General features: G+C 49.5%; 5 protein-coding genes across 6 annotated transcripts; all 5 read left to right on the forward strand.

Moving 5' to 3' along the window:
• The first annotated feature begins 8,294 nt into the window (after positions 1-8,294).
• Positions 8,295-10,727, forward strand: LOC144146456 (uncharacterized). The gene is made up of 4 exons (XM_077678409.1): positions 8,295-8,413; positions 9,161-9,214; positions 9,835-9,968; positions 10,569-10,727. The coding sequence occupies exons 1-4, from the start codon at positions 8,383-8,385 to the stop codon at positions 10,725-10,727; spliced, it is 378 nt and encodes a 125-aa protein (XP_077534535.1). The 5' UTR covers positions 8,295-8,382.
• Positions 10,728-38,951: 28,224 nt separating this feature from the next.
• Positions 38,952-40,991, forward strand: LOC144144743 (alpha-(1,3)-fucosyltransferase 7-like). Its single transcript, XM_077676260.1, has one exon. The coding sequence runs from the start codon at positions 39,327-39,329 to the stop codon at positions 40,716-40,718; it is 1,392 nt and encodes a 463-aa protein (XP_077532386.1). The 5' UTR covers positions 38,952-39,326; the 3' UTR covers positions 40,719-40,991.
• A 15,444-nt stretch (positions 40,992-56,435) lies between these two features.
• Positions 56,436-58,666, forward strand: LOC144146764 (alpha-(1,3)-fucosyltransferase 7-like). 2 transcript variants are annotated; one of them, XM_077678693.1, is made up of 2 exons: positions 56,436-56,791; positions 57,004-58,666. In XM_077678693.1, exon 2 carries the CDS (start codon positions 57,007-57,009, stop codon positions 58,384-58,386), a length of 1,380 nt encoding a protein of 459 aa, XP_077534819.1. In that variant the 5' UTR covers positions 56,436-56,791; positions 57,004-57,006; the 3' UTR covers positions 58,387-58,666. The 2 variants fall into 2 exon arrangements, with proteins under 2 accessions (XP_077534819.1, XP_077534818.1); XM_077678692.1 differs by having other exon boundaries at positions 56,436-56,705.
• A 10,438-nt stretch (positions 58,667-69,104) lies between these two features.
• On the forward strand, positions 69,105-92,558 carry LOC144146457 (neprilysin-1-like). The gene is made up of 6 exons (XM_077678410.1): positions 69,105-69,165; positions 72,997-74,332; positions 75,978-76,194; positions 81,583-81,777; positions 83,154-83,564; positions 91,866-92,558. The coding sequence occupies exons 1-6, from the start codon at positions 69,105-69,107 to the stop codon at positions 92,064-92,066; spliced, it is 2,421 nt and encodes an 806-aa protein (XP_077534536.1). The 3' UTR covers positions 92,067-92,558.
• A 40,927-nt stretch (positions 92,559-133,485) lies between these two features.
• LOC144146765 (alpha-(1,3)-fucosyltransferase C-like) lies at positions 133,486-135,644 on the forward strand. The gene is made up of 2 exons (XM_077678694.1): positions 133,486-133,641; positions 133,965-135,644. Exons 1-2 carry the CDS (start codon positions 133,616-133,618, stop codon positions 135,430-135,432), a joined length of 1,494 nt encoding a protein of 497 aa, XP_077534820.1. The 5' UTR covers positions 133,486-133,615; the 3' UTR covers positions 135,433-135,644.
• The last annotated feature ends 5,856 nt before the right edge of the window (positions 135,645-141,500 follow it).

A 141,500-nucleotide genomic window follows, 5' to 3' on the forward strand; every position in this document is an offset into this window, starting at 1 on the left:
CTTCTAGAAACCCATACATTTTACAAATGAAAAACCACGTGGTGGGGTGAGCTCAATTGAACAGCGCAGTCTTCGAAGTTCAAAGCAACCTGGCAGCTGCTCGTCTGTCGAAAGGACGTAGCTGCGACTCGGTGGTGTATTATTGCGCTTCTAGCGGAGCTCGTCGACACAGAAGGGTCGCGGATGCCTGCGTCAGCTATAGGCGTCAGCCTCTTGATTACGGCAGTACGTGTGGAGCCTCGGATGGATTCACGGTCGTAGTTCCGACACCCGTTTATTACCCTTTAGCGTGGGAGAACCGCACCGCCGTATTTGTAGTCGGGATGGGAGAAGCTTCCACAACGAGAACAAGTGCATTGTTGTAGCCGCGGGCTACATGACACGTACGCTGCGCTGAGACGGCCGCTTTCCCCAAGCGGGCTGGACAAGAAGTCGCGAATTTCATCCACCAAGTTTTGCTGCCAAATGGAGCCTCTGAACTCGTAGTCGCGGACTGCGGAACGGCCATAGCTGCAAAGCTCATGCAAGGAGTCGTACGCTACAGCACCACGGATCACCGAAGAACCTCGGCGTACCAACCCCAAACGAACGGACAAACTGAACGCCTGAATAAGACGACCGCGGATATGCTGTGTAAGTCGACGTTGAACATAAGATGTGGGACTACATTCTTCCTTATACCACGTTTGAGTATGATAAAGCTATATAGCAACGTACGAAGGTGACTCCATTCAAGCTTTTGTACTGAAAACGGCCGAATACGATTCTCAACGTTATGCTGAATTAGCATCTTGCGGAGAAGGCCCGCCAGCTGGATCGAGTTCGTACAACGGTCCAGCAGCTCAGGGATACCCGATGCTACAACCACGACGCCAAGTCGCTGAGTATCACACAGGTGATCTTGTGTGAGTTGAGACCCCATTCTGATGACAATGCCCCCATCAGCGAGAAGCTTCTGGGATGGTATTTGGGTTAATATAAAATTACGCCACGTGGCAAACTTGGCAGTGAGGTTGTTTCCGAAGGTGAATACGGTATATCACAATGACACATAAGGCCGGCCGTCTTCCACGTGGTATGCCTTAAAGCGGCTATGAAGACAAAACGCAAATTTGCTTTATTCGAAAGATTGCCTCACTAGAATAACACCGACACCATTTTTAGCACCGACGTCACTCAGATACGCTGTATAACGAGGAAGAGAAATAATAGCCATACGACTTACTAGTGACTTTTCCGCACTGAACTGGTAATGTATTATGGGTAGTTTGTTGCGATTGGCTGTGGCCGACAGAATAAAATAAAAATTGAACAGGGATCTTGAGCTTATAAAACAAGCTATTGGTATTTAAATCTAGTGCAGATTCTTTCTCCAGCAGTCAGAAGGGTGGGACAAACAATGGAATTAATCAAGAAAACCATAAAGATAGCACCAGTTCGTATAGCGCGCACTATGCCGGCCGACGCTGCACAGCCGTCGCGGTGATTGGGCTGGTCTGACACGACGCTGACCAATTGGCACAAGCGCAACTGCCAGTTTCGTGGCCATTCCTGTCGAGTCATGCCCAATCTTTCACGACACGATTACTATCAACCACAACAATGGTCAGGTAAAGTCAGGTCCGGTGAGAAAAAAATCCGTTTGGACAGTGGTGATTGAGCGGTATTGTAACGCCATCCACGAAGAAAGGCGAGCAAAAATTGCGTTTTTGCCGTTGGCAGCAGCGTTTGTCCACAAACTCAGTTACTCTGAAGGTACGTGCTCTGGATGCGCCATTATCGTCGTCACGAAGCAGACGATGCAGCTGGAGAATTGAAATTTTTGCTGGTGATGGTGGTTGTTGTGGGATCAGGCGGCGTTAGCCTGGCTGGATATGCCGGCAATTGCTCCGCCCAAGCTCCTCCTAATTAGCCAAAGGTAGTGTCCTTTTGCCACAAGTTTGCCAGCTCCGTCTCCTCAAGGAAGCTCAGGAGAAGGCGTGACACGTCTCTTCGCAGCATCCAATGTCCCCTTGGAAAGACGACGTGGTCCAGAGTGCTGTGTGGGGCTGCCAGCTTTCGAATCGCTGAGAGCATTGCAGTCCGCTCGACATCATGCTCTGGGCAACACATTACGTAGTGGTGTACATCTCCTATCACTGCACATGACGAACACAGAGGCGATTGCGCGAGGCCCACCTTGAATAGCCATGCTGTGGTCTTTGCTGAGCCCTTTCGGATGCGGTACAGCAATGTTGCCTCCGATCTTGTAAGCCCCTTGTGATGCAAGGCTGGTGATAGGTATTTTCCAAGACTTGAAATGTTCGGCCACTGTTCGCCTGAAGTCGTTCCAGTGATTGGGGGAAACTTTAACTGTCGGTGCAAATTGCAGCGCACTCCGTGCAATCTGATCAGCGGTCTCATTGCCCTTGACGCCAAGATGGGATGGAATCCATTGAAACCGCACATTGAAACCCTTGCTGCTAAGTTCTTGCACAAGCCGTAAGAAACGCTGGCAGTCCTTTTTCGTGGGGATCCCACGCTGCAAAAGTTGTAGTGCTGCTTTTGAGTCAGTCAGAATTACAACTTCCTGCGGCTTATACGACTTACGTTTTCTCAAAGCAGCCGCGATGGCAATGCACTCGGATTCGTTAGAGGACACCACATGATCCAGGTGTGCTGCCCAGGAAACCTGGGCATCAGGAATGATATACGCCGCTGCACTAACCCCTCTGTACGGACCGAATGAGCCATCCGTAAAAATTTGAAGGTGATTGGGATAAGTGTTCTCCGAATGTTCAAGAACCAAAAATCTGGCTGCTTCCACTGGCGTGTTTCGCTTGACTCTCATGTCAGGGACATGTAGCTGACACTGCAGCCTCTCGTAAGACCATGGCGGCAGTGAGATGGGAAATTTCCCCGGCCACTGATGGCACAATATTCTCAGAGTGTTAAGAGCAGTGTGCGCATCAGAGGCCGCCCTTGATCGAAGCCGCCGTATTATTGCATTTCCAGCACTGGTTTCCCCAAGACGCATTACCTGCGTCAGTAACCTCTGTGACGCCATCAAGTGGAGTGTAGCAGACTGGCTCTCCCGTATTACCTTCTCCTTTGCCGCTCCCGGAGGAACTCCAATTGCTATCCTCAGCCCTTTTCTATGCAACGCTTCGAGGCGCTCATACTGGGATTCTGAAGGGGAGACCAGAGGTAAGTGATAAAGAATGCGACTCACAATCAGAGCTGAGTGTAGCTTAATCATCGACGCCGGGTGATTCCCCCGCTTAGCTCCAGTAATCTTCCTCAAAATGTTCACACGGGGAAGCAGAGCTGAAACAGACATGTCGACTGCCCGTCGCCAATACAGTCTGCTGTCGAGGGTGACGCCAAGGAACCGCACGTGAGTGGCTTGACGCATAGACAGGCTGCCCAATGTTAAATTAACACGGGTGGACCATCGCCTGTTCCCAGGGAAAAGAACAAAACAGGACTTCTCGGCCGAGAGCGTCAGTCCGACGGAGGACAAATATTTCTGCATGGTGTGAACACTCCGTTGAGCCATCACTGCCAGTCGCTTATGTTGATATCCGGACAACCAGATGCAGACATCGTCCGCGTACACGGATACTTGAGCTCGTTGTCGAACTCCTTTAGTGCTGCAAGTAGCCCAGCCATAGCCACATTAAAAAGAATAGGGGACAAAACACTACCCGGGGAAACCCCGTCGAGACGTTTCTTTTTTCGCTTAGCACACTCCCCAACCGCACTGGCATGTACGGGTCTGTGAGAAAGCCGTGAACGAAGCGAAGAAGGTTTCCTGACGCCCCCATTGCATGTAGTCTGTCCGCTATTGCTTGTCTCAGGACACAGTCATAGGCCTTCGAAACGTCAAAAAACAGAGCTATAGTTGAAAATTCATGCACTCGGTTATGTTCGACATGGCTGATAAAATCCAGAACACTATCCTGGGCGCTTAAGCGTCGTCGGAACCCAGTCATGCAGTACGGTAGTTTTTTATAACGATCTATCCACCAGGTTAGTCTCGCACAAACCAGTTTCTCCATCAACTTCGCCACACAAGATGTGAGGGAAACAGGCCGGTATGAAGACACCACCGTTCGGCCCTTTTCAGGTTTACGAACCGGCACCACCCAGGCGAGTTTCCACGAAAAAGGAATGGCACCAGTCTCCCAAATGTGGTTGAAGTACCGGAGGAGATCGTTTTTGCGTTCCATAGGCAAATTAAGCAGCATTTGATTGGTGATTTCGTCAGGCCCTGAAATTATTGATTCCCTCAGAAAATGAAGCATAGTACGTTTGCTGCCGGACGTGCGCTTAGGGCACGATAAAACACCAAATCTGTCGAATAAAACAAACTTGTATTTCGTCTTCATGGCCCTTTAGGCCTTTCCAACCTTACAACGTCAGATATTGAGGGCTCTGCTTGCACAAGCGTTTTATTTGAGTATCGGTTCGATGTACCCTTAGACAACAAGGCAGGGGGGAGGGCGTGAACCACACTTCTGGTTTGCTTACTTGTATTCACCGGAAGTGCATGCCCGTGCGACGTTATTTGCGCTGCATGCGAACTACGCTTTTCAATCTTCTTTCACACGGCGCACCGCAAGCTTGTTTGATAGAGAAAGGGTGTAACTTTGTGGTCTATATCTGGAGTTTTCTTGTCTTATGGACAGGGTTCACGATCTAATTCGATGCTTCTACAAATGACAGCACTCCAGGAAAACGAGTTGAGAGCAATTGTCGCGGCATTTGCTTCTCTGACAACGTCTGTGCTCGTCACTTTGTTGGCTGCTTCGTCTTGTTTGAGTTTGAGTTCTAGCATACGTTGACTCCAAAAAGCTTTGTATACCAGAGAAACACAGCACCCTTCTTCTACGTGGCAATACAAAGGAAACGTAGGTGTCCCAGCAAAACACAAATATTCACAATAAAGAAATCAAAAAGTCTCAATGAACTCCCCGAACGAATTCCAAATGAAACTATCATTTGTTAGCATTTCACTAGACGAATGTTTTATTCCTTTTCTTTTATAAAGTAAAAATGTCTAGTTATTTCATTTATATCTACAAGAAAACTGTATATTGCGTACTTCCTTTGATTTAGTTATGTTGCATTTAATCATTTATGTTTGAAAATATTGTCTTTGTGTCCAGTTGCTTGGAGCAAATGATTATTGTAAAAGGAGTAAGTGTGTCAGCCAAAAGCGCTTGTGATCTCAGTATATTTGTCCAGTTGTATTTATTAGTTTGATTGATTTCTGCTATGTTGATTGGCTTGGTTTAGCTATGTCTTGTAAAGGTGGCTTGGCCTCGTCAGGCATTTCTCTGCCTTTAGCCTTGTCACCCGAGGCAGTACGTGCGTAAGAATTCTTGAATAAATGAAAACAACAACAACCTACAACGGTTGTGTAACAAGTCGTCCCAAAATTTTTAGAAACGAAATTCTCACATGCCTGGGTTTCAACCGCACACGCTGTGATGTACAGCAAATTTTCAGGTACAACAAATGTCAGCGCGAGCTGAGGATTATGCCCCAGGAAAGGGAAACAGCAGCGCTGGAGGAGGGTTGCAGGAGGGCTCTGAGAAAGGACAACGTGGCGCATCGTAGGAAGTGGGTAAGCCATGGCCGCCCTTGCATTACAAGCTGCCATGAAGGGTGAAGGTGCCGAGGGGCGAACATGAGGCGAGGGCGAGTGGGCGGTACAATCTGTGGTCGGTGCTATCCAGGGGGTTGGTCACGTGATGGCGGGCGCGGCTGCAAAGTTCAAGAGAACGTTCAGGAGCAGATAAAGAGAAATTTGGACACGGCTTGTGCCTTCGCATTCGAATGAATTTCTGAGCATTCTCCGCATGTATTTGTTTAGCCCGTCTGAATATGGGGGCACTGCGAAAATTTAACTTAGCGAGTGAATGTACGAAGAGAAAGCACTGTTGTCTCGTGGGAAGGTTGTGAATTCCGTTGGTTTGCAGAGTATGCTGCGTCATGTATAACTCGCCTCGAATTCAAAACAAGTTGGAGTGCTGCGGTTACACGAAAAGGCTGTCGGGTGTGCACCGCGATAGGCTCCGGAAGGCGAAGTTTGCCGGGCGACGGAGCGCTAGCCGCGGCTGACCCGCGCAACTCTGGGTCGGTCCCGCCGCGGAGACTGCCTTCAGCGCCCGTGAACGGAACTTTGCGAAAACGTGTGTCGTAACGTTACTTACGTGTATATCTACTACATACTTCAACAAAATCATGCCGAAATGTATAATAGTAGTCGGAAGCCTCTAAATAAAACGGAGCGCAGATAAAGTGCTGTCGTCTTGCTGCCGAGCCGTAGGTTGACCCAACTGGGGAGCGTGTTTGAAAGCTTTGCATCCTCCCACGGATTCTACTTCTCTTTTTTTTTCCCAGATACCATGCGTGGTTACTGAATCTTGAAAAGCTCACACTAAGCGAGGGGATTACATGCTGCCGTGGTGTACGAGCAGCTTGTTAGTAGGGTGGCTAGCAAACCGTAAATACACATAAGTGCGCTATAAATTTGGTAACAAAAAGGGCCCCCAAACACAGGTATAGCAGCGTAGTTTATCACCCAGCGGTTCTACTCTGCTTCATCTAATATTTCACCTGCGTATATCGTGGTATTAGATACATATAAACACCTTTGGGGCGGATACTTATAGGCGTTAACGTTCCCAAGTGTCTGGCGAGCGATTAGATATAACATCACCGCCTCTTCTTGCAAAAGAAACAGTGGATTTGTTGTCTAATCCGGTGAAAACAAAAAAACAAAAATACAGATAAGACGTGCCGCAATCAAATTTCGAAATATACAAACGCAGGACGAAATTTTTGCGCTCGGGGATGAGGCAGAGGAGGACAAACTTTATTTATCCCATCCGTTGTGATTCCGGTCACTCCAAACCAGTGAGGGGTGTCCTCAGGGAACTAAATTTTTCTCCTGTGACTTTTGATGCAGAGGTGTTGATGGTAATAAAAGCGCTACTATTTCTTTCTAAGAAAGGTCTCACGCCGGACCCGTTGGCGCGGAGAGAAAAAAATACCCGAATATGAATAATTCCGTAATTTATTCCCATATGCATATTAGATATTTTGCATCCCGCTCCCCTCCCCCCCTCCTCGCCCAATGGAATTTCTTGTGATAGCCTTCTCGTGAAGAGTTTCTTTTTTGGGGCATGTTTTTATACAGCTGGCGTTCTGGGCTACACCTGGAAGCCCAAAAGGTTCTTTGCGGAGCAGGCATTTATTAGCGGGACCACTTTCGCTATACACAAAAAAATGTGAATTTCATACTGTTACATGTATGGAGCATCACATTCGGATCAAATACTTATATGTAACACCCATGTACGTGGTCCAGTCAGTACTTCGGCAGTCGCAAGTACACTCACATGGATGGAATACCTCGCGCGGAAATATCGCGTAACGTCTGATATATTTTCATACAAAGCCTCTTCTTTTGTGGATTGAACAATATAAATTACGTATTCTTTTGAAGTAAAACATGCTGGCCTTGAGAAAGTTATGCCCGCAGGCAGGCTGTACAAGCGTTTCTCTTCTGGGCATCACGCCTATACGGCCTTTATATGCCTTCCCATACGCGAATTCAACCGAATAAATTCTTCTTCATTCGCCTGCACTATATGGCAAGATTACTGTACAATCTCTCACTTCGTTTCTCACACATTCTCATACAATCTCACACATTCCGACGGCGGCACTACACCTATCAAATGCCAGCACAAACTGCGCAAAGCACGTCTTTTGTTTAGCTTAATCAGCGAAAAAAAAAAAAACGCCCACCTCAGCTCTGTGGCTGCACTGCGTGACCAAGCCTAGCTCACTGCTTAGGCTGCATACGTTTTGAGGCGTATTGTGAACACGTTTTGTCCCGAAAATCCACGTTCTTTTTGCAATTACGCAGGAAAGCAAGACTGCCAAGAAAATGTTTCCTGCCATAGCGGCGTTTTCTGAGTACTTGGTCCTGGCAGTGGCGTCGCCCGTGTAAACCGTTCCACACGCACTTGCTTACTACCAAAATGCCACAAAGGTATACGCTTAGCCCTGGTGATTAAATTTACTTCTAAGCAATAACAAAAGACAAATAAAGGTATAGCAAAGAAAGCAAAACAACGAAAAAGTGATTTATTGTATTTACGCAATTACGCATTACAGCGCAACCTAAATGCAGTAAAGAAGAACAGGTGAAAAGAGATCGCGCAGCGCTATGAGCGCACTGGCTTAAGCCGTACTGCGGTCCGGTTAAAATATTTTTCTTGGAGTCACTTATACAGGTGTTCACACCCGCGACTATGCGAATCGTTCCTGGCGCCGCTCTTTTTTTTCTTTAACTTGAAGTCATTGAACAAAAATCGTTCTTGCATGAAACTGGTCCTCTTCATAACACGCAATGGTAAGCTGCTGGTTGAACCCATTTCATTCTTCGCCCTTCTGCTGTGCAGCTGTTTGCACAATATGTTTTTTGTGTGATAGGGTTTCTCGTCACCACCAATTTCGTATTTTGTCGTTCGCATGCTGTTTTCGCCGCACTGTAAAAGAGGTACCTATTTTTTTAGGCATAAGCGCTACCAGGACCGAGTCCTCGCCAGCTGTTGTTCCACAGTGAACCAGGAAGTGGCGAAGAACAGACGGGAGTTCATTGCACTGGGGCCAATTATGGTTCCCCGAACACCTGCCGATAACTAATTTTGCATGTTGCTTCCGCCATCCTCGCTTTGCTTCCTTTTTCCTTCACCGATGCTTTTGCATTGCGCAGCCGAAGTACTGCAGTTGCAAAGCAGGTCCGAGCCGTGGTAGCAGCTTGTTGACAACCGCTTGCCTTACCTGTGGGGCATTTCGCAACGAGCGCGGGTCTGTATTTTGAAATGCATACTAGTGCGACTTGGTCAGCGTATAATTTTTTAGGCAACCTCTTTCAATTTCAAATTAGGATTGCATCGGCCGTGTCGATTCACAGCTGAGGGGTAGGTAATGGAGGCATCTAAATTAGACGATGAATGGAAGGGCGCTGAGCGTACTCTCGCTTTTCGGCTTGCGTGCGGTCACGCCCAGTGGTTGTTCTAGCTTGCAGTCGTGCCATTCGCGCGCCATGTTATGGAGAAAATAGCGGGAAGTTCATAGTAGTTCTGGTTTTGTGCAGGTGATATTATAAACACTGCAGTTGACACCAGCGAGGAAAACAAGGTCGTAGAAGGTGAGTTCAGAAATTCTTTTCAGGTTGTCGCTGTAGTTACGAACCCGCACTTCATAGTTACGTCAGGCCGTTTTTACAGAAATGTTGGATCACCATGGACAGCGCCTGAGGACATGGACTTTGAGGGGTGTACACGCCCTCTTCTTTCGTGTCTTGAAGCGCTATTCACGGCGAATCAAACCAACCCACTCTCTACGTGAACCTCTGGTTGGATAGAGTCAAGGTTAGGCCGTCAGTCTCTCAGTCTAAAGTCTAAAAGAGACTCTCGTAAGCATCAAAGAGAGTCATGGAAGCAGCGACCCCCTGTCGACTCCCTTTTTGTAATTGTTCTATAGGGAATGCGTGCTCGACTCACATTCCGCATGCCCCGTGTTCAAATTCGAGATGCAGACAAGCTAATTTTCTTTTGCTCGTATTCTCTTTGCCGCGTCGGCCATTCTCGGAACGATTGCTCGGCAACGCAGAAATTTGCGTAGTGGGGCGTTGAGTGCTCTCACATTCAGTCGTCTACCTATACTTAGTTGAGACACTGCGCGGCCGATTCTCGGAACTTACGATATGTACGCCAGATATTCCGAACCACATTTTGCGCTAAAATCGGCGTAACATTCTTCTCGCAGCTACACAGGAATCCAAGAACGGGACGAGAATGTTTTCTGCCGTAGCTATGTTGTCTGCTCTGCTGGCACTGGCCGTGGCCTTGCCCAGATACACTCTTCCGCCTACACTGGACGCCTACCAGGATGCTGCAAAGGTACGCTAGTAATCCAGTTCGCTTCGAAGTGAATTGGAGGTGAAGCCTAGAGTAGAAAACAATACTTTAAAGGCAGTAAGCGGGGCATTTTATACGTCAATTGGAGCGTATTTAATTGAGCTGTACGTCGCCGTTATTCAAGTAAGATCCCACCGATCCCTAATTAAGAACGCAGATTTGGAAACTATACCGGATTGAGGAAACATACGAGGAAGTAAAGACTTGCGTAGAATATTTGTCAAAAATTGCGTCACTGATAGCGGTTTGCCGTGAACGTTTTGTTTTTTGGGGGGTGCGGGAAGAGGGTGATGGGAAAGCCCAAATTAAATCCGTTGCACGCAATTCGTCCTTGCATGAAGGCGGCGAGGATAATTAAATGTAACGCTTTTCCGAATCACGGCGCCCTTAACGCGTAGCGTTAAAAGCTAAATAATGTATCACAAGACGCCCATATACATCTGTCTAGGTTTCTTCCCTTGTAATGTCTTTTTTTTCATCTATAATTGTGTATTTAATTGATGACCGGAGCCATTCTTCTGGCGTGTGGACATCAAGATATTTCAGTTCATTGCACCCGCAATTGGCGCTTACTTTCTGCAGTGCGTCGAGGTGAACAAAACGTGGTACTTAACCTACACATCGGCTCGACTGCCAGAGCTGCCGAACCACGTGACATGCATTCGCTTTGCCAACGTGGGCCCTATGAAAAATGATGAGACCCTATCGAAGCTTCAGTATAACCCTAACGGCACCATGTGAGTTACACTTTCCTTTCCTGGTTTGTAGAAGCTGGGAGCTATGACGAAAGCCAGATTCCTGGTAGGAGCCATGGTTTCCCCGTTTTCGTACTTTCGGATGCGTGAGGGCAGCGGAGCTTCTGCCTGTGCACCGTCTGTATAAGCTAACGAATCCATCCACTGCGGTGGTTCAGTGGCTAAGGCGTTGTGCTTCTGAGGCTTAAGGACATGCATTTGAACCAAGCCGGGGTTATTCCGTTTCAGGTAAAGGCAAAAAGCAAAAACGCCCTTTAGTCGCGATTGCAGGAAATCTTAGAGAAGATATTTAGGTGGTCGAAATTTATCTGGAGTCTTTCGCTACGGCGCGCCTTGCAGTTAGGTTTGCAGTTTAGGCGCGCTAAACAACCAAATTTTTTGTTTTTGTGATCAAGCTGTAGGCCAAAAGAGTTAAAAGCCACTTGTTTGAGTTAGTAACGGGGAAGCTGTTGCCGGTGGAGCCTTTTTGTCCGTCTGCTGAAGGTCGTGCGTCACGCAGGGGTACGAAAACGTTCCCGTAAGGCCCCTTGGTTCTAAGACCCACAAACAGAGGTCGCACTCATCTCTCAGGGGTGGGTTCCTCTCCCTCCTGGTAGGGGAGGTAGTGTCCCGTTCCTGACTTTTAGCGGCCGATTACTTTGCGTGAACCGTAGAATTTGCGCATCGACGGCACTGCCGTTATCGGGGGAGAGCCCGCTGACGATCCAGCCGACGAAAGAGAACCAGAGCTCCGCTGCTTCAGCAGATTTCAAACTGGGTAGAACTGGGTTTAATGTTTATTGTAAAACAACACCAGTTTCACGACGGGTGGAATTTAGAAAGCCTCGTATGAACGTAAACACACCGCACGGGGGAAATCTTGTATTGATTGTGTAAAAAGAAGAAAGCAGCAAGCTGAGCCAACAAAATGCACGCAGATGAGTATTATATTTTTAAATACAGCCTATAGCAACAACCATAAAAGTCTGAAGTTTCTACTGGAAGCGCTACGCAATATCTTGTAATACCGCAGCATATAATAACACGCAACTTTCTTTCAGTGAATAAAGAACGCGCGCTGGGGATATGGACCTTCTTGCACGCATCCATAACGAAAGCCAATTTGTAAGAAGGGAATGTATGACATACAGGCTGAAGGAAATATCCCCACGATCTTAGTGAGCCTCCCAATCGCCCCCAAACCTACTAATAAGACGTTTGTGACGGTGCAGAAAAATTAATGCGTTAGGCACGCACACACAAAAACATTAATTTGATACATGTCGACAACAGCGCTCTTTGCCCCAGCTGGCCTTGCGCCAAAAAACTCCAACCATCACCATCATCATGTCGACAACAACGAAAGAAAGAGAAGACAGCCGCTTTATTTCCTACTGTGCGATGCCCGTGTAGGGGCTCACTGCTTGGTACGTAGCATTAGACTGCTGAGTCTTCATAAGAGCATCTAAAAATACTGTAGGGAAGCCTACGCATTTTGTATACTTATCAAGGAGCTCCGAGCGTTGCACCTAGCGCATAATCTAGAAAGGACGAGTTAAACACGATCTTCTGAGCGATGCTTTTAAGCAAGTTGTTCTCTCTCTCCTCGTGTGTTGCAAACATGTGGGGGATACAGCTCGAAATTACTCAGATGTGTCAGAAACTAGCACAAATAACTGAATTACTAGAAATACGCTTTTTAATTCACGAAAGCCTCAAAGCAGGCGAAATTTAGCACAGGCACTGCTGCCCCTCACAAGCGGAGCGTAGCAGATCTAGACGACAGCGCAGTGAGTCCCTAAGCCGACGTCAGAGGCAGGGGCGCCACTCGAACAACTCACCGCCAATGCGTAGTGCTCCAGACTACTCGGCCATAAGCCAGTGATGCCAGGGGTGGAAATGTAAGATATGTAGTGTATAGCCAGTTAGGGATGGAGCACGTTCAGTCTTGGCCAGGAAAGTAACCGGAAAGTAATTGAAGAATCGTTAGTAACTCCTTAAAAATGGATTACCTGTTTTTTTCTCTTCTCGCGAACGTCCGACTAGGCCCGATGCACACGCCTTGCTTGGGCGGGAAAAGTCCGCAACGCAACGTTTCTCTCACGTCCCATCGCACACCGCGCCAACCGTGCTTTGCGCTTTAGCCGTCTCAGTGCCCACGTTTTCTGGCTTTTGTAGCGGCATTGGCTGCCTCTGACTCCTTTTGCTGTCCATCAGTGTCAGCGTTTCGTCAGCGCCATTCTTGTTCCCTTACATTTTGCTGCCCGGCTCTGGCTGCGCACTCATGTTAAAACGCTTGCAAGGGACTGATTGATTGATTGTAGGGTTTAACTCACCGACGCAACGCAGGCGATGAGGCGCGCAGTAGTGGAGGGTTCCGGATTAATTTTTACCACCTGGCGATCTTTAGCGTCCGCCGAAATATCGTACACACGGGCGTTCTTGCCTTTCACCGCCATCAGAAAAGCGGTGGCCTCCGCGGTTGAGAATAGAACCCCCTATCCCTCACTCCTCCCCCTCAAAAAAAAAAAAAAAAAAAAAAACGCTTGCAAGGGCTGGTCCCGTCGAGACGGCGTGAGGTGGTCGCGCTGGCAGAGGCATGCGGGAAGCCGCGCGTCGACTTGACGTCTCTAAAGCAGCGCCCCCAATGGGGCCAAGACAGTACGAGAGCAGCATCGCGATCTTGCGTTCTCTGTTCCGTAGCTGGGAAACGGATAGAGGGCAAACTTTTTCTCGACATGTCACATATACTGCGCACACAGCAAAACTTTCGTGGAACTTACCAGGGTTTCACAAGTCCACAACAGATCGAATATATATAAACTTTTTCCAGGCTACTAAAACACTTATTACCTCCATCATCAGTTGTAGTGCTTTTGCATAATCTTTTCTGCGCATCCACGACGAGGGGTCCGGCATGGCGCGTCAATTTTTTTTTGTGTTCACCAACGTTCGTGTTCGTATTTTCTGGCGAACGTGAGCGGTACAGAAAAAGGAATTGATAACCATAACCTTTTTGCAGTCGTCGCGTGCGCTATCGCTGCGGCCAGGCCATACTTAAAATAACCATCTACCCATAAATGCAGAACATGCGCTGTTGAAAGGCTGAATTATTCAGCTCATCGGCCTATTCCTTGCTTGTGACGCTTATGCGCACTCTTCTCTGTTTTAGCGTCGTATTTTTTGTGAAGTAGGCTCTGTGGTATGTAAACTCCACCGCTGACCGATGAAATGCATTCAGAGACTATACGAGCTCGCAGAATCGCTGCTCGCTGTCAGAAAGCAGCCGAATATTCAAGCGTGAACAGTATTATAGACGCACAAGTTCAGTGTGATGCATTCTGTTTAAAGCGTTTTTGTAGCTGAATTTTAATGTACTAACACATTGCTTTACCGCAGATATATCCGGACCAAGTATTATTCTGGCCGTGGCCATGCAGGGAAGAACATTCTGTACCCGAAGCATTTACCTGATGGTAAGGATGTCGTACGTATGTCGCCACGTCCCCTCAACGACCTGAAATGGTGGTATAGGGCAGCAATTGAACACGAGAAGAACGTTTCCGTGCGTAACAAACAAGTGGTGTGTCACCTTTTTAGGGTGAGCCCTTTACAAGTCGAGTCTGTACCGATAACTCGTGACGGTACAGTTTGTCTTTGGTGACAAGCCTTTGCCGGTGGAAGTAAACAGAGGGTAAGTAGGAGCGTCACATTTGTGACAAAGCGATCTTTACGCCACAGCTATGCAGAACCTAAGTACGATACCAAAATATTGCTGATGTAGAAAGAAAGGAAGTCTAACAAGCGAGTTGGCTAAGTTAACAAAAAGAGTACGAGCCAAAAGGGAATGTACAAATCTGAGCAGGACCATTTTCGCCGTTATCAATACAGTAAAAGCTCGTTAATTCGTAATGGGTTATTTCGAACGTTTTGCTAATTGGAACTGACGCCCTGGTCCCGGCACAGACCTGTATATTTACATGGGGGAGAACTCCCGATAATTCGAACGCGTCGGCATCCAGAACGGTTAATTCGAAGGGGGATCCCCTGGTTTACATCGCTCCTCGCACAAGAAGTCGGCCGAAGGGGATTATAATGTCTCGCAAGTTCAAACAAAACATAATTTACTAGGGATAAAAGGCAACGAAACAGAAAAAAAATTGCGCCCACCTCTTCGCGAGGGGAAACCTGTGTAGATGCGACGCATCGTGGGGTTCACTTGGTGTTTCCGTTGGATTGATTCTGAAATCGCGTGAAACGGTGTCGGGAACGCGTATGATTATTATGTTTTATGATTATTATTATGTTTTATTGGCCAATCTTGGTCAATCTCTCTAAGTGGTATGCTTGGGCCTTCGCTGTCGCAACGACCTTTACTCCAATATTGTTGCTGCAAGTGGGAGCTGCTTTTCTTTTATTGCAAGTGTTAATCATTGCCCCATCATACGTTGTATCAGTAGCTTCTTGACGTAGTTTGAATGAGTCAAGGATATAAGGTGCGTTCGTAGCATTTGAATCTGTGGCGGTTTTGTGGCGCAGTGGGAAGAGCACCATGTACCTCGCGTTCCGCCCACAGGGTCGTGGGATCGAAACCGGTTGCCGCTAGCAATTGTTTTTTTTTTTATAGTGTAGGGGGAGGGGCGTGGACAACGCCGTATGGAGGGACAAGGCGAGTGAATGAGATGCAGTCGCATCTAAAATTACACCATCTTCCCGCAGGGGAACCCTAAATAGTACGCGAAGCAGCCATAGGGTTGACTGAAGTTTAGTTTTCAGTTCGTCGTTTCCGTTGACGTTCAGCTTCGCGTGCCTTCGTTGTATCAGTAGCTTCTTGACGTAGTTTGAATGAGTGAAGGACGTAAGGCGCGTTCGTTGCACATGCTCCCGTCTCGGTTTGTAGCGCAGTGAGAAGAGTGCCACGTACCCCCCGTTGCGGCCAGAGAGTCGTGGGATCGAAACTGGGCGCCGCCTAAAGCCCGTTCTACATGGGGCAAATTTCGCTTGCGAATTCGCAGCTGCGGCGCCCCCTGTGCACCAAAACGATCTATTCTCGGTGCTGTGGCGAATTTACAGATGTTTGGAAGAGTCTAACTTCTCTTGTGAACGCTGCTTAGCATTTGGCAATATGTCGCAGCAGTGAAAATAGGAAAATAAATTGTTTTGCCGCACGGGCGGCGCCGCAACTGCGAATTCGCAGGCGAAATTCGCCCCATGTAGAATGGGCTTAACTGTTTCTTTTTATAGTTGACTGCGCTGATGTCAGCCCAAACGCTGACGGGGCTGAAGAGATGCGCATGCGCAGTAGACTGCGGACGGCGGACGACAAGGGAGGGAGGGACACAGCCCCGAGCATGAGATGCTCCGCATCTAAAACAGTGTAGCGCGCGCTACGCTGCTGCTACGGCTTATTTCGCCTCCCCAGCGGGCACCGCGCCGCCGGCGCCAGTGCTTCGGTGCCTGCCGCCGCAGGTTTTGTTTGTGCCGTGGTCGCTGGTCTGGGACTGTGGGCCTGTGATCGAGTCCACGCCCAGAGGTGGCTTCTTTTTGTCCCGCCCGTGCAGTGTGGCGAGATGTCCATTCATTCTAGCGCCCGCCCGCTAATTCCAGCTCAACTTAATTCGCACAATTTGATGGCCCCTTTGGAGTTTTACTTTAAGAACAGAAAGTAACTTCACGAATGCCCAAATCAGCATACCGCATGAAACTTTGCAGCTAACGAAAAGAGGACGCAGATGCCAAAGACCTTGCCAGTTAACCGGCACAGAAGATGCAGGCAGTGTCGAAACGCGGCGACCTTTCACTTCGCCGCGTTCATCTCCATGAATGGCCGGGGGTGCCGCATCGCTGTTTTGATGCAAGCCGGATTGCGTGCTCCTCAGCTGCGAGACTTCGCAGTCACCACTGAGAAAGGCCTCAATAGTGATTGCAAGGCGCCCACCGTGCCCGTATACCTCCGATGCACAGGACACACAATCTGCTTGTCCTGCTGCTTGCCGCTTGCGGCTGGAAACGTGTTTTTCGCCACGAACTCTCAACTGGACAAGCTGGTACATGTTCATGTTTGAAAAAACAGCGCAAAAAAGACGAATTTAGAAAGAAGGGATACAGGACACGCGCTGACTAGCAACTGAATCCTTCAATCCACAGGAAAAACATGTACACACGCATGAAAAATCACAATTCACATATGGCGCATTAATTTGCGCATACTGACAGTCCAGCAAAAGATAATATAAAAACACAAGCATAACGTGTTAGATACCGGCCGTGGTGGCTCAGTGGCTAAGGCGTTGCGCCGCTGAGCACGAGGTCGCGGGTTCGATACCCGGCCGCGGCGGCCGCTTTTCTGATGGAGGCGAAAAGCAAAAATGCCCGTGTGTACGAGATTTCGGCGCACGTTAGAGATCCCCAGGTGGTCAAAATTAATCCGGAGCCCTTCACTACGGCGTGCCTCATCGCCTGCGTTGCGTGGGCGCCTTAAACCGTACAATCAATCATCGTAACGCGTTAGGACCTAATCAAACCCCTGGATAAACAGTCAACCTCCCCATCAGCGAGCCTGATAGGGGGTTTGCTACTGAATCTGCTGCTTTTTGGGATGTGAAATGCCCCCGCAGCCTCGCGGGTGAGCCGGTCCTTGTGTTGAAACAGCACCTCAGTGTCTGAAGTACGGGTTGCATTTGCACTTTACACAGTGCGGGGGTAGATGTGCACTTTTATTCTTCTTTAGGTTGTTCCAGTACTTGCGCAGGCGGGTGTTGAGGTATCGGCCAATGTGGCCCACATACACCGAGCCACATAAATAGCGTAGGAATCGACGACCTGTAGCCGTCACTGAACAAAGGACACGTCGTGCTAAAAAACCTGGAACCCGCTTGTCCATCCGTTCCCCGCGTTCGCTTTTTCTCAATGGACCCTTTTTCAGTAGCGCTCAGCGCACGCGCTACATTCACTCCCAGCAACCGATCCGCCATTATTGGGAGGCAAAATGTTAACAAAACGACGCCATGTTGGATTAGCCAGTAACGAATGCCGAGCCAGCTAAGTGATGCTCGGTTTTTATGAGCCCTGGAAAGCGGCCGGCAGGTGGGCGCTGCGGCGGCCATCGAAAAATTTCTCTCCCACCGAAAACTGCGCATGCCAAGCTGGAGAAAGAGGGCGTGTTCTTGTATACAGTCGATCCCGGATATATCGAACTCCAAGGGGATCGCAAATAAGTTCGATATATCGATAATTCAATATATAAAATATGTGCTTTCGCATAGGATTTCCAAGGGGATTTCGGACTGATCAATAAATGCAATAATTCGATACATCTTTTTTTTTACGTCTATTGAGATGTAGAAAAAACACCCGGGGGTCTCTTGCTGGGTTCAATATATCCAGGATCGACTGTATTCCCCCAAGGGTGGTTCGGGCGGTCGCCGCAAGAGGGCTACGCTATTGGGAAAGGGTCTATGCGAAGCAAACAGGAGAAAGTTTATTTGCGGCTGAGAAGACCATAGTAAAGTTAGGTTCGTCAGTGTCGAAGTAGAGTGGTGTCGGCGTGGAGAGGTGTGTGAAGTAGCCGATGATGACGACGATAACTGTAGAGGATGACAAAAAAATATGTCTCAAATCCACAAATGGCTCACAAAATGGCTCTACCCGTTAGCTAGAATTCGCTGGGCGGAATCGCGAACGCAGCAGCGTCGGCCACGGCCGGGCTCAAACGGCGGACGCCGCCGCTGTAGCCCTGCCGTGCGTCAGCAGAAAGACAACGGAGAGGAGCGTCTTTCGAAGGTTGAGACAGCGGAACCTGGCCATCCTGATGTGCTATTTTGGGGCTACACCACCGCGTGACACAAGCGCAGACACGTGCAAAACAATTAGCCATGTGAGCTAAGGGATTCCCATTTATACCAATTTAAACTACTTTAGTATGTTTGAGAACGGCGAGAAAGCTGACGGAACTTTCATAATCGGTATTTATCAGAACCAATTACTCCTTTCGCCCTTTGCACTGCTTCGTAAAACACGCCCAATGTGTTATATACATTATAATGTCAACCTTCTCCCCTATCCTCCTATTCCTATGTATTATTTCTTCCCTATCTCCGCCCCCCTACACCAGCAGGCGTTCCGGTGTCCGCCCCCTAGGCGAGACAATGCACGCCGGTTGGTGGATCTTCGCTTTCCAATGAACAATAAATACATACATACATACATGCATTCACCAATTTAGAAAGCGGAGGCCCATCCATGGCAAGCAGTGCGCAAAAGGTAGCGTTTCTCTAGCGGCCAGATGTCTGTACGTTGTCTCCACATTTTGTTTTCGCGCCCTTCTCACCAATTCATAACCTATCTGTGCCGCGCGACCACTTAATTCCGTCGGGTCCGGTTAATCAGGAGGTGCTGCCGAAGAAGTTAATCAAGCCGTGCAAAGAAAGCGTTCAATGGGTGCGAAGCTGCGCCAAAACAGTCCCAAAACAACTGCCGGCAAAGCAGACAAGAAAGCCGTCCCGCCGACGCGCCCGCCGGTGTGAGCAGCGCGCGGGGAACACTGGGTAACCATTCGCCGCGGCATCTACACTCTGCTACGTGAGTGAAAACCGCCCTCCCGCTGCCCAGCCGCGTTGGGAGTTTCTTGGCCCGCACGCCACGAAGGAACCGTTGGCTGGTAGAGGTAGAAAGCTTTGCTTTGAAAGTCTGTTCACGCGTATTTACAAGGATTTACAGAAGACATTGAAGACGATACAAAACAAAATCAATACTGAATTAAAATTACAATGCACCACAGCGCACACCGCACGATCCCTAATCCTGGAGGCCAAAAAGCTGCCGAACCGCCACACGGTTCGGAAAAAATGCGTGGGGTTCTGCCGCCCAGAAACCGCCCCCGGAGCAAGTCATGCTTGCGACCGCTCGCAGCCGCAGCTCCCGACAAACATTGTAAAGTTAGCGCATTCGGTCGCCGGGCTATCTCCTTCCACCGGCCCTCCCTTCAAAGCAGTACGCCAACTATCTGAGGGCCTTGAACCCCCCCCCCCTCCCTCTTCCTTCTGACGGTAAAGTGGGATTCACATGACGGAGGAGGAGGCGCGGGGAGACGGACGGATATGTGACGCCAACAGCACGTGACCGGATTATCCGGCCTGGCGGCGCATCCACACGCGCAGAGCTACGCGGAGTTACTAGCAGACGACAGCGCTGAGGAACAGGTTCCATTCACCGCCGTGGGCCACCGCCGTCGAGCAAAAACATGCGGAGGCATTTTCTTTCCCGGAGCCTCCGCGGGCTATCCCCACCGAGGGGCGGAGCCTAAAACCAGTCACGTGAGCGGGCCCCGCGGGCCAAAAAGAGAAGATTTCTCCGTCGTGTGAATCCCGAAGCGGGATTCACACGACGGAGGAGGAGGCGCGCGGAGGTGCACGGATATGTGAGGTCAACAACACGTGACCTGATTATCCGGCTTGGCGGCGCATCCACACGTGCGGAGCTACGTGGAGTGACTAGCACACGACAGCGCCGAGGATCAAGTTCCATTCCCCGCCGAGGGCAACCGCCCTCGAGCGAAAACATGCGGAGGCATCTTCTTTCCCGGAGCATCCGCGGGCGCTCTCCACCGAGGGGCGGAGCCTAAAAGCGGTCACGTGATCGGGTTCCGCTGACCAGAAAGAGAGGGTTTCTCCGTCGTGGGAATCCCGCTTAAAGGGGCACTGACACAAAAATTTAGCATCTTGTTTTTTTCGTTGCGATAAGTAGCTAGTGACCTACTTATAACCTGTAGAAACCTCATTTGCTTCAGCGTGCGATGGTTGTTTAATTAGAGGGATTTTAAATGCGGCCAGTCGCAGTTTCGGTTTCAGCGAGTGCCGCGAAACGATGGATTTTGTGGATTTTGCGTGAACAAAGCTGACCACGTGACCGTCGGAGGGATATCACAGAGCAGAGCCGCCGTAGCACTGTCGAATCCGCATCGACGGCAGTTTCTGCGAATGCCCCCACGTACTGATCTCGTGAGGCGCTTAATTAAAAAGCGACTGTGGATGTGACGCAGGCGCTGCGAGTGCAAATGCTACCGCGGCTAAAGAACGACGCGCGACGCTCGAGGCGGTGGGTGGCAGAACGCGCGCTGGGAGCAGCCGGCCGGTCTGCCTACAGGTCCGCCTACAGATGTGTTCGGCTCAGCACTGCGGCGGATATTCGAGTGCCGCTCTCGTAAGCGGTGCAGATGACAATTTTTAATGCAACCCGCCATCGCATCATTAACTCCTTTCTCATTTAAGCCACTATGGTCGGGACTTGGGGACAATTTCGTGCAGCGGTAACAAGCTATCACTCGAGCTACCTGCGCCGGCCTGGGCCACTTCGCGGCCGTGGCCGCCGCCTGCACAGCGACCGTGCGGCTAGCTCAGTGGGCTTTTCGTGCTTCCGGCGCGTTTTCGCATCCAATGGTAATAAACAGTAATAGAAACAGAGTGCCTGGAATCGCTGTAGAACTTTGGTCGCGGCCAGCTGCCCGATTAGCTGACGAAATCACGGCGCCTCCGCCGCCAACGATCGGGTCGTTCATTCTCGAGAGCAGAAGCTCCGCCCTCCGGCCCTCCGATTGGAGCGGCGAGCCGGGCGAGCCGCGTAAAACGCCGGTAGTGCGGAAGCGGCAAACACAAACTCGTGACGTGTTTGGATGTTGTTTATTTACAATTGCGCGTGGTCCTCTGCTGGCTGCTCGGGTGCGTTTCGCAGACTTCAAAATTGATTTTAAATATGTTCTAGGCTGTATTCGCCGCTGATATTTTGCAGATGATGTATATGTGTTCCCACCAATCTATCTCCGACGTTATCTCGCCTTCAAAATTTTGTGTCAGTGCCCCTTTAAGGAGCCAAAAACGGCATTCCCCCGGCTTTACTCAGGGAACAAAACGCTGGCACCGGCAGGGGCACTTCCTTTCGCTCCCGCCGAATCTCCTCCCGCAGAATCTCCGGTCGCTGAGCCCCTTCGGGGCCCTTCGGTAGGCCATTCTTCTTTTCTTCTTCTTTGTTCTTCTAACTTCATCGTAACCCCTGCGAACTGGTTCTCCATTACTTGTTCGCTCGAAATGTTCACTCCAATAAATGTTTTCCCTCTTTTTTTCAATCATAGCCACCCTCTGCGGAGCCCTCGACATAAACCGTGCTCGACAGCGCAGGCAGCAATCATAATGACATGTGAAAGATAACCCAAGTATTACTCCCATTTGTGTGCGGGCACCACGATGAGCCGTGTGTCGCAAATTTTATTGCTTTGATGACATTATACCAATGGTGCCCGAATTTATTATAGCGCTGTGGTTATTCCAGGTGCTGTTGAGAGATTTGACGTCTTGTACAACGAATGTGAGAGCTGCAAGGTTTACGGTTTAACAAAGAAGGATGGTGGTAAGTAGCTTTGTTTCAATCTTCTAGGTGACGTCATTAAGACGTGAATTGCTACTGAACGAATGTGTCAATTATTCCGACCTTTTTCTCGGCCTAGTTGCCTGCTAACGGTAAGCGTTTGTGATGATTTAAACTGCACCGAGTTGGGCCCGGCCTTTCCAAAACGGGAAATGGCGGCCAATTTAGTTTTGTAGACGCACTGCGTAATGAGAAATGAAACTCGCGTTGTGAAGGAAACATTTGCTCGAATATGGCATTTATGTTATTTGAAGAGGCTTTGAAATACTATTTGAAGAATTCACAGGTCTCTCTGGTGTCTCTTGTCGGCCACGGCGCCACACATCTTTACCGGTATTAGTGCGTTACGTCTAAATTTCGGGGTCACTGCCGAACTAGTGCCCCCCTGTTCCGCGTCACCAGGCTGTGTTCCCTCGAGCAATCCTACCTAAACATTCCCTAGTTTGTGCTTACGTTTTAGTTATGTCACCTTTAGGGTCTTGCTCTGTCCTCACCTAGCATGACTGTGTTCCAACCAACCGCTCAGCATCAATCCGTAGTTTTTCGCCTTACTGGCAGGAAGCTCATATTAAATGTCTCTAGTAATACTGGCAAAAATAAATCGCCTACTGTTAATAGGCGAGCAAAACGATTGAGTGGTGGTTGGTCAGGATATATATGTCGAGGACCCAGACGAAGACCGGCATTTCCTGTGAAAACAGCACAACTTCAGCGTCAGCCGCGCCTTCATGCCCTAAACACGATTCGGGTTCCTCGAAGCGTCGGAGGGGCAGCTAGCGCCTTTAGTATCTTTCTTATATACCAGGGTTTTGAACCAATTTATTGAGAGAACGCCAAGTTTGGGATGCTTTGAGGGTTTTCTGGTTTGCACCCTGAGACCTTCCCGGACGCGTATTTCCGTTGTTCTATGGAACGAATCGGTATGTCCTAATGTCATGCTACTGTGTCTTGGAGCCGCATGTTGTACCCAGTGATTTTCTGATAAAATTTTATTTGAAAGCCGGGGCCTAAATATCATTGTTCCTTATTTACTTCTTTCAAGCACCCTCCACTAGCCGTGTGTTGAAAGTGGGACTGGTTTTCTTTAATATACAGCTATAGGAAAGCCGAAGGAGATGTGGATAAAAATTTCACACGAAAAAAAATGGTACGAATAAAGTTTTGTGATTCGGATAACTCATGACGTTACCTGTTGGCTTGAGCAATTGTAAACTTAACGCCCAGTGACGAGTAGTGTTGAACGTGACCGGTGCAGGCGAAGACAACGGTTGCATAGTTATTCCGCTGCAAATGTTGTGTCTGAGAATAGCATGGCACTGCTTATCCTAAAACGTTGTAATTTTAGCCAGAATTTACCATAGACGATTTGGTGCGAATCTGTCTTGCGCTAGATCCTGACCAAAACTGCGATCGGGTTGCGGCGACAGAGAATCGTACGCGTGCTCTCCAGAGTCACGGTAAAATGCTCGCCAGCTCTCAGTCTAACACAGGTATCTTGAAAGAATTTCCACTGAAATTGACCGCTAAAAGGACTTATCGTTACGGCGACTTTCATTTATTTATAATTTTTACTTCACAGTGAAGTTGGAAGTACATAAAACTTCTCGTCTGCTAGCTAAATTCAAGGCCGTCTACGGAGGGTTACGGATCCAGAAAACGTTTGTAAATGTTGTTCTATCGAACCTCTCCCGAAACAATTTACGCGAGACACAATTTAAAATTATATCTAAGGAAGTTTTGCATACGTGTTTTAGAGAGAGAGAACAGTCTTTAATGAAAACTGGCGATGTCAGCCCAGCTAAGATGCCTGGCTTGCTACGCCAGATGAATGCGATGACGATGATAATTATAATGATGAAGAGGAATACATATGATTTTAACTAATTACAAAGTCTGATCAAGACTTGTGTCTTTTAGGTATGCCAATAAGGCTTTCGTTGCACGAGCGACACGTTTGGAAGAGTTCCAAGGACCTAATACGTCCCTCAGTTCTAGTTTTGCGGACAGCGGCCGGCCCAGGGACACTGCGAGAGGCACTCTTTGTGTAGTAAAGCGCACACAGTCACATATTAGGTGTTGGAGGTCTTCACGCACACCACACTGTGGGCACAGAGGCGACGAGGACTGATTGATTTTGTAGCAGCAGTATCGCGTGTAGGCGACGTTCAACCGCATGCGGTGCAGTACTGCTTCATCATGCTTGGATAGTCCCGGTGGCATCTTAAAATTACAATGCGGGTCGAAAGAGTAGAGGGGCGCGTAATGGCGGGATGCGTCTGCCCAAAGCGATCGCTGCATGCTCCATGCCACACTAGATGCAAGGGCTGAAGCATCTTTGCGAGAAAATGGCACCGGTATTTTTGATCCGCGTTGGTCATGCGCTTTGGATGCTGCAACGCCCGCCTTCACATTTCCAGTTATCCCGCAATGGGCAGGGAGCCACTGAAGTGCTGTTTGATGGTGCGCTTGCAGAGCTTGAAGATGTAAAGCTTGTACATCAAGCACAAGCTGATCTTTGGGGAAAGACGCCAGACATTGCAGTGCAGCCCGAGAGTCCGTGAAGATGGCACACGCGCGTGGCGGCTGCTCGATGATGTAAGCCAAGGCCATCCGCAGAGCTGCAAGTTCGGCGGCCGTAGATGATGTTTTGTGGCTGAGCATGGCACTGAGGGTGGTGCGGGACGAAGGTATCCACACTGCGACAGTGGATGATGTGGATGACACCGATCCATCAGTGTACAGATGTGTATGACCTCCGTATGTGTTGTACATATATTCAAGAGCAAAAAATCGTAGAGCGGCAGGTGGAATATGCTCCTTGCGTGTAATTCCGGGCACCGTGGTCACTATTTTCATGGGCGGGAACATCCAGGGCGGGTGGAGATGAAGTGATGGCGGCTGGTAATGTTGCGGCAGGAAGTCGCACACTTCAGGGACTGAACTTGGCGCTAAAGGGTGGTCACATGGCCTGGCCACAATACGCAGTCGCACGCGGAGAAGCTCCTGCGTGCCGAGAGCCAAGGGTGACAGACGTCGGCATTCCGTCAATGTTCCAACAGTATAGAGGTAGTTTTCGGAACACCAATGCAAGTCCTCAAGATCTGTGCTTGCATGGACTCTAGAGCCTTGATAGTTCCTTTAGAAAGAGGGCCCAAAATGGCGATGCTGTAGCGTATGAGGCAGCGAGCAATCAACTCTATTGTATCGTTCTTGGCAGCCCGAGGAATGGAAATTTCGGCAAGCAAATGTGCTGCGTTGGCGTTTACGAAGCGGGACCTCACGCACTACCGGCTCACTGTTGGCGGCACTGACATCCCATACCTTCCCAGCTATAGGTTTCTGGGGGTGACATTCGACAGGTCACTCACCTGGTCACCTCATGTCCGCCATCTCAAGGAGAAGCTTACCTCAGTCGCCCGTATATTCAGCAAGCTCTCCAGAAACTCCGGCGGTTGCTCCGTTAACTCTCTCCTTCGGCTCTACAAAGCGCTGTGCATACGTGTTTTTATTCTATCAGTACAGCAAGCACCATACATAACTCAATGTATATAATTATCCGTCAATACAGCTGCGGTCGTCTTCTATCTTCAAAATAGTGGAAGGTAGGGGTCTAATTTAAGGATAAAATCTGGAACCGTTGTTATTCTTAATATATGTGAATTATATTCCAAACTTGCCTTGTACACCCCAGATAGCCATGTATGCAGATTACACGAGCATATTTTTCTCCGGTAGTAGTATGAGAACTCCAGTATGAAGTAAATAGATATTCAGAAATGTTGTCAAGGTGGTTGCATGAAATTAACTTACAGCTAAACGCATCGAAGGCTACCTATATTATTTTTATACCAATTAATTAGAAGATAGGTCAAGGCACTCATCTTGAATATCGGGGCAATAGGATCAGCCAAGTTACAGAACAGAAGTTCTTAGGAATATGGTTTCATGAAGAATTATCTTGGCATCCTCGTATGGAACACTTAGGCCATGAAATTTCACAGAAAAAAATAGTGGCGTTCTCTACAGATGAAGAGGTTTAATCCCGCTTTGGTTGAAAACACAGCTTTATAGCACTCATGTCTATTCTAGGCTTTGATACGGAATCTTAGCGTGGGGAACAACAACACAAAACAAATTAGAAACGGCTGATTGTCTTACAAAGAAGAGTTCTCCGTCTATTTGCCAATGTTCAAGGACACTATGCTGGCTTGAGAACGGGTCCACTATTTATTCTGTACAGTATGCTCAAGGCTGACCAAATTTATTATGTGAATCTTTTACAAGTTATACACAAAGAAAATCTCCATGGCAAACGTAACGACACTAGCGGTATATACTCTTTCAGGTGTGCCAAAATACATACACGGAAACTGCGAACAAACTACGACAGGCAGTCCTTTCTGTTTCAACGCGCCGACTTACTCAAAAAAGTTGGAGGCCACATTGATTTCAAATGCAGTAGAAACATATTTAAAACACAGGCGAAAGAATACCTCTTAAATCAGAATATCTGTTTCAATGGCTAGAACTGTGGATGTTGTTTACACTTGTTTAATGCGCAGGTTTTGTAGTTGTGTCTATCTTTAAAACTCAGTCAATATCTTGATTATCCACTGATACCTTGTTTTACTTTACTCTTTTATACTCCAATGTTCCTTACTGTACCTTTCCCATGTTGTTCGTTAATGGCTTGTGTTCTACACGTTGCTTGTATTTCTATAACTCAAACATTAGAATTTCCAGCTTCTTTGATTTTGCTTCTTGATTGTACTGTACCAAAGGCGGCTGGGGCCTTTGTCAGGCTTTGTAGCCTTTAGTCCCAGCCTGCCTCCGTGTACTTCTGAAGAAAAGAAATCATTGATCTCTGATGTAATTTTGATATGTCGTTGTTGAAATAACACTGCGTACTAAAAAACCCGCTTCAGGTAGATATATTTTACGCGGATGTTTGTATGCCTTGAAAGTCAGTGATGATGCAACGCCGCTCGTCTCATGGGCTACGCTTGGCGTTCAAATCACTCCCGTTGGTACGCAGTAACTCTTCTCTTTATCTTTACCACAATATTTTTTCATGTTCGTGGCGCGGTGGTTTAGCGTGCACTCTGTCAATGGACGGAGATCCGTCACATACACCTTTTTAACAATAAAATGCATCTGAACTATCCTAAACATTTTTGTTTCACTTAGGAAAGTTTACGTTCCAGTCGGTCACACTGGCTAGCTGTCTAAAAATGCTAAAAGAGCGAGCGCATTTACTTTCTCCGAAGTAATTTAACTTGGAGTCAAGAACAAACGACGTTTATGACGATATGTCGCTTCTGTGCCGTCTATATTCGCCGTTAATTTAACCAACAGTACTCCAAAAACTAAGTTTTGAGGGTACGTTAACCTTAGGTGCGTCTCTGTTCTGAGATTGTTTGGTTCGCTTTAGCTCAAGCGGCAGGATTGCAAGAAGGGTGATTCTACCAAAGCAACAATCACACACTTAGTCACAAATGAGCAACATATGTTTTCCTCTCTTGTTTCCAGGCATGGCCTGCGTATTGTACCTCTCTGAAAAAGCACTCAGAGATAAAAATGTTCACTGCCACTTCATCTTCGACCTTCTTTGTGGACCTTCCAAAACGTACGTCAGGTCGGACTCCAGCTGCCTTGCTGCCAGAGACGTTTAATCTTCAAAAGCGTTGCGAATAGGTTTCGTAAGAATACCGTGTTAACAGGGACGCCAATTTGAATAAAATGCACTGCTTTCACATTCTGGCTGTTCTCGTTTTCATCGATCGAGTGAATTGAAGCAAGCTGCACGCGTAGCCTGTAAAGTACGAGCAGTGGTATTAAACAAAGTTTCTTTAGAAACAGTTTTACCTCCTTAGGGTATAGTTAAAAGTTTGGGAAATGCAGACAAATGCGTTCAGTGCTAGGGCTTCTTTCTGGCGGAAGAAGGGGCGAGGGGGGGAAGCGTTGCGGCGAATAGAAACATGAATGGGTTAAGAAAAACACACTTTTCTCTTCCACATTTTTTTACCTCTGCTGCTTCGTGTGCACACTTTTTGGTGTGCGCACAATCTGGGTCTTTTAGACTTCGAGGTTATTGTTGGAAACTAACCAGGGATAAAACGGAAATCACATGTGACAAAATGATTTACTTTTTGTGCCCTTAATTTTTCGGAATGAGGTATGCGATGCACATGTAAGGTATGAGGTCAGTGGCCAGGTGCGCTGGCTGCGCGTGAGAACCCGCCACTCTGTCTGGTGGCTCAACACTGTGGACTCTACGCGGCAGCCGTCGCCAATTCGTCACGGCACGTATGAGCGCCGGATAGTCCGGGCAACGGGATTCCGCTGGGATGATCCCCCATTCAGGACGCAGTCGGTGTCGACGGAGTTGTAAGACCCACTGATGATGTCAGTGGCCAAGCGCCCGGGCGGCGCGCGAGAACTCGCCACCCTGTCTGGCGGCGAAGCACTGCCTGTAATACAGAGTGGCCGCCGCCAATCCGTCACGGCGCGGACGGGCGCCGGATTATCCGGCCGGGGGAGCGTCGTGGGGATAGCCCCCGTTGAGTACGCAGACGGTGCCGCCGGGTTCCGAGAATCATCGGCGAGGTGCGGAGGGGAGGTGTAACTACCGACGTCGGAACGCGCGCCGCATAGTCGCCGCCTTTCGCCCTCACCCTTCGGGGTCGCGCGCGCTTGCTCGTCCGCGAGCGGGCCGTTGACCCAAAGATGGTGGCGCCTCATTGAATATTCCGTAGCGCGCTGAGTGACAACTGTCTACGTGAATTTGGGCACTCCCTTACGCGTGTACGAATGCTACAGGGGCGTTCCCGAGAGAGCGTGAGCTCTAGGTGTTATAAGGCCGAACTTGGCTGTTAGAAATCGTTCTTGTCTGAGCGTCGAGCTGGGCAGTTCCCGGCGGGACAAGGAGTCTCGACCGTTGATGCTAGGTTGGGATTTGTGAGCCTCCATTTGTGGGATTTGTGTTAGGATCGCGTCGGAAGTTTAGGGTACAGCGCCGTACCGTGCAACTAGACGGATCCTGCGGCGAGACAGCATCTCGGCCGTCGTTTCTCGAGCGGTTTGTGTACGCTCCGAGAATAGGAGAGTTAGACGAAGTTGAGGAGCTCGAGTGATTTGTGCGCACTCAGAGCTAGCGTCTAGCTGAAGTTTGAATTTTTTTCTTTTACTACTCATGTACCCAGTTATCCTATTGTAAATAGCTGTATATAAACTTTCGTTTCACTTAATCAACCTCAACGCCTCGAGTTCGTCAATTCGACCGCCATCTCCAAAAACTCCAACACCATCGCCCTGCCAGCCTCCTGTCAAATCAACCGGAGCCCGGCCGATTGGGTTCCTGATCGACACCGGACTTCGGGGAAACGAACCACAACCATCTTTACTAATGGGTTAAGAAAAACACACTTTTCTCTTACACAGTTTTTTTACCTCCGCTGCTTCGTGTGCACACTTTTTGCTGTACGCACAATCTGGGTCTTTTAGACTTCGAAGTTATTGTTGGAAACCAACCACGGATAAAACGGAGATCACATGTGACAAAATGGTTTACTTTTTGTGCCCTTAAGTTTTCAGAATGAGGTATACGATGCACATTCGCGGCAACTGAACCTTGAGGATCTTCGATGCCATAGTTTGGGCTGGGCTTAAAGGAAGCACCCGCGGTGGACTTACCGCGGCTGCTAAAACCACAACATGACAGAATAACTCGTGACACGTTGTTTAAAGTTTGGGCGTTGAGAAAACGTTTAAGAAATGCCGTTCGGTGCTCTCTTTTAGTGTCTTCGACTCCTGTGGTATCTGAAATATACTGGCATCGTGGTACATATCTTAGACTATGACCAGCTTTTAGCAGGCAGACAGCTGCTCACAGGAAGATTCGCAGAAAGGGACAGGGGTGTATACTGCCCATGTTGTGAAGATTTCCTTGAATTTTTTGCGTTCTGCATTTTTGTAGGCCTCCCTAGATCAACCGCTCGACCGGATGGACTCCGATGAAGTGGCACACAAGAAGATATTAAAACCGCAAAAAGGTATATGCTCTCAAGCAAAACAAAACTCATTTAACTACAATATCTATATGCAGATTCGGGTTACGCCACACATAGGGCACACATTCTTATCTATTAGGCCGGACACAATCACCAGTCTAGGACCTGTGCAAAGGGCGACGGTCATTTCTTCACGTCGTAGTTGAGTGAACAGCATCTTCAGACGCCACACGCCAACAATTCTCCAGATCTACGCATAACATTCCTCTATACCCGTCAATATTTTCAGATGAACGTATGTGTTCCCCTAATCACCCTTTATTTTACCTTCGCGATGTCGGTTTGTAACGCTCGTTTCTCAGCATTCATAGCGACCGACCCCTCAGGAAGGGTATTTCCAAATGCTTTGCACCACAGCGCACGCACGTGAAGTGTGTGATGTCACTTCGCATGAAGCAGAACGTGAAATAAACATCGTCATAGGCGCCGCCCCGAAGATGAAGTGCCTTAAACGATATCAAATCACTATTATTAAGGAAAACGACGCGCAAAATTGATCTTAGGAATATAAAATCTCGCTCACTGACCAAGGCAAAAAGGAAAAAATTTACGTTTCGGAGCCCATACGCGTTCCTTGTTCACGTATGACCCTGAATAGACGAAGTATCGTTGAGCACTTGACTAAAAATTGATCTTAAAAAACTTTGTTGGCAGAATAACATTAAAAATGCATACTGACGATTACTATAGTCCCTTTTGCGAAATTTGTGCGCAGAGGGAACGGCAGTTTTTCGGTCACGGCGCATATCTGCTGCGTCGCAGGAAGGGATCGCGTGATCAGCAAACGTGTGTCGGCGCGCGATACTGTACTGTTATCTGGCAGCGGCTTGCCGCCCCACCGGCGATCATGTTGTTGCGAATCGTGCTTGAACCTCCCGCGCAAATGTTACTTGGTTCAGATGAGCCACGCATGGAGGGTCTGGAAGTCAGAGGGGAAGCAGTGAGAGAGATGGTTCAATAGCAGCGCGTCCCGCCCTCCACCTCACACTTTCGCCAGAAGCTACGACGAGCTCCTCGCGCGGGCTCAGCATGCTCCCCTCCCCTTCGCAGTTTCGTCACATTTTCCTCCGGCGTTTTCTATCTTCGCTCGCTCGGCCAAAACGCCGTCGCCGAGACCGTCGCCGTCGCCATCGCCGCCGCCAAACTACAGTAGCGGCTGCCAAAGTGCTTGCGCACAACAAAGTGGCGCAGCGTGCACTATTGGTGCAAGGCTGAAGAAACAGCAGAGCTGGCAGCCCTACATACGAGGACGTTCTTCGAGCTCCTTGTTGGTCATGCGGACTTTTCTCAGACATGTCCTGACAGAGGAGAAACTACGCGGCTTCCTGGGCCAATATCTCGACCGCCTTGGGCATGTTCGAAGCGAGCGACTTGAGCACTTAGGGGTAACCCAGGTTCCCGCGTTCCTCCATCATCTCGGCCACGGTCTTGTGCGGTTTAACATTCCGTGGTCATCCTTGCTCACGTAGCCGACGACGCACATGGCACAGACAGTGAACGATAATGACCTGGATGCCCATGCTGGAGTTGAGCACTTAGGAAATCCGTGGATCGGGGCGCAGATTGTAAAAGACACAGGGCGACCGAATCCGGCTCTGAGAAACTCCAAGTTGTAGCCCTCGTTCCGCACGCCAAAGCGGCGCCAGAACTAACTGTATGATTTCATCAAACGTCGTGTGTTTCAGTCAGTCGTGCAGCTCTACGGAGAGGTCCCCGAGCTTTTGAATGTGTTTGTGCTCGGTGATGATGATGATTATAATGATGATGATGATCCTTGGTGAATGCACATACCCAAACAGGGAATTGGCCAAACATCAGGGGTTTGAAAAAAATATATTATTTATTTAGATGCTCCTATTTTGCGTTTGTCTTTGTCTTCGTCGTCTGAATCTCGCTGCTGGCCATGGCGAGCGTGGTCGGTGTAAGAGAGTTGGTCTTACGCGCCTGTCCCAGATATACCTGCGGAAACGACAACTCCTCGCCATTGTTACAGCAAGGCACAGAAATAGGGGTCTTACCTTCTCCCGGAGCCATGACCAAGTGGTTGCGAAACATGTTACGTGACTGCAGGAATGAAGACACGAACCATGGCAGATATACGGGTCATTTTAATGATCTGACAACCGGCAAGAGCACTCGGGGTATGCGTCATTCTGTTCGTCGTCTTCTTCGACGTCGCGTTAACATGGCGCAACAAGTGTGTGCCGGCTTCTTCCATATCGAAGCATTTTGCGCTCGGCATTTTCTTGGTATTTTTTTCGGTCGCTCCTTACGAGACCAACGCTCACGCGCGCTGGGCATTTTCTTGGTATTTTAAAGCGTATGGACACCGCAACTAAGAACTTTAACATCTCTGGTGTTAGAACACCCGCTGGGGCTTGAACCCAGGGCCCCCGGGGCAGAAACCAGAATTCTACCTCAAGGCCAAAGAGGCTTTTTGTCACTTTATTGCTGGTTTTCGACTAAGACACCATGTACAATAAAAAATAAAAATTAATGGTAATGCCACCCTCCCATCAACGGCCGGGGTAGTCTTTTAAAAACCCCTAAGCGCAGTTAGCGGTTCAATCTTTGACAGTAACTCACGCCCAAAGTTCTCCTCTCTGTTGACTTCCACAAATTGTGGGACACTTCCCCGAAACACCGTTTCGTTGCGGGTTTACATCAAAATGAATCCAGGCCCACCAACTTGACATTGTCAAATGACACCCCGTGTTCTATATCCACGCCAAAAAACGTATGCCGTGTGGGCTGAGTGGAAAGTCTTTCTTAAGTGTCCTTTTGAGGACCTCCAAAAAAACACTGCTGCCTAGCAATGAAGAAAGACATGCTCCACAAGTTCGGGTTGCTTGCAAATGGAACAGTCAGTTTCCCATCGCACAAAAAGCTGCCTACCCTAAATTCAAGTTGGGAGTGAAAGTGTAGCAGTGTGCAATTTAAAGAAGAAGGACTTTGCTCAAGGTGACATTTCAATTCGCTTTACTCGTTCGAACACATCTTGTCCTGGATCAACACTGTTTACAGCTCTATACAGTGACACGAGGAAAGCTGCGTCACATACATCCTTACATAATTTTTTTTCGTCTTACATTAACCAAATATTTCATCGAAACGTTTACCAAAAATCGGAATTGCAAACCAATTTATCTAAACTATCCATAAACACCACCTGGCATACAACATCAAGACACCACAAGTTCTGCAATGCACGCATTAACTCTACTTGCATTACAGTGCACAGAAAAGGGCCCTGTACATCCGGGAAAAACAAAAAAAAAAGGTTTACGAGCGGCCGTACAAAACAGGTTGGTCAGCACTAAACCGCCATCACGGATTCGCCGAAACAAATTAGTCCTACTCCTCCTCTCCGAAGTGGACCTCCACACAAAAACAGGAAGTACACGGTGTAGCTTTTGGAAATTCTAACCTAAACAATGCAACACGTGTGTCAAAAAGGAAAGTTTTGCCACAAAGAGAAGATTACAAATCCTTGCTCTCGCTAACACTGACAGACCAGTTGCTTTCTATTGTTCTGCCCTCTACCTCAGTGCTTACACCTATCCCCGCCAGTAAGGCTCACTGTCGCGATAATATTCCAGTGCAGTTCCGAAGTACTTTACTTGAATGGTGAGCCTAGTTACATTAGCTGGAGTCGCTGGCGTTGACAGCGATTCACCGTGTCAAAAAACCAGCCACTTTTCCCAAAGTGCTTCACTTTTTCTACAGTCAACCTCAGGCTTTCTTTGTGCGACCAAAGGACGCAAATGTCATCAGCATAGGCCAGCAGCTTGAACTCTGTCTCCTGCAGTTTAAATTCTCTAATTTTACTATTATGAATGATGCTCAGGCACAGAGCTTCAATGTATGCACAAAACAATAAAGGGCTGAGGGTGCAGCCCTGCCGTATATCCAACGCTACACGTCAACGGGCGGCTGGGTTTAGCAGTTGCTGAATAGAATATCGCACGAAGTGACATCACGCATGTCACGTTGAAACACACCCTCCGTAAAGCGGTACTGAGCGTCTTCTGGTACCTGCTGGTACCCTTACGGTCCTCCTTTAAGCAAGCGGCTTGATTTGAGCACGACCAAGTAAAGTTGGTCATGGATTTGAGCGTCCTGGTGCCTTTTATGGCTTAATATTGCTACTCCGCGGCACCACAACCGCAGCGAACCATGGTAGATGAGGCGGTTATTTAATGTGGGGCCGCGGTTGTTGTTGTTCCTCTTCTTATGACGCATACACACCCGGTGGATTGGCCAGGAATCCAGCTTAAAGTCGGCTAATGTGCCCGTCTAAAACAACTGAAAATAGAAAACTTACCATTTCTGTCCAGAAAGAGCGCATGATTACCAGAGAGATCTAATTAAAAACTGAAAGCAGAGGTTCGAAGAAAAAGTTGCAAGTGACATCTACGTTTAGCTTTTAAGATGTATGGCGCGACAGCATTACTTCGGCGTCGAGACAACGTTTCAGAATTAAGCTGGTGTATTTACCGTTACTAGATTCCAAGCACTGAAATTCACTGACGAGTGCTTGGCTACCCGTTGTGGTTTTAAGCACCACATCATAGAAAAGGCTGATGCCACGCGCGCTTCTGAGGCTTAATATGTGGGCGTGAAACGGTGCGACTGTGCGGTGTTGGTCTGTTTGAGCAACAAGGCGGCAGTGTCAGCGTTTAAAACGTAATTTTCTAGCGTCCTGGCCTCGGTGAACGCTACGGTTTTTTATACGACAGAGGCAGAGAGGAGACCTTTGCCGAGTAAGTTTAGGCATTGGAGTTGCATCGATAAAAAAACACTAAGGCTGGAACCCGAAGTCCAGGGCTCAGATTCAGCACGTGCTGAACTTTCGTTAACAAGCTGGTCAGGACACCCACAAATGAATCGATATGGGTGGAATATGTAATGTTCGAGATGATCCAGTCTCAGCATGTTATGCGATATGACCAGGTGGGTGGACAATTCAACGTGGGTGGACAATTCAACACAGGCTTAAGTTAATGTCCTACATGTCCTACCAAAAATCTTCGCCCTTCTAGAGTTTCCAATACTTATGTTTGTGTCCTGCGCAGAGTTCGCGATTCTTCGCTGCTGAGATCCCGTGTGGTAAGGGAAGTGATGGTGTTCCTACGCGTAGTATGAGAAGATGTCCTCAATGTATTTCGGTAGGGGGCGTGCGGTTCTCGTGATCACCATAGAGAATGGTACTATATGCCAGAGAGAACTTTCATTAAATCAATTTATTCCTAGCTTGTCGCCTGCCCTCGTGTAGGATTGGATCTATGTTTTTTGGCACGGGAAGAGTTATTCGCTGGAGCACACACATATCTATAGTGGCTACTCGCCATTTTTCTCTCTGAAGGAGTGGCTACATTCTATACAATGGCTGGTCCAAATTTTGCTTTTCCAAGACGGCCGTTTTTTTCGCCAGTAGAGTGGCCTCCCTGATTGCTTCAAAGGTATCATCATACACAGTTTAAGGAGCTTGGGGCGGGGATAATGAAAATCGGGAGCTTGACGGCTGCTCTACATACTGTCCTGACGATGCGGTTGATGTGGCCTCCTTCAGTGCGGATGAATGTATGGTACGGCAGGCTGTACGATGTCCGGCTCCTGATCAGTGCCTGCACAAGTTTCGTAGTTCCTTATTTTATTCCTGCTCCTCTCCTGTTCGGGCGTTTTACAATGCGGGTCAAGCGTGAAATATTTCTTGTATTTTGGCGATTATAAAATCGGCTCTGCTACTTCTCTGTAGAGCCACCCCGTCAATTCATACATGGCTGTGCTAAATATCACCTGCTCACCTATTTGCGGGTTTTGGCCGCGTGACGGCATTTATTGTTTGCTGGACAAGCCTGTGTTGGTTGAAGAACCGCCGAAACTTCGAGAAAATAGTTAACATTCGTGTAATTAGACGCCGTATACGCGGTTTACTTTCTTTTGCGCGCATCTCAGTTGGTTTCTGGTAATAATCTCGGAATTACGTAGTGTTTAACACGAAAGTGTTTTCTGCCGCCGTAGACACCCACTAGGGGTGTATTTGTATCGCTTTTTGTGTTTGTTTTCCCCGCCGCGGTTGTTTCTGTTGTTTCTGTTGACCATGAAGGATGTAGGGCTCCGTCAAGTTGCTGAGTGCAACTTTTTACCCTATTTTCCGCCATAACGGTGAACGTTTATGGAAATAAACTTCAACTTCAACTACAGCAAGCCCTCACCGACGTCATATCCGTCACGGCAATGACATCGTCAGAAAAAGTTCTACTGAAGCGGCGGCGCTAGATTTCTAGGCCACGACTTCTCTGGCCTCAACTTTTTTTCTTTAAGGCATGACAATTTTAGAAAAACTTCAGAAAACCTCAGACAAGAAAATTAACACACAATATAAACACTAACAGATAGCAAATTGTAACGAGATAAGTCCAACAAAGATCGGCACCATCTCAAAACTCAGGCAAGCAAACGCACGCATCCAAAAGAGGCAGCCACTCAGGTCACCCAGCTGCACAGAGTGATCCAACTGGGTTACGACTCACCCCTGTTTAGCTCTACGAACGCGCCTTATATCCTTCCATATACGATTTTCCATTCAGATGGTGCTGTCGTCTAGGAGAGGTTAAGCGAAGTAGTGCGTTGTGACGCTAATGAGCGCCCATAGTTGACGCTACTGCTGCGGGTGTGATGGCTCCGGGTTAGAAAGCTTGCATTAAGGCAGAACGTCAACGACGCTGACTGGCGAATGTCGCTGTCCCGACTGATTTTGTGCGCTGTGAGAGGGGGGTCGTGGTTTGCGGGAAAGGAAAAGGAGATGAAGTGCACTCGGGATATTTTTGAGCCCGGCAGGGAGCTCACCTGCATACAACACAGTGCGGGGAAGGAGGGTAGAGGGGAGTGAAAGTATAAAGTAGAGAGAGAAAGAGAGAGAAAGGTGCACTATAAGAAAGGATAAAGAATAAGAGATAGGGCTGCAGGTCAGACCGGGCACATCAGTCAGTCACTGCGGTCCGGGCTTCAGCCGCTGAGTGAGGCCGGTCGTCTCCAGGTAATGGAGGAGATGGGCGAAGACTTCCTGTTGGGTTGCTGCAGGCCTCTTCGGGAACAGAAGGCCCTCCATTTCGGCGCTGGGAAGGCCTCGACGCTGTAGTGCGTGGTGGAGCTCTGCTCTTGGCGCCGCCTGGTGGGGGCAGAAGAAGAGTAGGTGCTCCAGAGTCTCCAGTCCGGAACAGTCCGCACATGTAGGGGAGTCCTTGCGCACGTATCGGTGCAGGCTCTCCGCCAACAAATACCAAGTAAATGCGGAGCGTTCGTGAGCGCATTCCTCGCGGTGACCGCCGAGCGTCCCCGGCACGCACAGTGGCTTGAGCAAAAAAAAAGGTCAACGCTGTCATCCAGCGCTACGCCGAAAGTAATGCTCGGCATGAGGAACACGACGATATTGATGCATATTAGGATGACTATTACTAGCACAGTGCAATGCAACGACGGAACCTGTAAATAAACAATTTCAAACTCATACAAATGGATGGTGATGTGTTTTTCAGTGCTCACGAATAAAGAGACCCTGCAGCTTCGGCATGGTTCAAGCCTTGCGCGACTTAGTGCACGCTTTGCCAGTTGAGCTGGTGGAAATCTACAATGCTGAGGATGACGTTGAATCCACCATTCTCCGCGAAGAAGACGATCACCTCTTAGATGCATATGACGACGATTACTAGGACCGCAACTATGCAAGTAAACAATGATACTGAAACCAAACTATGCGTCCGGCAATTCTCACCTACAACAGTTTTACCATTCAAGCCTTGCGCGCGAGTAGAAGCTTCCCTGAATTTTTTTAACATAGTGAACGAGAGCATCCAATCAGTCACGGGCAGCATCCACTGCTTTCGAATTTCACGGCACTGCGATTAAGAGGTGTCTACAGGATGTCATTTCAAGGGGAGCGGAGGAGCTGAAGATGGCAAAAGATTGAACAGGCAGTATGAAAGCAACACAAGTTTAAACAAGAACACGAAAAAAAAAAAAGAGAAAAGCCCAAGCATGTCGTTAACCAAATGAACAGTACAAAAACATACATTACAATCCGGCTGCACGGTTCTTTTTTATCAGTGAAATAGCACAATAGCTGATGGGCCTTGTGAAAGGCACATGGTTTGCGCGTATAAACATCTTTATTTTTTTTAGTCCTGAGCGATTCCATGTCATCAGTGAGCTGTGCTAGCGGCCCTACAATTGGCGCAGTCGACAGGAAGGTGCAACTGCTCGTGTGAAACACAGCCTAGAACATGCTTTCATCTTATGTATGAATAACGGATGGAAGGTTTATAGCTTGCGATACAAAAAGGGTTATCGGTAGTTATTATGTGATGATAGGCAGAATTTGTGGAACCGCCCGTCTCCTCTGCCCCCTTCCCCGCACTGTAATCGATTTTCTTGTTCAGGGGGACGGCCCCCTCGCACACCACCTTTCCAGCGTACGCCAGTTCTGCAACGCATTAGCGCAGGGGGTCTGTGTGTTTTCGGATGTACCAGAGGCCGGTTTCGGCGCGTGTCATGTTTTAGCCTTGAAAATTTCTTACTTCGCCCGACTTATCAAACAAGACACCATAACAATATCTGTCTTGATACTTATTTGGCTTTTTTGTATCTGTCGTGGCCCGTCTTCAGTAGCTTCAAAAAAGGCCATTGAATGTTACTTTTTTTTTACTTTAAATTGTGGTCCGTAGCGGCCACAATTTCTTAGACTTCAGTAAGGAAATCCGTGGATTCGCAGCCGCCGAGCGCACATAGTTGGACGTAAGTCTGCGGGCTCTCTTGGGATTTATTTGTTCACGTCACTTTTTAAGCTTACTCCAAGTGCGTCTGTAACGACACATTGCGTAAGCGCTTTTCTTTTTCCCGTCAGTACACAGAACAAAATTTCTTCAGGCTTAGGTAGAGGCTCCCAGATGACACGCACGGCTACTCGCGGCCAGCGACGCTACGTGTGTGCAGCCACTACAAGCAAACTAAACTGGAATGACCCGTCGTGTTTGTTTCCCCGCAGAATCGCAGTCATTTGAACGTCTGTTGGCGAATTCCCTATATAATATTTCTGTTGTTATTTCCCCTGGCAGAACATGGACGATCCGCGCAATGGTCCGCTACATCTTCCGCTGCAAGAACTGCACGTTCTGGAGGACCCACCAGCACAATACTTGGCGGTTCTACCTGTACGCCAGCCGCGGTCGGTGCGTGTGGGATGGAAACGCTGGATTGAGCTTGGGGCGCTCATGGTTCTACTGCTGCTTGCGATTCGCTTAATCGTTTCGCTTTGCTATCACGTCTTCGGTTGGGGCCTTGCGGATGCGGCAGAAAACTGGAATCCGCGGTCGCTTCCGCCCATGCAGCAGTCGCCACCCTGGCGTACTTGGCGAAACCGAAGCACCGACGTCCGCCTTCCCCGCATTCTGCAGTGGACTGGCGAGCATGCGCGGGTCAGCCGGCCGTGGGCTGAAGCATGGCCGCCTAATCGAGGCTTGTCATTCGGGAGGATCATTAACGTGACCTCGTGTGCTACCCCTTCCCAGGCCGGCGTAGGCAGCGGTCAATGCATTGTGTCTGCTCGGCGGGGCTTTCTCTCCGACAGCGACGCAGTCGTTTTCCACGGGGGCCACTTCGCCATTACCGACCTCCCCAACTTTCGAGCGGTCCCTCAGATGTGGGTCTTCTGGGCCCACAACTGGCCGCCGAAGAACGAGACTCAGCTGCCACACTTCCTGGAGGCCTTTCCGACGCTGTTCAACTGGACTATGAGCCGTAGAGAAGATTCGGACGTGCGCATCCCGTCGAAGGTTTGGCGTCTGAACGCGACGGTGAAAAAAAGCGGCGGACCGAATAAGGAGCGCAAAGCGGTTGCCTGGATTGCCAGCGAACGCGAGCAGTCGCGCAACCGTACGGCGCTGCAGATGCTGAGCGTGAACGCCTCATCCGGCGCCTCGAATCGAGTCAAGCTACACATTCTGACCCGTTGCGGGCATGGTCAGTGCTTGTCTTCAGCGGACTGCATGCGACGCGTCGCAGACGCTTATCGCTTCGTCCTCGTGGAGCTGTCGCCCGATTGCTTCGAGAGCGTGTACGACGTGATCTACGAAGCCTTCAAGTACGACATTGTGCCCGTCGTTTTGGCGACGCCCAACGTGACGCTCGACGTTCCTCCAAACTCGGTCATCGACTCGGCGGAGCTGCAGCAGCCTGGGCAACTGGCTGCGTTCCTGCGGGTCTTGATGGCTGACGCCAGCAAGTACGAGTCGTTCTTCGCCTGGAAGTGCAAGTACCACGTGGGAAACCTCGAGGAACTCATGTGCCCGCTTTGCGTAGCGCTCCTGGAACAACCTATGCGCCCGGGAGACCGCCTGGACCTGAAGGAGTGGCATATGCGTCGTGCCTCGAGCCCCGACGAAAAGCCACTGTATGGGGTCGACGACTCATTCGAGGAGATTGAGGACGAGTTTGAGGAGGCTGTGGAGTAAGCGGGAATGCGTGTTCGCGGCATGGTTATCCCAGTTGGCTTTTGCTCGCACTAATATTATGAGCGGTTCCTTGCGCTTCTTGCATGCTTTACGTATGCGTATTTCACTTGTGTGATGCTCTACAAAAGGCATCCTCTTGTTAATTCTTAGCTTGTTTTCGCCATCGATAAATTGCTCATTTTAACTTTGTGTTTTGCGTCAATATTTCGGCATCCACTCCAGGTGTATCCTTCTTATTTTTATGTCGTATAAACTAGGTGTTCGTCTAATAAACACGCGTTGCTCTGATTTTCAAGTCTTGTTTCAGTCCGTGGTTCCCCATCACTTTTACCTGCTGACAGGTCCCTTGGACCAGCGCGTGCGCCAACCGTGAAAGTCGTGATTACCACGAATCGTGAAAGCACGGCCTGTGTAGACTCTGAATCTGGTATGTTAGTGGAGCGTAAAACGACGCAAAAGTGCGCCGTATGTGCGTTTCAAAACTAAAATTGTGAGGTGATGACGCGAGCAAAACTTAAAAAACACGCTGCGCTGCCAGTTACAGTAGATATTACCCGGACGCATGTTTCCGTTTCGTATACGGCACACAAGTGAAAGCAAGTAGTACATCTGCTTACTTGCTTTAAAGCGACATTCTTTAGACTGCACCTGACTTGTGGTGAAAGCACTGATCTCCACCAGAGTTGCTGGATGGCGCTTCGAGCTCTCCGGCGCGCGCTCGTCCCGGAAGTCGGGCCGTTCCAGCATAGCGCATGCTACGCATGGGCTGGTTTCGCACGCATTCCGCCAAAAATGCCTGCTTGTTGCGCCGTCAACTGCACAAGCAGACCAGAGAAGTCGTCTGGGAAGACGTTCTACTTGGAAGTATTACAATATTCTGTACGACGTGCGTGATACAGAGCGAAACGCAAATGTCATATCAGTGTCGTTTTTAAGCTGGGGCTCTTGTTACGCAGATTCCCTCGCTCTAAGCCGGATTTATACCGGCGTTGGGTGGCCAACCTATACCCTAGTTACACGGCGAAATTAACCGCAGTTAATTTTAACCGTGGTTACTAAACTTTAACCGCGGTTATTGCCAACTGCGGTTTTGGATGTAACACGCGAAATTGCAAGTTTGGTAACCGCAGTCACTTGATTATGAGCGCAACAAAAATAAATTACCACACTTTTATCTTCACGATAAAAAAAAGAGAAGCAGTGTAGACAAAAAGAAATATCGTTAAAGCATTCGCTTCTGCCACAAACGCAACGCACTCGTGCGCGGCGAGAAGAGGGGCTTCCCCAACAGCTCGCAACCGGCTTGGTTTGCTTAGGTCTGTTCGGTGTTGGGAACTTTCATCTTAGTATCGCGGTAGATATTTGACCACCGCTATCTCTACAACTGCGAATTACAATCCATAGCACAATTTTTCACCGCACTAACATCCTTTTCTCGAAAGCGGAAGTTCTTTTCCGCGATCAGATTGATTTCGAAGAGCGGCGATGCGATAAGCTGCCGTGGTCTGGGATGGTTCGGGCCGCAAGCAGTGCCGTGCGGGCAGGCGCGCCGGCGTGTTTACAGGCACAGCCGACGCGCGCGCCGATCGTTTCCGAGTGCTGAAAACGCTTCAAGATTGCCTGCTATATCCATTTTTGGCGGACGACGCGCGGAATTTACAAATTTAGCACGGCTTTTGTCGTAGTTGATCGGGCGGATCGGGAAACGAGCCGCTGCTGGCGGGCAGTCGCGATGATTGCGAGAGCGATGCAAAGAACGCAAGCGCGTCTTGGGGACAGCTTTTGGGCGCCCGCTATTTGAGAACCTTTGTCTCTTCCGAACGCCAGGTGATTTTTTTTTTTTTCGCCTCCGCTGATGCGCCGCCACTTGCGTCCGAACTGAATTGTGCGATTTTGAGCACTGCGGCTGCAGAAACTGCGGTTAGCGTGACCGAACTGAGGCGCCAAGCTCAGTTTGCGCTAACCATGGTTAGCGACGTAACCGCAGTTTCGTCTGTCGTGTAACGCAGCAAACTGTGGTTTTGTCTAACCGCGGTTTGCTTAACCGTGGTTAACTGTGCCCGTGTAACTAGCTCTCCATCCCCAGGCAGCAGGCTCTGCAGTGACCACTTTACTGACAACTGTTTTGACAGAACGGGCGCACGAACTCGGCTACAGCCTGACGCCGTGCCCACGTTGTTTTCTTTCTAGCATAAATACCTAGCATAAATCTTGTTAGAGCTGCGTCGTCTCTCAAACCAAGAACCAAGTGACATTTTCGTTCTCCTTTGCAATTAAATTCTGCTTCATATTAACGTCGCATATTTCGGTATTGCATATGTTGCGATCTGAACGCAATGTGTATAGCCAAAATGCAATAAAGTGAGAACAAAATGCCAAAATGCGCCAATGGGGAAGCTTATCAGCGGTTGAGAAGTGTAGCAGACGCCTGACTTCCGGGACGAGTCGTTGAACTTCCGGTGGCCGTGCGCGCGCCAGGCCGCGACAGCGGCGAAGCGCCATCCAGCAACTAAGTGGAGATCAGTGGATGAAAGGCCTAGTGTGTTGTAAATCGTGTAGGTAGGTCTTTCCAGACCGACCAAATGTTGTCCAGATATCTAGCGCGGCTGTATATTTCGCAATTCTCCAAGGCACGAAAGACCACAATTAGGTCCGCTTCATGGTGCGATACCTTTAACCAGGGGTTCTGTTAGTATTTTACAGCCTATCCGAAAATTGCGGTTCAATTAACGCTTGCACTACTAGCGGGGATCACTGCGACCGCGTTGCAGCGCTCGCCTGGCTATGTAACACGTGCCAATTTTTCAACCAATGACATTTTTGTGCCAATCACGCGTATTTTTTGTTGCGTGCTTGGATCTGTACTGCCTGCGGGCCTCTGATCGTGCCTCAGTGCTCCACCCACAAGCACATTCGTACATACCAATACCAGAAACTAGAGGCGACGGTGGCGCGGCAAATCATTCTATCACCATGGAGCGGTTTGTGTGACGTAGACTTGTCATTTCCGAACCTAGCTTAACTTGAGGTTTGACTGTTGCTATGTGTCCTTGGCTTCGGTTTTTTTTTTTTTTTTGCGCCTTCAGTTTTGGTTGCCGCGTCGAAAGTGTTGACGGCTCATTCTGCGGCAGTATTTCTGTTAGCGTCCGAGTCCCGTGGCTACAGTAAGCAAATATCGCTCGGCTGGGATGAAATGGATGGGAAAAGCCGTACCACCACCGTGTAGCCTCTACTCTAGCACTAGTCATGTTATACGACATTTCTCACAACGGACGCAAACTCAGGATTCCGAAACAAATAGACGGTACGACCACGCTGTTTTATCCTAGTGTTTCATCCGAAAGACAAGGCTAGTTCTGTAGCGGCTCAGCCGAACAAAAATTGTCGCAGCTTGCAGGGGTTCAAGGCTAAAGAAACAGCACAGCTGGCGGCCCCTCTCCCTTCGTCGGAGACCCGTATGTTGCATCATTATCATCATCATCAACAACCGCAGTCCACTTGGTTTAATGCAGGACGAAGGCCTTTCCCATCGACCTCTAACCGCTTCGGTCCCGCTCCACTAGAGTTTATTTCTTGCCTCCGAATTTCCCTATTTCGTCCCTTCATTGAGTAATTGGCCTACCTCTTTTTCTAGACCAGTCTATCGGTATCCACTCCGTGACCCAGGTTCTCCGCCAATTGTCATTTCGCACAATTACGTGACCCGAATCCTATGGCGCTGCTAAGTCCACAGAGAACTAGGACCACAAACCCAACTTCAGTGGTTCCCCGCACACATGGGGGAAGTCTCCGAGAACCATCGTAATGGCAACGAGACGGCACATTCCAGGGTGCGCGAGCTACCAAACTGCGCCGGTGACGACCGCCCGTGGTACTGCACCAAGGACGGAATGACGAGATACAACAAAATCCCCAAGGCCTTCCGCTTGGCCCGACGAACCTTCCCTCAGCCCAGCGCAAGCTGGACAGGTCACACACGGTCGCACTCAGGCAACTGCAGCCGCGCACGTACCCTAGTCCAGCACAATATCACAGAATCTTTCAAGAAAAATACACAACGAATAAGGTGTAAGGTCTGCCGCAAAAAGGTAGCCACTGTTACGAATCGGCCAGCAACACGTGTTTTTCCGCATCAGCGACCACGTGGGAATCGACCATGTGCGCCCACGTGTCGGTGAATCGTACTTCGTGTCTCGCCATGCCGGGTCAATCACCTCGCTTTGCAACGTGCTTCCGGCAGCTGCCAGCGCCACACCCTTCAGGCACCTGCGCGTCGGAGAGTCCCGCCCTGACCTACCCGGCTTAGACTTTTCGCTATCAGCGCGATCAGAGTTGATAGCGCGACCTCGGCACCTTTCAAGGACACTCTCCCCCCTCTCTCGGACGCCACGAGGGGCGAAGATGACTGGCGATCTTGGAAAGACTGTGCGTGTGTGTGTCGGTGATTTCGTGGCGTGTTACTCTTGGGGGCGTTTTTTGGGTATAAAAGAAGCAGCACAAACGCTGATATTCATTCCTGTCTGAGCAGCGAATCCATGCGGTCGCTCTGCTCCTGTCCTGTATTGTAACCTCGCCCGTCGGGGCATTGTATGTTTTTTTTAAGTATGTATGTATGTATGTATTTAAGCGCGAAGAGGAACGCGAGGAAAGAAAGCGCGAAGAGGAACGCGAGGAAAGAAAGCGCGAAGAGGAACGCGAGGAAAGAAAGCGCGAAGAGGAACGCGAAGAAAGAAAGCGAGAACAGAAGCAAGAGAGGCAGAAACAGGAACGCGAGGAGAAGGAACGGGAGCGACAGCATGAGCTGGAAATGAAGCGTCTAGACGTCGAGGCGTCTCGAACTAGACGTCAGAGTGGCAGCAGCGTGCAGTCTGCGGCGACTGACCGACCTACGTTGCGAATGTGTGACCTAATGCGACCCTACAAGGTAGGAGAAGACATCGGTCTTTTTTTGGTCAACTTCGAGCGTACGTGTGAGAGGGCCCAGTTTAGCCGAGACTCATGGCCGCAAAAGCTGCTTACGCTTTTGCCAGGGGAGGCATCCGACGTGATGGCCCGCTTGCCAAAGGAGGAGGCGGAGGACTACCAGAAAGTCAAGTCTAGCCTCCTGCGTAAGTACAGGCTGTCAGCAGAGGCGTTTCGCCAGAAGTTCCGGGAAGCCGAGAAAGCTAGAGGCGAGTCGTACTCGGAGTTCGCCTACAAGCTTAAGGCCAATATGGAAGAGTGGCTCAAAGAGGCAGAAGCTTTCGGAGAGCACGACAAAGTAGTTGAGTGCTTCGGTCTTGAGCAGTTTTACCGCCGACTACCGGAGAACCTGAGACTCTGGGTGCAAGATAGGCCAGGGGTAAAAACTGTGGATCAGGCAGCTCAACTAGCCGACGAGTTCGTCGCACGTCGAGGTGCGCAGGGGCCGAGAGACGGCCAAAAAGAGTTCAGGCCGAGGCCTGATAAGTCAGGGCCGAAAGGCAGAGCTCCCCAGGTAGACGGTGGAGCAAGGGAAGTCGTTGTCGTGGATAGAGAAACTGGCCACAATAACGAACAGAGAGCAGCAGACGCTGAGGAGCAGCGCAGAAAGAAAGGTTTCGAAGCGCGCAGACAGGCTGCGTGTTACAACTGCGGCGAGGCGGGACATTTTGCTGCCAGTTGTAAGAAGGGAAAACTAGTCTTTCACGTACTAGATCAAAGTGAGGACAGCAGGCAGTTTCTAGAGCCGTACGTACGGTAGCTAGTTGTCAACGGTAAACCGTGCAGAGTTCTTCGCGACTCCGCAGCGACGGTAGACATGGTCCACCCTTCGTACGTGGAACCGGATCAGCTAACAGGGAAGTGTGTTTGGGTAAAGCCAGCCGTAGGTGCACGAAACGTTCGTCTACCGATTGCTAAGGTCAGCATCGGAGGTCCGTTTGGTGAACTTGTGACGCAGGCAGCAGTATCCCCACAACTACTTCCGGAGTACAAGTACCTATTCTCGAACAGGTCAGATCAGCTGTTAAGGGGAAAGGGGTACAATTTTGAGAAACTGCCGAGGAAAGAACCAGCTGGGCTCGCTGCGAAGAGCTCGAGTAACGATAGGGTCGCCACCTCTGTGAGGAATGGCGAAACTCAGACAGAAAGCGATGATGGGGCATTTCTAGAGACTCACGACGGAGGGCAGCGTAATTACACTGTGTGTAAGGTCCCTACGGTGAGCGGGGATGTTTCGTCGCCATGTTCAAAGTGCGCTAGATCACTGGAATCCCTGAAAACGGCTGTCGACCCGAACGCGAGCAGTTCGCGGGCAACTGAACCGTCTTTTGAGACAGGGCAGCCTAGGTGTAGTGTGGTTCTAGCAGGAAGGAAGGAGAACGGAAACACGCTTCGGTCTTCGCGTGCCGAGGTTGTCGCTGAAAGCGCGAGGGACGACGAGGTAGTGACTGTTGGTAACTGCAAGGTGTCTAATGGGCTCGTCGTGCCCGTTTCACTCCCAGCTGATGCTCCCGTCGGTAGGCCAACATCGGCTGAGCTAGTTGAGGTTCCGGTGGCGCCTGTGGCTGAACCGAAGTCGGGAACGTTCCGGCGTTTGCTTGCCGAACGCGTTCGTAAAAAGGCGAGCAATGAGGAGGTAGCAAAAACATCAGCGCGTAATTGTGGCGCGTGTTTCAGTGCGAGCAAAGCCGTGAGCTCGCATCGCGCCGAGGGAACGGCGCCTAGAAGCCATGCGCGCCTAACGTATGAACGGGGGAAAATCCCGCTCGCTCCTCCGCGCGCTCGACCTTTGTCGAACAAGACGACCGGTGTTATTTCACACGGTCACAGCAGCGTTGAGAGAACGGCTGCAACTAAAGTGCGATACAGAAAGGGAAAAGCTCAAGGCATTGACGAGAGCTCAAATCGCAGCTCACGGCGCGAGAAGTGGCCTGTTGACGCCTGACTTTCTCCAATTTCTTTGTTTTTCCTGAAGCAGGTTTCGCCTTTATGATTACGTTTTTTTGTGTGTGTGTATGGGACATTTCCAATCACGCGAAATGTCACCTTTCAAGTTTGTGCACTTGTCTAAAGTACTGCTGGGCTAAAAATATTACTAGTGTAGTTAGTTATTAGCGTATTTTTTCGCATCTAAAAGCCTGGTAGATCTTCAGTGGGGATTTGTCTTCGCACTGGCCGGCGATGCGGTTGTGTCTTGCTGTGTTGTTCTGTTGCTTGCCTGACCAATCCAGAGACGTTCTTGGGGAGCCACTTCTCGTCCAGTGATCGGCCATGTGAAGCTCCAGCACGGTATCGTACAGCCCAGGCCTGGAGTCGAGCGTCTGCTGAGCACTTCCCTGCGAAAGCATCCCTCCGGACAACGGTTGAAGACCCTTATCCATCGTGGATCTCGGACCCCCGGCGGAGAAGCTGTTACGAATCGGCCAGCAACACGTGTTTTTCCGCATCAGCGACCACGTGGGAATCGACCATGTGCGCCCACGTGTCGGTGAATCGTACTTCGTGTCTCGCCATGCCGGGTCAATCACCTCGCTTTGCAACGTGCTTCCGGCAGCTGCCAGCGCCACACCCTTCAGGCACCTGCGCGTCGGAGAGTCCCGCCCTGACCTTCCGGGCTTAGACTTTTCGCTATCAGCGCGATCAGAGTTGATAGCGCGACCCCGGCACCTTTCAAGGACACTCTCCCCCCTCTCTCGGACGCCACGAGGGGCGAAGATGACTCGCGATCTTGGAAAGACTGTGCGTGTGTGTGTCGGTGATTTCGTGGCGTGTTACTCTTGGGGGCGTTTTTTGGGTATAAAAGAAGCAGCACAAACGCTGATATTCATTCCTGTCTGAGCAGCGAATCCATGCGGTCGCTCTGCTCCTGTCCTGTATTGTAACCTCGCCCGTCGGGCCATTGTATGTTTTTTTGGCTTCGGCTCACCTCTCGCTATGAAGTAAACAGTTACGTTATCCTACTGCTCTGGACTTCTTCACGGCTGCAACACCGGCTGGCCGCTCGCATCATACACGCTACCCATCGTATGTTGGAGGCCACGGAGAAAAGATCGGGTGCCCCCGCCCGGTCGCAACACCACCCTAACTCGCATGCTCTGGGACTGTACCAAAGGTCCGTACGGGGTGCTACCTCCGGAACCTCCCGCCGCGGCTGTCCGCTGCCCTGTGTAGCATCGACGGCCAACTCAGGACCGTCCAGCAGGCCTGTGAGGCGGTGAAGCGGCAGGACTTCGATGCCCCCAAACGGGTGAAGAGGTCCAGTGGTGAGGCCCCCGAGCGGGTGACTTAGGCCCGGTCAACGAAAGCTCTGAAGGCATTCAATAAAGGTTTTACCAACCAACCAACCAACTACTTCAATCGTTATTTGTTTCATTGCCCGTGCTACTCACGTGACGGCGCGTAAGAAGAACGGCGGCACGCGGAGGAGAGCTCTCACTGTGGGAAAGCTGCAACGTGAAGGGCAGCAGGAGTAACTGGTGCAGGAGTGCTGGAAGGGCAGGAGTAATTTGTGTTGAAAGACTAAGAAAGGAACGGTAAGAAAGAGGCGCGGACACTTGGTGGCAGTAACGGAGTGTTTGGTAATTGCTGAGCTTTCGCTTTAAACCATAGACTTTAGTGCCCGAGGAATGTTTATCTCTGAAGCGCTGAAGGCGTTCGTCTCTCAGAAGAAAACTAAGGTACATGCACGTACTTTCGTTTTGACACAATACTCAACTAGATAAGAGTGCCTATTGATGGCTAATATACTCAAAATTACCCAAAAATCTGTCGAGGTGATGAATAGACGTGGAAGCTTCAGGTCTAAGTCATATTTTGAATGGCGTGCGACTTTGGTGGTGATTGCGTGCCAATAACACACACAACGGGACTTTCGTTTTCCAATTCCTCGCGCGAGCTTTTTACCTCTACCCCTCAAGGATTCTTTCGAGACCGTTGGTGTCAACAGAAAACTCCCGCGAACAAATAAATTAATTTACTGGTACCGCCAGGAATCGAAACTGGAACTGATAAAGTAACAAAGCGAGAGCCCGTTGTCTTATCGATTTAGCTACGAGCCCACGCGGAGACCGGGACGACAGGTGGTGCACTCACCAAGCACATCTACGGGTTTACCCCCTGCATTCTTGCTGAATGCCACGTGATAGCGTCATGAGGCCTCTCGCGCCGCTGTGCGCTATGCCAACGGCACGTCTAGCGGCCCTGTGAGCACCTTGCGCGTGTGCTAGGAGTTACAAAATTTAAAGTAAGCTCACACCAACGCATGACATCTCGCTTCTAGTACGCCGATGTGCTAAAGCCTGTAGCCTCCAGTGTTAACGTAAAAAATCTCAGCTCCTTTTCGTCCCCCCTCACACCAAACGACACCTCAAGGAACACATTCAAATACTCCTTGATGGCTAGGCCCTCACTCCAAGCCCCAGAATCAAGATCCTGGGCCTATATCTTCAGGCCTATACGAAGAATTACGTATCCTTGCAGCGCCTCAAACACAGCATCAATAAAATCATACACATAATCAGGCGAGTTCCCACCAGGAAGCGAGGCCTCAAGGAATCAGACACCTTTGGATTAGTTCAAGCTTTTGTATTCTCTAGAATCACATACGTCAACCCCTGTATTCTTCTCGGTAAGGAGGACATAAAGATGCTTTATATAATGATTAGAAGGCGGTTGAGCAAGCCATTGGTCTTCCCATGAGTGCGTCCACAGAGAGGCTGCTTAGCACGGGGCTCTACAACACGGTGGAAGAGCTGATAGAGGGCCATCTTTCTATCCAGGAGCTCCGAATGAGCGGAACTGCGGCGGGTCACCGCATCCTTCACCACATTGGCTGGGCAGCACAGAATGTCAGTCCGCTTGATGTACTCCCGGACTTTTGGTGACACGAACTACATATGCGCCCTTTGCTTAGAAATATAAACCCCTCACATGACGAGGGTCGCCGACAAGCTCGGGCTCAAGCGCTCAACACCACCCTCGGTGGGGATCATGCAGTAATCTTCACAGACGCCTCCCAACATCGAGTGCAGCAGTACGCCATCATCGTGGCGACCTCCAGAACCAACCTCCTTGCTCGTGCCTCACTCAAGACCGAACACATGACGGCAGCAGAAGAGGCAGCCATCGCCTTGGCTCTCACTCAACCAGAGGTTCGTAAGGTAGTCACTGATTCCCAACAAGCCTACCGGAATTACAAGTAGGGTTAGGTGTACCGACCTGCACAAGGTGGGCTAAAAACTCACTCCCCAAATGGTTTCACTCAGCTCATCTGGACACCCCTTGTTAAGATCGAGGGGTTGCATCGAGTGGTTACGAAGACTGGCCGGATAGGTTTTTTTTCTTTGTTTGTTTTGACTATGAGCGCCGGAGGTTGGAGCAGCCTTTCGAGTGCCTTTTTTTTTTTTTTTTTTCTCTTGTGGTCGGGGGCCGCGGACCCCGCTCAACGCGTCGGCAGCGGAAAGGAACCGTTTGCCGCTAATTATCGGAAGCAGGAGAGGGGCGAGGCCGTGTGGTGCATTGCTCGCACCGGGCGCGTCGGGTGTCAAGTTCGGGAGCGGACCGGAAGCGGCCGGTTGTAAATCGCTCGGCAGACTCGACGTAAAGACGCGAAATGTCAAAGTGGTGGCGGCCACTTTCTTTAAACAAATCACGACACTGTGCCGGTCTGTTTTGAAATGGGGAATTCGAGGAATGACCGGAAGCAGCTGCAGGTGGCCGCTGAAAAGCGGGGATGAAGCGAGGGCGGCGATCCGCGTAAACAAACTGCGCCAGCACGACACAGATGTGCATTGGAACGACGGTTCGGGATTTATTGCTTTCGGTCCCTGTGAGGCTACTCCTAAATCAGTGTACCAACGCGTCAGACTTGGGCAGTTTATTGGTTTTTAGTGTCGCGGCTTCCGGTGCGAATCCTTTCTGAGTATTGACGTCTAGTTTGCATGGGAATGGGAAAGGAGTGTTGGACAAGGGGTGGGCCAATTGCCTAATTATGAGCTCCGCCTGTGGGTGACTGTGCGGCCTATAAACGGCCAGAACTGTTAATTATGTGCCCTCCTCTCTTCCTTTATTCCCGCCTTCCTTGGAGGCGTGGTTTTTTTAATAAAACCGAGGTGTTTATTGTAGAGGAGAGGAGAGAGCCCCTTGTGATGCGAGCTCGTCCCGAGCTCGTCTCTAGCTCGGATCTACGATGTCAGTTGTAACTTTTTTGTAAATATTGTAATAAAGTGCAAATATCGTGGAGCAGCCCGTCGTCAGCTATGTGCCTTCGATCAACAATCCATCTTCAACATCGACCGACTTCATCCATCCCCGTTAATTTCAACTCCCCCTCACACTTCCATGGAGGGCAACGAATACGCCCACCAAGTCTGAGCTTTTACCCCCCGCGCTATGGAGCTGCACAAAGACAGTCACCCGCTTGTCTCGTTCAGGGACAGAATCCAGCATTATCGCCTTCTGAGACAGACCCTATTTTCATCTTACCCTGACCTTTCCATAGAACAAAAAAACTACCCTGCGGCTCATAAAATCCGTCTCCTTCCCACACCCGACGCGTCTTCACTTAATGCACCGGAATCGATACGACGCTCAATTTAAATTTTGCTCCGAAGTAGGAACACTCTGCCACATACTCGGGGTGTGCGACTTTAGCCCTGAGCAACCTCCTCTCTTTCCGTAAACTACCGAACAAGAGCAATGGGAGATGCTGCTCTCCAACTCCTCTCTGCCTACCCAGCTTCAGCTGGTGGACAGAGCACAGGTGGCGCGGACTGAATCGGGGCTACAGTGAAGAAGGAACCACTACCCCGGGCCAGCAGCGGTTCCATAGATTGGTTTTGGAGGGGGCGAATTTTTTTTTTTTTTTTGAGGGGGGGGGGAGACAGGGGGCGGGGGCGAAAGAACAACTGCCAACCTTCTTGTACCAGTTTTTCGGAGGAGGTTACAACCATAACGGCGTGCGCAGGTATGCGAATAACACGCTTGCTCACAATCACTTGGCGGCGAAGTGGTTTTTGGCCACCCTTCTGCGGTACAGCGGCTGGCCCCAGCACGCATTTCTGAAGGTCGCAACACGTTTGCGACCTCGCACAAGTGGGATGCTTAAAAAAAAGTAAAAAGCTGAAGACCCCTTTGTGGGGGGGCGATCGCCCCCTTCGCCATCCCCTCACCCCCACCCCCCTTGGATCCACTACTGCCCTGGGCCGCACTGTGGGCCGTTCAGAAATCTGAATAGAAGTATTTCCTCCTCGTCTTCCTCCTCCTGCTCCTCCTTCGTCTCTGCCGCCGATCTCGTCACCTCCGTCCGCGACGGCAGAGACGGAGAAGTGAGATCGTCTAATACTGGTTTTGAGCTTTAATTTTACATAAAAAAAGAGTTTCCACTCATGTGCTACACCAATACAACTCAACCAACCACCGTTCATGCATCATGCAATAATTTAATCTTACCAAGAATATCTCGTTGAAGTAATAGATGGTGTGGTTAAGTGAATTTCACTTCTCTCTCGTTTCACTATTTGTAGAGCGACGTGAGTGAATTTATGTGACGTCGCATGGGTAATTGTTGTGGGTGCCGTTCACAGCTTTGCTTTCCAACCACATTCACAGGATGGCTTGGCGCTAATTTTTTTCTCATTGCTCTATGCCGCCGTTATGATCATTGGGCAGTTCACATAACGTCACATTTGTTTCCACTTCGCGGTTCATCACCGCCGCCATTTTGTTGCGTATGCGTTTTAGTCGGTCCACCCTAGTAGAGGCTTAGCTTGTCCTCCCTGCGCGGCGTCTGCGCGCAACTGACGTCGTTGATTGATTGATTGTAGGGTTTAACGCCCCGACGCAACGCAGGCGATGGGGCGCGCCGTAGTGGAGGGCTCCGGACTAATTTTGACAACCTGGCCATCTTTAACGTTCACCGAAATCTCGTGTACACGGCCATTCTTGCTTTTCGCCTCCATCAGAAAAGCGTACGCGCCGCGGACGACTGACGTCGTTCTGGATGCGAATCCAAGATAACGCGTGTAAGGGCATTTCAGCGCAAGTGCGTCTAAAGATGCCGTTTTGCTATATATTCGGTGGTGTTGTTAGCAAACCACCCGGACGAAATGAACGGTGAGGAGGTATATTAGGTAATCTCGCAACACTGATGAATGACAAAATGGCCGCCGTTGCTGACATGCGTGACTCAGTGGCGGTTTTCCCATACCTTATCTACTGACACTACGCCCCGCTTCTCTGGCGCCAAATGCTGGGTCCTGCTTAGCCTTGAACTGCTCTATTTAGTGACACTAATCCTGCCTAGCCTTCAAGCATAATCTGTAACCATAAATGTTTGACTGGAACACATGGTGTGACGGGGTCCCAATGTTCCCAGGCGCCGTATCATTCATAATGCGGTTTCGATGCTTGTTTTCCGGCTTCTTTAAGGTACACTGAAGCAAATTAGTCAAGCTCCATTTTCTGCTTGCAGTGCGTAGACTTGTTCAAATAAACACACTTATCATCGTTCACCCGGTCGATAAAGCGGTGTTTATTTTATAAATCCTAGGGTGCCTCGATTCACGTTTCCGCCGTACAGGATGGAGACACGTATGCGCTGGCGCCACCATTTTGGGTCATTCGATCGCCGCCGCAGCAAGTCATTGTATCAAAACCGCGCTGTAATTAGCGCGGCTACGCGGTTTACTCGAGAAGTTTGACTCATATTATCTGTTTCGCGTCGCTGGGTTTTGTGGGAAACGAAAAGAACAGCGCGTTGAGCATTTTGACCCAATTGCGGCGGCACGGGACCCACCCTTCAAAGGGTGTCTCCACATAAATTACCGAAAAAAGACACGGTCTGCGGCGGCCGCGCCAACTAAAGCAGCCACGTCCATACACGGTGCTGCCTGATAGGACGATGTCAAAGATTAGAATTCAAATCAGTTATGGTTTCGGTTCGGTGAAACAACATGTGTGGCATCCGAGGTTATTGTTGGATGGGCATTACCGATATCTCAGTAATCGACATAACACGCTTATGCCATTTTGTTGGCTGTAAAATTCATCAGATAAGCCTGCCAGCAACGCTCGTTATCGCAGCAGTCACTAGCCGAGGCGCATGCAGTAGACGAACGCCATTCGCGTTACCGGAGACGCTCAAATGCAATGCGCTGTTACGCCACCTTTTGAGCTTGCCTGCCTAGTGCCTGTATCGTAAGAGGCGTGCTCGCAACAGCAAAATGGTCAGCTGATTCAGGACTGTACCCGCAAGCAGTCAGTGATAATGGCAACACCACGCCAACGAGAACTCGCCAGCGCCTCAGTGTCCGTCTGCGCGCTTTATGCGAACTCGCCCGTGAGGCAACGGACGTTACAGCGTCAGAATGGTGAATTCGGTAGAGAAACCATTGCCAAAAAACAAAAAAATCACTTGGAAAAGAAAACATGTGGTATTGGGAACTTGAACTTGCGAACCAATATTAAATAGTGCTCCAAACCCCTCGGCCATGAGCCCGTGCTGCAAGTGTCGGAAATATAACGTTTATAATGTATAGCAGTTTACATTTTTAAAAAAGTTTTTAATTCCTTAGTGCATAGCTCTATTCACTTCGCTGACGCTTCTCCCGCTTTCAAATGGCCGTATATTTTCCTACTAGCGTACCAGTCAGCAAAGCGTCGCATGTGCTCTTGTGTGGAGCGACTTGGGCTACAACTACAAACTAACCTCCAAACTTGGACTACAGTTCACAAACTAGTCGCGGGTTCGATTCCCGGCCGCGGCGGTCGCTTTTCTGATGGAGGCGAAAAGCAAAAACGCCCGTGTGTACGAGATTTCGGCGCACGATAAAGATCCCCAGGTGGTCAAAATTAATCCGGAGCCCTCCACTACGGCGCGCCTCATCGCCTGCGTTGCGTCGGCGCGTTAAACCCCACAATCAATCAATCAAGTTCACAAACTAACAAACTAAAGGCGCATTCTTCATAGAAAAAACGTGTCGTCGCTAAGTTTCGACTGTGCGAACAAATTGCCACGACGAGCCGGCGGCCGGCCGATTGATTGTGTCGGAAGGTCGGCGAGCCATGCAGTAGCGCATTCAAGCTAAATGAAATCTTCTTTTGACGTCGTGTGCAACGTCATAGGAAATAGACGAGCAGGATGCGGAGAGGAGAACAGCCTTTTCGAATTGATTTTTTTACTGAATAAACTCGCCTAAACGTAGCGAGAGGGGTCGAAAGATGGCCTAGAAACTCCAGTCTACAATTTGCGTTAGTTATCCCTCAATGTGTATAAATCACTTCAGTACCCCTTTACACGAACTCTGAGCTATATGCTGTATGCCTTATTAGCCTGACGCATGCGTTCGGTGTCTTGGGCCTTGGCGCTTGGCGTTTTTGCCCACGGAGATGAAACCGTTGGGGGGTAGAGGTATCCGGCCTTGCTCTAAAAATCTATACGTTAGTTATCGGCTGCTTACTTCGTTTTTCTTCTAGTAAAATTGGAAATTGGCTGATCGTAGAGGGGAAAGGCACACGATTGGCGCCTTTAGCTTGCAACACCGTTGGTTATCATCGGTAATCATGCGATGATAGGCAGAGTTTGGGGCATAGCCCTTTCCCTCTTCACTCCTCCACGCACTGTAATCGATTTTTTTTTTTACAGGGGGACGGCCCCCTCGCCCACCACCTTTCCTGCCTACGCCGGTTCTGAAACGTTTTAACGCAGGGGGTCTGTGGCTTTTGCAACGTAGCAGAGAGGCCAGTTTGCCACCAGTGATGCTTTCTCGGCCCCGTTTCGGCGCGTGTCATATTATACCGCGACAATTTGCGATTTCGCCCGACTTATCAAACAAACCATATCTGTATTGATAATTAAGAGGCCTTCTTTTTTATATTCGTCTTGGCTTTCTTGTTCAGTAGCGTGGGAGAAAGGGCGTTGAACGTTACTTTTTTTCGCTTTAAAATGTGGGCCGTACCGCCCACAGTTTGTTAGACTTCAGTCAAAAAATCCGTCGATTCGCAGCCGCCGAGCGCACATAGTTGGACGTAAGTAAGCCTGCGGGCTTTCCTGGGGTTTATTTTTCACGTCACTTTTTAAGCGTAGTCCAAGTGCTTCTCTAACGACAGATTGCGTAAGCGGTTTATTTTTTTCTGGGTAGTTAAAAGAATACAATTTCTTCGGGCTTCGGTCTACGCCCCCATATTATGCGCGCGTCTGCTTGGAGAGAACGACACTACGTGCGAGTAGCGACTAAAAGCAACTTAAACTCGCAGAACCGCACGCATTTCATCGTCTATTTGCGAATTCCCTGTCTAATTTTTCTGGTGTTCTCTCCGCTGACAGAAAATGGGCGACGTCCGCGATGGTCCGCCAAATCTTCCACAGCAAGCAGACGACGTTCAAGATGACAACGAAAGCCAGCCAAGGTCAACAACACCGATGTGCACACGTGCGATTTGGGTTGGAGGGATCACGATTGTACTGCTGTTTGTGGTTGCACTGGGCCTTTGCTATTACTTTCACGTCTTTGGTTGGGGTCTTACAGAAGAGGAGGCGATAAAAAACTGGAATCCGCAGTCGCTTCCGCCCATGCAGCAGTCGCCGCCCTGGGTTACTTGGCGAAACCGCACCACCGGCGTCCGCCTTCCCCGCATCTTGCAGTGGGCAGGCGAGCCTGCGCGGGTCAGCCGGCGGTCGGCTGAAGCATTTCCGTCTAATCGAGACTCTTCACCGGGGAGGCGCATTAACGTGACCTCGTGCGCCACTCCTTCCCTGACGGGCGTCCGCAGCGGTCACTGTCTGGTTACTGCTCGGCGTGACTTACTTTCCGAGAGCGACGCAGTCGTTTTCCACGGGGGCCACTTCGCCATTACCGACCTCCCCAACTTTCGAGCGGTCCTTCAGATGTGGGTCTTCTGGGCCCACAACTGGCCGCCGAAGAACGAGTCTCAGCTGCCACGCTTCCTGACCCTGGAGGGCCTGCCGACGCTCTTCAACTGGACCATGAGTCGTAGAGAAGATTCGGACGTGCGTATCCCGTCGAAAGTTTGGCGTCTGAACGCGGCGGTGGAGAAGAAAAGCGGCGGACCGAAGAAGGAGCGAAAAGCGGTAGCCTGGATTGCCAGCAAGCGCGAGCAGTCGCGCAACCGTGCGGCGCTGCAGATGCTGAGTGTGAACGCCTCATCCGGCGCCTCAAATCGAGTCAAGCTGCACATTCTGACCCGTTGCGGGCATGGTCAGTGCTTGTCTTCAGCGGACTGCATGCAACGCGTCGCAGACGCTTATCACTTCGTCCTCGTAGAGCTGTCGCCCGATTGCTTCGAGAGCGCGTACGACGTGATCTACGAAGCCTTCAAGTACGACATTGTGCCCGTCGTTCTGGCGCCACCCGACGTGACGCTCGACGTTCCTCCAAACTCGGTCGTCAACTCGGCAGAGCTGCAGCAGCCTGGGCAGCTGGCTGCGTTCCTGCGGGAGTTGATGGCCGACGCAAGCAAGTACGACTCCTTCTTCGCCTGGAAGCGCACGTACCACGTAGCAAACCTCGAGGAACTCATGTGCCCGCTTTGTGTCGCGCTCCTGGAACAACCTATGCGCCCGGGAGATCGCCTGGACCTGAAGGAGTGGCATATGCGTCGTGCCTCGAGCCCCGCGGATAAGCCACTGTACGGGGTCGACGGCTCGTTTGAGGAGATAGAGAACGAATATGGAGAGATTCAGGACTGAGCAGATCTTTGCTTGTCACATGGTTATCCCTACAGCCAGTTGGTGCGCTAATTGTATCAGGCGTTCCTTGGGCTCCTTGAAAGCTTTGTATACGCGCATTTTAGTTCTGTGATGATAAAAAGAGGCATCCTCCTGCTTCTTGGCGTGTTGTCCCCGATCACTTCCTTACTAATTTCAACATCTTCTTTCGCATGAATATTTGTGCATTCACTCGAGATGTGTGCCTATTTTTATGTCGGCTAAGCTACGTGTTCGTCTAATAAAGACACGTAGTTCTGAATTTCAAGTCTCGTTATTTCGGGGCGCGGTTGAACACTCCTTTTATCTGCTGGCAGGTCCCTCGGACTCGCGCATGCGCCAACTGTGAAAGACGTGATTGCACGAATCCTGGAAGCATTGCTGGGGGAGACGCTGTCTTATATCTGCGTGGAGCGTACAACGACCGAACAGTTCGCAGTGTGTGCGTTTCAAAAGTAAAATTGGAAAGTGGTGACGCGAGCAAGACTTCAAAAGCACGCAATGCTGCCTGTTACTTCTGAAAGTGTCACCCAGACGCGTCATTCCGCTTTGCATACGATACAGAACTGAAACCAAGTACTGTCATCTACTTTATTGCTTTTAATACCAGCGCCGTTCCTTTAACCGGTAGAGCTGCTTAGCCTGACTGATGAAAGCGAAAAAGCCCGTGTGTTCGAGATTTCAGCGCACGTTAAAGATATCCGGCTGGTCAAAATTAATGCGGGGCCCTCCAATTTGCGCGCCTTACCGCCTGTGTTGCGTCGGCGGGTTAAACCCCACAATCAATCGAATGGTCAGGCCGACAGAAATCTGACGCCGTATCCAGAAACCCCTAACCTTCGAGAAACAAAATGTAGTTCGGGAGGCCCCGGAAATGGAACCCGGAACCGTTAACACCGTGAAACCAACAACCTAACCACTGGGCCACACTGTTGGCGACGATGATGATGATGATTGCTATTCGTTTCCTCTTTGTAGCGGGGTGATGACATGTCATCTCACCAAAAATTCTAATATACCTATTTTTTATAGTCTTCCTTTAATACTAGCGCTGCTCAGGGCAGGCACAAAAAGCTTATTAGGCACAAAATACTTTTTTTTTCTGTTACAGGTGGTAACTGTCCTAGGCAATATTCCCCTCTGCTTTTCGTCAACCAGCATGCTAATCTTTTCGTCGCCTCGACAGCCCTGAAGTTAACTTCCTATGTGCTGCCCTTAAATCCTAAGGCTTTTGGAAGCCGAATATTTCCCTCATGTAGATGTGGATGGATACCCTCACATTCTAACACTATGTGCCGCATAGTTTCTGTTTCTTTTCCGCAGACCACGCATACCCCACCATTTTGTGAATACTTCCCCACAAAGTTCTTAGTTCGCATGCAACCTGCTCTAGCCTCAAAAATCAAAGCACTGCCCTGGGAATTATCGGAGAAATTTGCCTTTCTGATGTTCAATTTCTCGGCCGTGTACATCTCTAACCACGTTTCAGCTTCCATTTTTTCTCTCCATTTCTTCGTTTCCATCTGCCTTGCCTCTTTTTTGGTTACCTTGGCTGTTTTGGGTTCTCCACTGTTCTTTCCGTATTTCATCGTTAGCCTTCTAGTCTTCCTTAACCACTGCGTGTCCACGCTTTTCAAGTATAGATACCTAAAAACCTTAGCTGCCCACTTTCGTTGATCCATTGCTCTCAACCTCATCCCAAAACATATTTTACTCTCTGCATCTCGAACTTCAAACGACGCCCGGCCCATATCTCCCTCTACTGCTTCGTTAGTTGTTTTTCCATGCGCGCCTAAGGCCAAACGGCCTACCGTTCTCTGGTTCACTTCAAGGCCTGATAGAACGTCTGATTTTAGGCAGAGCACAGCATTCGCAAATGTGAGACCCGGAACCATTACTCCTCTCAAGATTCCCCTCACTATTTCATATTTGTTATACCCCCACAGAGCTATATGCTTCATTATAGCTGCGTTTCGCTTTCCGTTACCCTTGTGTTTGTGCTCGCCACCTAGCGGCCGTCGCGAGAATCGTCCTAATCAGGTCCGGTTGCCGACTTCCCCATGGCGCAGCACGGTTGTTTAGCGTCATAACTGCGTTGTTGTCGTGATACCGCGGAAAGAAGACCCAAAGACGATAAAGCGGACATGAAAGGAGCTTCACTGAGTCCCCTTCGGTGTGGCGGCACGATTGAAATGCAGCAGTGCATACTTTTACCGCTTCCCGCGAGAAGCAGAATACGCACCTCGCAAGACGCCGTGGACACGAAACCTACGGATTGGAAAAAGACAACTACCTTACAGGTCAGCAGCTACTTGCTTTTTCATTGTGATGAAGCCGCATTGCATGAGAGCGGCGTACTTTCTGTCGACGCGCTTCCTCCGTGTGCTCTGCTCGAACATGTACTTCCCCTTTTCATATATCTTTAAGGTACTAAAGACGTCTGTTAGGTGCTGATATTGTCGAGATACATGTTTGAAATGAAGCCTTCATTTCAATCAGCTTGAAACATCGTTTTTTTTACTTCGCGCTTGAAGCAATGCCTGAAATGCACATCTGCGCGGACGCCCCGCGCTGAGCTCGACGTACTTGATGCTCAAGTCGGTGAATGGCAGAACTCCCGCCGCTTCCACAGCACCAAGCAGCGAGCGCACGACGTTATCTTATCGGCGCACGCGGTGTGGCCTTTTTTAGATGCGGAGCATCTTATAGTCTGGGCATGTCCCGCGTCGGCGCAACTCTCCTCCTTCCCTCTCTCCCACAGCTGCGCGATACTCCCGCCACTTCTTCTCTAGTACCAGCTGCGTGCACTTCGCTTTCGCTTCGCCCGCGTTCTCGCTTCTGCTTTCGCGGCGCATGCTCGGCGCTTGCGCATCTCTCCTCCTCTCGTCTCCTCTCCTTCAACCTTGAATGTAAATCGGGTAGCGCGCTGCGCGCGTTCAGTTCAGCGCTTGCTGCGTTTGACTCCACTTCACTCCGGTCTTCCGATGAAGTGTGATGGAAGCAACAGTCCCGTCAGTTAGTGGGTTGGCGCAAGCAAGCGTCAGCACCCCCACATCTACTCAGCGTTCCCTTCGGGAAGATGGGGCTAATTTTGTGTTTACTTTTATGGCACGTGAGATTCTAGTTTAGTCGTTTCCCGGAAGCAAGTTGTGCATGCTACACACGGGCGCAAGGATCCTCGCGCCCATTAACCAACTAGTACGACTTTGTACTTATTATCAATTAGCGAACGTTACCGGCGGCTGCAAATCAAAATAGCCAAACTTGTGTTTAAAAGCGGAGAATTACGACATTGCGAGAAAATGTACCGGCCTGACTTCACCCGCAGTTATCCGATTCCTTAAAAATTACATAAGATGTTCGCTCTATAAGTTTATGCAGCTCCCGCAAGTTGCATGCTGTCATCGCTGTCATGAGAAGCCAAATATTTTCTGCAAAGCGTTTAGAGCAATTCGATATTAACCAAGTTATTCCAAACGGACTTTTTTTTCAATAGTGCTGATATGTGCAATGGTTTGCATTCAAATCTGCGTGTTGTGGAATGATACGATATTCTGAAGTGGGTTTTCAGGCTACGAATCAAAGGAACGTAGCAAAAAATTGAAGTCGTTCCACTCAACGTGACAGCTCTCGGAATTGCAGAGCAGGGATTCGCCACGATAGGCTGTACCGCCGTTATCCGCTCACTGCTAGCACCCCATGCAATTCAAATTTTCCGCCTTCACAGTGCTCGCATGCCCCCTACCTGAAACTACGCCAGCGGGAGTTCTGCTCTCTTTGCGCTTTTCTCCCCGGACGTGCTGGCGCTGCACTGCCACATTTTGCGTTTAAAAAACCAACCCAACGGGCGTCCTTAACTAAAGGAACGCGGACGCTGCCGGTTAATTACGTATATTTTTCTTCAAATGTACCTATAACTTTCTTTGCGATAAACAACGGGAAGCTGTATGACAAGCGCCAGCGTTTCACGAGTTTCGAACGCTTATGACTATATAAACCGCTTGGCTTTCGAAGCCTGTGGGGTACGCCGCGAACAACAGCGTTACCCCGGGACGCCGCGTTGGTGCCCTATATAGTTGGGTAGAGCTAGTGAGCTAGGCCGACAAGGCGAGCGCCTAAAGTGCTCTGCACTTAAAAAACAGCATTTTCAAGTCAGGACCTGCCAAAATCGTCAACCGATGATGCAGTGAAAGCTCCCCGACATGAACAGCTCAGCGCAGAAAGCCAGCTAAGGATGCAGCGGTCCACCATCCACCACTGTAAGCATAAGTTGAAAACCCTCCTCGAAAAACGTACACAGTACCCATTTTATTCTACCTTTCTATAAATCACGGCAGGTAGACCTCTACAGCCGTAGCATGCAGCTCAGGAATTCTTGACACGCTGCTGATCACCACTGCTGGCACTTGTGCTGTTCAGGCGACAGAACAGTGCTCATTTTCTATGACATTTTAATCATCATTATTCGTGCGAATGAGGGATATTACCATTTGCCAGGAGGAAGGGTGGTTGGAACACCAATTTCTTCCAGCTAGTGTCACAATGTAGGCAATTACACCATGGTGATATGACCAACAGTAACATCTGTTGACATACTTCTGTGGGGTCATGTTGTTTATCCGGGGGCAAAATCTTGTTCAGCACACCATGAACTTGACGCTTTAAAATGAGCAGAGCAATCCGGGTCACGGAAATATACCACGTCGATACATGTGGGTATTATTCTGGGGCACATGACCATTCGGACCTCCTTGTAAGACATTGCCATTCTTTTGTTGTCTCTGGGAATATCTCACGTGTCAGCATGGGTTTGAAGTAGCAACAGCATCTATTCTTGCACTGCTGTTTCCATTTCTGGTGAAATATACCAGACACAAGGAATATTTATTCAGTCACATATGCGCTATACAGGCCGCACATACACAAAGAATTCGCTGCTTTAACAGGTTGTTAGCAAACGCATGTGGGTGGGCAGCCAAGTTTTGCTGCTGCGAAGCAGGCAAACCTGAATTTAAAACCCAGAATTTTCGAGCTGCCAAAAGCACTTTTTATGTGCTCGTCCAAGTGTAATACATAATATAATATTAGATACAGTCATATCGTGATACCCTCAGACGAGCCGAGAAAAGATGGCCCTCTCATAATAAGCTGTTACCGACCGTTGTCACAAAAATTAATCCGGAGCCCTCCACTACGGCGCGCCTCATCGCCTGCGTTGCGTCGGTGATTTAAAACATTACAATCAGTCCCGAACGCCGCAGCAGCGTCGGCCACTGCCGGGATAGAGGGGCGGACGCCGCCGCTGTAGCCCGGCCGTGAGTCAGAAAATACCCCGGGTCATAGTTGATACGGCCGTTTATCGCGCACGTGAGCACGCACTTTACGGGGAGCGCCCGGTGTCGTCTAGGCTTGTGCGTGGAGTTCGCAACAGTGCGCGGAGCATCAAGGGAACGAGCGCACGACCCTCCCCGTGCGGCTGCGAGTTCGCCGCCGATAAAACTTTCCCAGCGCAGAAGGCAGCTGCGCGCTTTGATAACGCTGTTCCTCGCTGTCGCACGCGGAACGTCCGCGCGCGGGCAGCGGGAACTTTCTCAACCAGTTTCCTTCCTCCTCGGGTCTTTCTCCGCCTCCGGGAAACTGTTGTTCTCGTGCGAGCGCCACGCCAGACGCCGGTCGCCCTCGCCCTGTTTGTGTGTTGTGCGTGCGTGTACGTGGGGTCCGATTTTTCGGGCCGTGACACGTCGTCAGGTTCTTCTCGTCACTGCCCGAGTACAACGAAAGCGCCTTCGGTGTGGTGTCCACGGCAGCCGTGCGCGTTCGTCCAACAGATGAGCGCGCCCATTACCGGCCGAACACTTCCACTGCGCTCTCAGTTACAATCAGCGCCTGTTCGTGCGTGCGTGTGAGGCTGTTGGTTATTTTGGGAGCGGTGCTGTTCTTTGTCCGAACCCTGATGTGCCGTTCTAGCGAGTTCCCCGGGCAGCTGTGAAACATCCCCCTCGCGAGGGGCACGATCAAATGCAGAGCATTTCTGCGGGGGGGCGCGCCTGCAAGTCGTATGGATTACGTATTGGTTGTTGTTGTAATTGTTGTCTTCCAGCGTAGACATTGTCGATGAAGTCGATGGTGAAACGTGCCGTGAACCCCCTGCCGCGGCTATGACGCAACGTGGAGCGGCTATGACGCAACACAATCCAACACAATCCACTTTAATCCAATCCAATCCAAATCCAAGCCAATCCAAGCCAATCCAATCGAATCCAATCCAATGCCCCTCGCGAGAGAGTGTTATAGCGCCGAAATCGCCACCACGCGAACGCGTGATGCTGACGTCACGATCACGCCACAGATGTTAGCGACCGCAGCGCGCGCGAACGACATATGTGGTTTAAGCGCGAACCGACCGCGGCGAGAGAGCGCGATGCGAGCGCCCCACCTGTTCTTGCGCGCGAACCTAACGCGGCATTACTGTGATTTTTTTCTTTGACATTGTACCTGGTACCTTCTGTTGCTGTCCGAGATGGGCAATAAAGAAAAAAAAAGGCTTTGTGGCTCAGTTGGTAGAGTACCGTGCACCTTGCGTTCCGCCCGCAGAGTCGTAGGATCGAAACTTGGCGCCGGCATTATTTTTTTATATAGTGTAGGGGGAGCGATGCGGACGCGGACTACGGACGCCAACGCGGGTGACATCGTGAGTTACTGAAATGCTCTGCATTTAAAAGAAAACGGAGAGGAGCGTCTTTCGAAGGGTGAAACAGCGGAACCTAGCCATCCTGGTGTGCTAGCTTAATTGGGGCTACACCACCGCGCAACACGAGCGCAGACACCGAAACAATTCGGCATGTGAACTTAGTGATTCCTATGTATACCGATTTTAAACGAGTTAGTTTAGTATGTTTGAGAATGGCGAGAAAGCTGAGGAAACTATTATAAAAGCTATTTATCAGAACTTGATTGATTGATTGATTGATTGATTGATTGATTGATTGATTGATTGATTGATTGATTGATTGATTGTGGGGTTTAACGCGCCGACGCAACGCCGGCGATGAGGCGCGCCGTAGTGGAGGGCTCCGGATTAATTTTGACCACCTGGGGATCTTTATCGTGCGCCCAAATCTCGCACACACGGGCGTTTTTGCTTTTCTCCTCGATCAGAAAAGCGGCCGCCGCGGCCGGGAATCGAACCCGCGACCTCGTGCTCAGCAGCGCAACGCCTTAGCCACTGAGCCACCGCGGCGGGTATTTATCAGAACTACTTGCTCCTTTAGCAATTGGTATTATAAATGGGACATAGACGTTAGATTTGGCTGTGAGTATATGAGGCTATTGCGCAGATTGTTTCACTTTGGCCGGTTGGCTGAATGGAGTCACAGACAGACAGACAGACAGACAGACAGACAGACTAAAATTTGTGTGTTTAAGTAGCCCAAGAAAGACTATCGGCTTTAAAAGCCAAATAATGCTTCCGAAGAAATTGTGAGTGTTCACGATCACGCCGATTGAGATAAAATGGTGGCGTAGCCGCGAGTGCATTGTGAGCTTAGAGAGACGTCTATCGGCGAGCGGCCGAAGGGTAAGGCGCTGATCTGAGGGGGAGCCCGAGATCTGAGCGATCTGTGGGCGATACCAAAATATTGCAGCCGGCTATCAGCTAACGTGTGTCGACGACTTCACTCGTTTCTTGATACAAGTAGGCTGTAGGACGCTGCGCGAAACAGTAGTTGACGTCGAAGTAATGGTTTTGAGCTCGGTGGCACACAATAGCGTTGCCGATGCCGCTGCTGACGGCACAAATGCTTCCGCACCTCAGCGCCACTACGGCGATCATTTTGCGCCCGTTGAGCCACTACCAACGTGCACCCGCTCGTAAGGAAGGTGCGGTTGAATTACAGCATAAGGTGGCGACACCGATGAACGGAACTGCCACTGTATTAGTGTAAAGGACGTTGTCGCGGCACAGCCTACGCTGTGAAATAACTCGAACCCACCTTGTCCAAGAAAAACACAAACTGCGTCGCTGGCAGCGCTGAAGACATGTAGGAGCCGCGGTTAGCTACTTTGCGCGCGGTCAGTGCACACGACGTCGCCTTAGGAACGGGGAAGCGCAACCAAAGGCATGGCTGCGCACACACGATAGCGGATCCGAATGCGCGTGACGCCACTGAATACAGCCTATGAAAATGGACAAACCTGGGCCAGAGGTGGCAACCGACGTGAGCCAAGCTTCCATTTCATGGAGTTCCTCATTAGTCCACACAAAGTGTTTTTGCAAGTATTCCTCTGCGCTGACAAAGGAAGGGAGCTGCTTTGCAAGGCTACGCGATGTTAAAAGCATGGTCGTTGGCACTTACACCAGTGACACGAATCAGTTCTCTCGGTCGCCGAAGCGTTGCCAGTGGCGCTTCTACCGGTGCTGCAAAGTTGCGTGAGTCGCTTGCCTCATCTTTCCCGAGCTTGAAGGTCAGAGGCACGCTACCAGGCGTTTTCTGCGCTTCCACCTGGAGTGGCGTGCTTCGCTTACAGGAGCAGCCGGAATTCGTTCACCACAGCGTGGCCTTTTTAGCAAATATTGATAATTAAAGTAATATTACTTTGTTTCGGAAGTATAAAAAATTTAGGAGTCATCCAGTACCTTGAACAGAAGTGGATTGTCAGCAATGGTGTTCGGTGTACCCATTCCAACGCACGATGAAATTATTTGGCCTTGCAGCGTGTTGTATGAATGACTAAAATAAGGTACGCAACGCCAACCACCGGCTCTGTCTCCATCCCGTTGATAATGATTGCGCTGTATCCCGCAACCAAGTCTGTTCAAGTTTCTGTTGAAGTTTGTGGCGCCTGCCTTAACCACTTCACAGAACACTTGGAAGCTTGCAAAGCACGTCGTACTGCATCGCCTCTCAAGGCGGGTCGCATTCACGTGCAGGGCTACCGGCTTTTGGCGCTGCAGCTTCTTTTTCCCCGCGCGCGTAGTGCCACCACCTCTCAATGTCCTCGTCTGACCCTCTGCCACGATGCTGTTTTTCTATACCCGCACGCGATTCCTGAAAAGAACTTGGCACTCTAATTTTTCTGTAGAGTTCCGTGCAACCCAGAACGATTTTAGTGCGAAAGCAATAAGTGTCCCACCTTGGGAATAACACGTTTTGTTGTTGTTGTCCCGGCACGAAAATGTCCGCCCCTGTGAAGAGCAAATGGCATTCATAGGCAGCGATCGAAACACTGAAAGCACTCAAAAGCATCGCTTGAACTGCCATCGGTAGGGCAAACGTTTTTGTTTTGCTCAGAACCTCGCGCATCGAATTTGGTCAGAACCTAACGCAAGAGAGCTTCGCTGTAAAACCCTTACATCCTACCTTCTTGTGATTGAGAATATCTCTAACACTGAGAAACATCATCATCCCAATCGCACGCGCAGGCAGAAAGGCAGGCCCCCCAAAGCATCATCACTATCATTCTAGGAAGGTGTTCCACTACGACGCTTTCGCCTTCTGCATTCAAATCGCCCCGTTATGGACGACTTAAAAGTTGCCCCCGCGTCGCCTTCTCCAGAGCACGTCACGGAAAAGCCGCCGAGTACCGTGGAAGGCTCACTGATTTCCTGGGAAACCAATTGCGCCCTCAGCGAATACAGCTGCCCCACCACCGCGCCTTTAAGGCTTTCATGCCGCCAGTCGCAGAACGACGATGGTTCCACGGAGGTTCTCACAACTGTCAACAGTGGCTCTTCTCTTGCGTGTTCACCATGGTCATCAAATGAAGGTAACCAGCCGCTTCGCCCTACGCGTCCAGGTGTAGTCGCCTGCCAGGAACAGGATACTTATTCAGGCAGTTCACGGCCCCGCATAACAGCTTCCCTCCATGTGGAGGAAAACGGGGTCTGCTCTGAATTGAGAGGGACTCACGATTCCGCGTCGGTCAGCGTGGGCGGCTGTCCTACGCGCTTTATCCAGAATACCAGCCTGTCGCCGGAAGGAGTGTTTCCAAATGAAGAAGAGGATGACGATAAGCTAAATGCACCAGACCCTTGCCTTGAAGTCCTCAAACGCGGTGGTGGTAATTTCGGAGGCCAGGGCGAGGTGTTGGGACGCAGCGTGACAACTCTCTTCCCCGTGCACAAAGTTTCATTCTTGCAGAGTGAAATTCAGCAGGTTGAAGCGAATGACAGTCGGCGGGTCAGACGGAGGGGTGCTCATATTGGACAGGATAGGCTTCGAAGATCTCTTTCCCCAGCTGCAGGCATTGAAAGGGGTGAAAAAGGTACCCCCAATATTGGTTTGGTTCACGACGTCATCGATAACTTGCTAGATGAATTTCAACCACGCCCCACTAACCCTGGGGCTTCTCGGAAATCGTCCAGTCTGCGTCCATCGCGATCCCCGCTCCAGTCGCCGCGTCGACGGTCTCCAGGCATGACCCCGTCCACTCAGCTACTTGGTCCCGGAGGAGGCGGCCGCCCGTCATCGTCTTTCGCGCGCAACAGGGATTCGATTTCGTCAAGCGCAAGTCTCGGCTCGCGCCATGCTACGCACCCACCTGACGAAGATCCCGACAGGAATCAGGTTATAGAGCGCGTGTGGAGCGCCTGCACACTGCTGGAGTCAATCACGGGAGAACTGACGACGGAGAAACGTCAGTTGTACCAATCGAAATCCAACTTACCGACACCAGAGAGCGAGGACCAGATGTTGAGCGCCATGGCCGTCTCGCACAATGAAATCGAGGATGGGCCCGAGTACCGCGAATCGGAAGAACGGGGTACGCCAGCGGAAATCGGTACGACTAAGGAGACATGGAAACGGAAAGCCAGGAAACGAAAACTACAGGGCAAGCCTGCGAAAATGCCTAAAAGTATGGAACTGCCGCGATGCTCAGTGCGCAGTTACATGAAGATAATGCTTAAGGGCGGGGAAGAAATGAGCACGTATGATAGCGCAGACCCAGAACCTGAGCTCACGTTGAAAATACAAAAGAGAAAAGCAAGACTGGACGGAAAGACTCCCGAAATTCCTGAAGGTAAGGAACAGCTGCGACGCTCATCGCCCAGTTACACGCAGAAAATGCTTAAGGGCGGTGAAGAAATGCGCACGTATGACAGCTCTGAGCCGGAGCCTCAACGGACGTTGAAACTGAAGGAGGGGGAAGCAAAACTGGACGGAAAGCCCGCCGAAATGCCTGAAGCTAAGGAACAACCGCGACGCTCATCGCCAAATGACATGCAGAAAATGCTTAAGGGCGGTGAAGAAATGCGCACGCATGACAGCTCTGAGCCGGAGCCTCAGCGGACGTTGAAACTGAAGGAGGGGGAAGCAAAACTGGACGGAAAGCCCGCCGAAATGCCTGAAGCTAAGGAACAACCGCGACGCTCATCGCCAAATGACATGCAGAAAATGCTTAAGGGCGGTGAAGAAATGCGCACGCATGACAGCTCTGAGCCGGAGCCTCAGCGGACGTTGAAATTGAATGAGGGGCAAGCAAAACTGGACGGAAAGCCGGCCGAAATGCCTGAAGGTAAGGGACAACTGCGACGCTCATCGCCCAGTCATTCGCCGAAAAAGCTAAAACATGGGGACGAAGACGGCCACGGTGAGACCAGGTTGAAAGACTCAGTGGACCGTATCCCGTCCGCGCCGGATGCTTCCAGTTTACCAGAAGTGAAGGAAGACGAGGACTCCTTGAGTGGAAGCCCAGAAAGTCATAAAAAGAAGTCACTAACTGGAGTGGGGACTCATGCACTTACAAAGAAAGCGGCCGCCGGAAGGCGATCGAAGAAGGCTCTTCGTAGGGACCGCAACTCTTTACAGGATAAAAATGCTGAAAGCCCAGATGCCGACGCTGCACGAACATGTTTGTCGGGTGAGGATTCCGCCGCTCCTAAAGACGTCAGTGATGTGGGGTCGCCAAAAGGCAAAGGTTTCCTTCGCAGAAACGCGGTAGCTCGCGACAAAAAGTCCCCAACCGGCCTGTATAAAGTATTCAGCCTATTCGGCAAGAAACCTGCTGCTACGAAAGGCTCTGCTGCCACGAAAAGCAAAGCAGAAACGGGTGGCCGTGATGCGAAGCCGAACAAAGTACCTTCGGAAAACACTAGCCCCGAATCCACACTTGATGCCGAGAATGTCGAACCGTTAAAACATAGCAAACGGCGGGCCGGTAAGAACACCGCTGGTAGAGATAACAAGGGAGGAATTTACACGTCAATGAAGTCACTTCTGGGAGCTTTCACCGGAAAAGGAGCTACGAAAGCGGTTTCTGGCAAGAAAACAGCGCCAGGAAAAGAAGAGAGTTCGAGTGTGAGTGCATCGAAATCTTTGTCACCCGAACCCAGCTCCACAAGTTCACCGGAGAGCAGTGGTGCTGCACAGTCAGAAAAAAGTAAAGGCCCTTCGGTAAAAAAACCTGGTAAGAAAAAAGCGCCAGGAAAAACAAAGAGACCGAGTGGGAGTGCACGGAAATCTTTGTCACCCGAACCCAGCTCCACAAGTTCACCTGAGAGCAGTGGTGCTACACAGTCACAAAAAAGTAAAGGCCCTTCGGTAAAAAAAACTGAGGACCGCAAAAAGAAAACACAAAAGAAAGTGATGTCGCCCATATTGAAGAAGGCAGCTCCGGCTAAGAAAAAGTCAGGAAAAGTGTCTTCCACAGGGCGTGAAGCCACGAAAGTGGCGAAAGAGGATGACTCGGATGGCAGCGTTGACGATTCCGAAGATGAGGAACAGAACGAAACCAGCCCATCAACTTCACCAAGAGTTGCGAAAGTTGTGATTCAAGATACAAAGCAGTTTCATTCTAAAGCGAGCAAATCATCCCAGAAAGTTGAAGAGGAGCCGAGTGAAGGCGATTACAGTGTCCAGAAAGCCGTTATCCCTGGTGCAGCCTCCGGCAAGGTAAGCGCTATAGAACGTGAGTCCCGCCACAAGATTGGCGATAAAGAAACAGAAAGCCCGAAATGGATGTTCCAGGCTGGGTTTCATGACGAGCCCGAAACTGCGACCGTTATCCCCGGAACAGCCTCTGGCAAGGTAAACGCTATAGAACGTGAGTCCCGCCACATGATTGGCGTTAAAGAAACAGAAAGCCCGAATTGGATGTTCGGGGCCGGGTTTCAAGACGAGCCCAAAACTAACACCGTCATCCCCTGGACAGCCTCTGGCAAGGTAAACGCTATAGAACGTGAGTCCCGCCACATGATTGGCGTTAAAGAAACAGAAAGCCCGAATTGGATGTTCGGGGCTGCGTTTCATGATGAGCCCCAAACTAAGAACATCAAAGGAGATGTCAAAAGAGGTGGACGAGGTCACGTTCCTTCTGTGCAAACAGGGCAGAAAACAGAAGTACGGAAGCAAGAGAAGATGCGTTCCAAGACAGGCGTCGGAGTGGACCTTAAAGGCTCTTCGGATACATCTAAATACGAAAGCTGCCGCAGTGAATATTACCTGCCCGACGCTAACAAACATCTTTTAGGACCATCCACGCACCGTGAAGTTCACAAATTTGCACAAGGCCAAGGCGGGGGCCTGAGCACCAACAGTTCAAAAAGCAATGTTCGTATGGTTGATCGGGGCACAGTTACTGAAAGGAGTGCATTGTGCGAGGCATCGTTACCCACAAACAGCGACATCGCCAACAAACTAAAGGGTTTACACAGAAGAGACTTGGACAGTGCAGAACAGCTCGAGAGGCCGTTTCCTTCTTACATCGAGCTACGCGGGCTGGCGGAAAAGCCAGGTGAAGCTGGGGGCAAGCACGACGAAACAAATCGCATCTATCTCCGGAGCAGCCAGTCAAGCTCTTCCGTCTCCTCGGTGCAGGTCGGCATTTACACGCACACGGAACGCTCTGGAAAGCGCGGGATTTCCTCCTCCCCATCATTGAATTATGGGCAGAAACGAATGACCCGAGCGCCTTCGGCCCAGAAGCGGATTCCGCGGTGCAGCTCCTTAAGAGCGACTCAACCCGGTCCTCGACCCTTATCCCGGCGTAAGCGAAAGGTGAGATCGCAGTCGTTTCAATGGATTAACGGCCATGAGACCTCTCGGGTTAACACGCCTATCCGATCGAGGACGAGCCGCACGATGCCGCGCGGACCTTCTAGTGCGGATTCGCAACTCTACGCCCGAAAGTCAAGGCGCAGGCAAGGGCTCCCATCGACATCTCCGGCTCAGCACTACGGCCCAACGGCAGGTGTTGACCGTTCACAGAACTTCCCATTAAGCCGACAGGGGCAGCCACATTCGCCATTTCTTCCATATCCCCGGTCTGTCACAAGGCGTTTTCGGACCCCTGAAGGGGCCGAGGTTATCCTGTCTCTGCACGCAGAGTTGCAGCCAACCCTGCCGCTTCCAGCACATAAGGTACCAAGTAAGACTTCCCGGATGATAAAGGGGACTTCTTTCTCGACCTTCGCCGGTGTCGAAGCGGCGCCGCAGAATGCACAAACGTCATTTCACGGCACTTACATCGAAGGTCCTTCTGGTTGCTATGGGAGTCCGGCTACAGTTGTCGCGCCGGAAGATTTCAACGCTGAACCACCAGAACCCGTGGTCATTCATGACGCTACTCCGGCACCTGTGACATTACTCGCCGCAGGAGACGCGGATCAAAAACGGTCACGGCGTGTGGTGTCAGCTGACATCAAGGAGCTGTCCAGGTCGCGGAGCAGAGACGTTACTCATTCTATGCGTGCCTCTGAAGAAGAAGGTAACTCCTCGTTCTCCAACCCGAATATGACTTACAGGGTCCAGAACGACCTGCTCAGAGCGGGGGAGGGTGAAGAGCAAGCAGCGTTTAGGTCAACGGACAAGATTATTCCAACGCGTAGAAATCGTTTACGCGTCGATTTTGTGAAACAGTTTTACCATCCCGCCAGCACTGTTGTCTACGGAGTCCTCGTGGTGGGAGCTCTGGCCGGTATCACGGCAGGTTTCCTAGGGTACTTTGGACGTTACGCGGCACCATCGCTTTTGTCCGACATTACAGACATCGACGACGACGCAACCGGCCGCTACGAGGCTCCATGGGTGTTCAATCCGGGAGCCAGAGGAGTCAGACCGCTATCCGTGAAAGAAGAATGCAGGCACCCGTGGTGCAGCAAGCAGCTGGCAGCCCTCATTCGCTCACTTAACAATTCTGTCCGCCCGTGCGAAGACTTCTATTGTCACGTGTGCTCAAAGTCAGGAGTAAGAAACGCCACGAACGGCAAGAAGTTGTCGCAGCCGGCGGAGCAACACATCGTGGGTTTCTTTCGACGAACCGTTAGGTCTGGCAGAGAAGCGAAAGTGCTGAGGGCCTCCAGACGGCTATGGAAGGGCTGCGTAGACGTGGCCACCCTCAAACGGCTCGGAAATGTTCCATTGCAAGATCTACTCAACACGACCGGCTTGGGTGGTTGGCCTTACAACCGGGGCGATGCGCTCCCCGACGTGTGGGAGGCCGCAGGCAAGTTACAACGCCTCATGGAGCTCGCCCCTCTCGTCGAAGTAAATCTAGGACCTCGCAAAACTTTGCGGCTGTTCCTCGGCGACCTGAACACCACGGTGGGCTCTGACGACGTGCTTGGTGCCATGCGGATCATGCGTCGCGATAGTTCGTGGCTTGGGCAGCTAGCCGAGGATGTGGCCGCATTTGGTCACAAAATGACCGCCCTTGCCTACAGCCACGAGCCACCGATGTCACACCACCGCCTCAGCGACGCCGACTTGGTGCTTCGGCCCTTCCTCCGGGTGGCCTTGGAGGGCCTCGGACGGGACGCCGGCGCAGTACGCACTGAGCTGGGAAGCTTCATCGATCCTCTTGTGCAACTCGTGCGGGAGACGAGACCCGAGACGGTCCTCAACCTCCTCGGCTACCGCCTTGTGCGACACGTGGGCCTATTCACTCCGGCAGTAGTCAACGCCGATCTCGGATCTGCCCAACCCTCTAGAAGGTGAACTTTACTGCCTTATTTTATACTGTTATGGCGTCTTAACAAAACAAGAAAGCGCGCCTTCATGACGGAAGCGCAGTATTTTTATACACTCAGGGGCTCTGTAACATTTTCGTTACTTATTTTTAGTTTCACGTAAGCTGTCTTTTGTTTGTCCTCGCGGAGTCTTTGCTACTTTGTAGCTTCTTTAGATGCCAATCACAGGAGGATGGAAGATACTTTGCGGATGAAACAAAGGGAAAGACGGATTTTAGTATATTGCGTTGCCAGCGTAGAAAAATTCATCGGTCCTATAGTCATGCAAGATGGCATCATGAGGTATTTCCATAAAACACTTAAACATTCCCCGCATTTTATCATGTAATTACCGAGCCAATGTGAGAGGACACCTACTGAGGATATTAAATTAACCTTCATCCAATCGTAGTCCTACTTAATATTCATTTTTTAGACAGCCTATTTGCACTTCAAGTGCAGGAGAAAGTGTATGACAGCTGCATCTTACCGGTACTCACCTACGGGGCAGAAACTTGGAGGCTCACTAAGAGGGTTCAACTTAAATTGAGAACGACTCAGCTGGCAATGGAGCGGAAAATGATAGGTGTAACATTAAGGGACAAGAAGAGAGCGGAGTGGGTCAGGGAGCAAACTGGTATTAAAGACATATTAGTAGAAATTAAGAAGAAGAAATAGGCGTGGGCAGGGCATTTAGTGCGAAGGCAAGATAACCGCTGGTCATTAAGGGTAACAGAGTGGATCCCTAGAGAAGGCACGCGTTGCAGGGGGCGGCAGAAAGTTAGATGGGCAGATGAGATCAAGAAGGTCGCGGGGATAAATTGGTCACAGTTGGCACAGGACCGAGGCATTTGGAGAATAATGGGAGAGGCCTTTGCCCTGCAGTGGGCGTAGATAGGCTAGTGATGATGATGATGATGATTTGCACTTCTTACAAAAAGGGCCGCATTAGTCTCAACAATTCCACAACAAGTTTAATGAAATACGAAAAACATGTGATACAGGAAATGCTTTGGCTACATTTTTTTATTTCTGTACCCCATCTAAGCTCAGATTATGACGCTTGAATTCTGCCAATGCTGTTCGTTATTAACCTATGATAGCGCGACGAAAAGTATAGGTATGCCGTAGTTTTAGCCTTGATATTTTTACTTTTGAAGGACCGGTTTTTAATACTGTTCTGAAGATATGTTGCACTGCCAGGCGTGCTATCTCATATTACCCTTTTGAAAGAGCTCTGCATATTTGTTTAGGTGTTTCTTCTTGTCAAAATTGGTGAAATCATTGCAGAAAAAAATTTATATAGCTGTACTATATACATAATGTGAGTTTGACAAGTATTTATTAGTGACACGCATCTTTACAAACGGCTCGTTTCTATAATACAACTAAGGCCGAAGGGACGGCACGGCCAGCTCAGAAGCGGGGAAAACTGAAACAGGAGCCAGGGCACTTGTGTGTGTCGTTTGCGTCCACCACGATCACTGTGGTAGTCTGCTATTTCTGCGAAACCAACTGAACTCAATTGGAGATTTTGCAGCCGCCGTATGCAGTAAACCGGGGTTAGCCTTTGTCTGGATTGTGTGCTGTCTATGGATTGGCTAATCTCTCTCGTCCCGTACACGTGCAGGAGGTCCCGCTGTACGCGAGTTGTGCTGGAGGACGCGCTGACGGGGGACGCTGCCGAGTACATACGGTATGCGGCGCTCCAGAGCCAGCTTGACTTCGACGCGATACTGTCCGTGAAGACGGACCTCAAGCGCGTACTTTCTGCGAAGCTGGCTAATCTACCCTGGATGAACAACCAGACGCGCAAGAGAGCCCAGCAGCGACTCCGGGACCTCAAGGTAGGCGAGATCTTCTTGAATACAGAAACACCGACATTTGCGCGAGTTGGTATGGGTTGAGCGTCTTCGACCAGCCGAAAAACGCTAACACTAGGAGAATAAAATGACAGGACCACGCTATACTCACAACTATACTCACCCAGACGCACTATACTCACCTATACGCGGTGGCTCAGTGGCTAAGGCGTTGCGCTGCTGAGCACGAGGTCGCAGGTTCGATTCCCGGCCGCGGCGGCCGCTTTTCTGATGGAGGCGAAAAGCAAAAACGCCCATGTGTTCGAGATTTCGGCGCACGTTAAAAATCCCCAGGTGGTCAAAATTAATCCGGAGCCCTCCACTACGGCGTGCCTCATCGCCTGCGTTGCGTCGGCGCGTTAAAGTCTATAATCAATCAATCAACAACTAATTTATTGAAACCGCGTCACCCCATCAGCACCACAACCCAAACCCACGTGCCCGCACATCATGACGCACAGCAGATAAACCATATCTCAAACAGACCGATCCAAAATGAGGTGATTTGTGCATTAGTGAACGGTCTATACGGTTGCATGGGAAAGAATTTTTGTGTTTGGATCGCTCGTTTGAGATATGCATAATCTGCTGGGCGTCATGATGTGTGGGCACGCGGATTTTGGTTGTAGTACTTATGTGGTGATGCGGTATCAATAAAATTAGTTGTGATAACAGCGTCGTTGTGTCATTTTCTTCCCCTAGTGTCAGCGTTTTTACACTGCTGTTCGAAGGTTTTCTTGGATAATCCAACTTCTGCTACCACATAACTATCGGTAATAACTTGCAACCAAAATCGAACAACTACAAACAGATTGGACGGCAGGACAAGGGCTACAGGTCGAGACAAGTACGGGAGTGCCTATCCGGCCATCCTTTTTCTGTACAGACAAATTTTCAAAACGCTGTAACAACTTGCGAAGCATTGTGTTTCGCTAAAGGAGCTTGTTTTTTGTTGTATCCCTTTTTGCCTTTCGTCACCAAACCCGCGTGAAACCTCGTTTGGTAAGGGGTGTATCGAGCGTATTTACCCAAAACATGTTCCTCTCATTTGGAGCCTCATGGTCCGCTCTGGAGAGTATTTCCGGCGGCAGTTTATTCGATGCAAAAATTAGAAAGAAATGCCTAGGGTTTTCTACAATGTTGGGCTCGCTCATGCTAAGGAACGGGATCACTATCCTGCACTGCCAACGATGGGATGCTCGTGCTCACAGTGTTTAGTTTACAGCCGCAATGCCACGCAATGACAGGTAACGCTACAGCTTATCGCTTTGGCACCCCCGTATGTATAACGCATGTATGTAAAAAAAGTTTTTTAAATCTATAAACCTTGGAAACCTTTTCTTTTTTTCCGAAGAAATTAGTCACATGACAGTCCGGTATCGAAGCTCGGGGTAGAATGGTTCGTTGCTTCTGGTGGCGTTTAACTTTTGTTTTCCCTGGAGGAATGTTCTCACTCATGCTAGCAGCAACAAGGTGAAGCCCGCTTCAATGCGAAACTATCCCCCCTTGCATGCGATAAGTATGTAAGGATGCCGAAACTGTATCTCCCCCTCCCCACTACAGACGCACACACAGACAAGGTACATCATGAGTATGCCAACACGGCTTTACAGGACGGAAGACAGGATCTTCGCTCGGTGAATTGACCACTGGTCTGTTTCGTATACATTTCTGAGCCTCCTTGCCGTAGTCTACCTCTCAATAACTGCGTGTTTTAAGAAGAAAGTTGGTGTAAAGGTCTGCAGTGGGGAGGGGGTAAGATTCACTCATTCGTGACCGCAACAGCCAAAGCGCGGCTCTATTAGCCATTTCTAACGCTTAAGGGTTCGCAACGCCCTTTCGAGTCGCATTGCCACCTAGCGGTGCCGAACCGCCTCTCCCGTTTTAGGATTCATGCATTCCAGTCGTTTTAATTTTATGTCGCGTTTGTTTGGACGAAGATTCCTCGCACCCTTCATTCACGCTAGAAAACAGTGCAGTGGAACACGCAAAGCAATTGGCAGAGAGACACCCAAGTGCAAGGGCGTCCGCAGAACTTTTTGCAAGGGGGGGCATTCATTAGCAAGGGGGGGGGGGGGTGAGGGGGGGTACGGTTGGATAGCGCCAACAAGGCGCTATTTGTGGTTACAAAAAGTACAAACAGCGAATTAGAACCAGACTTGGAGGATATACAATGGATTTTATTACCGAACAAAGAAATAAAGTTAATAAAGAAAATGCGTAAAGTTACTGTCACTTTGTAAAGAGTGGCCAATCTCTCTACGTGAGGGTTCGCGATTCACGTCAACTGATCACCAGCAAACCGTACTATACATTCACATACATAGAACTGCACTCCGTCAATCTTCCTTGAATAGCAGCTGCAGACGTTTCGGGTTTTTCTGGGCAAATTGCGAGATGACATGTGTGATGAAGTCTGTTGAAATGGCTCACGGAATAAAGATACTTTTCGCCTCCCTGATTTTTCAATGCACTACAGGCGTACAAGCGTTTTGAGGGGCTTATTTATAGGTTTTGTTTGGGGGCTTGGGCGGTGCCGACATTTCGCAATTTCGAAGGAAAGGGTGTACAAGGTAATGGGACAGCACGGGAGGATGTTACACTCTCCCTACTAGGTGTAGCGGTGAAGATTTTTTGCTACATATAGCTGCAACTTTGTCCGAAAACTGGAGTTCTTGCGGGAAGACTGCATTAATCTAGAGTTTAGAAAAAAAAGTCAAACCTTTCAGAATTGTTTGCTATCTTCGATAGCCAGCACAGGCAGTCTGTTTCACTGCCGTCATATGAACGGCAATGTTAGTCAGTGTCTAAAGTGCAATGTTTACCGCAGTCCTGCAGGGCGTTCCATACGGATACGTAAGACCTGAGTGTGCTAATCATTTGATTAGCGTGTATTGTTGCGCTAGTTGGTTGACGTACATAATTAAAAAAAACTTTGCGCTAAAGGACGGGACAAAGGAGAGAACGTCGGTGTCGTTCTCTCCTCTCTTCTGTCCTTCAGCGCAAAGTTATTTTAATTATGGGCCAACCAAACTGCAGCTTTTTTGTAGTGCATAAAAATATCCGAATTTCCAAGGGGGGGCAGTTGCCCCCCCTTGCCCCCCCCTTCCGGACGCCCATGCCCAAGTGCGCAATCCTACACGTTAGAAATTCTGTTGATGGGACAGTTGATTGGTTGCTTGGAAAATGTTTATTCAGAAAAAGGGAAAGGGGTGGGGAGAGAAAGACTTAGATGCGGTGGGTGGCCATCCTATTCAGAAATTTCTGGCGTCTTCCCATGCGCAAGAGATGGTGAGAGCTTACTCTCTCTTTCCCTCCTGACAAGGCATACGCATCGCTATAAGAGGACTCCCGTTACCATTCATCATTCATTTATATGCCCACGGTGGGCTTCCCAGAATAGCCCTCTTTCCCGCCACTCCTGCACGCTGTGAGAATTGTTCGTAGCCTTACAACAGCCGTGGAAAGGGACAGCTGGTATTAATGCGTAGCATTCTTTGCCGAGTAACCCCCCAGCCAGGACATTGTAACACCCTGCATTTCCGCAAAAATGCAAATATCGCGGAAGTTCCAAATCTAATCGCTATATTGGCATGAATGGAGATAATTAATTGAACGAAGTTTTCAAAAACTAAGAAAGTTAGAAAAATATAAAATAATTACGAATCCTGGCGAACCGTGTAACGCCCTGCATTTCCACAATATTGCAGATTTCCCGAAAGTTCCAAATGTAAAAGATATAACGTAAATGGAGATTATTCCTCGGATGAAATTTTGAGAAACTAAAACGCAAGAAAAATAAGAAAAAATTACAGAAAATGGCAAAACGTATCACGCATGGCATTTCCACAATAATGGAGATTTCGCGAAATCCTCACCTGTAATCGTTATAATAGCGTAAACGGAGACAACTGATGGAGCGAAATTTTGAAAAACTAAAACAATAAGAAAAATGTAAAATAATAACGGAAAATGGCGAACCGTGTAACGGATGTGTTTCCATGAAAACGCAGATTTCGGGATTTCTGGAAAGTTCCACTTGTAGTCGTTATAATAGCGCAAACGTAGATAATTGGTCGAACGAGATTTTGTAAAACCAGAAAATAAGAAAAATATTTAAAAATTACTTAAAATGGCAAAATGTATACCACATGCCATTTGCACGATAATGCAGATTTTTCGGAGATCCCACTTATGATTTTCCGAAAGTTCCAAATGTAAACGGTATAACGTAAATGGAGATTATTGCTCCGACGAAATTTCGAAAAACTAGAACGCAAGAAATTAGCGTAAATGAGATAATCGGTAGACAGAAATTTTTAAAACCTAAAAAGCAAGAAATGTACAAAAAGTTACGAAAAATAGCGAACCATGGACGCCCTACATTTCCACAATAATGCAGATTTCGCGAAAGTTTCTCTTCTAATTGCTATAATGGCGTAAGTGGAGAAAATTGCTCGGACAGGATTTAGAAAAACCCCAAAATTTGGCTAGAAAATCTCACACTCAAGACAAGCGGCATAAGAATGCTACGGATTGGTGGATAATTCTCAGAATTTCTGCAGAATTTTTTGTTGGTTCTCGCTGCCTTCATCGGGATAATGGCAGCGGTGATGATACGATTATTGGAACTCAGAATCCCTTCCCAGATTCCTGGGCCGTCCTTAACATTTCGCCGCTTGATAGAAAGCGGAGGTGTGCACCACAATGGTCGAAATACCCTCCTGCACGTCTTTTCCTCTGCGGATTTGTTACTTTGGTTGATGGACTGTAGGGTTTAACGCGCCGACGCAACGCAGGCGATGAGGCGTGCCGTACTGGAAGGCCCCGGATTAATTTTCACCACCTGGGGATCTTTAACATCGGCCGAAATCTCGTGCACATAGACGTTTTTTTTTTTTTTTTTGCTTTTTGCTTCCATCAGAAAAGCGGCCGCCGCGCCCGGGAATCTAACCCGCCACCTGGTGGTCAACAGGGCGACGCCTTAGCCATTGACGAACCACGGCGGGTATTTGTTGCATTCGAGCCCTCTTATTCTATTATAACATTTGGTGAGACTTGCAAAGAGGATACGCCATCGTTTTTTTTTTTTATGTGTTTTTCATGGGATCCTGTTTTGGTGTACCTAGTTTACGATGCATATTATTTTGTTCATTAGGCTGCTACATTCTTGCTAACATGCGAGTGTCAACGTGGTATTTTGTTACAAATTAAGCAGCTCAAAAAAAAAAGTTTTTTATGGCAATATGGCAGCCTTGGCTGTGGCAAGGTGGACCGCAATCCGAAACCAGTGAAAGATTGCGCTGTATGTGTACTATGACGCTCGCAACGCCTTACAAATAGCGGCGGTAAGTCAGTGTACATTTCCCTCAGGTACGGTTCTCCTTCGGTCGCTACGAAGACGCCAACGGGAGTGCGCCGGTGTTTCCGGTGGAGGCGCTGCCTTCGCAAGCACTCGCAACGTACCAGCTATTCCGCGAGGCGCGATTCCGAAGCCGCATGCTGGGCGTTGGCGCCGCCGAGGATAACGCCACCGACCCGGACTGCACACACGACGCCAGGGAGAATGTAAGGCTGCTGCGTTTGCCGAAGTATCCCGGAGCATGTGTGGTACAGATGCACCGCGGTTTATTCTGCCCGTGAATTGAGGCTCAAATTCAGATTTTGACACTTACGAGGTACCATTAACAAGCACTTGTTCAAAGTATCACCCCAAAATTTTGTGGCACAAGTTTTGCGCGGAATTTCGATATTTCTCCAGGTGTACAGTGCTCCTTAAAAGGGCCAAGTCTCTGCCCATTTCCACAAGTGAAAAACTATGAATGAATACCGAAGTGAATACAACGTCAGAATTTATCGAAGAATATCATGGAAATCAAGTGTTTGAATGAGATATCTTTGGATGTGTATAATGTAAGAGATTAGAGGCCGCTGTTACCAAGGTAACGCTTGCTTTCGCCGTTCAATATAAACTACTGAAGGGATGGAAAAGGTACCACCACTCTGACAAGTAAGCACACTGAACTTGAATTGCGTTTCAACCTCAGCGGATTGAAACCTTAGACGTCAGTCATACAGCCTTTAAACCTCTTACCCCGGGGGGTGAAGTTGAAGAAACGCTCATATGTTGTTATTCTATGCGAAGCATTGTTTGGCGGACCAAGGGGTGTTTTGGGCGTCCATATTTCCGGTAACACTTACCTGACACCTTTTTTTAACATTTAAATTTCCACTCCTTCGGAAACGCTTGCGGTGTCAGTTCTACGGGCGCCAACAGTTAGGTTCGGCACGTTGGGGCCGCACGGGTTCTTTCCAACACGGCGTCGCAGCTTCATGGGCCAGAAAATGAAAAAAACAAAGAGGGCAACTAGGACTCGTTTTTTGGTTAGTTGGGTTTGTATGTTGTAGGGGAGCGCTGCCGCGTTTCTCATTGCTGACATGGCTAAGATTACGGTGACGGGCTCGCGCTGCTATAGAGAGCGGCACACTGGGCTGCGGTTTTGGTAGCTGCAAGGACGCTGCTCCCTTGGGCTGCATTCTACTTGCGAATGTCTCCTTACATGCTTTGTCCAAGAACGCCCTCACGTAAGATAAACAGCGTGCAAAGTCTCTACTAGTCAAGCGACCTAGACCTGTTTTATCAACCGCGACTGTCACTCAGATCTGAGCCAGTGTTTTTGGCGGTTCGTTAATGATATGCATTACGTCCCTTGAGCGACCTTGGGATGGATCTCTTCCGGTTATTTTTACGCAACCTAGAAATTCCAGGTTGCCCGAAGTTAAGCAGTAGCCCAAGACTACTGAAAACCTCTTACTGAAAACGGTAATTTTAAGTTTGCGCTCGAAGTTGAAGCCGGGGTATTTAAGTCAAAACCTTGTTAATTGGTGCATCGTTCCTCATGCAACCACATTAAGTAAATGAACGCTTGCCATCTTTCGTGCAGGTGCTGTATCTGCGGCTGTCATCGGCAGTGGAGACTCACGACATACGGAGTCCGCTGTGGCCAGTGCTGCAGGCGGCGCGGCTGGTACCGATGCTTTCCCGGTGCATGCTGCGCGTGCTTCTGCTGCCAGAGACAACACCGCACCGCAAGGCAGAACACCGAGGCAACCGCATGTCGGCTGCGGGTAGCGCCAGGTTCAACGAATTGCTCGCATGCCTGCGCACGCAGCACACCATCGGAAGGTCGGCGTCAACTGGTCGCGGGCGAGGCAAGCTCGCGGCGATCCACAGCGCAGCGCTCGAGCCAGCCAGGAACGCATACGACGCGTACGCGGTGCGGCTGGCGCGTGAGACTTCGCTGGAACAGCGCATACGGAGCCGGGACGCCAGGACTACGCTCGGATGGAACCAGGTGAGCGTTCCGTATCCCGTTTGGTTCCAAATCCACATTGGTCAAGGTATTTTTCAACCCGAAATATATTTCCCCTCACCAAACTTTTGGTAGAGGCTATTCTTCTTCAACGAACTATTTTTAGCCTGGCAGCTGCCCATCTTTTTAATTTTTGAGACCGCTATACAAAAAACTTTAGAATTCACTCCAAATTTTCATTTTACGTGATGACTGTAAACTTGAAAGGTCTCGGGCCGGAGCAAGTTTGAAAAACATGAAGCAACTTTAACGTGCTACCTTCCGACAGGGATAACAGGGAAAGCAGATAGCAGGGATAGCAGATAGCCGTGATTCAAAATTTAGAGCGATTCCAGGCAGTGTACTTTTCCTGGCCTTTTATTACACTGGACGCGATAACGCGTGTCCAACAAGACAGGCCCTGTCGGCGCTCATTAGCATCATGTTGCACTACATCGATTCGCCTCTCATAGATGGCAGCAGCATCTAAAATGAAAGGTATACGGCGCGTTTGTCGTTCTGTTCCAACGTGTGTTCATAGCCCAGTCGGGAGCGCGTTTCGTACTTCCCGTTGCAGCGAAAGAGCTTGTGGCTCGAATCCCGGCGGAGCCACGTCAATCGAAGTTTTTCTGGGGTTGTCATTTCCGTGACGGATATGACGTCGTGAGATCTTGGTGGACCCCGGCATAAAACACTTTCGTGTTAAAATCGTCATCTGCATCACTTACGAGAGCGGAAATCGAATATCCTACGCACTGTCAAGCCTAACATCTCTAGGCGTACCTGTAGGCAGACCGGCCGGCTGCTCCCAGCGCGCGTCTCTCCCCCCCACTGCCCCACGCATCGTTCTCTAGCCGCTCTAGCAGCGCCTGCCTCGCGTCCACGGACGCATTTTGGGGCGGCTGAAAAGATCGCTGCTCAGCGTATTTAACGGAAACTTCCGCGGACGCGGAATCGACAGTACTGCGGCAGTTCTGCTCTTCGGTAGAGCGTGGCGTTTGCCAACAATATCTGTACGCCAGTCGCATCCTTCCTGTGAGTTTAGGAGCTGGCCGAGCGGAAGTCTGCCTGCGGTGACGTCACGACTTCCTTCGGATTTCTCCGCTGAAATGCTCCCTCGTGCGAATACCGCTGTCTGAAAGGGCAGACGCCGCGGCCATAGAGTTTCATACTAATGTATACATTAGTATGAAACTCTATGGCCGCAGCGAAGTCACAGCGTACCACAGCGCCGCATGGTAGACACACATGGAAGGGTGTACTTGCAACACTGCGAATTACTGCTAAATTGGCACCGAGAAAACGAAACCGAAACATGTTGACATTAGTCGTGCGATAATAAATCATTAAAGACTATAGTGTTCCTTGCATTAGTTGAACGCCAAAAATTTTGGTCTGTTTGTCTGTGTCTGCCTGCCGGTCTGTCTGTCACTCCATTCAGCCACCTGGCCAAGGTGAAATAGAGTCTGCACAATAGGTCCATATACCCACCGCCAAATACAAATGTCTAAGTCCGATGGCAGTGTTCATCTTGTCAACATTATTGAGCAAGAACAAAACGTCAGGCAAATATGAGGTAAAAAATCAATACATAAGTGTTATTTGGAGTGTTCCTTTGTTACAAAATTCATAGATGCTTGATTTTTGCGATAGCAAACGCAATACTACATCAACTGCAGAAAAACATTCACTCCCTGGCCTGCTGTCACCCGCGCCAGTATAGCTCCTGGCGGAGTTTTAAGAAATCAAACGGCAACAGTAAGGAAAGGTTCCACTAAATAGGTTCCACGTTCCGCTTGGGACGCACTGGGAGCACGGCAACGTGGTTCTATAAACGTTGTAGTAGGGTGCCTCGATTCACACGCGTCTCCGCCGTACGGCACCACTGGCATCGGGGCACCAGTCTTCGAGCAGTGGAACGCGGTAACGTTAATTTGACACTAGCAAACCTCTAGTTGGTTAACTTGGGAGGAGCGAGACGGGACAGGAACATCATAATAGGTGAGCGGGACAGGTAAGGGAGGCATTTACTTGGCAGGCGTGACAGTCGACTATCGTCTTTCGTCGACATCTGCAACCAAAGGAGCAGATACGCGGCCAATTGTGAACTCGGAATACGTAAATGCGAGAGCGTGTATCGTGCTTTCTAAAGCAATATGAAAGGTTTGCAACAAAGAATGCAAGAGGAACGAAGTTGATGCCTCAACTCCTTTAAGCAATTAAATGAGATGCAGACTGGCCGTAAGTTACTTTCGTGTCACACCCGCAGCATGCGAAGAAGTATGCTTTAAAGAGAATACCTGGCATTTGAATCAAACCAATTTCGTTACGTCATTTGCCAAATTTCAGTTATAAGGGGCGAAGCCCCTTGGGGCTGGGGCTTTCGGCGTCTCCTGTCGCCGTCGATCGTCTCATGTAGTCACGGTACTAAAACTCCGAAACACCCGTTTTCCAACGCCTCGCGCTAGAATGTAACGCCTACTAAAAACACACCGGGACACTCGTTTTACAACGCCTCGAACTGAACGTTTTATCTCCGTCAGAAAAAAAAATTAGCAGTGGCTTAGCTTGGCTATGCCAGGATTATACGTAGCGTGAGTTAAGGTTCATCTGACATAGGTCGGCAAACTCACTCATGAGTGCACTCGCACACACCCCACTCACCACTCACGAGTGAGTGGTGAGTGAGCCTCACCGTCGTCTTGGCCTGTTGATTGCGAGTGCGAGTGAGTGCGAGCGCCCCTCACGGTGAGCCCCGTTCACCACTCGCGAGTGCGAGTTCTACTCGCGGCGAGCCACGCTCAGCACTCAAGTGCAAGCGCCACTCGCGCCGAGTGGATCCACTCGCGGCGAGCCCCGCTCAGCACTCGCGAGTGCGAGAGCCACTCGCGGTGAACCCCACTCACCACTCGCGAGTGATAGTTCCACTCGCGGCGAGCCCCGCTCACCACTCGCGAGTGCGAGTTCCACTCGCGGTGAATCCCACTCACCACTCGCGGCGAGCTCCGCTCACCACTCATGAGTGGTGAGTGAACGCGCGCTTCTTGTAGAGTGCTTAGAATATTTATATTCTAGGCACTCTACTTCTTGCGCGATGTGCGGGGCTTACCGCGGTGAGCATCACTCGCTGTTGGCATTTGTCTCAGAAGCCGCTTGCTGTGGTAATTGCCAGACGATATCCACTCGTACGCATAGCCACTAGTTAATGGAACGACTGTCTTTAGCTTCGGGAATATGTGGCTACTCCCATTTATAATTAGGGCACCGTGGAACCAACTCTCCAGTGACCTGTTGATTGAGGAATACGATTTAGATGGACGTCTGACGCCATAATGCGCTGATACTCTCACTGTCATGACTCATTGAGGGGCTGTTGCGCACACTCTCGCCGAATGATGTTTCTGGCTCGCAGCGTTTTGTATTGGAATTAGTGTCGGTAACGTCGTCGCACTAAAGCGATTGCACTTCCCTACCGCTGAGCGCAGCGATAGAGGCATCAGGAAGCACCGTGGTCTAGTGCCGTAGTACTTGGTGTACATAATTGGCCGGCTTGCTGCAGCTGTCAAATGTCCGGTTGTTCTGAAGCGCAAATTGTGAGTGCCCATAATCGTTGGAAAAGGTATCGCAGATTTTCACAGATTCGCGTATCAGGATGACGAAACGGTTTGGATGGGCGAGTTGCGTGTTGTGGAAGCAGTAGCTCATTTTCGAGGCCTTGGCGTATTAAACGTATCAGTATTTCTCATTACTTGTTACGGCGGCGCTCTGTTATGATACTCGCTTCACGCGGACTTCGTCGTCGTCCTCGTGCCGATGGCGTAGGGGTACTGTGACCCCTGAGTGGTGTGACGAATAGTAAGCGTTCTCGGCGGTCGGATAGCGTAATTTGTGAGTGGGTGAGTGAGTGAATGAGTGCTTGCATGCGTGCGTGCGTGCGTGTGCGTGTTCACGTGAGTGCTTCTGCATGCGTGTGCGCGTGCGTGCGAGTTCGTATGTGTGTGCGTGCGCGCGCGTGTTCAAGTGCATTCGTGTGTGCGTGCATGTGCGTTTGTGTGCGTGTGCGCGTGTATGTGTTCGTGTGTGTTGCGTGCGTGTTCGTGCTTGTGTGCGTGCGAGCGTGCGTACGTGTGCGTGTGTGTGTCCGATGACTTATTCTCCCCGTTATTGCGCATAAACTTTGGACGCGAACTTGTCTCAGTGCCCGGTGCGGGCGCATGATGGTGTAGTTTAGGATCAAGCTGCGGTTTTGCTCTGCGGCAGGCTGGCGCCGTTTAGGGAGGGGAGACGGGGAGGGAGGCTGGCGCCAGGCAACTCGTCTCCATGAGGACGCCCGCGCTGAAGTCCGGCAGCGCCGATTTAGCTCGACCACGCGGCGCAGCCTTTCTCCGTCGCCTTGCAAGCGCTTAAGGCCAAGCGCTGCAGTAGCCTTCCTCCACCTTGCTTGCCGTTTTCAATCTTTTCGTGGCGGTGTTTTGCTGGACACTCTCGCTATGTGCCCTATTCACCTGGGATTACTCTTGAAATAAACCGTTTGGAGGGTTGTCGAGCGAATTAACTGCCCAATTCTAGTGGCGCGGATAGCGCGCTTCGAGATAGGAATATTTGCGCTTGCTAGCCAGTATTTTGATAGATGGCAACAGCTTTTCTAAGCTTTTCTTCCGAACTGGACTATTTCTTTTATGTTTGCCACCACTGTGAAAATTTTCAGTTTTTTTCTTTATTAGAATCTGAGCGAAATAGCATAGACAATAACAAAAGGTTATGATGAATGGCTTCAGGCAAATTTGCGAGAATTTGTTCATTTCGTAAAAGAACACAGCCACGATTACCGCTTTGAAAGTGACATACCAAGACAATTGCTTATAATAACCGAATACATATTTACTTAGGAAAAAGGGAGACCCCATTCCTGATAAAGGTAAATTTTAGCTCAAATCAGTAAATATTTCATGACCGGAAATATTCGTACGTGCGTGTGAGTGGAGGAAGCGAGTGGTGATTGCGAGTGAGTGTGAGTGGCCATGCAAGTGGTGAGTGCGAGTGCGAGGGAGTGTAAGCGGCGAATGCGAGTGGTGAGCGTGAGCGCGGATGAGTGCGAGTGGTGAGCGTGAGCGCGAGCGAGTGTGAGTGGTGGGGATGAGTGGTGAGCGTGAGCGTGAGTGAGTGCGAGTTGTGATGACGAGTGGTGAGCGTGAGTGCGAGTGAGTGCGAGTGGTGAGGGCGGAGTGGCGAGCGTGAGTGCGAGTGAGTGCGAATGGTAACGACGAATGGTGAGCGTGAACGGGAGTGAGCGCGAGTAGAGCGGACGAGTGGAGAGCGTGAGCGGGAGTGAGTGCGAGTGGTGAGGGTGGAGGGGTGAGCGTGAGCGCGAGTGAGTGCGAATGGTAACGACGAATGGTGAGCGTGAACGGGAGTGAGCGCGAGTAGAGCGGACGAGTGGAGAGCGTGAGCGGGAGTGAGTGCGAGTGGTGAGGGTGGAGGGGTGAGCGTGAGCGCGAGTGAGTGCGAGTTGTGAGAGCGAAGTGGTGAGCGTGAACGTGAGTGAGTGCGAGTAGTGGGGGCAAGTGGCCAGCATGAGCGCGAGTAAGTGTGACTAGTAAAGGCGGAGTGGCGAGCTTGAGTGCGAGTGAGTGCGCATGGTGAGGGTGGAGTGGCGAATGCGAGTGCGAGTGAGTGCGTTAGGATAAATATATTTTTTTGAGTGAGCGTGAGTGAGTGGCAACCAGTTTTGCCGAGCTATGTCGCGTGGTTATTCTTAGCTTTCCTGGTTGTCTAGGATTAGCTTGATTATCATGGTTACTGCTGCTTCAATAACACACACATGGTATACGCATTATGTGAAACTCATATTTTTCAAGCGGCTCCGGCGCAGCGTCACCAAAGGCCCAGAACTAAGCTGGTTCCACAGGCACACGCCGCTGTTGCTGCGACGCACGAGCCATCGGTTCCACTCCAGACCAACCCTCGCATGATCATCAAGTGGGCCGGGCCGCCACGTGCCGCGCTTGCGCAGCACGGCACTCCAGGAGCCACGTGGAACTGCTCAACCTCGGCCAGTGTATCTCACGCTACAAAACGCGTACTAAAAGAACACACCGGGCCACTCGTTTTCCAACGCGTCACGCTAGAACGCTTTGTGCTTTAGAGACACAAGTCTTTTACAGCCAGGCTGTATACCTTTATACCCCCCACCGTTTTATCTTGGTGGGCAAAAACGACAAGGCGCCAAGAATACACTTATATACGGCATGCTTCGCCCTTAGTTGGCGCAGGATTTTTAATGCAATAAAATCCTAATTATTGCGCTATTTTCAATCATTTTAAACTATCTTAGTTCATTTTGAACAGGTTTTATCTATAACAGACGTGTTGTTTTGCCATCGTTTGACAACGTGATTTGCCGTGACGAGAGGAGACACCAACAGCCCGAGCCCCTAAGGTGCTTCGCCATTAAAAAAAATACGGAGTGCACGTGAGCGTTGACCTCGTGAGGACCGCGCGGCATCCTCCAGGCTCGCTAGTGGGCTTGTGCTACGTCATGAACCCCCGCCTTCGTCGTCGTCGTCTTCGGCGCGCCGGTCGCTACAGGGTTCCGTCCTCCGTAGAACCGGAGGCCGTTGTGGTGCCCACAAAACTTTTTCGGTCGGTTGAGCTTGGGCAATCCGGGGCGAGGTCGTTGAGACGGGAAATCCCTGAGTAGAAGGCGACGAAAGCGGGCTTGAATCACTGAGCGCCGTTCTTGGCGGCCGTTAATATCGAGGGGGATAGTCTTGGGTTTCCGCTCGCCGTACGGGGAACGCGCATGGACGTGCTCTCCTGGGATCCACTGTGAGTGCGAGGAGAAGCTCGGTTGGCCCCCAGCTATGCTGTATTACCAGCCTTGCACCATTAGCCCATGCTGCGCCCTTTTTTTCCCGTATGTTCCGCTTAAGTTGCATTGTTAGAAGTCTAAATATATCCGGAGCCTTTTTATTACTTCTCCAAAAAGCAGTTGTGCGCTCGTAGCTCGCCGCGGTGAACTGACTTTAAATGCCTCACTGAAATTAGGTTTAATTCAAAAGTCGATTCCTCGCAGCGAATGTCGCTGACATGACTTCAGCATTTCATGTTTTCGCATCACTCGAGTGAAGGAAGTTTGGTATCTGCTTTTATTATTTTCAATGCGAAAGTAATAACTGGCAAGTGGAGAAAAAAGCCGGTGTCGGTGTCTAAAGCAACGAAGCGGTTCCTTGCACCCGTGTTTCTGAAGTGTTCCGTAGCGCACTTCGAAACTCGGCAGTAGCGAAAGGTGGTGGTGTTCGCCACTAAGGGAAGAGGAAATCACATGCGTGCGGGCGAACAGATAGGCAGGCAAAGCCACCGCCATGGCCAACTATCCGAGCACACGACAGGAGCCAGTCGTGGGGCGGCGCGTAGGAGAGATCTAAGCCATTAAAAATCGTAATGGGTGAATAGATCTTAAAGCAAATCGTCTCATGCGGCAAGAGGAGGCCGATGTCCGAGACAACGGAAGGCGGGCGCATAATGTCTCAATCGTTCAAACAGGCACTAATGCTTTAGCATAGATAAGGAAAAAGTGCTTATGTGTTCTCGGACTGCTTTTATAGCGAGGCTGTATATACGCTACTGCGGTTGTTGCTGTTTATCGGGCTACGCGTCGCGTTGTGAAGAAACAAGTTGTGTCTAGTTTCTCGCGAATGTTCTGTAGCCTTCAGCCTAATGTAGATATCTCAGAAAACATTGCTTAGAGTTTCATTTACTTCTAACAATATAGTGGAGAGTGAAGTTGTAAATGTTCAAAAATCCTGTCGGCGCTCAGTATACATGGCGGTGTACGGACGGAGTATGGCTACAGTAAACAGCCGCAAGTCTTGCTGTGTCAGAACTTTTCCGAAACAAATTATATGACAATTAGCCGCTAAGACTACTCTAAGTTCATGCCGAGTTACATGTACTTTTGGTAGTTTACGCAAATTACAGGGAAGCTGTAAATAGTGTCGAATTGCCGTCTGATGCAAGCGCATGGGCTTCTACGGGAGGCATACAGACAGCCCCCATGGTTTTTCGTAAGAATAAAGCTCTACTTTTGTCAAGTTTCGTTCAAGTAATGAGGTAGTAAGTATACACACTTGCAAATAACACAAAAACGTGTTTTCTTTTGTGCACTACTTGGAATGCCCCCAGGTCAACGCGTATCGGGGCTCGAGCTTCGTTGTTGGCCCTTCTTCACACTATGGAAGGGCTGACGAATTGTTATTTTTATGGCAAAAGCAGACGCTAAAATAATTTTATATTGTGCCGCAGCTGTACTATGTTGCCTACGCTCGCGCCATGTGCGAGAGCCCGGACCACCGAGGGCTGAAGGAGCCGCACATTCCGCAGCGGGAGCTCGTCAACGGGCCGCTTTCCAATGACCGGGGTTTCCACCGGGCCTTCAACTGCCGTCGGGGGGATCCCATGCGACCCGAGCCCACCTGCCACTTTTGGGACCGCCCGCCCCGATGATACAACACCACGACCTCCGTTTCAATTTGTGATTTTTTTACTTAAACTCAGCCGTAGCGTAGCGCCATAAATGTTGTGAAACGAGCAGGATCAGGTTTGAGATGCCGAATATTTCGGTGTTACCTAATTCATCGAGGCGTTCGTATATTAAGTAGGAATTTCCCGCTGCATAGGCTCCTGCGAACACTTTTGTTTCTTCACGGGGGAAGCTGATGATGTTGTTAAGACAAGACTGAATCCGCATCTTTACGTAAACAGTCCCAGACTAATACCAGCAGTGTCCGAAAAATAAAACTTCTCGTAGTTTAGTCCATGTATTTATTCATTATGTTCTTCATTGATATGGATCATTTCGTGTTTTGTGTTGTAATACACGTAAAGCAGTGGTCGGCAACCTGAGGACCCCAGCACGTAGTCAGAACACCAACCCCTCCCCTCGTCACTTCCCACCTGAAGGCGGACACGCCAGTTTTGACCTCCGATGGGGTTAGACGGAACACAAGAACAGAGAATTGATCGCTTCCAGCTGACATTATCCCCTTTAGCCAGATTATTGGCAATTGTTTCAAGTATTATTGTCGATTCGCTCATTTTATTGTCGATTATTGTCGATTCGCTCAATCACGCGTTGAGCTAGTGTATACGATTTTAGGTCTTTTAGTATTATAAAAAGTTACACATTAACAAAATGTGGTGCGGACAAGCATCAAAAGTCAACCGAGTGCAAAGAAACAGCAGGGAGAGCGAGCCCGAGTGAAGCAGACATCAAATACGAGAAACCCTAAGCCAACGTCACGAAGACGCTCTTCGCAGCTCCTCCCGTGGTCGCGCTCACCGCCAATACTTGCCCTTAGACAAATGCACAAAAATATATAACTGCGATGAAGCATGTATGGGGAAGATAACAGCCGTCATCAAATTCGTTTCTGCCGCACAGCAACCTCACTTTGACTAAGCATTCAAGGCAACTGAATGATCGAGCACCAAGTGTCTTTCCGGATTCCCTGGATTGACATTGTGTGCGTTCATCACGCCCTCCGCCTGGGGTTTCTGAACAGCGAGTTGAGGGAGACGGGTGATTTCTCGCTCGCGTGCCATCGTTAAGGGCCTTCTTGAAAGAAATATGTCCTTCACATCATGGACGTGATTGACCACTTCTTTTGGTACAATATACGTGGGACACATTTTTCGTTTGTAAAAATGGTTACCTTTTTGAGTATACGTAAGAGTAGGCTTACAGACGAGTACTATTTCATTTTAACTTGTAGGTTTTTTATGACGCGACTGCTGTACCCCTCATTCGTCAAATAACTAGTTGTTTACGTGTCATTGCCGCCTAGTGAGGAGCCGCGACAGCACAGCCTCTTTCTTCTAGAAGGGAGAGGGGTGAGTGATGTAATGGCGAGTGCCAAGAATGCATGCAATGCATCCGAGATTTTCTGGGCTAGTCATGGTTAGCTTGGGCAAACGTCGTTGTGGTTTGCGGGAAATGAAAAGGAAAGGAAGTGCACCGGGAATATTTTTGAGCTTGACCTGCATACAACCCAATTATTCTTCCGTTTCCTTTTCCATGTTCCCCCCTCCCAAAAATAAAAAGAATAACCATGGGAACAACACCCGCTCCAGCGACGCTATAACAGGTTTGCAGCCAATCAAAAATTACCGAGTGCGGGTGAAGTGAAGTGATAAAGTAGACAAACTTCATACTATCTAGGCCTTAGGCGTTTTGCTGCTAAGCCCAAAGACGCGAGTTCGGTCGAGCTCTGGTGGCTGCTTCTCTAATGGAGGCGAAAAGCGAAAATACTCGCGTGTCAAGTTTTCGGCGTATGTTGAAGATCCCCAGATGGTCAAAATAATTCCAGAGCACCACACTATGGCGCACGTCATTTCCCAGGTGGTGCTTCGGTGCGTTAATCACCACAGTTAATTAAATCAGTGTTAGAAGTCCGGAGGTAGAAAAAACTGCGATTCATTTGCAGTGCCTTGCTTTCTCGTGCTGCAACAACACATGCCCGTTTCCGATAAGATTGTAAATTCTTATAATGCCAGCACATCAAAGTGCTCGTGATAAAGTCGAACGCTCTTACAGTCAAAGGTAAAGCAGTCAATTTGGGGTCGTTCTGTTGCAATTTCTACTTCACCCTGTGCTCGGCGCCGGTCAGGAGACAAAAGCGCGATACCCTATCCTTCGGGCTTCTGCAGCTGGAGTGGCAGCTCGACACACTGCACGGTCTAGGCATGGACGCGTTCATGAGGCATCTCGGTTACTTTATAGACAAGGCAAGAGCACATGAACTTAGGGAAATAGCAACGGTTTAGGGGAAGAACCACTTAAGGCGCACGGGGGCCATGGCTGCCCAAAACGGCCTACAGGAGTTTCCTAGTCAGTACAGCCAAGCGACCCATGCCGCCATCTAGAGGCATGTTCGAAGCTATGTTTACTGGCTTGGGGCCCTCAATTTAACCGCTCAGGACCGCTTGCTCTCGTAGTGCAGTAGTTCCGCTCCTTCAAAGCAAACTTCCTAACCGGGGTTCAAATCCCGTTAGCGCTTTTTTTTTCATTTTCAAAGATTGTCACATTTGAATACTATTAACATTTGCTATCACGCATATAATCGATTTATGAGATCTTTGTGCATTATAAATGGGCCTCCGGGTATTTTCGTTGCCTTTTGGTCAGTTTCAGCTACTCCTCCTTGTACGTTTTTGTGGGTTTGCCCCTTTTAGGTTGGTTTTGGCTATTTCTGATGAATATTTTTAACACCGTGGTTTTGAACCATTTAGGTCCGTTTTGGCTGTTATTTATTTCTGTTCGGGTGGTTTTGCAAGCTTAAGGTACTTTTATGTTGTGACGTAACCCCCATAGCGAGCTCAGATGACGGTTGACTGTACTGACTAGTAAACGCATACACGCCCCAAAATGGAGGGGAAGCATTTAACGACACGGAGCCTCCAAGATGATGATAGTAACGATTTGCGCATACCTGATGAGGCATTTTACAGATAGTGCAAACTTCGCCTTTCGGGGGCTAGATAAACTGCTGAAGGACTCGCCTTTCTCTAACTCGAAAAAACATTTCACGATAGCAGAAGATTTATACGCTCGAAAAAACATTTCACGATAGCAGAAGATTTATACGCCCGTGTGTGATTTCTGGACATTCTCTTTGCCTACTGGACACAATTTGGGGCGTACTCAAGAGCGCTCGGGTTAATAAAAAGGTTTCAAACTTTCAAATGGACGTCTACCTATTTTTTATGTGGAAAATATTTTCCTCGTAACTTTAGGCTGTTAAGTGCAAAATGTGGTTCATAGCAAGCATAACGAGCTATTGGATGGTGCTGTACATAAATGTGTTGAAAAAGTGAGAATAAATACCGTTTGTTATGGTATTGCATACATGACAAATAAATAACTAAGGCAGCTGCATAAAAACTAATTGCAGTTTTAGAGTACGCAAGGAAAAATCTCTCCGTGGTTAAAAAACTCAGCGGCCTAAATTTAAAAGTAAAGGGAAAGTGTTTTCGTGGAATTCATGTAGAAAGGGAATTCATATTCCGGCGATTGTTGTTTATATATTTAGAGCACTGGCACATACATTGTCTTAAAACTCGGTGAATTCATTCTATATATCACTAACTGGTAACATATCTGGCTGCATTTCGTGTAATATATAAATCTGATTGTGTCATATATCTGTTTTTCATGCCATATAAGGACGCATTCGCGCCATATATGGCTGGACAAGGCGCCATATATTGGTTTGTCCGGCCATACACAGCTGTACTTCGCGTCATATGTGGGTTGGCCGCGCCATTTATGGCTCTATTTGGCGCCATATAATGCAAATAATTGCCACATATGCAGGCGTATATAATACATATGGCCACATATAATTTGTATATGGGCCACATATGGCCTTTCCATGCGGGTAACAGTAAAAGAACCGCCCACGAAATATATTTATTAACAACCCTGACTGCCGCAACACAAGATATTGCACGCGCCCATACCACCGGTGACCACGACATTTCTGAAAAGTGGGAGGCACTGCTCGTCTACGAGGATCCGGAGAACCAGAAGAATCTGGTGAACCGGGCGAAGACGGCAGCCACCGCCAGAGGTTTCCTGGACTGAGGAGACCTACCACCTCGGACCGGCAAGGATTAAGTCCTGGCTAGTATTTTCGGCAAGTAAACGTTTATTTCTCTCTCTCTGGGCAGCCTAGAGTTGCCATGTTTAAACCAGAAGAAATTTCAAGCACGGGCAAGCACCCCGTTGGCGTATCGGGAGATTTGCCTGCTGCTTATGGAGCCTGATTTGCACAACGAATGCATTGACCCTGTTATTTTTGGTTAATTCCCTTGTGGATGTATGTCATGGGCCTTGTGCGCATCCGTATGGGTCTACAGCAACAAAGGTAAGAATTTCTATTTTGAGGTTGCCAGTGGCGCTAAAAATACAAGCATTGGTCATTTTCCCATCCCCTTCTAAGGAATCACAAGTCTCCTTGAAATTCGAAAACGCTGTTGGCCCCGTGCCTTTTATTGGCGGGAAAAATATTTTTCAGCGTGTACGTGGTGCGGGTTTTCCTTTACCAACGCCTTCTTTATTGCCAAAATACCACGGCCAACATCGCGAGCATTTTTGAAACTTTACAAATGAAGCCACGATATTGAAGGCTCCCGCGATTACGAGTATATACGTCGCTTCCGCATATTGCTGCACATCAGAGGAAGGCTAAGGAGGGGCACTGTTTTGAGAGGTAATGCTCCAGGCCCATTTCAAGCAAAGCAGAATATAGAATGAATGAATAAACTTTTACTGCAACACACACCTTTTTGTGCCGGTGATGGGTGGGGTACCTAGTTCAGGACACCACTTAGTGTGGCCTTCTCCCGGGCCAGGTTCGTCAAATGGACCTGGTGTTTTAAGTTCGAGTTGGCCAGGGCGGCCTCATATAGCTCAATCTTTTGCTCTGCTGTTGTACCTCTGGGCGAATATCCGTTGCCCTCCCAGCTGATGTGGTGTAGTGTAAGAGTGCTGCTGCCACTTGGGCAATCTGAGAGGTATCTTCCAGGGTAGTCTTTGGTTATTTGGGTAAGTATTTGTACCATTCTCCATTAGGGGCTTGCCTTGCGTTTAGGTCTTTGTGAAGGGGCGGGTATAGGGCCCTGACAACTCTGAGTGCTTCTAGCCATTCCCCGTAGCTGTTGGAAAGTGCGGTGAAATGTGGAGGGAGTGGGCGAGTCTATCAATGGTGGATTCAAGACAAAATATGTGGATATGTTTCACGCACGTTACCGCGTTACGAGGACTGAGTGCACTAGAGGGAACAACCGTACTTGTTTATTATATGGATGTAACAGCAACAATAATTATGATGATTTCCGGGCGCTGGCTACTGCCCCCTTGTACGTCTTCTTCCTGTTCCACATCTTCCAACGGGTCAAGATGATCAGGCAGCGAACTTAAACATCTAGAGTTTTTACACTATTTGTTGCTAACCACACCGAGAACGATGTAGCGACGCCATCTGCGCCAAGGCGTGGCAAAAACCCTTGTCAAGTTTTTCCCTGCATTGGCGGGGTGCTATCGCGCGCGATCACGATGTCGCCGGCATGAATGATTGTATTTTCGATATAATTTCAGTGGCAATGTATCCTTAAAGGGACCCTGCAACACTAGCCATCGACTACTAGTCATGTATTTTGGAATAAAGTCTATTGTCCCAGAAATCTCCTCCCGCAAGAATTATGAAAATCCGTTCACAGTTAACGAAACTACGCGCGATGAGAAATGGCGCATAATCGTTCCCTCTCAACTCGAGCGCGGACAAGGCGACGAAAGCTGTGCGCTCTCTCCCGGAGAGGGGGGCGGCTCGCGGCGTTCTCTTCGCCGGCCTTCGATATATCACATGCCGGGTAGTTTTCTCCTTTTCTCCGCAACGCGGAGGGGCCTATTTCCGGTCTGGTGCCACAAAAAAGCAGGCATGGGTGCCTGCTCGCAAGTGCGTGCTCGGGCTGGTATGGCGTTTTTGAAGCAATAAACGTTTGTAGTCGAGTGGTCCCGTTGAAAGGGAAGTATTGAGCTCATCACTCAAACTCCGCGTGCACTCAAAACACAAAATAAACGGCAAAACTGTGCCTACAGGTTCAGACATAGAAGAGGTTCGTACACAGCGATGACGACGACGGAAATGGGAGAATCTAGCCGCGAAGTTGACCAGTGACAGCCGATCGGGCAGCCATGGCCTATGTGACGTCCCTTAGGCCATGCATAATGAGGACAACTAAAGAGAGAGCGGTTTGTTTTTCGGCGTCTTTCACATCGATTTGCGCGCTCACCGCTTCACGTGTACGTGTAATATTTGGCTCAGGTATTCCTGGCAGTGTAATCTAAACGTCGCGCAGGTTTACATGTACTACTCAAAGAGTGTTGCAGGGTCCCTTTAATGGTTCAAAATACTTTGTGGTGATTTAAAGGCCCTCTTTTTTTGCGAACATAGATACTATATAGAGTCTACAGCGTTAGTTCAGTTTGAACACTTGAATGATCGTGGTTTGGTAGTGGTTTTGTGCATATAGGGCGAGGTCAAGCTTTTTTTTATTCAAACGGTTGCTGTGTGGCATAACAGATGAATGAATTTGAAAAAACACGAACATTTTAGTGTCGTGTACAACGCTCAGGAGTTGTCGGTCAAACGGTGCATGCACCCAGCGCTGTAGGTCAGGAGGACGATCAAGGTGGAAACCGGTTGCACGAAGGTGCCGCAGGCGAACGTGATGCAATCCCGGGCAGGTCCACAGCAGGTGCTGCACATTCACACTCTGTATGACAAAGTCGCAGAATGGGCAGGGGGATCCTGATGCGCGGATGTACACGTTTTTCAATTGGCAATTTAGCACCATTGACTCGGAATAGGCTTAGCACGTATTTGTTTGTACCTAATGTTAACTTCTGGTAACCTAACTACCAGGGCGTAGAGCCACTCTACTGAGGGAGAAAAACGAAGTACTGCTTCCCACGTTACGCACCCCGCCAGCCATCTTTGAGACCACCAACCGACCAAGTCTCCTGCGTACCGCCCTTCTTCTGGAATAAAGAGACGCTGCCCACGAACCCTATGTCTGAAAAGAACCGCCTCCGCTCGACGACAGCAACGCAAGGATCGTCCAAGCCCTCAGCAACGGGGCCTGTTGGCAACACTACCCAATGCGAAGAACAAAGCCCGAAACGCCAACGTCGTCACGCAGGTCCTCAGGCTCAGGGTCCCACAGGAAGAAGAGTAAAACACGGAGATCCGAAGCCCGCAACATCGACTTCATCACACGGAGCACGGGTACTTGCCAGGTGGTTAGATCCTGAAGGAGTTTCACTGGCGGATTTGCCCGTAGTTTCGATCTCCGCCTCCAAGTGGCAGACTGACAACCAGGATTCTCTGAATGGTCTTTGTGCCACGTCTACAAAGTCGGCCATGGTTCGGCGCTGACTAAGCGACTTCCAGCTGTTGCTTATCACAGGTGCAAGGCACCCGACCGTTGGTAAAAAAACCATGGCTATATACGACAGCTGCACCGCCAGCGGCCGGCAGCCCAGCAAAGAAGCTGTGAAGGTCTTCATGAGTACGATCAATTTAGGCTGGCCAGAGGAGTCTGCGAGTCACGTGGACGCCTTCGGAGTTCTTTTGGACCTCGCCTATAGCTGGAACTTGCTACTATGGTTCCGTGTGGTCATTCTGCCAGAAGACGCAACCCACAATAACCTTGGGATTCTCATCAGCCTGAACCCCCAGATGGCTCAGTAGTAGGCCATAATGGATGAGCTAAGAAATATTAAGGCCCATATGGCATACTGGACCAGTTTTTTTACTCAGGTCACATCCGATGCAGACAGCAAGATTCCTAGTGAAAGTGCAATTGTTAACAGTTACAGGATTCTCAAGACCATTAGGTACTTTTCTGAAGAAAGATTCCTACGCTGACGGGGCTCATTTACAGCTTTCCCTCGAGGACTACTCAAAGGATGTGACATTTGCCAAGAACATGACAGAACTAGTCAATGAACATTTGGACTATGGCGCCAGTTTTTCTGCGCACGACCTCCTAGTATTTGCCGAAGTACGACTCCTGCTGCAGACTCTGAATTCCACCTTTGCGAGGTACTCTAACCAAGACCTTCTGCACCACATATCGTGGTTGTTCGTTCAGACACACGGACCTACTGCTGATCCCTCCAACTTGCTTCTTAGCAGACATGGCAGCAAAAGTGGAGGGCAGGAGGAGTTGCCGTGCTATTGCACCTCGCAAGTGGATGCCAGCTACCCCATGGTGACAAACGCGCTGTTCGCTGTGTCGAAGTTCAGCCCTCACGAGCGGCAATTTATATCCCATCAGCTAAAAACGTTGCCGACTCATTTGTTTTGTTTGTTTTGGGTGTCACGAGGGCAACCTGGCTGTACTCAAAGAGCAGGGAGGCGGCCAAGACAAAGATCAACGAAGTGAAAACCGTCCTGTGGCCGCCAAATGACTTCCTTGCTCATAACGCTGTTTCTGCACTTTACCGGCTTTTTCCTTCAAATGAGACATCATTCAGCGGCTTCTGGATTTAAACACGTCAAGCCCTGAGCCTTCGACGCGTGAAAGATACTCAGCACAACTCGGACCCCTTGGAGGCCCCAGGAAGCTACCCGCTTCCTTTGGTGACGCACGAGCACGACTTGAACTCAGTGCTTGTGACTATGGCGGCCCTGACGAGACCTCTGTACTGCACCGCCGACATCAAGGCGATGACATACGGCGGCCTCGGCTTTCAGTACGCCCGACAGCTTTTGCGAGCCATTCACAACAACGGCGCCAGCCTTGACTGTTTTGAACGCCCAGTGGCAACCTGGATTTTCCCGGAATCATGTGCAGTGCTTCAAGAGCAAGCCATGTGTTACGGCGTGACGGATTACAACAGGCTCCATGGCGTCGCTGCCCTAGAAGTAGCGTACAAAGCCTACCGCACAGCATCCCCGAAACAGGAACAAAATGTGTTCGGGGCGATTACACCGGCCCAAGTGTTCTTTGTATCCCTGTGCTACGCGTCGTGCAGCCAGAAAAGTCTTTACTTGGTGGAACAATGTGGAAAAATTGGGACCGGCTTACCGTCCTTTGCGGAAGCTTTCTAGTGCAAACAATGGTTGACGCTTAACAGCGGGAACAATTCCAAAGTTCTTTTATTAGATTTTTGTGATTTTAAAAACGCAGTGTCTAGAGTGCCGTCCGACGGCACTCCAGCTAATCGCTGCAGGCATGGCTAGAGTGCCATCCGACGCCACTCGAATATTAAATACTAGTCTCGTACGGGCCCAAGCGTCTGTCGTTGTAGTACGAGGACGGGGCACCCTTGGACCTCGTTATGTTGGTGGCCTTGCATAGCATATGGCGCTCGCGCATGGCCTGGATCCACGGTGATGTGGACGCCCGCCCTACGCGGCAATGTTTTCGTGAGTCCAAAACTTTATTGTAAAGTCAGACTATTTAGCACTCAGAGGGTGGTGCCCTTAGTCCAGGGCCCCTTTTACTGCTGCGATCCGTCTTGCCCGGAAGATCAGTCCGCGCTGGTCGTCCAAGGCTGAGGTGGAAAGAGCGGCTTCCCATTCGGAGGGGGAGGTTTTGGGTATAGGCAATTGGGTCGGGGGGTTGGGGCATTCCCATGTGGAGTGGTACAGGTTCGGGTGTCCTCCGCAGGATGAGCATCTGTCTGGGTACATGGTAGGGTAGAATGTGTGCCGGAGCGAGAGGCTAGGAAACGTGTTAGTTTGTAGCTGGCGCCACGCAACGGCTTCCTAACGGGCGAGTTGCGCGTGTGGCGGAGGAAGTGTCCTACGAAAGAGTCTGTAGTGTTGAGGTATATGTGTATGTGAGTGGGATACTTTCTGTCTTGTCTTGTTTGGGTTGGTCTTCCGCTGGCGCCCGGAGGGTGAGGCCTCGGGCTACCGCATGAACGCGTTCATTGCCAAGGAAACACGCATGCCCAGGTGTCCAGATTAGACGGACTGGTGGAATCTGTCGGTTTCGCTGCAGGATGTGATAGGCCATCGGGGTGATACGTCCTTGCCTATAATTTCGGCATGCCTCTTGTGAGTCGGATACAATATTTATTGGGTGACCTGAAGGGCGAGTGCTGATAGCGAGTGCTATTGCACACTCTTCCACTTCCGCGCCGTTCCCGGAGCGTATGGTGGCTGACGTTATCGTCTTACCCCTCCAGTCGGCTACCGCTGCCACCTTGGCATTGATGGCTGTATAGTCTGCTGCATCCGTATAGAGGGTTCGGGGTTACTGCCGAATATGCGATGCAAGGCCTTAGCCCGTGCGGCACTCCTGCCGGCATGATGTTTTGTATGCATATTTCTGGGTATGGGTGATACTGTTATTCTCGTTCTAACTTCCGGGGATGATTGGTTTGAGTTCGCGAGGGGCAAGTTCAGACGTCGAGTACCCTAGTTGTCGGAGGACGTGTCTCGCTGTTGGGGTGCGTTTCAATCTTTCTAATTCACTGATTTTTTGTGCTTCGATTAATTCCATCGTGATATTATGTAGGCCCAATCGTAATAACAGGTTCGTTGAGGCGTAGACAGGGATGCCTGTCGCCGACCGCCGTTGTCGCCGCCTTTACGGCGGTGCGGATTAGGGTGTCCAGCTGCTTAGTCTCTGCCTGGGTAAGTCGGTGATAAGGTACATGATAGGTTATGCGGCTTATGATCAGAGCCTGCACGATGCGTAGTACGTCCGCTTCTTTAAGGCCGTGGCGGCGGTTGGTTATCCTGCGGATCATTTGGATTATTTGATTAATTTGTTTTTTCAGTAGTCTCAAGTTGTACGTGGACTTCATGTTCGTTAGCACATGCAGCCCTAGCAACCGTAGCCTGCCTACTCTGTTAACTGGCTCGCCCTCGACAGTGACCGTAATGTCGGGTGGTGGGTCGGTTTTCCGGCGACCTTTTCTGACCATGAGCAGTTCTGATTTTTGTGGGCTGCAGGTCCTTGCATACTGTTGGGTGGCGTTCGCTGCTTCCTGTAACGCGTCTTGTATTTCTCCATCAGAGCCGCTGGTGGCCCAGATCATCCGCGTACAGCGCGTGTCTGATTCCGGGAATTTTAGGGAGACATCAGCCTTCACAGGTTGGTGGCTGGTCGCTCAAGTTGCTCATGTAAATAACTTTGTTTTGTGTTTCTGTGTTCTGTCGAAAAGCGGCATTAAAGTGAAAAAAGTCGTTGTAGTGTAGAGGATCTGTTTTAGCTTCTTGATCACAAGAACGGGAAGAGGGGTTCAAGCGGTTCAAGGCCCCGTTTGTTTCAGTTGTTTTTTGGGGTTTTTTATCTCTAAATTGAACTATAATTTTTATGGCTTTGGTTAGTTTTGGTGTTTTAAAGGATTTTTGTGTTCGTTAGGTCACGTTATGTTACCTTTAGGTTAGGTTGCCATTTTTACGTTATCTAGAGCGATGTAGTGCCACGCGACAATTTTGTTACAAAACACCGGTGGATGTCGATATAGTGGAGTGCTAATGTTACCGTCGGACGGCGCTCTAGACACGGCCTTTTAAAAACAACGTTTGCATGGAACAGAATTATTTCTGCATCAGCTTATTCGGAGACTGAAAGAAATCGGTGTATCACGCTGAACAGTTAGCAGCAGTTAGGGCTAACATGTTACGCTATTTGGCTTGCACTGTTCTGCGTTGCACGATCAATGTTTTTATTTGTTCCAGATTATAGCGACAAATTCAGTATTGACCGAATAGCTTTTCAAATTTGAATAATTGCATATCGCATAGGGCCCCACGGCGAAACGAAATTTTTTGCTCCATAGTTCTTTTTGTTCATGCTTGTTATTTCTCCCTAAAAGCATTGTTGTTTTTGTAGCCAAAGTACCTTTCTGAGCAAAGACTGTTTAGCATCGCTGCCGGGTATGATGCTCAGACAGCGGTTCGCCAACGTTATCTATGTCCCAATAGTGAAAAAAAAAACTGTCCGTGACCCTGAAAACTCACACACACACTCGGATGTGCTGGAATGTGGGAGCGTACGCACAGCCATCAGCACTGGATAGCGCACCAAAACGTACGCCGTCCTCGAACCCGTTTATTGACGAAAGAAAGGTACATTGTCGCGAAAATAAAAAGTACAGTAGTCTTTGATAGCAGTCGCATGAGTAATTAACGCCGGGGTGACCTCTAATCGGACATGCATTTGTACTTTATAATTTAGGAGTTTTTAATTACCATGAAAATCCCAATGCCTGATATACGATAGCTGGAGGTGTTTGTGTACGGTTTTAAGAAACGCGCAATGAAAACTCAGCTGCGCGTGTGTGTATCTGCGTGCTGAAGAACGAAGTCTGGCGATACTTCACTACATTTCAGCGACATCGCATTTGCGTCTCTTTCTTCACTTTGATTTTTTTTTTCATTTGCATCAGTTCTTTCGACCGGCATCTTTTCCGATACCCCGTGTGAGCCTCTCTTTGTTTTCGCCTGTTTTTTCTACGGTGCGAATTAAGCCAGCAAGCACACTGGAACACGCCACAGCTTCCCTAAAAAAATCACGGGTGCCGGTGTGCATCTGCTTTTCGCCTGTGCCATCACGTGCAAGTGTCACTCAGCATGAATTACTGTACAACTCTAAGTTTCCAATGGATAGTTATGTGAGTTTTGTTAAGCGCGCACATTAGCCCCTCAAAGCTGGCGATCAATCCCCTAATGCATACGTGTACCCAGGAAAAGAGCAACGAAGAAAGCAACTTCTTTACCACCACTCACAAGAGCTGGGATAGCATAATGGTAGTGCGTTTAGTGTGTTTGTAGAGACCCGCGTTGACACCACATCGGATCACGAATTTATTTACACATTGCAGAGACAGCCATTCTTTGCCGGAAAGCGATTGTTTTTTGGAAGAATTGGGAACGTATGGCTTTTGTGTTACAAGATGTCAAGCCTTTGTAAGTCTAGAAGGCTTCAAAACGCCGAATAAAATGGAGGTGAGCTCGAAGGTTTGCGAAAATGCCACCGCACTGAGGTCGTTTTTTTGTCAACATCACATGTGTTGCTAACGTACAGCGTAACTAAGAACTGGTACACATGAAGTTTGAACGGTGCTCCAGAGAGGCTGTATTCCTTTTTCCTGCGGGTACAAGCCGGACATTTCCAGCGTGCACCGACTCCCATATCTACTTTCGACGCTGCTCCTGCTTTCAGATGAAACAAAGAGGGGGAGGGAATTAGGAGGAGAGACAATAGGAGGAGAGGGAAATGAGGAGTAGGAGTAAAGACGCAGAAGTTGTAGGATACCTCTACAAAAGCGACGGGCACGCTGCAAGCTGGAGCTCGGTTTAGAAGGTAGCAGTGATGATGTGGTGAAGAAGGGAAGTTTCTCATCGGGAACAACGGCAAAAGTGGGTAACTCTATCTGAAAGAGAATGACTTCATGAAGCCCAGTGTGTCGGTCCTAAGCCGGAATCATTATTCAAGACGCAACCCAAAGTACTTCACGGGCAGCCTCTCCTTCTTGTCGGGCCCCACCGCGAAGGGTGCGGGAGGGCAGCTTTCTTGAAAGCCCTCCCGTGTATGCGAAGAAGCACGAGACACGCATGAAAGCGACGCACGTACTCACCTCGAAAATGACACGAGAGGAACAGAGGCACAGTCTGACTGGAACCCTATAGCATGTACGAGCAGCGCTGTGCCTGCAGTCGATCCCCGCTGAGGCCCACTGTCTTTCCTTTCCACAGCGGCATCTGTAATGTTCTTCGCCTGAGATGTACCGTTTTTTAGATGCGTGCGCAAGTAGGCATGTAAGAAGTACGCAAGTTCTTCAAAAAGAGCAAAATTTTGTGTGGGTCTCCATGACGCACCTGCCGTTTTTTCTTGTTTCATTTGTCGTTAATTCCATCTGTTCTAGCTTCTCGATGAACTAGAGCTCCGAACAGCATTCGTTGATACAAACCGTTCTAATTACAATTTTCAGGGAATTCTCATGTGTTCGCAGGTTCAAGGCTGTAGCGGCAATGGATCGGAAGTGATGCAAGGGACCATACTAAGAAAGGGGATGTCTTTATGCGAAACGTGGAATAAAAAATGGAAACAAAACAGATAATGAAGTCAGTTTGAGCAGGTGAAGACACTAGCAGCTAGAACAGCAAATGTCCTTAATCCCGAGTCCACTGGGGAATGCACAAAGGGAAAGCGTCGTCACAGTTTTTGCCGTAGGCGGCGGCGGGGAAAAATAAAGCAATTGCAGCCGTTCCACTCAATGTGAACGCTGTTGGAAATGCAGAACCTAAAATTTGTTTTACGCACGTAGCTTATAAAGTGATCACGAATTTCAACAGATCTATACAAGTGCTACAAATGGACAATAAAACAGGTTATCTAGATTGATAGTCACTGGCCCATTCCTTATGCCTGAATGCCATTTCCAATTGTAGTATTTTTAAGGTAATTTCTGATTTTTTAGAGGTAATTTAAGGTAATGTTTTCAAAGAGTCCTTTTCCAAAAGACCTTTTTCCTGTCACCGTCGGTTTCTCTGAGTTTCTGGCGTCGTCTGGTATGCCACAAGCATAAATTCGCATGGGTAAAATTAGAAGGTGGGTATTGGGTTTAACGTGTACAGAAAGCGTGGTAACAAAATAATATGCAATGCTGAGAAAGCAAGAAAAATTACTCCCACCTCCCCTCGCGGGAACCCCTGTGTAGATGCGACGCATAGGGGGTTCCGTTGTTGTTTCCGTTAGGTTTATTCTCCCATCGCGTGAAACGTGCCGTGAACCCGTTGCCGCGGCTATGGCGCAACGTGGCGCGGCTATGACGCAACACAATCCAACACAATCCACTTTAATCCAATCCAATCCAAATCCAAGCCAAGCCAAGCCAAGCCAATTGAATCCAATCCAATGCCCCTTGCGAGAGAGTGTTCGCTATCGGAGAGGAGAGGGGGTGAGCAGCGGAGAGCGCAGCTCGCGCGGCGAGGAGAATGGGGGAGGGGTGTGGACGGACAACAACAATGCCGTATGGCGGGACAAGGCGAGTGAATGAGATGCAGTCGCAACTAAAAAAGGAAACCAGTTTGATGTAACTACTTTACCTCCAGGGGTGGCTGCGAACTGGTGGCCTGCCACGAAAAAGGCATGAACTACAACTCCAAACTTAATTCAATAGTCAAGGACGGATTGCTTGTGCAACATCAAATCAAAACTCTCTGAACCAAGGAGGAAGCAGTAATCTCGGGTCTATTGCAAGCAAACACCTATTACAATGCCCCCATCCTCCACACTATTTCTCCTACCTGATACCCCCTCACCTGTCACTTCTGCAGGTTCTTTAATACAACCCACCACACGGTGTGGGCCTGTCAAAACACTCCATCGCTCACCCCCCATCCCTACCCTTCGCACGAACAGTGGGATAGCCTGCTGGCCAGCTCCCGTCACGCAGACCGGATCTTTATGGTCACCCGTGCCAGGGCTGCACCCAAGGCCCAAGGGTGCCTGGACTAAGGCGAACCCACCCCACCGAGCGACGGCTCAATGGCCATCATTTTCTCTATTAACGCTCCCTCTCTCTCTCCCTCTCTATCGCTCTCTCCCTCTCTATCGCTCTCTCTCTCTCTCTCTCCCTCTCTATCGCTCTCTCTCTCTCTCTCTCTCTCTCTCTCTCTCTCTCTCTCTCTCTCTCTCTCTCTCTCTCTCTCTCTCTCTCTCTCTCTCTCTCTCTTTAAATCACTTTGATCGCGACTTTGTCGAAAAAGGCGGTGGTCAATCCGCGCTTGTCACTACCGGAACTTTTTGCCAAAGACCTGGTAATCATTGTCCTAATCCACAAAAGAAGGCAGAAGAAGAAACATGTCCAACACCATGGAGGATGCCACCAGCAGTCCTCCAGGTTTCCAATCTCCGCTTTCGCCTGAAGCTGCCACAGTTATTGACATTGAAGTCACCACACCATCCCATGACAGTGAGGACGGTACAGACCCTGCCAGCCCAGACGGCCACGGCAGCATCTCGCCTCTTGGCAATATGGACGCCGAACGAGGTGCGTGGAAAGGATTTCCTGTAGTGATTATTCGTTTAGGTATAAGGAGTCTATACCTTTGCTTGATACCTCATAGCTAGTAGCCCTGCACCTGATTCCTTCCGACTGTTCACCTCTTGGCTATTCTGTCGATTTTGAAGGCATCGCGCAAGTGTTCTCCCAGTCATCGCTTTATCCCTTGTGATTGGCAATTTTCATGTAACCATGTCGTTCCTTTTGGGGTCACTTTATTGTCTGCGCGATTATGTCGTAGTTATTATCGCATGAAAACTTTCATTGTGATATTTTATTCCGACCCAGCCATACTATGGACAACGTGTTATGGCTAGCGGGTAGGAGGTGCGGTATAATGTTTGAATGCTTGTTGGTCCTTTAAAGCTGAGAAGACTCAGAATCATGTTTCTAGGCTTTAGGAGCGTGGTGTCTTTAGGCAGCACATCCCCACAGCCCTCTTGCGCTGCCCAGGCTGCGCTGCACGACAGAAGGCAAAAGCGACATCCGGGCAGTACTTCCTGGTAGCAAAAAGCTGCGGTAATCCCATAGTAGCCAGCGTTGACAGAAGCGAAATGAGCGCGGTACTCCCGATTGTTTTGCGACATGACCTCCAGCCCATCTCCGGCGCCTCCGATCTCGTCCAGCGATCAACCTAGCACAAGGGTTTAGCGCTTAGCAGTTTAGCGAGGGTTTAACAAGGGTTTTGCAAAAATTTAGCGCTTTCATCTACGCTCTAAACGTGTTTAGTGCTTTGCAGCACTAAACACGTTTACAGAGTCAGGGAAACTGCTAGGGCGTTGACGGCGCTCTGTCACTCCAAGGTGCAGCGATGGTCGCATGAAGTTGAATTTGAAGTGAGAGTGTCCGGTTTAAACTAATACACTCGATCCCGAGGACGAGTCAACAGCCGGCCATCAAAACAAAAGAGTAACGCAATCGGCGACGATCGGATCGGCGAGTCCGGCGCACCGCAGGCTCGTCTCCTGCGGTGCTCCGGATTGAACACTGCTGCACTTCGATTGAACATTTATGTGCGAACATTGCTGTACGAATACTGATATGCGAACACTGATGCGTGAACTTTGATTGAACATTGCTGGCTTGCGTCGCCGTTACTAATATTGGCTGCATCGCTGACTTACCTTTTTATAGTTTCGTGGCTCAGCGACAAAATGCAGCGAGGGTCATCAGCGTGAAATCTGTGTTGTGATTCCGAAAGTAGGAGCCGTAGATCAAAGCGGTCGGCGAACAAAGTGGCCGTTCCGTTTCCTTGTTTGCTCTAACCTTATTTAATTACGCTGCAGCCTCATCTATTTTCACTTCGCACTTCATAGACTAGAACAGGGGTCGGCAATATTTTGAAGTGAAGGGCCGAGTTGTATGAAGCTTACACGGCGGAAGGCACGGTGGCCAATCAGGGGGGGAGGGGGCTTTGCAGGCGAAGAAAAAATTCAGCCAATTGGCAAGAATTGACAGTAATGTGGCTAAGTGTAAAGACGAGGACCATTTGACCTAGAAGCTTTTCAGGTGCGGAGAACATTAGGACTGCACAATGTCGGTCCGCGTCCGTGCACATAGCATTTATCATCCCAAAAAATCGCACACGCACCGGCAGGGTTCGAACCTGTGTCTGGTAGACGAGACAGAGTTAGTGTCAGTCGTCTTACCCATTGCACTACGACTTTTTTTTTTTCTTTATTGCCCATCTCGGACAGCAACACAAGGTACCAGGTACAATGACAAAGAAAAAAATCACAGTAATGCCGCCATGCCCCCCAGGGCCGGTGTTGTCATTTAAAATTCCCTAAGCGTAGTCAGGGGTTCAATTTTAGACAACCACTCTGGCGGAGAGTTCTTCGCTCTCTGAACTTCAACAAACTGTGACACATTTTCCCTAAAATACTGTCGTTGGTCGCGCGTCGACATCGCAATGCAGCCAAGCCATGCGAGAACGCCAAATGCTGTGCAGACCTAACAACATGACGCTGTCAAATGGTACACCATCCTCTCTATCAATGCACAAAAAACGAATACCGTGTGGACTAAGTGGAAAATCTTTCTGGAGTGACCGTTGGAGGACATCCCAAAAGAACACTGCGGCCCAACAATGAAGAAAAACATGCTCCACAGTTTCGGGTTGTTTGCAAATGGGGCAGTCGGTTCCCCATGGAACCGAGAGCCCCCTCTCATTCATCCAAGTAGCGACTGAAAGTGTACCCGTGTGCAATTTAAAAAAGAAAGTCTTTGCCCCAGGTGACACTTCCATTCGCTTGACTCTTTTTAACACATCTTGTCCTGGACCGCTGCTGTACAGAGCTCTATACAGTGGCACTGGGAAGACTACGTCACATACATCCTTATATAATTTTTTCCTAGTTACACTGGCCAGATATTGCATCGAAAAACGCGTTGATAAAAATCCGAATGACAAAACAATTTCTTTAAAATATCCATGGACACCACCTGGCATGCAACTTGAAGAAACCACAAATTCTGGCAAAGCACGCATTAACCGAACTTGGATTACAGTGCGTAGAAAAGGGTCCTGTACATCGCGTAGAAATAAAAATCGATTTACGAGTTGCCGTACAAACAGATGAGTCAGTCCTAATCCGCCTTCACGGATTCGCCGAAACAAATTCGTCCTACTGCTCCTTTCCCACGTGGACCCCCACACAAAAACAGCAAATACGCGATGCAGCTTCTGGACATTCAAACGCGAACAATGCAGCACTTGCATAACGAACCAAAGCTTTGCCACGAAGAAAAGATTACAAGTCGTGGCTCTCGCGAACACTGACAGCCCAGTTCCTTTCATTTTTTCCGTTTTCTCTTTCAGTGATTGCACCTGCCCCAGCCAGTAGGGCTCACTGTCGCGATAGTATTCCAGAGGGGTTCCCAAGTACTTTACTGCGGTGGTAGCAAAGACCGCTGGCGTTCACATCCATTCACCGTGCAAAACCCCAGGCATTTTCCCCAATTTACCAGACTCCCCGTGACCTCCCCAAAATGCTTCACTGTTTCCACGGCGAACATCACGCTTTCTTTGTTCGAGCAAACAACGGCAATGTCGTCAGCATAGGCGAGAAGTTTGACCTCTGTCTCCTGTAATTTAAATCCGCTTATTTTAGCATTATGAATGATGCTGAGGCATAGCGCTTCTATGTATACACAAAACAATAAAGGACTTAGGGGGCAACCCTGGCGCACCGAACGCTGCACCTCGATGACCGCTCCCAATTCCTTATTCACTATCAACCGTGTAGTGCAGTTCCGGTACGCCATCGCCACTCCCCGTACAATGACAGAGCCAAGGTTGATGTGCTCTAAAACATAAAACAGGATCTTGTGGGAGACGCAGTCAAAGGCTTTCTCCAGGTCGAGCTGGAGAATCGCCACGCCCGAGCCCATTGCATCGCAACATTCCAGTACGCTCCTCGCCTTGTGGATATTCGTAAATATGTTACGACCCCTGATGCCACACGTCTGATGTGGACCTACAATTTTCTGGATTACCATTTGTAACCTTTTCCCCAGAACCTTCATAAAAATTTTGAGTGAGTACCCGATAGCCAAACGGCTTACTGCCTCGCCCCTAACGGTGCGGAATACCTTAGGACCTCCCAATGTCCGTCCGCGTCCATCCGGTCGCACACCACCATCAAGCGAAAACCAAGCGAAATTCGATTTGAGGCGTGAGTTGCAGTTTCATTTAGGGAATAATCAAAATGCAACTTACGGTTCAAATCGAATGACGGTAGGGGCGCAAATCGGATGTCACTCGGGGCGCAACTAGGAAGTCATTTCGAGTCCCCGTACCTTCGCACCCTCGCCATCATCCACGGAGTGGAGATGCTGCCATTTTTTTTCCTTCTCTCTTTTTGCTTCTCGCCTAACCCCATTTGAGGTCAAAACTGGCATGTCGGCCTTCAGTTAGGAATTAACAGAGGGAGGGGTGGGGATTCTGACGACATGCTGGGGGCGCATCATACTGCCCAGCGGTTTGAATGCATTGTCGACGCCTGCACTAGAAGATAACGAACAAAGTCATTGACGATCGTATGTAAATACTCGGGCCGTGCACAGTGTATGCGGCTGTTCTATCTATGTAAATACCGAATTATACATATAATCAGGCAGCGGACGTGCGATTTGTGGCTTGTTTTGCGTCCTTTATTTGCGCCTAATCTGTTTATTTGCGGCTATAACGGCTAGTATACATGTACCCTGGCGTTCGTAATTCGTGTGCGTAGAATATTGCATAAGAAATTATTTAGTTTGCGACAATATAAAACAAAATTTCCACTCGTTTTGAAGACGGTACCGGGCCGGTGGTGTCCGCTCAGTCGACTGCGCTACTCGCGTCCGCTTGCATGGTCCCGCTAAAGCAACCTTTTCCAGTTAACTCAGGCGATAGGAGAGCAACGTTCTGTGTTCTGTGCTTCTTGCGAACTGTTCCTTTGTCGACCGTACGCAAGAAGAAAAAACGATAGTTATCGTCAGGAAGTTAGACCACCTGACCGGGCATATACTGACGAACGTAGCGACAAACAATCGCGGCAGCTCGCTCAAATGAAAGCCGAGAAATCGGCTTATTATAGCGGGTATTGTTTTGTTTAGCCGCGGCAGCTGCCTCCTATGGGCTATTTTCTTAAGTATGCTATCATTTGAACGCACCAAACCACCATTAAATTAGGTACAACAAAGGTTCGCTCTGGCTTGTATTTGGGAAACACTGGAGGGTGAAGTCTGTGGTCTGCTCTTGTACTATCCAGACGCCTCGTGCACGAGGGGGCACTGCACGTCACCAAAACTCCCGCTCAGGAGGCCTGTAGTGCAGCTTAATTCAACCACGTGGCAAGGTACTATGGTGTAGCTCTGACTCCATTATGGTTGGTAAGCCCAATAAAAACGGTGAAACATCCTGTTTGCTTCTCATGCACCTTTAGAATGAAACGCGCGCAGGCAGGAGTTGCGGAGATGGCTAGGACATAAACATTGTGCGCAATAAATTCATACGAAAGAGAAATTTTCCCGTATGTACCGCAATGAACGTATGATTGCTCCAACCTTTATCATCATGGTTCATTCCCTAGTATAACGGAAGCAGATATTTGAGGTTGATCACGTAGGTGACAACCACCCGATGGAGATTTCCTGTTTTTCGATTGCAGAACGTTCTTGATAGTTACATCTAATCAAAAACAGGGAATAATGAGTGAGCAGCCAAAGATGGGTGTACGTCGTTCTCCCTCTTGTCATTGGGGTGATGCCACAACCGTGGGTTATGCAGTTGAGGACATTCAAGCTTACGGGTGCTTCTGAAGCGAACCAGTTGCGAGCTCCGTGAAACTTGTGATATGGAATAAAGCATTTCCCAGAAGTGTACCTGCTTGCGTGCGTGTGTTTGTTTGCGCGTCTGCGACCATGTGCGTGCGTGCGTAAGTGCGTAAGTGTGGTTTTAAATGCTTTAAATCTGAATACCGCAGTGCACAACATGATGCCCTTTCACTAAAAGTTATGTCAAAAGAAGAATAAAGCCGGATTTTACTCCTTTGATATCCGGTTAACCGCTACGTATAGAATAATTGGGGGCAACAAATCTGGAGCCAAGTTGGGATGAACCTAGAGGGAATTAGCTAGTGATATGGTAATATCACTGCAGGGCGCATGGGACCGTACGCTTAATGACTTCTCTACAGTCGCTATTCTTCTCTGTGAATATCAATCTTTCGCCAGCCTATGTAGGTTACCAGTAGGAATAATACTTCTCCCGATAGATATGGTTTCAGCCGTAGTCTAAACAAGGGACACCAGACGCTGTTCTGGAGAGGGTGTTCTGATTTTCTACTAGAAGGCCTCTACAGTTTGGTTGAACACATCCAGGTCAGCCTCACTTGTAACGAATATAAATGGTTGTTTCAGCCGAAGACTACGCGAAGGCAGCCAAATGCTGTCCTAGTGAGGGTATTCTACTTTTACAAGAATGGAGCGCCAGTGTGCTTGGGTCAATTTAGCTAGTCCTTACTGGTATTAGATGTTCTTATTGATTTTGTAGCGGCCAGCACCACAGGCACTGGGAATACGACTGTGCTTGAATATGATGAATGGGCTGAGCCTGGCCGGGTAGATCTGGATGAAACTTCTCGGAAAGTGAATATGTTTTACACGTTGCAGTAATGTGCGTTTCGAGAGATTTTAAAGCGAAAATTTTAGCCTCTCACTAGTGTGATCGGTAGTGCACCCAGAGCGTGCTACAGAAAAGCCAAATTTCTCTGACGATGATGATCATCGCAGATGAAGTTAAAAAACATTAAAACGCTTCCCCTGTCCTGAATCTAACGTAGGTTGTTCGCGTTATGAAGCTGACGTCTATCTGATTCTGCCATTTCGGCACGGTAGAAGCAGTTTGTATTTGGAAAGAGATGCATGGACGTTCAAAAATTGGCAGAGAATGAATCCTTCCGTTTTGCCACGATGGTGGTTCAACGCTAGGAATAGCCATGGAATGAATGCCTGTTTCACTAAAGCACCGGGAAGCACATCGCAGTACAGTGAACCGTATCGATAAGAAATACCTCATGTGTATGACATGAGGTATGAGTGTAGGTCCGTTGGCTTTTGAGTCGGGTCGTTCGGTGTTGCACCTGATTTTGGAAAGCTCTGTGTTCCCCCTTTCTTGTCGTTTCGACAGAGGGGCAGTTGATTTTTGGTCTCTCCAAGGCGTCACAGCGCATGAATAGGATGAAGAATGATTCTATAAGTCGTGAAAAACAGTAATCACAATAAAATCCTAATTGCTATTTATAAAAAATTTATGAATCAGTGAAATTACATCTTTTAGATATCCAAATAAATTGCTGTATGTGTTATCAAAATCCAGACACCTTGAAAGGGAAAGCACCCAGGTAGAGCTCATAGATGGCATTTGCAACAAATATACGCGCATTAAAAACCCTTTGTGAGAAGAGTAGCGAATTCTTTCTCAGGAAGGGCCTCAGGTAATAGTGCCCATTCTAACATGAATTGTGTACAGTCTGATCAAGGCATAATTAGAAAGCTTAATGGAAGAAGCGCCGATAGCAGCAACTGAAGAGCATTTATTCCACTTAAGTGAACTTGACGTCGCCTTACTCAGTGCACTTGGAGAACAACTGCAACTTGATCCGCTAGGACGGTACTCAAGTTAGTCTTATAGTAAAAGAAAACATGTGATATTAACAAACCAAATGTAACTTTAACGAAGCATTCAGATAGTATTCCTTTGTCTAGAAAATGAAGTAAAGGTTAGAGGTCAAAGTTTAACAGTGAGCGGTCAAAGAGTAACTGTTGGGGCATCCGTGCCAATCCAACCAACCAGAAATAAGTAGGGTGCACACACAATGTGCACTGGGGTGCATGATGGCAGCACACTTCAATAATAAACATATTCGTAGCTCTTAATAATAAAAAAGGTATACGACAATGCGAGAGTCTGGCGAGATGTATTATAGTGCCGAAACGTTTGGACTGGTGGCGCATGCACACTATGCGAAATCAGCGGAATAAATACAGTGGGGCTGTGTGTGTTCTTGAGAAACCGGTGTGGGCACCACGTGAACAAAAGGGCTACCGAGTGACGGGTCAAGAAGTAGGGAACAGCTGATTACTCCGTTGCAGGGTTGGACGACTAAATGTGTGACAAAAGACGCTCGGACATGGAATGATGATCGTGAGAGTTATGACAGTATCAACAGCCAAAGCATTGACAACGTGCTTTTGAAAGTTGTTAGCGCCAGATGTGCTGCAGAGGGGGGTCCGCTGTCAATGTAGGAGCAGGAACCGTCGGCGTCGCTCTACGGGAGTCAAGACTACACCCTAAATACCACAACGGGAATATAGGGAACCTTGTATCCCCCCGCTTTACCATTTTAAAGCAAAGATTTAGTGATTGCGCCTGTAACGCGAATACGCCCTGCTGGAAAGCCAACTTTCTCTGACGTCGATGATATGATTGTGGTTGAAGTGCAGCAAAATGCTTGGCGACAGCTCTGTTAACGCCCCTCCCCGCTAAAGATTGATGTGCAGCCGAGGGAGGAGGGAACGCAGGCGTGCGACAGCGCGACGTAAATATGCTAACGTCATGTTGCTAGGTGAACATCGACAGCCGTTACCCACTGGCCGACGTAGGATGAGAATGGCGTTGCTCTGCGTGCCGTATACCGTTGTTTGCCACAAATCATTAGGCCCAACTTCCCATTTTCGGGTTTAGGACATTGGGCCTAACGTCACATCTTGGGGATTAGAGGAGTAGTCACACGAAATTTTTGTGGTGAGTTTTTTCGCTGCTATGGTTGTCGAACAGCCCCTTAATCTTAGAATGGCACTTTAGACGGTCGATGGCAGCGTAAATAATTATTTGAAGCCTCGTGTATTCGTGTCAGTTTCGGTTTCGACTAAACGAACACCTAGGCGGTCGCCACAACAGGAGGGTGTTCGTGACGTCACCGTTCTCGTCGCACCACTGCCAGTGTAGACCTGCGCGCGCTAGCGATCGCTCGCGCGGCAACCCCAGTCATGTTCTCCACCATCTTCACACGCCCGGTAGCATGACGTAAGTCCCAAAACCGTGACGTGTACACACGCCAGAACAGCGAGCGCCAACCGCAGCCAGCGCGTTGGCGACGTCACGGAAGGTCTCACGTCGGCAGTTTCGGGTGAGGAGGAGTAGATGGCGTCATGCTGACGTCCATTGCGAAAGGGTATGCGTTATGAGCTATCTCTTGCGGCAAATATTAAAACAAATTTAAAATATGTGTCACTGAGCCGTTACTGTTGACACTTGCTAGGAGATGTCTCCCATAGCCTTTTAGATCGTTATCCCAGCTTTAGATCATTCAACTATCGTCGTCGTTACACGGAGGGGCGCATGATTTCATTTCATCGGCCTTGTGGGCATGGCTTTCACCGTAATAAATAAATGCATATAGAGTGGAGTAGACAGAGGGAGAGAGAGATAGAGCCGGGAAGGGAAACGAGGTTGGCATCTGCCAGGTTGGGCATATCAATGCATATGGTTCGGCACGTGACCGGTACCTGAGTCCATTTCAATCTGATGGATTCCCAAGGAGACCGTGCACGGGAATCGCGTTGCGCATATTTCATGTTGTGTTTTATCGTAGTTTGCCTCTGAAGGCGCTGGTAGATATACATGAAAGGGTGTTCGGCTTTAGATTGTCCCACTATTTTGTAGGCTACTATATATAAACCATCGTGTGAAAACCCGAATAATGCGGTTCTATTAGAACACAGCCAGAATAGATTGCACTTCCTTAGATGGAATTGGTACTTCCTCATTTTCCCAACGTCGCGCTGCCAAATGCGAACGTGATATTATAGTCGAAAAGCGCATGCGAATGAACGTTTCCGGATTACAGCACATTGCATGTCTCTCCATATTACAGAACGCCACGTGGCCCCGCCGGCAGAACCGGACTACGAGTACCTGCATCAGCGAGCGATGTCGGCCGGCAGTCGCCTGCTTTCCTGCCTGGTGGTTCTGACGGCCGGAGCAGTGTGCTGCCTCGTGCTGCTGTCGCTGAATCACAACCCGCGGCTCGCGGACGCCCTGACGCGTTTCATCGCCTCCATATTCACCCCACATTATGGCGACTACAAGTGAATACGGTCGTGCACCTTTTGTGTCCTACCGGCCGGACATTCTGTCATCATCGTGCACTTCTAATTTCCTAACTTATTGCAACCGCAGGACTCAACTGCCACTGCGGGCATGTTCAATAAATTTTTAGATGCAGAGCATCTGATTCACTCGCCTTGTCCCTCCGGCGTCGTCGTCGTTGTTGTCGGCGTTGTCCACCCCTCTGCCATTCTCCTCGCCGCGCGAGCTGGGCTCTCCGCCGCTCACCCCCTCTCCTCTCCGATAACGAACACTCTCTCGCGAGGGGCATTGGATTGGATTGGATTGGATTGGATTGGATTGGCTTGGATTGGCTTGGCTCGGCTTGGATTCGGTTGGATTGGATTTGGATTGGATTGGATTAAAGTGGATTGTGTTGGATTGTGTTGCGTCATAGCCGCGGCACGTTGCGTCATAGCCGCGGCAGACGCGCTGGGGCCGGCGCATGTGCAGTACTCTCTCTTCCGCGGTTTGCTCTCCTTCGGGCGCGCTGCGCATATAACCGGTGTGCCGTTCTCCGGCGAAGCAACATCCACGCTTGGCTCAAACACCTAGTCCACGCCGCTTTACAAGTACGCCAACGTCGTCATCGACTGGGACCAGCTTACGCAGTCCCCTCAACGTTATGCGCGCTATACAACGCGTTCTCTTCGCCGCTCCGCCTATGCGTCGCATCTACACAGGGGTTCCCGCGAGGGGAGGTGGGAGTTTTTCAATTAATATCCGCTGAACTACCGCCGCAACGTTTTTCTTTACGCGGAGAGTATAGAAAATATAGGTTTTCACCCTGCTTAAATTTTCTGTTTCAGTGATGAGGCTAATATACCTCTCGAAGTTATGGCGAGATAGGCACCACAAAAATATTATACCATCTTGCCGTAGGGGAACCCTGAGTGGTATGTAAAGCAGCCATGGGGTCGATTCAAGTGCCCATTAGTTTTCAGTTCCTCGTTTCCGTTAGGTTGAGGTACGTAGCTACCGTTATTTTTACCGTTTCGGTTCCATGGTAACTACCACACTTTTCACTTACCGAAACTACGAAATGGGAAATTGCGTTGACCCCATGGCGGTTTCGCATACTACTCAGGGTTCCCCTACGGGAAGATGGTGTATTTTATTGGAGGGGGGGGGGTGTTAGAGTGGAGAGGCATAAAAAAGAGAGAGAGACGTTGTACGTGGTATGAGGTTGTCTTTATTTAGGCATTATCATCATCAAGTTCAACGTAGGTGACGTCGAGCTGTGGTTTGCGTTCCGCTTTGATTATGACCGCCTTATTGTGTGTGAAATATAAAGTCAAGGGCTGTTGTGGTGGATGAACCCTAAAGTTGAGGTCGATGCACGTTGCCCGGATGGTTGTGGGCTGCTTGTAATCACGGCCTGCCGAGACTCGCCGACGCACACCGCTGCCGACGACGATGAAACGTCGAAGGCGCGTGAAGCGTGCTCGTCTCGTGCTGGCCCAGGAAGACACCGGCAACACTATCACTCCAGGAGCCATAGAAGGGACCGGGCGTTCAGCAAGCCGAGCATGCGCAGTAGGGGTGTGGAGGGCGCAACAACAACGACAACGACAAGGGAGAGACATAGCTCCGACCACGAGATGCTTCGCATCTAAAAGTAACTTGGGCGGACAGAAAGGCACCGCTCGCAGTGAACAGAGGCGTCGTGGTTTGAAAGGGGCCAGAGATGATGACTCGTTGCGAAGTGAGCTGGCGCCAACCTCTAGCCTTTGCTTCGCATTCAACAAAACGCTCAAGGTACTTTGAAGCTTGAGCCAAGTTTAAACCTGGATAGATTTGGCAGGTTTCACGGTAACACCGAGAAGAGACAAGGTCTTACTAGTTCGGAGCACACATCTGTTCGCTACAACAGGAGTCGTACATGTAGCTGCAGTGCCTCAGAGTGCAATAAGTCGCCGTCACAAGAGAGTCTCTGGGAACCCGGTGGTCTTACGCAGTATTAGTACCACGCGTATGTATTAGTACCACGCGTAAGTATTATATGTATTAGTACCACGCGTAAAAAGTGCAGGCATTAGACGCAATATGTTTTGCTAAAATGGCACACAACAAGTCTAAATGGGCTTGCAGCAAGTAAAACGGAATGTTTTAACTCAGGGACGTGCCAAGCCATTCGATAAGAGCGTCTTGGTTATTTTAAGAGGCCGACGCTTAGTGTCAAGTTGCGAACGGTGACGTATTTCAGAAAATGTTTTTATTGAACTATGAACAAGCAGCCAGCCTTTACTCAGACTATATGCGGCAGACAGGCAACCAAAAAGTGAGTTTTAAATAACCGTTGGGTGTCCTCCGAAGTGCTAGTGCTTTCCAGTGTACTATTGAAAAAAAAGAAGCATGAAAAGCCAAGTCTCTCGACACCCTCAGTGAGCTTTGCTTCCTCTAAACCATACGAATCCTATTGCTAGACAAATTTGCTGCAGTTTGCGCTTTTACTTCAAGTAGCGGGTTACATCGAACTACATCTGGCAGGAACATAGGAGTAATACTTGGGATCAAATATGCAGGGTTAATAAATCCAGGTTTGCTTCAACGACGTTCGTTGTACAAGTAACCATGTAGTCAGCTTTACTAGGGTACCTTCTGTCGGAGCGTACAAATTAAACAAGAGTGCTGGATTTTCGGAGTTGGTAATTGCCTTTGACAACTTCACCATAGAAAAAAAAAGGAACAAAGTGAGGGCCCATGGAAAGAACGGCGAGTTCGCACTGAATTTTTATTACACATATTTATATGCACCCATACACACCCATGCAAGGAAATCAGCTACCACCACTAGTTGATTGGTTGAGGTTGAACTCGCCGGCGCTACACAGGCGATGAGGCGCATGGTTATGGAGGGCTCCGGATTAATTTTCAACACCTGGGGATCTTTCACCTCCGCCGAAATCTAAAAAACAAGGGCGTTTTCGTTCTCGATACCATTACAAAAGCGACCGCTGCGGCCGGGAATCGAACCCGCGCCCTTGGTCTCTGCAGCGCAACGCTGTACCCACTGAGCCACCGCACCGCGACTAGCAGAGATAATTGGTATAGCAAAACACAACACACACAAAAAAATTACACCATCTCCCCGAAGGGAACTATGTGGTGATACAAAGCAGAATTGTTGGCGTCCATTCAGCTCATCGGACGGTGCAGCGCGTCTCAACCGAAGCAGCAACTGAGGATGCTGCGCGTGGACCGGGTTTATTATATAGAGCAGATGGAGTGGAGGGGAGGAGATGAGAGAGGAGACGCGCATGCGCGCTTATCGCGCAGCTGGCGTGTTGCCGTTATGTTGAGCGATCTGGTGTTTAGTAGCGCCAGAGGAAATTCCACGTCCGGGTCCACACCGGTGGCAAAGGCACGCAAGTACTGTTGTGTTACGATAAGTAGGCGCTGGTGCTCGAGGCGCCAGAACTCGTCCATCATGTTGTCGTCGATGTTGTCGTCTGTCGTCTCTGTGGTAGAATCGGTAGTCTCCGTCAGCGTTGGTGAGGTAAAGGCTGTTGACGTTGGTGCACCGGCTGAGAGAAACGTACACGCCCTCGTCTTCGCAGCTTTGTCTTCTTCTCCTTCTTCTTCTTCAGCGGTTCCCCTAGGGGAAGATGACGACGGTGGTTGAACGCGAAGCTATCTCGTGATGGATTCTTTGGCTGGCCAATCCCTAGGGGCATCCTGCCAAAATCATCATCAGAAGCGCTGCGGATGGGCGAGAGCAACGTACACGCCCTCCTCTTCGCAGCTTTGTCTTCTTCTCCTTCTTCGTATTCAGCGGTTCCCCTACGGGAAGATGACGACTGTGGTTAAACGCGAAGCTATCTCGTGATGGATTCTTTGGTTGGCCAGTCCCTAGGGGCATCCTGCCACAATCATCATCAAAGGCGCTGCGGACGGGGCACCGACGCGGGACATCCCCGCGAGCAAGAGACGCTAACATCCTCCTCTAAAGTTTTCAGTTCGTCGTTTCTATTGAAGTTCAGCTTCGCGTGCCTTCATTGTATCAGTAGCTTCTTGACGTAATTTGAATGAGTCAAGGACATAAGGCGCGTTCGTAGCACTTGCTCCTGTCTCGGTTTTGTAGCGCAGTGGGAAGAGCGCCGCGTACCTCCCGTTGCTGTCAGAAAGGCGTGGGATCGAAACCGGGCGCCGCTAACTATTTCTTTTTTTTATATAGTGTAGGGGGAGAAGTGCGGACAACGGACGGACGCCGGACATAGCCCCGAGCAAGAGATGCTTTGCACCTAAAAACCCTCCTTCGTGGCGCATTACACGTGGTTTGCCTTCTTTAACAGCTCTATGTTACGCCTGCATTCTTTGGGCAGTGTTATGACCTAGTTTCTTGGTCGACGAGGGTATAGGAGAGATGCGACTCAGGCTTTGCTACTTCTGCAGACACCAATACTTTTCTTTTCATTTGATAGCCATGTCGCCGAAGGATTTGCATTTGACGATGTTCGCAGTATACTTGGAATCTTGGTAGAGTATGCCTGAATGATCTTTCACGCTGCCGTGTACGTCATCATTATGTTCCTGGAGCCTTGTGTCCAGGTACCTACCCGTCTGGCACACGCACGTCCCACCGCCCGACAGCGGAATCTCATAGATTACTGACATTGTACATGCTATAGATCTTGTTTGGGGCTTAACGGAGGAACTGGTGGGATTATTTTATTGCGAAAGCTATGTTTACCTAGTCCAGCGAGTTTCGCCGTGCTTGAGAGTTTGACCTTGAAGTGACACCACGCGACACGCCGCAGCCGCGGCGCGGGCGACTAGGGGCGCCTCTCGGCAATTTGGAGAACTAGGAGGAGAGAGATGCCCCAGATGAAGAAATATGTTTGAGGCGTGATGACGCGCTCGCCGATGGCTGATCTTGCTACCTGGAACTGTCTATGACAAATGCAGTCGTTCCCCGCTCACCGACAGCCGTCTGCTGCGTCAAACTATCCTGCAGATATCGCTCAGCTTCTAGTGAGTTACAGCGAAAACGGGAGTAAGAGCGCGCAAAGCTGCAGGCTGATACGAGTGCACAACGGGAACTTCGCCGAGCTGAGGGCCGGCAGAACAATGCAGAAAAACGACAGGGACGAGCTTTAGAGGCGGCAATGGACACCTCACCTTCGACTTTGACAGCGGCTTCGGAATGTGAAGAAACGACGGTAGGGAGTGCTCGCAGTATGGAACTTTGAACTAGCGACGTCGTTCGGTTGGCAAACTGTGCTTCCCATGCTTTCGCTTGCGTAACCAGGCCTAGCCGTGCTATGCCGGAGCCGTTTTTTGAAGGTACGTTCTTTTGCAAACGGCTGCCGTTTTGTGCTGGGCTCAAAAACCTAGTACGTCGACGACAGCATTCCCTATTTATTCAGCCTTTATGCTACATCACGTACTTTGCGGATGTACTTTGTGGAGGTGGTTGTGAACCGCTCAGTAGGTGTTCTTGAACCCCACTTGGACCGCTCATCAAGCATTCACATTTCCAGTGGTAGAGCCGGAAATGCGAATGCTGGCTGAGCCGTTCAAGTAGGGATGACGGCGATTGTAACTCACAAAAATTCTCTTAAAAGTCGCGTGTACAATTGTACACGCCGTGTCGCAGAGGAATAATGTAGTACTAGCGGGTTCAATATAACAACAGGGGGCTATACGAGAACATGCAAATACTACTTCGCGGATACAGCTTTTCAGACAACTCAATAATTGTTGAAGAAACCGGGGCGGGGATCGCGAGACGTGAACGATCTTTTTAATGGGAACATAGAACTGCTATATAGTAATATGGATAGTTGGAAGCAGGCGTCAATAGCCACGTCTGCTTCCTTCGTAATATAGAACCAATAGAACCACGATAAAACCACAGCACCCCTGCTTCAGCATATAGCGCACGAAGCGGAACGGGGTTCAATTTTATATATCATAACTCCACGACGTGGCCGGACAGCCCTTGCCTGAAAATCTACTGCCTGCACCTGTATCGAAATAATGCTGGTGTAATTACCAGAAAGGGCATTGATTTATTTTTTATTGGTATAAAGCCCATGGCCATGCGACTAGATTATCCAGCGCGCCTTTCAAACGTTGCACGGTGGAGTATGCACCCGCCCAGGAGATAAAACCGCTCCTTGTGGTGTGCCTCTGCCAATATAGCCCTTATAGGCCTATCTACCATCGTGCAGGGGCCATCCCGGATCTGCACCACGGCTTATATGCCGATGATATTACAGTGTGGACAGGCAAGGGTTCGGTAGGCGAGATGCAGGACCGTCTCCCGCTGGCCGCTGAGGCTGTGAGTGACTACGCAAGGATGTGCGGGCTTTCGTGCTCACCACTCAAGTCCGAATTTCTTATGGTCGGAAAGAGACGAAGAAAAAAAGTCCAAGATCCGGGCATCCAGATCACCTTGGACGGCCATACCATCCTACCGTCACATCACATCAAACTCCTCGGCATGACTTTTCAAGGGGACTGTTCAAACACCATTCTTCTTAACCGGCTCAGTCACACAACGGGACAAATTACCCACATGCTCCGAAGAATAACCACCAAAGCGAGGGGCATGAAGGAGGCGGACATCTTTCGTCTGGTAGAGGCCTTCGTCAACTCACGCATTACGTACGCCATTCCCCATGCTATACTAAGCAAGGGCGACTTGGCCAAGATTGACACCATGATCCGGAAAGCCTATAAGCATGCTCTGAGGCTCCCTGTTAGTACCTCGACCGACAGGCTTCTGAAATCGGGCCTACATAACATGTCCACCGAACTAGTCGAGGCCCACCTCGCCAGCCAGCGTCTGCGACTAAGTACGACACCCTGCGGGAGGAGTCTCCTTACCAGACTGGGAATGGCATCCCCCGAAGAAAAATTGCAGCAGTTACGCGACGTACCGCCAAAAATAATAATAAATATTCACGTTGCACCTATACCCCGTAAAATGGACCCTACTCACCACGCAGGGAGAAGAGAATCAAGAGCGCGCACTCTTAACAAACGACACACTGACCGAGACCGCACGGTTTACACCGACGCCGCCAACTACGCCAGAAGGGGAGCCATGACCGCCGTGGTTACTTCAACGGTGAACCACCTCACCAGCATCACCTTGCCCTTCACAACCACTACCCAGGCAGAGGAACCGACCATCGCTCTGGCCATCTGCCAGACAAATGCGGATACTGTTATTACGGACTCGCAACAGGCTTGCCGAAACTTCGTTCGTGGTAGATTTTCCAAGACGGCTCTGGACATCCTGCTGCAAAAGCCACCCGAAAGAAAAGTGAACATTATTTGGACGCCAGCCCACTCAGCCCTCAAGGGCAACACGACCGCCCATGACATCGCCCGAGATCTATCCCGCCAGGCGACACGAGGGTGTAGGTTAGAGACTGCGTGTCCTTTGGTTACGTATCAAGACATAACGGGGTACTATAAGTGCCAAAGAATGATCTATCCCCCCGGTCATGAATCCCTAACCAAAGAGCAGGAGCACTGCCTCCGGCTCCTCCAAACAAATACGTTTCCTCATCCGTCAAAAGTTCACTTGCTCCATCCCGCGTAGTACTTCCCGCTCTGCAAATTTTGCGCTGCCCAGGGCACCTTGTACCATATGGTATGGGAGTGTTCCGCAAACCTCAAAATTCAAAGAATAGCGCACCCTTCCCGTGAGCAGTGGGAGAAGGAGCTGTCGAGCTCCGGTCTCGATTCCCAGCTTAGGCTGGTGGAAAAAACCGTGGCGGCAGGGGTCTCCAATGGAGTCCTGGACTGAGGACCCCACACCACATTACGTTGCTGTGAATAAAGTTTATCCTCCTCCTCCTCGCGCCCTGGACGTCGTAGTGCCATGCCTCAGATACACTGCGGCTGCTGCTGTTATCAGAAGCCACACGTAGAATAAATGTTTACCCGCACCAACATTTCTCTACATTTAATTCGTGGGGCCATATTTCTTCTCCGCTCATAATTCTGTTGCATAAACACTTGTGTAAACACCGGGATTGTTCCTCAAATTAACAGCGCGAAAGAACGGGACAATAGAGGAGTAGACTAACACAGCGCTGACTAACAACTGAAGTTTTATTATAGCTGGACAGCAATAAATAGGAAAAAGGAGGGGGACGCGTGACGCGTGACGCTAGAGTTAACAAAACATTTTTTACAAACAAGAACAAAAACAAAATGCCACACAATCTAAACACAGTAATCTGCACAGCTAAAGCAGACCAGCACAAAAATTCCCCCGCATTTCCCCGAGGGGGAGAATGTGAAAGTGCGAATGCACGGTTGTCGGCCCGCTTGCGGCGCTTGCTCTCGGCCCCCGCAGCCCACCGCCTCGCCGCCTTCTCTTCCATCTCTTCCATCGGGTTTGTAGTATCACGTGTACACCACGCAGTTATCAAGCCGCTATAACGCCGCTGAGTCGCCAACGCACGCCGCTGACGACGTAGTTTGAATGCGTTAAAGATATAAGGCGCGTCACTAACGCTGATATCACGTCGCGTCCGTGGCTTGGTCGGTAGAGCGTCGCGCTGCGGCCGCAAAGTCCGCGGATCGAAACCTGGCGCCGGATGCTGTTTCTTTATAGAGGAGCACTGCGGACGCCGACGCCGCCGCCGCCGGCGGTGGATGGTTTGGGGTCGCTTATAAAGTGCAATCGCACTTAACAGTACACCACATATCGGAGTCTCCTCCGCGCGTGGACTGCTCTGTTGTCCCGTTCTTTCGCGCTGTTAATTCCAGAAATATGTACAAACTAGCCCGCCTACAAACCGTGTTGCGGGATTGTTCGTTTGTTTATTTTTTATTCGGTGAGGGCGGTGTTTGCGGATTTTTTACTTCGTAAGACTGCTTTTATCATTTATTGTATTTTATTTTTGTATTTTGGTATTAAATGAGGTTCTACCAATTATCTCTATTTACGATATTCTATCAATTATATGCGTTAACTCCTACAGTTAAGCATTTTTGTGCGAATGAAGGGCGTTGCATGGTTGGAGCTTTGGGTGTGCTCGGCAACCAACGCTATATACGCTATAATAAACGGCAGCATCTCCACTCCGTGGATGATGGCGAGGGTGCGGAGTATGGGGACTCGAAATGACATCCAAGTTGCGCCCCGAGTGACATCAGATTTGCGCTCCGACCGTCATTCGATTTGAGCCGTGAGTTGCACCTTGATTGTTGCCTAAATGAAACTACAACTCACGGATTAAATCGAATTTCGCCTGATTTTCGTTTGATGGTGGTGTGCGCACGGATGGGCGCGGACGGACATTGGGAGGTCCTAAGGTACTCCGCACCGTTGAAACGAGGGAGTAAGCCGTTTGATTCTCGGGCACTAACTCACGGTCGTAGCCCAATGGGTAAGGTGACTGACGCTAACTCTGTCTGGTCCACCAGACACATGCTCGAATCCTGCCGGTGCCTGTGTAATTTCTTGCGATTGTAAATGCTATGCGCACGGACGTGGACGGACATTGTGCGGTACTAAGGTACTCCGCACCTAAAACGGAAACGCCAGTGATTGCTTAATGCACGCGAGTGATTTGCTACTATCGCGGGTGTGAAATGCACGTAAAACAAGGAAGCGGAATTGTTGGCTGTGCAGAAAGTATTTGCAGACGGCGGTCTTGAAAACATGCCAGTGCGCCGCGCGTGCAGGGTTTTTCTTCTTGAAGGCGAAGTCCCGTTCCTCGCCAAGACGTTGGGCTCCGTCTACCCGAAGAAGCCGGCTCACCTGCCGAAAATAAATGCCGTCGCAGATCGGCGCGAAACCCTGCGACTTCCCATCGTGAACATTCGCCGGCTGACGCGCGCCAGAGGCCAGTTTTTCATTATAGGGACTTTTTACTGCCAAACAGTATATTTCTAACCACCCTCCCAGTTTTCATTCCGGTGTCATCGATTTACTCGACGTCACTCCGGGGCTCCTCCTCGCCACCGCTGACTCCTCTTTCACTACTATTTTCCCCCTCGCTTCCACCGATGCCCCTTTGGCAAGTTGCGCAGTCGGCAGCTAACGGCGGTATGCGGTTATCAGATGATTGCGAAACATAAAGAGAAGCATGGATGTGCGTAAAACTTAGTGCCTTTCCACTCTGTGAAAAAGGATGACCTGCAAAACTGGACGCAGTGCACGGAGTGCACGAAACAAAACACGTGTATCGTAATTTGCGATGGCGCATACTTTTTCTGCTTCTATGGTTTCCTCAAAATGTTGTAGTTCTTTTTATGTTGTAATTTCCATACATTTCCAATTGAATTTTTTTCTACTATTTAGTGTTGTTTTGGATAATTATTGCTTGTCGCTGTTTATTGTTTGTTGCCTGAAGTTTATTCCGTGATTACCCCTGTTGTTAACTCACCGAGGGTACCGGTACAGTTTTTGACTTTGGGACCCTTGTCTGTAAACTTTTGTACTGTTGTATCACTTGCCTACTGCATTTTAATAACCTTTCTTCTTCTTTCTTTCTTCTTCCTTGCCAATTAGCTGAATAAACTTCTGACAGATCCTGGCTTTGTTCATGCAGATAAACATGGAACTGTCTGTGTCCCTTCCGCGTCGTGAGCATCTCACTGTTTATGTAAGGCCGGGTTCAGACTCTTGCCGCAACTCTCGTAATAACTTCAAAGAATGACGTCATTTCACATCTCAGCCAGCCGAACTGCATGACATGGCATTTTTTTACGTCCATAGATCACGATATGGGTTTTGCGTCGGTAATCTAAACATAGCCTAACACACAAACCCAATCCGCTCTACCTCTAAGGACTCCGGACAGGTCCCATTGGGCCGTGTAACGTCCGCCATTAGATATCGTACTAGCAAGCACAACGGACATGCCATCCATCACTACAGGCATGAAACCTATAGCTGCGCTTGCACGCCGCCCCTCCACTTTCCCACTATTCTCCACTACAAACCTGCGCACGCATAAACCGGCAACAGGTTATGTGCGCGTGCTTAGGAGTGACAGACGCCGTCGAAACTATCCCCTGAAAGCCCTCTGAAGAAGTAATATCACGGCTAGGTCAGCTTGTATACCCCCCAGGTAACCGATAATTGCGCCACTAGCGCCAATTTGTCCCCTGGTGCTTGGTAGGCCAAACTGTCAAACCAAAAAAACTCCCACCTCCCCTCCCGGGAACCCCTGTGTAGATGCGACGCATTGGGGGTTCACGTTGCAGCGTTGGACAGCGGAGGAACGGCGCTGGAACGATGGTGCGGAGCGGCGCAGGCACCGCGTTTTATAGCGCGCATAACGGTGTGGGGAAGCGCCGGCGCCAGTGCGTCTGCCGCGGCTATGACGGAACACAATCCAACACAATCCACTTTAATCCAGTCCAAACCAAATTCAATTAAATCCAAGCCAAGTCAAGCCAATCCAAGCCAATCCAATCGAATCCAATCCAATGCCCCTCGCGAGAGAGTGTTCGCTATCAGAGAGGAGAGGGGGTGAGCGGCGGAGAGCGCAGCTCGCGCGGCGAGGAGAATGGGGGAGGGGCGGACGCCGACGACGCCGGATGCAGGGACAAGGCGAGTGAATGAGAGGCAGTAGCATCTAAAAACAACAAAAGAATCACTGATGCTTCTATGGCAACGCTTTCGTTGATGCGCGAGTAGGAAACGCCGTTCCTCTTATCGTCTGCTATGGGCTGAACGAGCGTGACTGTCTGTGTCCCGCAAGCGTGAACAAACACCGCTTGCATTTTGCTTTTCATATTGTGTTGCTGCTGCACATCTTGTTTACGACAACTTTCAGTTGCTAATTTCTTGGACTTTCAGCACGTGCACGAAACATTTGTTTGGATATCTTTCTTAGTTGAATACGCGCAAGCCAGCACGCCCTGAAGCGTGACAATTTTGTTTTGGGCAGAAAAAGTATAGTAGGCGGGAAATGTGGTTCATTCACTGATTTTATTAGCTACGTATCGCAAGGGAAGTTCAATACATGCCACAATAGCACAGAGCTGTGTATCTCGTATAGTAAGTACAAATGTCCGCATTCTGTGTCGGTTACACAAACATAAGAGACATCTTCGTACAATTCATCGTATACCGAAAATTGCTGCATATGTCACCACGTTCATTTGCTGTACACAATGCAATTCTTCAGAAACGATGTTTCATAAAAACACGCGTTTGTGAGTAATAAAATGATTATGAAGTGAAATGACCAGCTCGTTTCACCACTATTAACAACCGCTCCATATGCTTATTCTCGTAAACTAGCTAGCCCAATAGACCTTTTATAGCTAGCGAATTTTCTGCGTAATTTCGCCAAACGTCCCACCTAGTAAATGGAAGAAATACCATTATGGATACCAAAAAACAACACGTAAAAGCGAGACGAATATTGACAGTGCAAGCAAGGTACAGAAAAGAGGAAACCAGCGAGCAGGACGAGAAGAGGAGGCACACACACAACACCGCTGGACAAACAACTGAACAATATGAACCAACTAGCCCAGCAAGTCACTCTCTTGAAGGTACAAAAAATGTGTCGTGGCACAGGTTGAAAAGCGGAGCGCAGCGCGGCCGTCGCGCAGGTAACTCGAACTTCTCGTAACACGAAATGCAAGCGGTCAGCTGCCACGTAAATAATTTTGGGGGCTTCTTTCGTGTTAATAAGCATTCAAAGGTGGTAATGTAACTAAGAAACTGATCGCCGGAACGCTCTAAAGCCAAAGCAGTTCGTCGAAGAAGCATATAAGCACATTAGGCGAACATAATTTTCAAGCTTTTCAAGTTACTTGAGCAAGCTTGGTGGACACATCTCACGCGACAGCTACCCCTGCATCAGCGCTCTCCGAAGCTGGCGTGCTCCTGGCCTACTCACATACCGTCACGTTCACCTTGCACGTGGCAGGCAGCAGGCTAATGCTTGTTCCCCTCTTGCAGGGTTACCGAGTTAGCGCTGCGGTAGCGATCCCGGCTCCACCTCTGGAGACCCGAGTTTATATGCCACACGAACCAAGATGTTCCTTTATCAAATGCAGAGCATTTCTTTAACTCACGATGTCACCCGACGTTGCCGGCGTGCCTCGGCGTCCGCAACAGCCGTTCCAGGTGCGCCCTCTCCCCCACTCCTCCTCTCACGCATCACGCTACCCTCCTCGCTCTCAACAACAGGTCCGCACCCCTCCCCCTACACTATATAAAAAAATAATACTTACCGGCGCCTGGTTTCGGACCCTGCGGGCGGAACGCAAGGTACATGGTGCTCTACCCACTGCGCCACAAAGCCGACACAGAATGGAAGGCTACGAACGCGCCTTATATCCTTCACTCATTCAAACTACGTCAAGAAGCTGCTGATACAACTCATTCACTACCTGTGGGCGGAACGCGAGGTACATGGTGCTCTTCCCACTGCGCCACAAAACCGACACACAATGAAAGGCTACGAACGCGCCTTATATCCTTGACTCATTCAAACTGCGTCAAGAAGCTGCTGATACAACGCATTCACTACCACCAACTCCCCAAACACTAAACGTTAAAGGGACGGACAACCGATTTTTGTCGCGTATATGTTCTCTAGCTCATATGAAAGCCAGCGTTTTATATAGCCCGATAACCACAAGCAATTTCTAAACAAACTGGCTGAAATAATTTTAATTTGGCAGCAAACTTCCTGAAATCGGAAGGGTGGCGGTTCGTAGTGTCGAAACTTGACACTACAATATGTGTCCCTGTCACGTGACCTGCAAACCTAGCAGCTACTGTAACTGCTGAAACGTTTATGTGCGCATTGAAAACCTTTTAAAACAAGTATTTGTACAAGGTTAAATTGCATATGTATTTCTAAACATTATTCTGAAATTTTTAAAGACACGCCGCCCGCCGTCGCTGGGTGCCTCTCAGCATGCCTCTCAGTGTGGCTAACTGAGCCTCCATGCCCAGAATCAACGGCAGCGTTCAGTAAACAGACCCAGCGAAGGAGCTTTGACGATTCTGCCTGAGTCAGGGGCGTTTGTTCTGCCAAAATATTTGATTTCAGTTTCCAAATACGCCAACGGCAGCATAAAAAAAAAAAAAGAAACGTCGTGCCCGGGGAGAATCGAACTTCCCGCCTCCACAACGTGCGGCCAGATTCTACCTATCGTCTATCCCAACAGATGGCGCGTTCGTGCAAAATAGACCGTTGCATTAAAAAAACACATAAAGGAGCAGGAAAGCCTGCCATTCAAACTTTTTTAGCTGGGAACAAGTTTTTAAATATCGTTTTTTATTTAGCATACAAATAAAAGTATGTTGCCGAGCTACTCTATGTCATGGTTGCCAGCATTAGTTTTGGGAGGGACACATACGGCTCGTAGATAAAAAAATTCGGTTTAAAAAGTTCTAGGGCGTTATCAGCAAAACCGTTTCTCGTCAAGGTGCTTTAAGTGATGCCCTTTCATTTAGGATAGAGAATATATACTCGACAAAAATCGGTTGTCTGTCCCTTTAACGCAATACACCCACCCCCTATTCGACGCATTTACTCGAGTCCCCCTCGCGGGGAGATGGGCCCTTTTTATTTATTGTTTACAGCGGCGGTCAGAGAGAGAGAGCTCTTTATTAGATGAAAGCAGAGAGGTTTGCCGGCATGTTCCCGCCTGCATGCTACTCTGCGGGGATGGGGAGAAGGGAGTAAAGACCCTAAAAGAAGTAGGGCAGAAGAAAGAGGGGAAAAGAAGAGATTAAAAGAAAAAGTGAACACGAAGCTTTGCGTGGTGACTTAAAAGTCCACACGATCTCACACGTAAAGTTCTAAATTGTCTCTGCGAGGCCGATTCCGTGTAAATAGTGAAATAAAGCAACCAACACTTTTCTCTGGTCATTTTGCCACCATTCGTATTGACGCACACAACAACGACGGTTGCCACTTCTCGCGTTTGATGAGACGTATACATATACAAGGTTTTTGCCTCAACCTAATTTCATAGTCGACGCTGCAAAGTCTTTTATTCAATCCATCTTTGTTCTCTTTCCTGACTGACGCGTAAGACAGCAAGTAGAACAGGGTCATAGACGGAAAAGGCAACTAAAACAAGCGTGAGAACTTCTTGAGTGCAGGTCGATGAAAAATGTGCCCTTGAAAAGCATTACCAGGGTTGCGAAAACTTTTTTTGTTTGCGTGTACAATGAGCGCGCCTCTATCAGAAGTGCACGTGTTTCGCCCTTCCCTTTCTTCGTATTTTCAGCGCATGGAATTTTACACAAGAAATACAAATACTTTAGTTGCTAGTCGACGCCATGTGCCCCTTAGTCACGACATTCACGCCGGAGCCTGTGCGTGTTTGATTCAGAACGTGAGCCACCAACCGGATCGACGCTTAGACAAATCTGCCGTACGGCTTTAACAGTGCGTTTAGGAGCAAAATTAAAAGGCACCACTCAGATAAGTCCGATGATTGCCCTGTAACCATTGTAGCATTGAGACTGGCACGTGCGTATTCCATACGAATTTCAGTTGCCGCAAACTTTATCCTCCCAACTTCCTCACACCTTCCTTCGTTTGATTAGCCGCTAACATGATTGATAAGCTAGCATAATTTATAGGCTGCTAACGTCCGCTGATCTCGGTCCATTGGCGACATGGTGTCAAGCCAAATATGCGAGTAAGTGTTCCAGCAACACTAACTGATCAACAATGCAAGCAGGAAGCGTGTGCTCCCAAATCGCGCGCTTAGATAATCAGCTGCGCTTAACTACGCTTTTTTGCGCATGCGCAGTGCCTAGGCAAAGTGGAACCCTTGGGAGCATAATATAAGTGGTGTGTCGCCGCATAAGCTGGCAGTTGTGCAGCAAGAATGTCGGAAAGCAGAACCCGAAGCCGGTAAGCTGCAAGCGTGTGGGAATTTGTTCTCGTCCAGCGTTTCCGAAGTTAGGGCTTCTGAATCTCGGAGTGTAGCGTTGACGTATCAACAAGGGCTCCATCTGTAGGATATCGGTCCTAATCTGAGCGTGTTATTTCTGACCGCATATTTCCAAAGTAGCATGTTATTCTGCAACAATCATTAAAAGGTAGGTTAGGAGCTGATCTTCAGCTATTTTCCACGCTGAAGTCGTTAGTCGCCGGTTGTTAGTAGCCGAGATCCAGCGGCTATTAGTTTTATGATGCATGCCTTATTGTTTGTTCACTTCTTGTACAACTCGCAGGTCGTCGCTAGAAGAACCGCTCGAACGACCAGGTGACCGCGTCAGACGCGAAAGGGTTCCACTGAATCCGCATCACGTTCCGGCTCCTGCCGCCCGCCATCCTCCTGCACATGTTTCGCCAGTGGGCAGCGATGCTTCCGACGACTTCCGGCCGTTTCCCCCGGAGAGCCTCTTAGACTCGTGCACAAGGAAGGTCGCCTTTATTGTTGGGGGAGTGATATTTTTCATAATTGTCGCCTCTGTGCTGTTTTATTACCTCGGGCTCCTCCGAGGACGTTCCGACAACCCCAGTGGGCCAGTCAAGCCAACTTCGCCGTGGCTTCCCTGGCGAGACCGCACCGACGACGTTGGCGTTCCTCGGATATTGGTTTGGAACCGCCCTTCTTCGTCTCAAACAAGCGCCAGAACCCAGTGGCTATGGAAGACTCCGAGAGCGTGCTCATCTGAATCTACGCGTGGCCCTCGCAGGGAATGCGAGGTCACGAACGACAGGGACCTTTTGATGAAGAGTGACGCCATCCTCTTCCACGCCAATCACTTGAACCGCGCCGACATTCCCAACTGGCGTGCCGACCTTCAGATGTGGGTCTTCTGGGTCCACACGCCCTTGCCCCTTGCAGACACCAGTGAAGGGGCGAAGTCTGCGCTGGCGCTCCCGGACATGGCCAGGCTGTTCAACTGGACCACGGGCCACCGAGACGACGCGGACGTCAAAGTTCCTTACAGGACGTGGACCTGCCGGAACCGAACGGGTAGGAAGACAGGGCAAAGGGCAACCGAGGGTGCCACAGCGGGACAAGTCAATGGTGCACAAGGAACCGATGTCGCCGCCTCGAATAGGATGGGTACAAAGAAAATGGACGCAGCTTGGATTCTGGCCGACTGCGAACTTAACCGCTTCGATCAAGCACGAAATTCCCGTTCCTCTGAGGCCAAAGGCGACGTTTCTGCAAGAAACGCCGACCATCCAGTCTACCTCCGCCTCTTTCCTGCCTGCGGAGCGGCCCAATGCACCTCGCCAGCCCGCTGCGTCCGCCAGATCGCCCAAGACTACCACTTCATCATCGTCTCGCTTACGCCCGAGTGTTTCTCAAGCGCCGAAGAGCTCATCTACGACGCGTTTGAACACGATGTGGTCCCTGTCGTGCTTGCGCCACACGACGCTGTGCTGAACCTGCCTCCCAACTCCGTCGTCACCTCCTCGAACCTGCAAGGCTACGGGCAGCTATCCGGTTATCTGCGCTCCCTCTTGGATGACCCTGTGAAGTACGACAGTTACTTCGCGTGGAAGCAACATTGCACCGTGGCGACCCCCGAGGACGATCTGTGCCCTCTGTGCGAGCGCCTGTGGGAGCAGCCCATGCGGAAGGGCGCCAATCTGGACGCTCTGCAGTGGTGGACGCTTCGCTCGAGGTGCGAGGATGAGCCGCTGTTTGGTCTCGACTCTACTTTCGAACTGGACATTTAGGCATTTGTAATCGCGAAGCGCACGTGGTGCGTCGTTGCTACCCAAACTCACCTTCACAAGCTACTTAAAAGTGTGGCTTTCGCATGCGTTCTAATTGCTTGTCCTCAAATGACAAGAGGCTTCTTTTAATTAGAATTTATCCAGTATTTATGTTGTGGTGCTGTCTATTACCCCTGCTCCGGGACGCAATAAAAGAGTGGCTGCACTACTACTTCGGCTCGTCCTTTCGGTTTCCTAGAGCTATATTGAACTGAGGGTTGCGGAACGGATGGCTTTGTCTTGCCGTACATAGGCAGACCCGGCGGGTCTAGCCCCAGTATACGCAAATATGGTACGCGAATACCTTTCCTATTGTAGGCTTTGTGCTGATCAGTATTCCAGCATTCCTACCGGTTCACGCATACACCGTAGATAACATGTTAAAGTTGTTCTTCCCTTGCATGGAATTGGTTTCCAGAGCTCGCGCTTTCGAACCAGCATTGGCGCACGAGATGTTGCATTCGCGTGGTCGTCATATTTCACGTACGCGCTAAATCGCGTGTAGCCAAAATTACCGCTTCTTAGGAAATGAAAGCAGTCAGATCAAACAAACGATTAAACTTTGATATATAGTGCTCTAATTTATTGCGGATGCATTGCCCGGAATCACTTACTCGTACTTCTAAGGCCTTAAGGAAGGCAGAGCACGCAGATACCAACGCATTGACGCGCTGTGCCGATCCCCACGATCGCGCTCTGGGGCAGTCGCAGCCGGAAACCAGCTAAAAGCTTCCATTTTCAACGGTATTTGCTTCGGTTCTAGTAGAACACTGCGATTATAGCACGACGTGCCAGTTTCCACAGGTACAAATGGACAATCCCACCAGACAACAGAAACAGCGCACATGGGTAACAGCAATAAACGAAGCTCCTGGAATGCTTTGTTTGCATTAACATGTGTAATTTACTGGAGTCTAGCATGACAGTTCGTGTTTCAATTATCGTTCGTTGTATTTTTTTTTTCGTTCAGCGTGCAGGGCCCCACACTTGCAGTATAGCTGTCCAAATTGGGCAGACGTAAACAAATATCTGCCTGCGCGTGCAAAACTGGCGCCAATGTGTGCCATTTCCCTCGGTCAAATCGATCGGTAGTAGGTGCGGGTATAATCAACCTGACCTGCCGCGGTGGCTCAGTGGCTATGTGCTATTCATAGCCACTCACGGCGCTGCGCTATTCATCCGGAGGACATTGTGGGTTCCATCCTGGACGCAGTGGCTGCTTTTCTGGCGAAGCGAGAAGTTAAAACGCCTGTGTGTCGAGATTTCGAAGCGTGCGAAACATTCCGAAGTGGTCAAAATTAATACGCAGTTCTCTACTACAGCACGCCTCATAGCACAGGTGCAGCTGCGGCACATTAACCCCCGTAACCTTTTACGAAGTAGCATATTTCTCACCCCCCACCATTCAGTTTTCATTCCCGTTAAACCGATTTTCTCGGCGCCGCTTCGGGGCTCCTCCTCGCGAATGCCGGCCCTTCTTTCACAACGGTTATCCCAACGGTTATTCCCCTCGCCACCATCGATGCCTCTTTCGCAAGTTGCACAGTCGGCTGACAGTGGCCGTGGCACCGTTATCACATTACAGCGGAGAATCAACAGCACCGCGTATGGGTGTGAAAACGCCCGAAAGCCGCCACCGCCGCCGCCGAGAATGTAGCCCCGGCCTTTGCCGCCTGAAATTCCCCCTCACCCACAAGCTTCGGGTCCCTGGGCACTATTCGTGACTGCGCAAATTCACGGTGAATTCACCATGTTTTTTGCGTAATCACAACGTAAGCAGTCGGTGACGTATTGCACGTATAGCTATGACGACATGCACTGTAAATTGACGCTTCACTCACGAAGATCACAACCAAGGTATCAAATATTGCGCATAAAAGATATAAAAACCCTTGGCATGCATTATAAAAATTAAGGCGGTAGCTGAGGTTGGCAAGGGAAACGCTTTTCTGCAGGTCAAAATTGGCGTCAACACCACAAGGCGCTGGAGTAACGTTGATCCAAAAGCGAACGCAAGGGGGATGTTGAGGTAAAGTGCATCACACAATCTTTTTTATCCTATCTATTTATTTATTTCAATCGCTTTTAGTAACGTAGTTGAACTCTCTACTTTAATGCGAGCTTTGTTACGTTATCACCTTCCCGGCCTCCACCGTGGCAAAGCTATTGTCTGCTGCCATGTTAGAAGTTAATGGCGTGATCACAGAAAAAATGGTCCCAACCATCCCTTGTATGCATGACGCGTAAGGGCAGCGAAACGCTATGTCTGATAACCTCGGTGCGTACCCATTCTGCCGATTCACTCATTCGTCAAGCTGGACTTCAATCAGTGCAGTAATTCATAAAACAGTCACTTTTCTTTGTTATTTTTCTCTTGAGTTTGATCATGTTACCCAGCAGCTTACTAAGAGGAGTATGGGCAGATGTCATGCATTGGGTTCTCTTTGTCATGGAGAGGCTTGTACTTCCCTCTTAATTTACTGTTACGCCAAACAAATATATTTTTATTTTATTGCGAAACATAAAAGCGAACTACGGCACGTTATTTGTATGCTCCGTGATCGCTGACTTGGAAACAGTCGAAACTATTATTCCTTTCCGTACAAAACATGCTGTAAAACGCGGTTCGTGCGAAACTGCGCCAGCTGCAGATTCAGGGGGTTTTCACGGCTACGGAGGTCGGTGAAATTGTTTGCCGTATTTCAGGGCGACAGTAGCCGCCATTTTAAAGCTGTTGCGTAACATTACGTCACTTTTACGCAGGCTGAAGTTGCCAATGTGTGACGTAATCGTTTTCGCCAGCTGTTTAAATTACGTCATGCCTTCTCAGCCAATCACAAAGAGTGCGTGGCATAAAAGCCGCATTGTTGTTGAATTGCCAAGACGGGCGTACGTTGACATGTCCGCTGTATTTAGTGTAGCTTTTTATTGCCGGCCGAAAATTACGCGCTGTCAGTATAGACAGATAAGCCAAACTTTAGAACTGCGGCCCGTAAATAGGGAGTTTTAGTACAGCGTTTGTTGCCTTTGTGTACAGTAAACGCTAAATTTTTGCGTCACGCTACGTAAACACCGTGAAAAGAATTTTAGTAGAGCGTCTCATCAGTTTTGCGTAGCGACACGCTATTGCTTACGGCGCCATCTGTCGACAGTTTTGCGAAATGACTGGTTGGCTCATCTGCCAGCTTAGCGCTGGAGTGCTTGGACATTTTACGACTATCAAAACAAGTGTAAACAAACGCTTTCCAGTTATTATTGAATGCAACACGGTCATAACACGACATGAATATTCTCTTACCTGAGTACGTTTCACAAGAAAAGTGTTGAAATCCCGTGGCACTTTTCCGTGCACAGACAACGCTCTGAACCGAATGCCCGGGTTTGACGCATACATTTTATTCAACTTCAAAGCAATGCAGGGGCCAAATTCTCTAAAACGACGGGGCGTCGCTTAGAAGCGACGGGTAGCGCCATGCAAATGCATGTGTTCTGGGGTCGGGGCCGTCGCTTTGAGCTGTTTCGGGACGGAGCAGCCCTTTAGAAAAGCACTGGGGCAAGAGCACGAAGCGACACTCACTGCCCTCCGTCGCTTCGCTTGTCGCTTCGTGCTCTTGCCCCAGTGCTTTTCTAAAGGGCTGCTCCGTCCCGAAACAGCTCAAAGCGACGGCCCCGACCCCAGAACACATGCATTGGAGCTGTTTCGGGACGGAGCAGCCCTTTAGAAAAGCACTGGGGCAAGAGCACGAAGCGACACTCACTGCCCTCCGTCGCTTCGCTTGTCGCTTCGTGCTCTTGCCCCAGTGCTTTTCTAAAGGGCTGTCCGTCCCGAAACAGCTCAAAGCGACGGCCCCGACCCCAGAACACATGCATTGGAGCTGTTTCGGGACGGAGCAGCCCTTTAGAAAAGCACTGGGGCAAGAGCACGAAGCGACACTCACTGCCCTCCGTCGCTTCGCTTGTCGCTTCGTGCTCTTGCCCCAGTGCTTTTCTAAAGGGCTGCTCCGTCCCGAAACAGCTCAAAGCGACGGCCCCGACCCCAGAACGCATGCATTTGCATGGCGCTACGCCGTCGCTTCAAAGCGATGCCCCGTCGTTTTAGAGAATTCGGCCCCAAAGATGCGTTTCGATCGAACACAACGTCACAACATGCGTTGGAAGTCTGAACGGCGATTGACAGGCGATCGGCTGCCTCCTCCTGCCCGTCGTAAATTCGGGACTCACCTCGCGCGCGGTTTGCGGGGACGAACGGCAAGTCACTTAACTCTGGCGCGCAATCCGAGAAGACTTTTAGCCACGCATACTGCACATACCCAAGGCGAGGTTGAGTCGTACGTCGCTAAACAAAGATAATCTAGGGCATGGGAAGCACTGTCCACTCGCAGAAGCACAACGTCGCATTTCATCGCGAAGCGACGGCGTCCACAACACACACACAGCTTCGGTCGCTGGCAGGCTACAAAGCTTCGTTCGGACTCTCAGCGATGTCACGACGATACAGAGCTGCGCGAGGGCGACGTGCTAACCACGCGACGTATTTAAAAACACATGAGCAAAGAACTTGGTCCATCGGAAGTGAATTACTGTCCACAGAAAAGCGGAACCGTGGATGGCTGTCGCGCTACTTCCCGCCACGTTGGAAACGGAAGCGGCCTCACGCACTCACGCTATTTTGCTGAAATAGCGCCCGCTATTCTTCTCTCCGCTAAACGCAGAAGCGGCTTAGCGTACGGCGCATGCGCAGTGCGAACGGCGCAAAAAAATAGCGTATGCTAACTGTTTGCGCATGGCTGCGTACGTTATTCTAAAACTCTCTAATATCATGTAACGTCAAAATGACGATAGCACACATAGCCGCTTTGTCAACCGGTAGCACGTGACCAAAATTCAAAGCCAATCAGAAAAGACTTCAGGCAAATTCACAGTTCACTATGAATTTGTGCAGTCGAGAATAGGGCCCCGTGCCTGTTGAAAGTAACTTGCCCGTTGGAACGCCGCGTGAGCACATAATTCTTCTTTAGCTTGAAAGCCATTCCGAGCGACCCTCGCGTCGCGTCGGCGGCCCTCGTTGACCAGCTGGCCACATTTCTGCCGGCGGATAAGTAGTAATAAATCTTAGACTTGGCGAATATAAAGTCTTTCTCTCTCCTTTCGCCGGTTTATTTCACGCCTAATTATGCGCCCATCCCAGTTGCTGGTTTAGGCATGCACGGGTGTGGGATGGAGGAAGGGGCATGTACGCACAGCAGGGCTTAATGCCGCTGCCGATGACATACCCATTGTGATGATGGGTCATTTAAACGTGGGAGTCTCATGGCTGAATGCGCCCGGTCAGCTTTCCTCCGCAATCGAGCGGTTTGGGTTTCGGTTGGTGGGTCGCAGAGACGATAAAATGCCTACGACTGGGCAGCAAAAGGGACACCAATGTGTGTGTCCGCTAGAGTAACGGTCGAGGCCTTCGAGGTATTAACTCACTATGGTACGAACGCTTGCAACAAGAAGAGGCTTGGAGGAAGAACAGCAGAAACTTAAGAAGCCTCAGCCCAAACGCAAACGTGAATGGGCAGGAAAACAACGGAAAACTGCTGCCGCCGCCATTGCCACCTCAAGTTCCAGCTGGTCGAGCAGCTGCGAATACCTCCCGGATGAACAGCAACTGACCCTCCTGGAACGCCGACTTGGGCGAATATCACTTGTGTAGCTTGAAGGGCTTTCAGAGCGACATGTCGGACAGTGCATTTCACCCGCTCATGACTGGTTACCGGTTTATGCGTGCACAGGTTGGCAGTGGGGGGAGGGGGGGGGGAGTTGAAACGCGCAGCTATAGATTTTCTGCCCTTACTGATGGCATGTCCGTTGTGTTGGCGTGATGTTTAAACGTGGCCGTCAAACAGCCCAATGCAACCGGTTCGGTGTCACCTGCGGTAGATTAGATTGGGTTGGCGTGTTACACAAACAGTAAGATGCCTACGACGCGGGAGGGAAAGTACGCTTGTCCGCTAGGTTAAGGCTCGGGTCTTTCCAAATTTCAT

The sequence above is a fragment of the Haemaphysalis longicornis genome, unplaced genomic scaffold (genome assembly GCF_048455015.1).
Source record: "Haemaphysalis longicornis isolate Haplotype H1 unplaced genomic scaffold, Haemaphysalis longicornis Haplotype H1 scaffold_7, whole genome shotgun sequence".
NCBI lineage: Eukaryota > Metazoa > Arthropoda > Arachnida > Ixodida > Ixodidae > Haemaphysalis > Haemaphysalis longicornis.

Coding starts and splice junctions, on each gene's coding strand:
- LOC144146456 (XM_077678409.1), top strand. CDS start 8,383: ATGAAACTGGTCCTCTTCATAACACGCAATG. Junction 8,414..9,160: donor CCTCTTCATAACACGCAATG/GTAAGCTGCTGG, acceptor GGTTTTGTGCAG/GTGATATTATAAACACTGCA. Junction 9,969..10,568: donor CCTACCAGGATGCTGCAAAG/GTACGCTAGTAA, acceptor TACTTTCTGCAG/TGCGTCGAGGTGAACAAAAC.
- LOC144144743 (XM_077676260.1), top strand. CDS start 39,327: ATGGACGATCCGCGCAATGGTCCGCTACATCTTCCGCTGCAAGAACTG.
- LOC144146764 (XM_077678693.1), top strand. CDS start 57,007: ATGGGCGACGTCCGCGATGGTCCGCCAAATCTTCCACAGCAAGCAGAC.
- LOC144146457 (XM_077678410.1), top strand. CDS start 69,105: ATGGCCGTCTCGCACAATGAAATCGAGGATGGGCCCGAGTACCGCGAA. Junction 69,166..72,996: donor CCGCGAATCGGAAGAACGGG/GTACGCCAGCGG, acceptor TACTCGCCGCAG/GAGACGCGGATCAAAAACGG. Junction 83,565..91,865: donor CTACGCTCGGATGGAACCAG/GTGAGCGTTCCG, acceptor ATTGTGCCGCAG/CTGTACTATGTTGCCTACGC.
- LOC144146765 (XM_077678694.1), top strand. CDS start 133,616: ATGTCGGAAAGCAGAACCCGAAGCCG. Junction 133,642..133,964: donor GAAAGCAGAACCCGAAGCCG/GTAAGCTGCAAG, acceptor TACAACTCGCAG/GTCGTCGCTAGAAGAACCGC.